The sequence below is a fragment of the Oncorhynchus nerka genome, linkage group LG19 (genome assembly GCF_034236695.1).
Source record: "Oncorhynchus nerka isolate Pitt River linkage group LG19, Oner_Uvic_2.0, whole genome shotgun sequence".
Lineage (NCBI taxonomy): Eukaryota > Metazoa > Chordata > Actinopteri > Salmoniformes > Salmonidae > Oncorhynchus > Oncorhynchus nerka.
The window spans coordinates 16,321,287-16,449,195 of NC_088414.1; the positions used below are offsets into that span (position 1 = coordinate 16,321,287).

The following is a 127,909-nucleotide window of genomic DNA, read 5'->3' on the forward strand; positions in this document are numbered from 1 at the left end:
CTGGTGTAGAGGGTCCACTGAGCCTACCCTGATCCTCCTGAAGTCCACAGGCTTTCGGATCAGCTCGTAGTACTCTGACACCTCCTTCCTTGAAGGCAGTTGGATGAAGCCTTTGCTGATCTGACGGCCCAACCTGGAAGCATTTAGCACAGACTCTGTTACGGACCAAAAACACACAGACCTCTCCAGACAATAGTATGTGATTTGATTCAAATACTTTCAGGGTTTGATTGAGCCTGCCTGGAGTGGCAGATTGGCCATTGTGCCAGTTCCATTGTGCCAATCAAGTGCAGCCAAAGTATTTGAAAGCAAACACACTAGGTCAGGTCGATAGATAGATATATAGATGATTAGATATATAGATAGATATATAGATGATTAGATAGATAGATCGATAGATAGATGATTAGATATATAGATGATTAGATAGTTAGATGATTAGATAGATAGATAGATGAAATATACTTGTGCGGAAAAATTCCATAACTGGAGGTGGCAGTGTGCACCCTTTTAGTTTGTTTGCCAACTCATAGAAATAGTAGAATAAGTAAATGGACTATCTCAAAATATATATATTTTTATATATATATATTTCTTACATCTAAGTAATTTAATCTCACCCATCTTTGTAGTTGATGACCATATCCACCAGTGTGCTCAGCTGCTTGGTGAGCTCGGGGGGGTTGGGGAGCAGCTTCTCTGCCGGAGGTCGTCCCCGGCGCTTCTTGACCTTTTCTCCTTCAGCCTCCTGGCCGGAGTCTCGTGACTCTAAGTCTTTGTTGCCGTGGTGATCACCTTTCCGTTTCTTCAGGCTGATGTCCTCTTCCATGTCCTCCAAGACCCCGTTCTCCTCCACCTTGAGGAGGAGGAAGAAGTTCTTCAGAATTCAAAGATGACTGCAATATACTTATACACTAAAACTGAAAATAGTTCACAAATAGTAAGGTAAATCATTGGTGTATAGGTCTATTGAGGTCATCTTTGACTTCTGGGACTTTATTTTTGTCCAAATCTGTTTGTGTAAACAATTTAAATCTCATTTGGTACTTGCTCCCAGACAAACGAAACAACTTCTTTGCTTACATTGAGGTCAATACAGTGCCACCGACATGGCCCGCTGCGGGCTCTCCTTCACCGCAGCCAACGCGAGTAAAAAATGTAAATGTGTTAACCCTCGCAAGGCTGCCGGCCCAGACGGCATCCAGACGGCATCCATACGGCATCCCTAGCCTCAGAGCATCCACAGACAAGCAGGCTGTTGTGTTTACGGACCTATTCAATCAATCCCTATCCCAGTCTGCTGTTCCCACATGCTTCAAGAGGGTCACCATTGTTCCTGTTCCCAAGAAAGCAAAGGTAACTGAGCTAAACGACTACCCGTAGCACTCATTTCCGTCATCATGAAGTGTTTTGAGAGACTAGTCAAGGATCATATCACCTTCACTCTACCGGACACCCTAGACCCACTCCAATTTGCTTACTGCCCCAATAGGTCAACAGACAACGAAATCTCAATCACAATGCTCACTGCCCTAACCCATCTGGACAAGAGGAATACCTATGCAAGAATGCTGTTCATCGACCACAGCTCAGCATTTAACACCATAGTACCCTCCAAACTCGTCATTAAGCTCGAGACCCTGGGTCTCGACCCCGCCCTGTGCAACTGGGTCCTGGACTTTCTGACGGGACGCCCCCAGGTGGTAAGGGCAGGAAACAACATCTCCACCCCGCTGATCCTCAACACTGGGGCCCCACAAGCGTGCGTTCTCAGCCCTCTCCTGTACTCCCTGTTCACCCATGACTGTGTGGCCATTCACACCTCCAACTTAATCATCAAGTTTGCAGACGACACTACACTGGTAGGGTTGATTACCAACAACGACGAGGCGGTCTACAGGGAGGAGATGAGGGCTCTCGGGGTATGGTGTCAGGAAAATAACCACACACTCAATCTCAACAATACAAAGGAGATGATCGTGGCCTTCAGGAAACAGCAGAGGGAGCACCCCCCTATTCATGTCGATGGAACAGTAGTGGAGAAGATGGAAAGTTTTAATTTCCTCGGCGTACACATCACGGACAAACTGAAATGGTCCACCCACACAGACAGCGTGGTGAATAAAGGGGAGGCTTGCAAGCCGAAGAACACCATCCCACCCGTGAAGCACGGGGGTAGCAGCATCATGCTGTGGGGGTGCTTTGCTGCATGAGGGACTGGTGCACTTCACAAAACAGATAGCATCATGAAGAATTGAAAATTATGTGGATATATTGAAGCAACATCTCAAGACATCAGTCAGGAAGTTAAAGCTTGGTTGCAAATGGGTCAAATAAGTGCACCAGTCCCTCCTGCTGCAAAAACCCCACACATGATGCCACCACCCCCGTGCTTCACGGTTGGGACGGTGTTCTTCGGCATGCAAGCCTGCCCCTTTTTCCTCCAAACATAACAATGGTCATTATGGCCTAACAGTTCTATTTTTGTTTTATCTGACCAGAGAAAGTTTCTCCAAAATGTACGATCTTTGTCCCCATCTGCAGTTCCAAACCATAGTTTGGCTTTTTTATGGTGGTTTTGAAGCAGTGGCTTCCTCCTTTCTGAGCGGCCTTTCAGGTTATGTCCATATAGGACTCGCTTTACAGTGGATATAGATACTTTGTACTTGTTTCCTCCATCTCTAGGAGACAGAACGCGTCTCCTTCCTGAGCAGTGTGATGGCTGCGTGGTCCCATGGTGTTTATACTTGCGTACTATTGTTTGTACAGATGAACGTGGTAACTTCATGCATTTGGAAATTGCTCCCAAGGATGAACCAGACTTGTAGAGGTCTACATTTTTTTTCTTAGGTCTTGGCCGATTTCTGTTGATTTTCCCATGATGTCAAGCAAAGAGGCACTGAGTTTGAAGGTAGGCCTTGAAATACATCCACAGGTACACCTCCAATTGACTCAAATGATGTCAATTAGCCTATCAGAAGCTTCTAAAGCCATGACATCACTTTCTGGAATTTTCCAAGCTGTTTAAAGGCACAGTCAACATAGTGTATGTAAACTTCTGACCCACTGGAATTGTGATATAGTGAATTAAATGTGAAATTATCTGTCTGTTTATTTATTTTTTATTTCACCTTTATTTAACCAGGTAGGCAAGTTGAGAACAAGTTCTCATTTACAATTGTGACCTGGCCAAGATAAAGCAAAGCAGTCCGACACATACAACAACACAAAGTTACACATGGAGTAAAACAAACATACAGTCAATTATACAATAGAAAAATAAGTCTATATAAAACATTTACATTTACATTTAAGTCATTTAGCAGACGCTCTTATCCAGAGCGACTTACAAATTGGTGCGTTTCACCTTAAGACATCCAGTGGAACAGCCACTTTACAATAGTGCATCTAAATCTTTTAAGGGGGTGAGAAGGATTACTTTATCCTATCCTAGGTATTCCTGAAAGAGGTGGGGTTTCAGGTGTCTCCGGAAGGTGGTGATTGACTCCGCTGTCCTGGCGTCGTGAGGGAGTTTGTTCCACCATTGGGGGGCCAGAGCAGCGAACAGTTTTGACTGGGCTGCGCGGGAACTGTACTTCCTCAGTGGTAGGGAGGCGAGCAGGCCAGAGGTGGATGAACGCAATGCCCTTGTTTGGGTGTAGGGCCTGATCAGAGCCTGGAGGTACTGAGGTGCCGTTCCCCTCACAGCACCATGGTCTTGTAGCGGATGCGAGCTTCAACTGGAAGCCAGTGGAGAGAGCGGAGGAGCGGGGTGACGTGAGAGAACTTGGGAAAAAAAAAGTGAAAAAAAAAAAAAAAAAAGTTTTAAAAAGTTTTAAAAGTGAGCAAATGAGGTGAGATAAGGGAGGTAAAGGCAAAAAAGGCCATGGTGGCAAAGTAAATACAATATAGCAAGTAAAACACTGGAATGGTAGATTTGCAGTGGAAGAATATGAAAAGTAGAGATAGAAATAATGGGGTGCAAAGGAGCAAAAATAAATAAATAAATAAATTCAGTAGGGGGGGAGGTAGTTGTTTGGGCTAAATTATAGATGGGCTATGTACAGGTGCAGTAATCTGTGAGCTGCTCTGACAGCTGGTGCTTAAAGCTAGTGAGGGAGATAAAGTGGGGCAAAAAAAGTATTTAGTCAGCCACCAATTGTGCAAGTTCTCCCACTTAAAAAGAAGAGAGAGGCCTGTAATTTTCATCATAGGTACACTTCAATTATGACAGAAAAAATCAGAAAAAAAATCCATAAAATCATATTGTAGGACTTTTAATGAATTAATTTGCAAATTATGGTGGAAAATAAGTATTTGATCACCTACAAACAAGCAAGATTTATGGCTCTCACAGACCTTCTTTAAGAGGCTCCTCTGTCCTCCACTCGTTACCTGTATTAATGGCACCTGTTTGAATTTGTTATAAGTATAAAAGACACCTGTCCACAACCTCAAACAGTCACACTCCAAACTCCACTATGGCCAAGACCAAAGAGCTGTCAAAGGACACCAGAAACAAAATTGTAGACCTGCACCAGGCTGGGAAGACTGAATCTGCAATAGGTAAGCAGCTTGGTTTGAAGAAATCAACTGTGGGAGCAATTATTAGGAAATGGAAGGCATACAAGACCACTGATAATCTCCCTCGATCTGGGGCTCCACGCAAGATCTCACCCCGTGGGGTCAAAATGATCACACGAACGGTGAGCAAAAATCCCAGAACCACACGGGGGGACCTAGTGAATGACCTGCAGAGAGCTGGGACCAAAGTAACAAAGCCTACCATCAGCAACACACTACGCCGCCAGAGACTCAAATCCTGCAGTGCCAGACGTGTCCCCCTGCTTAAGCCAGTACATGTCCAGGCCCGTCTGAAATTTGCTAGAGAGCATTTGGATGATCCAGAAGAAGATTGGGAGAATGTCATATGGTCAGATGAAACCAAAATAGAACTTTTTGGTAAAAACTCAACTCGTCGTGTTTGGAGGACAAAGAATGCTGAGTTGCATCCAAAGAACACCATACCTACTGTGAAGCATGGGGGTGGAAACATCATGCTTTGGGGCTGTTTTTCTGCAAAGGGACCAGGAAGACTGATCCGTGTAAAGGAAAGAATGAATGGGGCCATGTATCGTGAGATTTTGAGTGATAACCTCCTTCCATCAGCAAAGACATTGAAGATGAAACGTGGCTGGGTCTTTCAGCATGACAATGATCCCAAACACACCGCTCGGGCAATGAAGGAGTGGCTTCGTAAGAAGCATTTCAAGGTCCTGGAGTGGCCTAGCCAGTCTCCAGATCTCAACCCCATAGAAAATCTTTGGAGGGAGTTGAAAGTCTGTGTTGCTCAGCAACAGCCCCAAAACATCACTGCTCTAGAGGAGATCTGCATGGAGGAATGGGCCAAAATTCCAGCAACAGTGTGTGAAAATCTTGTGAAGACTTACAGAAAACGTTTGATCTCTGTCATTGCCAACAAGGGTATATAACAAAGTATTGAGATAAACTTTTGTTATTGACCAAATACTTATTTTCCACCATAATTTGCAAATAAATTCATAAAAAATCCTACAGTGATTTTCTGGAAAAAAATATACAATTTTGTCTGTCATAGTTGAAGTGTACCTATGATGAAAATTACAGGCCTCTCTCATCTTTTTAAGTGGGAGAACTTGCCGGTCTCCAGCGAGCTGACAATACTTTTTTGCCCCACTGTAAGTGTTACCAGTTTCAAAGATTTTTGTAGTTCGTTCCAGTCATTGGCAGCAGAGAACTGGAAGGAGAGGCGGCCAAAGGAAGAATTGGTTTTGGGGGTGACCAGAGAGATATACCTGCTGGAGCGCGTGCTACAGGTGGGTGCTGCCATGGTGACCAACGAGCTGACATCAGGGGGGACTTTACCTAGCAGGGTCTTGTAGATGACCTGGAGCCAGTGGGTTTGGCGACAAGTATGAAGCGAGGGCCAGCCAACGAGAGCGTACAGGTTGCAGTGGTGGGTAGTATATGGGGCTTTGGTGACAAAACGGATGGCACTGTGATAGACTGCATCCAATTTATTGAGTAGGATATTGGAGGCTATTTTGTAAATGACATTGCCGAAGTCGAGGATCGGTAGGATGCTCAATTTTACAAGGGTATGTTTGGCAGCATGAGTGAAGGATGCTTTGTTGCGAAATAGGAAGCCAATTCTAGATTTAACTTTGGATTGGAGATATTTGATGTGAGTCTGGAAGGAGGGTTTACAGTCTAACCAGACACCTAGGTAAACAATTGTTGTAAAAATTACTTGTGTCATGCACAAAGTCGATGTCCTAACCGATTTGCCAAAACTAGTTTCTTAACAAGATACTTGTGGAGTGGTTGAAAAACGAGTTTTAATGACTCCAACCTAAGTGTATGTAAACCTCCGACTTCAACTGTACATTTGCTGAAGCATTATGATAACTCAGCGACACAATGGTAGCTGGGCTTGTCTCAACGGAGCCTTAAAACGCTTTGAAAGGATCCATGAACCCAAATGATTCTGGTGGGTCCAATCCTCCCTATAAAACGTATTTTGTTTCCAAAAGGTATCGAAATTGTCAACAAACGTTGCACACATTAAGCTGCAATAATCACATAGCCAGTTGTGAAGAGAAAGAATCCTGCAATAGCGTTCAATGCCACGATTCAGAGAGGGCACAGGGCCAGATGTGGTCTTTTATTAGTGTCTATCAGAGAATCAATCAGCTCTTTAAAATTCAGTTTCAACTGTTTCAACTGCTGCCCTTCATAAGGACATTAAAACCCACATGCACTACGATAGAATCGATTTCCTTGTCCTGGCCTAGAACATTCGGGTGCAGCTTAGAAATGTAATTTACTCCAGCTCCAGGATAGGACATTGTTTTTGCACCAGGAACAGTGGCATTTCTTACCCTTGAGCTGCCCAAAAATATGGCTGGTGAGAAGGACAAGGAAATCCACCCACTCCCACGCTTCACAGGATTCTGAGAACCCTTTAAGAATGGGCGAGAGACAGGATAACTTGAGCCCGCGGCTTCTGGTGCAGGCCTCCGACAGATGGAGAAGCCCCGCTCGATTTGCCGCAGGGACAGATACCCCCAGAGACAAAGGTGCAGGAAGATCAGGCTCCAGGGCGGTGAAACTATTTGTTGTTTGTATCTGCTCCGGGCCTCTCGTTGTTGATGGTCGCATCCTCCTCTTGCTGTGCTCCTTCAACTCTACTATTAGATGGGGGAGGAGAGGCAGGAGATGGCTCCCCTGGAAAACAAACTCCAGGCAACACCGGCCAGTCAGACAACAACAAGGCAGAGATGCATCCAACAAGTGAGAATGGCCTCTAGCCACCACTCTGCGTTTTCCTAAGTTTCTTACATTGCGACTTGCTTGATCAAGGAAGTTCAATCTTATAATCCTCCGCAAGCAAACAATTGCCATATTGGAACTCTGAGTGATCCAGTTTGTCCCGAAAGTAGATACAGCTTATACAGCACTGGAACCATTCATTTACTACTCCAGACAAAAAGGAATCCATTGCAAACTCCTCTGGGACTAACTTCGTTAGCTAGCTAGCTACTAGCCAACAAGCTAAGGTTAGCGTCTCTGTCAAGCAGGCTTCAACCTGTCTGTTAAGTGATTCCGGGACAAGAAATAACGGTGCTAGTTGTTAAAAACTTGTTTTTTTTGTTGTCAAAAACAACAACAAAAATGACTGTTTCCAGAATACAGTGTTCAGCTGCGCAATCACACCATTGGCCTCATGGTAAAATCCCTGAGCGGTTTCCTTCCTATCGGCAACTGAGATAGGATGGACGCGTGTATCTTTGTAGCGACTGGGTGTATTGATCCACCATCCAAAGTGTAATTAATAACATCACCATGCTCAAATGGATATTCAATATCGGCTTCTTCTTTTTTTACCCATCTAGGTGCCCTTCTTAAAAAGACATTGGAACACCTCCCTGTTGTTTGGGTTGAATCTTTATTTAAAATTCCCTGCTCGACTTAGGGACCTTACAGATAATTATATATCTGGGGTACAGAGATGGAGTAGTCATTCAAAAATCATGGTTAACACTCTTATTGCACACAGAGGGAGTCCATGCAATGTATTATGTGATGTGTTAAGCACATTTTTACTCCTCAACTTATTTAGGCTTGCCATAACAAAGGGGTTGAATACTTATTGACTCAAGATATTTCAGCTTTTCATTATTTATTCATATCTAATTTCGAAAAACATAATTCCACTCTGACATTATGGGGTATTGTGTGCAGGCCAGTAATACAAAAAATCTCAATTTAACCCGTTTTAAATTCAGGCTGTAATACATCAAAATGTGCAAAACGTTCCGAAGGCACTGTATATAAAACACAGACAAATAGCATTTTTGACTGCACTGGGCCTTTAACTTAGTTTGAGTTAAGGGATAGGTCAAAAGATGGCTGAGTTATTAACAACAACAAAAAAATATTTTACTTGTCCAATTAAACTACTGTAAATTCACTACACAGTGGCCTATCAACTTGAAACTAGAAGGCTTCACGGAATCACCTGTACCCAAATACCCGAGGTCCAATCCAGGACCCGGATCCAGAATTCTAAATAATGTCACGGGTCTGGGTCGGTTCTGATATGATTGTCACGGGTCTCTGGTATGTGTAATTTTAACTGACTTGTCCGGAAGGACCCATATAAATCTGAACGTGACTGCTGCCGTAGAGCGAGAGAAATTGTATAATTTATGTTGCTGCACTTTGCTTTTCACGAGTGGCGTGTGTGGCTTGTTGTTGTTGTTGGCCAATCATAAGTCATCAAAGTGGCAATAGGCTACAGTAAAAGAGCCTCCATGTGAGGCAACAGTTAGGAGTTATCAAATCAATGGAAGATGGAATTAAAATAATGGAATTAAAGTTAACAAACTTTTGGCAAGTCGGTTAGGACATCTTCGTTGTGCATGACACAAGTAATTTTTCCAACAATTGTTTACAGACAGTTTATTCACTTATAATTCACTGTATCGCCATTTCAGTGGGTCAAAAGGTGGTGGTATTATTAGGGAATTAAGTCGAGGTCAGAATAAGGCATATCTGTAGCCACACCTCCATTATGATCTCTACCCCAAACTAATAGCTGGCTGTCACATGCATTTCCTCATGCTTTTGTGTTCAAGGTGAGAATACACATAGAGAGAGAGAAGTGCATAAAAAGGGAATAATGTTCCATTATTCCATTATGGAACTCGGATCTGAATTCCCCCCAATGTGAATACATATTCACTCCCCCTTTCTCTCTCCTCGCTCTCTCTTCTTCTCTCACTCTCCCCTCCAGCCCAGACATGCGCTGCTGCATGCATACATCTAGGCTTTAATTGCCTTTGTGTAAAATACAGCAGTTGCTTGCTGCAGCGTTTGCAGCTATAGGAGATAAAAACAAGACACAAGCTCTAAAGGCACACAGGCAACCCTGCTGCACAGAAACCACACGCATATGAGCGTGCACACGCAAACACTCACACATTTATACACATAAGACTCACACACTCACACTCTTTTATTTTTACATTCTAACCTTTTTGAACTTTTTTCTATTTGGGTCGTTCCACGAAAATGAGTCCCTTTTGCATATCTTTTAATATTTTAAGTGGAAATTGTGCACCAACATTATATTTTAAAAGCCTGTTATATTAAATGAACTGCCCTTTTAATATTGACCACATGGAACATTCAATACATCCAGATTTTATTTATAATATAGCTGCAAGCAGCAATGAACGGGGTTCACAGGATGACAGAAAGGACACAAGCTCAGTTGGATAACAAAGCAAGCACTTTATCATTTAGGAACTGTCTTTATGTGCAATCAGTGAAATCATTACCATGTTTATCTATCAATACCACAAGGATGACTTTAGTCTAGTGTTGTAGGTTGGTTACCTTTGAATGCAGCTGGTAATGACTCTTAATTTCTTAGAACTACCCCTCCCGGATCCGGGAGAATTGTCATCAACTACACTAATTAGCATAACGCAACGGACAAAAAAAATCTTACTAGAAAATATTCATATTCATGAAATCACAAGTGAAATATAGTGACACACAGCTTAGCCTTTTGTTAATCACCCTGTCATCTCAGATTTTGAAATTATGTTTTTACAGCCAAAGCAAGACAAGCATTTGTGTAAGTTTATTGATAGTCTAGCCTAGCATTACGTCCAGCTAGCAGCAGGAACCTTGTTCACGAAAATCTGAAAGCAATCAAATTAAATAGTTTACCTTTGATGAGCTTCGGATGTTTTCACTCACGAGACTCCCAGTTAGACAGCAAATTTTCATTTTGTTCCATAAAGATTATTTTTATAGCCGAAATACCTCCTTTTCTTGTTCACGTTTTGTTGAGAAATCCACCGGAAATTGCGGTCACGGCAACGCCAAATTAGATCCATAATATCGACAGAAACATGGCAAACGTTTTTTTATAATCAATCCTTACGGTGTTTTTCAAATATCTATTCGATAATATATCAACCAGGACAATTGGCTTTTCACTAGGAGCGAGAGGAACAATGGCCGCCTTTGTCTATTACGCACAAATCACTCTGAGAGCCATCACCTGACTACTGACGCAATGTTGTCGTTCACACTAATTTTTCAAAATAAAAGCCTGAAACTATGTCTAGCGACTGTAGACACATTAGGGAAGCCATAGAATAGAATAGAATCTTGTTGATATCCCTTTCAATGGTCAATAGGGATGCATAGGAACGCAGATGTTTCAAAATAAGAATCACTTTCTGATTGGATTCTTCTCAGGCTTGCAGGCCTGCAATATCAGTTCTGTTATACTCACAGACAATATTGTTACCGTTTTGGAAGCTTTAGAGTGTTTCCTATCCTAAGCTGTCAATTATATGCATATTCTATTATCTGATCCTGAGAAATAGCCCGTTTACTTTGGGAACATTATTTTTCCAAAAATGAAAATAGTGCCCCCTAGCCTTAAGAGGTTTTAATAAGAAATTTGTGGAGTGGTTGAAAAACTAGTTTTAGTCACTCCAACCTAAATGTATGTAAACTTATGACTTCAACTGTACATTTTCTAAGTCTGAATTAGGCCCATTCAGTAGAGAATGAGGAATGCATGCAGGCAAGAGGAGAAAGAGTGCCCCCTCTTCTTGAAGCCACAAAGTTCAAGGCCGAATGCGGTACTGCAGGCATTGTTTGCAGAAAACAGGATCCCTATTATTGTGAATGAGAAAATGGCAATCTTTGTGGTCAATCTTCATGTAAAATAAATACATAATCGAAGACTATGTTACCAATAATTGCTTCTATTACACCAGATGTATGTCCTTGAATCAATTTATTTTAACATCTCACACAGAATAAGTTATAATGATGATTTAGTTGTTAATGCCAGCCAGCAGTACCCAAGGTCGGCCTTCAACTTGACATACTCAATGAGAGAGGGCAACACTAGGCTAGCCTGCAACGTAACTACATGGACTAGCTCAAACTGCACGTTTTGTATCAGTGAGAGTATCCATGAGACGCCATCTTAACCAAATTCCTTGGTTTCAAATGCTCTATTGTAATCTTCACATAGGAATGAATGGTATCACGTGAGTGTACAAGCACTATGTTTTTTCCATGACATAGACTGACCAGGTGAATCCTATGATCCCTTACTGATGTCACTTGTTAAATCCACTTCAATCAGTGTAGATGAAGGCGTAGAGACACGTTAAAGAAGGATTGTTCAATTGAGGCAATTGAGACTTGGATTGTGTATGTGTGTCATTTAGAGGGTGTATGGGCAAGACAAAATATTTAAGTGTATGGTAGTAGGTGCCAGGCACAGCGATTTGTGTCAAGAAGTTTCCCATGTGTATCAAGAATGGCCAACCACTCAAAGGACATCCAGCCAACTTGATCCAACTGTAGGAAGCATTGGAGTCAACATGTGCCAGCATCCCTGTGGACCGCTTTGGACACCTTGTAGAGTCCATATACTGACAAATTGAGGTTGTTCTGAGGGGGTGCAACTCAATATTAGGAAGGTGTTCTTAATGTTTTGTGCACTCAGTCATTGATGTAAGCTGGGCAATCTAACGAAAATATTGATGTATGAAATGAGTCATACAGCCACGCAGGCATGTAGACACATAGACACAGCACACCCACATGATATTATACTGTCTTAGCACATATCTACAACGACACAAAGATGAATGCGCATGCAACTGTATATTCATGCAGATATGTCGTCTGTGCTTCTGAATACACATTCATACACACACACACAGACGACAACAGTGGCCAAATAACCATTATCAATGGCGAAAAATCTGAATGACATTCCGACAGTGGAAAATGCATGTACGTACACTGATACACATGCACACACACAGTGAAAGCGAGAAAAGCATGCATAGAACAGAAATGATAGAGAGTGTCAAGAACAGTACAAAGGACAACAAAAGACATCATGCTGATAATCTGTCAGCTTTAAATGGTCATCTTTATAAAGCCCGGCAAACATTTCTCTACCGGGCTACAGTGGAATGCACAGAGATACAGAGTAATCCTGAAAGACGGGCATAACAGCTAAACACTGCCTTTGTATGCAAGTGTGAGTGTGTGTACAGTATTTGTTGCTCCATGCCTGTACCATCATCACCAAACAAGCCTGCCTCTTCCTTCCCCTCCTCGACTGGAAAACGATACCCCCTCATCCGTTACAGCTCACACCTACACACCCACACCCTCTACCTCTCACACACTAACACAGACACCGTGCACACCTACACGCACACTCTCTCGTCTCCCTCTGTGCCGATCTGTGCGATGCAGCAGAATGCTATCCTGAGAATAAAGAGAGGGAGAGTGAAGAAAGAGAGTGAAAGAAGGAATAAATATTTACCTGTCTGCAGTCTGCAGTCTGTCTCTGTGGATCAGGATGTGTTGTAGCTGGATCGGCTGCAGCTGCAGCTGGAGGGGAGAGAATTAGCAAGCCAGCATAGCAGCGAGCTGCTAGCCTCTTCATCAGCTGATCACTCAAAGAGCAGGAACCCAGAAGGGGGGCAAGCATGCAGAAGAAAAAGAAAAGCACTAGGTTTTCATACACAAATCAATGGGTAGCTGAGCAGGGGAAATAACAATGTTATAATAATAGTAGTCATCTCACTCTGGCTCAGTGTGGCGGGCTGCAGTAAGCATTTCTCTCCCTGTCCTCTCGCCTCTGCTGCAGTCTCATTCCTCTCAGTAAGGCCCCAAGCTCGTCTGCCTCTGCATGTTTTAATATCGACTGCCGCCATACGCCTTTTTTTCCAGATCCTGTTAAAGTTATCGGGTCCAGTTTTTTTTTAATGAATGATTTTTGCATTGCTTTTCAGCGTGGGGATAAGACTCTGTGAAGGGTGGGGTGAGGGATATATGAGATTCTAATGTGCATGTTACACACACACACGGCTCAGACCGCACACAAATAACTCAAGCACAGTGCTGCCACGATGATGTCATGCTAGTGGTAATTTAGGTTTTTGGTCGCGTGTCCACGTGTGTGTAGATACAATTTATTCTGTAGCTCTAATTCCTCTGCGGAACTCCACTGAGAAACCTGATGCCAATGTAGCTACAGAAAAAAATAAAAACAAGGGCTGGTGACCATTTACATAAAACATAAATTACCTTGTGGCCATGATGCTTGCAAAAAAGGTTCAAGGTCTGTCCGAACAGAATGACCTGTTGATATGAACTCTGCAAAGGTCAGACATGGAAAGATTTTGATTTTGAGCGGACTTAAATTTTTCAGCAAAATCTTCATCATAATCATTGTCCTCACATTCAACAGCATGTGTCCTGATCCAGGAATGAGCTGCTATTCCAGACTGTCTGCGTCTGTGCTGCATAGAGCATTACATCATTTGGCCAATACGCCACTTCAGGCTACTGGTCTTATTATTGCTCCATCTTGAAATTAGATATATATTTTTTATATATTTTTTTGTGTGGTAATAGTCCCCTTACGTGGTCCTGTCCTCGCCTTGACAACAGGGGCGATTAAACAGGAAAAGGGAATTTGATGTGAGCAAGATGATCAATATCAAATCAATGTTGTGAAGAGTTGGTTTTATATCAAATATCGATTTGTGTGTATGAGTAACGGCGTCTAGACGTGTTTATTCCAGTGAGACAGAGATATCATTTTATTTTTATCTCCCTGAGATCACCACTTGCTCAAAACAACATTTTCCACTGCTGCTTGTTACCATAGCAACATCACATTTTGATTATGGACCTCATAGGCACTAATGTATTCCATCACTGAGCTGGGGAATCACACGCTCAAGGAGGCCTGAAGACAACCATAAAAGAACCAAATGTACATGATTTCAGACAACGATAATATTACATGGTTCACACACATTCGGGATCTGAGAAGACACACACAAGCACTCACACACACACACACACACACACCCGCGTGTCAATCACAACCAATTACAGATCTTCTCTCACCACACTCCCTAGACCCCCTCAAACACCTCACCCTAAAGACTTCAAAACGTTAAGAGTTTACAAATTCATCAAGGATCAGAGGAAGTTCACGTGAAAGTTTTATGGAGAGATTTCTTTTCTTCTGAAAGACAACAGACAGAAGTGTATGGAATGGGGGTCTGGTTCCCGGGGAGGATTGGGTAGCATGTAGTATTAGGCGGAGATCTGAGTCCTAAACGGTGTGCGTCCCTATGTAGTGCACTTCTTTTAATCAGAACCGTATGGGCTACATAGTTTTGTACTATATTCCTAATACTGTATATATGGAATAGGGTGCCATTTGGGACACAGCCTATGATGGAGATGAATGAGGAGTATCTGCTTCATCTAATTTTATCCCTCAGTTTTAACGATGGGAAACTGTATATCCCCCTCACTTATTTCCAAATGTTCAGACACATTTCACTGTTAGGGTGACACATTTCTCAGCGTTTTGGAGAACAGTGGAAGGGATTGAATATGTCCTAGTGGGGGGGTCTTGCTGTCAGTTCTGGAGGAGGGATGGCGGGGCATGAGCTCACAGGCATAAGAGGAGAATGTTTTGGAGAGGAAATTAGTCCCTGGAAATTGCGTACTGTGTCACATATGTGCAGATATGTGCACCACGTCACCGCTCTCTCTCGCTCTGCTGTGTGTGCATGATGTGCCTCTTGCTAGCTGTCACTCAATTGAAGAGGGACTGAAGCTCATTGGTTGAATTTGAATCGCTAGGGGGCTGGCCCAAGTGGGGGAAAATAGAGAGAAAATGGAGCAGCGCAGCTTCCAGAAAAACTGTCGCTTTCAAACTATGGATTTCGTGGCAAATTGATGGAGGTAAGACAGTAATTCCGCTCATAGATATGCATGTATGAACTACATAGTAACACACCCAGTCCAAAGCGGGAGGTTTAAAAAATACTTAGTAGTCGCCAAAGTTTCGGAGCATGTCTTTAAGAAATGCTGGAGGCCATGACTGAATTAAACCTGATTTGGTTTCGTGGGGTGTGGTTTGATGTGGGTACCTCGTGTATGTGTTCCAAGGTGGTAAGAGTTAGCCAAATATTTTAGCTAATTAGCTACAGCCGGGTGATGTGCAACCGTGGCAAAGTGGTTTGACTTTGGACAGCTCTGGGGATCGTTAGGGGCCGTCAATAAGTTACACAATGTAAATGGGACAATATTTTCATCTTAGTTGTCTCATTAAATGACTTCAACATTTGTATATGAATTTCTACAATTTATAGTTGTTTAAGATTTTTAAGTCATTGACATTTTGAGCTATTGCCCTTTTAGAATATTAGCCCATTACATTTGGGTAATTTACTGATGGTCCCTAAGTAGCTCCATAGGGATATCTAATGTCAAACCAAATTGACCATGTGCATTATGATTGGGTCAAGTGCAGCTGCACTCCGAATTGATAATTACATGTACCTGGGTGCTGCCAGCTGTGGGCAGGAATGAAAATAAACCCTGGGAAAACTGTTACAGTACCCTTGATTCATTCATTCCGTGACACACCATTATTTCCTATCATCTCACAACTTTATGACCAAAATTATCCTATTTACACGTTGTAGTACATTTTTACACTAGAATAAAAGTTTGACTCAAATCAATGCCACATAGGCCATTTTCAAAATTAGAAGTTGTTTTTTTAGGGGCAGTCACTCTTTAAAGCTAAAATCCTTAATTGAAACAATAGCAAAGCAGTCATCCCGTCTGTGTTTTGGCAAAAAGTTGAGGGATGGGCCTGGATACAGAGCTATGGATGCAAGAACTGAATTGTTTTAACTATGTTTTGAGGCTATTCAGTGTTTGTTTACGAACATTGGAGTAAAACAAGCTTGTATTTTGGGTTCTGATGGCATTTATAAGTCATATTCTTCAAGAATCAATAAGTTTAAGGTATATCATTAATGAGTCCAAAAATGTATGTAGCAACTAAGGATTCCAAATCTAAGCGATCCATTTCGTTGTCAGGGGTATGAGAGGGTAACAAGGTAGTCTAACTAATCACGGTTAACACAGGGGAGCCAATTAATGTAAATGGGAGGTTTGCTTAAAAGTTAGTGTTGCATTCTTACTTCAAGTTACATTGCTACAGAGTTGCCCTCAATCTCTATTAGCTTCTGAAAGAGAGAAACCAATTTAGACAACAACAATTTCCTCACCTTCGAACCAAGGTGCATGAACAGAAGAGCAAACGGAAGAGAAGAAAATATTCAGCCTTCCTAGGAGGACAAAGGAATGGAATTCAAAAATGTGTTTTAATTAAAGAGAATCTATTTTGAATTCCCCTGCCGTTGTACCCCAAGAGGAGCTGAAAGTTTTGCTCACGAGGACCATTCACCAGCAGGAGAAAACTTAACGGAGTTCTGTTCCTCACACAGTGTGTTCCTCTGAATATGTTCAACCAGAAAGCTCCAGCTGGTGGCGCCAGGTACAAATATATCAACTTTACCCAGACCTGTCGGTCATGATGTACTTTTGTTCTACTATCTAGAGGAAGTAAAAGTCGTAACAAGGTTTCCGTAGGTAAACCTGCGGAAGGATCATACATTGCCATCGGAAAGTATTCAGAACCCATTCACATTTTCCACCTTTTCGTATGTTACAGTCTTAATCTAAAATGGATGAAATTGTTATTTTCCATCAATCTACACACAATAGCCCATAATGACCAAAGGTTTATTAAAAATTAAAAACTGAAATATCACATTTACATAAGTATTCAGACCCTTTACTCAATACTTTGTTGAAGTACCTTTGGCAGCGATTACAGGCTCGAGTCCTCTTGGGTATGATGCTACAAGCTTGGCACACCTGTAGGGATGGTGCCTGGTTTCCTCCTGACATGACGCTTGGCATTCAGGCCAAAGAGTTCAATCTTGGTTTCATCAGACCAGAGAATCTTGTTTCTCATGGTCTGAGAGTCCTTTAGGTGCCGTTTGGCAAACTCCAAGCAGGCTGTCATGTGCCTTTTACTGAGGAATGGCTTCTGTCTGGCCACTCTACCATAAAGGCCTGATTGGTGGAGTGCTGCAGAGATGGTTGTCCTTCTGGAAAGTTCTCCCATCTCCACAGAAGAACTCTTGAGCTCTGTCAGTGACCATCGGGTTCTTGGTCACCTCCCTGACCAAGGCCCTTCTCCCACCCGATTGCTCAGTTTGGCCGGGCGGCCAGCTCTAGGAAAAGTCTTGTTGGTTCCAAAGTTCTTCCATTTAACAATGATCGAGGCCACTGTATTCTTGGGGACCTTCAATGCTGCAGACATTTTTTTGGCACCCTTCCCCAGATCTGTGCCTTGACACAATATTGTCTTGGAGCTCTACGGACAATTCCTTCAACCTCATGGCTTGGTTTTTGCTCTGACATTCACTGTCAACTGTGGGACCTTATGTAGACAGATGTGTGCCTTTCCAAATAATGTCCATTCAATTGAATTTACCACAGGTCTATTCCAATCAAGTTGTAGAAACATCATGGATGATCAATGGAAACAGAATGCACCTGAGCTCAATTTTGAGTCTCATAGCAAAGGGTCTGAATATTTCTGTAAATAAGTTCTGTTTTTATTTTTAAGACATTTGCAAAAACGTCAACAATTATTTTTTTCACTTTGTCGTTATTGGTCATTGTTCATAGATTGATGAGGAACATTTTTTATTGAATGCATTTTAGAATAAAGCTGTAACGTAAGAAAATGTGAAATAAACTTAAATAAAATGTTTGTCACATGCGCCGAATACAACAGTGAAATTACAGTGAAATGCTGACTTTACAAGCCGTTAACCAACAAATAAGTGATAAGTAAAAAAATACATAAGTAAAAAATAACAAGTAAAAGTAACAAATAATTAAAGAGCAGCAGTAAAATAACAATAGCAGGGCTATATACAGGGGTACAGAGTCAATGTGTGGGGGCACCGGTTAGTCGAGGTAATTGAGGTAATATGTACATGTAGGTAGGGTTAAAGTGACTATGCATAGATAATAAATAGAGAAGCCTCTTGGACCTAGACTTGGAGCTCTGGTACCGCTTGCTGTGCAGTAGCAGAGAGAACAGTCTATGACTAGGGTGAATGGAGACTTTGACAATTTATAGGGCCTTCCTCTGACACCGCCTGGTATTGAGGTCCTGGATGGCAGGAAACTTGGCCCCAGTGATGTACTGGGCCGTACGCACTACCCTCTGTAGTGCCTTGCGGTCAGAGGCCGAGCAGTTGCCATACCAGGCAGTGATGCAACCAGTCAGGATGTTCTCGATGGTGCAGCTGTAGAACTTTTTGAGGATCTGAGGACCCATGCCAAATCTTTTCAGTATCCTTGAGGGGGAATGAGTTTTGTCGTGCCCTCTTCACAACTGTCTTGGTGTGCTTGGACCATGATAGTTTGTTGGTGATGTGGACACCAAGGAACTCTCAACCTGCTCCACTATAGCCCCGTAGATGAGAATGGGAGTGTGCTCGGTCCTCCTTTTCCTGTAGTCCATAATCATCTCCTTTGTCTTGATCAAGCTTCCTGCCACATAATTACCTCAACTATGTACATAATTACCTCAACTATGTACATAATTACCTCAACTACATTGACACCGGTGCCCCCACACACTGACACATTGACTCTGAACCTGTACCCCCTGTACATAGCCCCGCTATTGTTATTTACTGCTGCTCTTTAATTATTAGTTTTTCTTATCTTTTTCTTGTGTCTTATTTATTTGTATTATTTTAGGTATTTTCTTAAAACTGCATTGCTGGTTAAGGGCTTGTAAGTAAGCATTTCACTGTAAGGTCTACCTACACCTGTTGTATTCGGCGCATGTGACAAATACAATTTGATTTTATTTAAACTGTAGTGTTTTTGCGGAAATTAATGTAGTATACTATAGAATTCACTGTAGTGTTTTTGGGTGCTCCCTCTGCTGTTTCCTGAAGTCCACAATTTTTCCGGCACCACACACCTAGGGCCCTCACCTCCTCCCTGTAGGCTGTCTCGTCATTGTTGGTAATCATGCCTAATACTGTTGTGTCGTCTGCAAACTTGATGATTGAGTTGGAGGCGTGCGAGGCCACGCAGTCATGGGTGAACAGGGAGTACAGGAGGGGGCTGAGCACGCATCCTTGTGCGGCGCCAGTGTTGAGTATCAGAGAAGTGGAGGTGTTTTTCCCTACCTTCACCACCTGGGGGCAGCCTGTGAGGAAGTCCAGGACCCAGTTGCACAGGGTAGGGTTCCGACCCAGGGCCTCAAGCTTAATGATGAGCTTGGAGGGTACTATGGTGTTGAATGCTGAGCTATAGTCAATAAACAGCATTCTTACATAAGTATTCGGCCACAGTGTCTCCCAACCCTTCCTGTCTCAGCCTCCAGTATTTATGCTGCAATAGTTTGTGTCGGGGGGCTAGGGTCAGTCTGTTATATCTGAAGTATTTCTCATGTCTATCCGGTGTCCTGTGTGAATTTAAGTATGCTCTCTCTAATTCTCTCGCTTTTTCTCTTTCTTTCTTTCTTTCTTTCTTTCTTTCTTTCTTTCTTTCTTTCTTTCTCTGAGAACCTGAGCCCTAGGACCATGCCTCAGGACTACCTGGCCTGATGACTCCTTGCTGTCCACCAGTCCACATGGTTGTGCTGCTGCTTCCGTTTCAACTGTTCTGCCTGCGGCTATGGAATCCTGACCTGTTCACCAGACGTGCTGCCTGTCCCAGACCTGCTGTTTTCAACTCTCTAGAGATAGCAGGAGCGTCTTGGCCATGTTCTGTTATAATCTCCAAGCCCGAAGAGGACTGGCCACCCCTCAAAGCTTGGTTCCTCTCTAGGTTTCTTCCTAGGTTCTGGCCTTTCTAGGGAGTTCTGTACAGCACTTTGTGACATCAGCTGAATGGCTTTAAGAATGTAAGAATGGCTTTATAGATACATTTGATTGAAATTTGATTGATTGTCCAGATGGGATTTACTGCTAACCTACAAAGCATTGCATGGGCTTGCTTCTACCTATCTTTCCGATTTGGTCCTGCCATACATACCTACATGTACGCTACGGACACAGACGCAGGCCTCCTTACTGTCCCTAGAATTTCTAAGCAAACAGCTGGAGACAGGGCTTTCTCCTATAGAGCTCCAATTTTATGGAATGGTCTGCCTATCCATGTGAGAGACCCAGACTCGGTCTCGCCCTTAAAGTCTTTATTGAATTATCGTCTCTTCAGTAAGTCCTATGATTGAGTGTAGTCTGACCCAGGGGTGTGAAGTTGAATGGAAAGGCACTGGAGCGACGAACCTCCATTGCTGTCTCTGCCTGGCCGGTTCCTCTCTCTCCACTGGGATTCTCTGCCTCTGACCCTACTACGGGGGCTGAGTCACTGGCTTACTGGTGCTCTTCCATGCCATCCCTAGGAGGGGTGGCGGAGATCTTCGTGGGCTATATTCGGCTTTGTCTCAGGGTAGTAGGTTGGTGGTTGAAGATATCCCTCTAGTGGTGTGAGGGCTGTGATTTGGCAAAGGTGGGGTTATATCCTGCCTGTTTTTCCCTTTTAAACAATAGATATTTTAGAAATGTGAATGACTTAGAAACACAAATGACGGTCACCTTATAGGTGGGCGCTGCCAATAAACTGCCTGGACCTTAAACCAGCAAAGCCTCTCCAAGCAACCAAACTGAAAACAAAAGGACATTAATTGCAGCGACTTTATATAATGAACATCTTTAATCTTAAATAATGTCACACATTAATTAACTCACTGATGGTCAAACTCAACAAATAAACCACACCCCAAAAATGTCTTCACAAAAATCAACCAACAACACAGTACAGCCTAAACACAAAATCCTCCCTTCATCTCAACACCACCTTGGCAGAACCAATCATACCTCAGGTAAAACGGCACCATCTAAGTTTCTTAACCTCTCCAACATATTCTAGATGATTCTCACACTTAAAACAACTAAGGAACATAAAGAGGTCAAACATAATCCTTACAGATATAGTCCAAAGAAAGGATTTTCTGTGAAACGGTTTCACTGAACATTCCAAGAGCAGGAAAATAGACTTATAATAAGATTATTGAATGGATGTAGGTTTATGATAGCTAGTGATGATGACTTAGCCTGGTAGCCAGACCTGGTTCTGTTTTCTATGGGGCCATATGACAACAAACTCACCACAGATTGACTTGAGTTGAAGTAGATCTGCCATCCGGGCTACGGATGACCATGAGGTAGAAGTTAACATTAACCACAGATCTAGGATCAGGATTATCCTACTCCCAATCTTAACTTTTACCCATTGGGATGAAGGAAAATAGATCTTACGCACGATCAGTGAAAGCCTGCTTGTTGGTGACTACGTCCTGGTGCAGCTCTTGGTGGCAGTGCCAGTTGGCATGGGTCAAGTGTATGGCTGTGACTGCACCTGGAATGGAGGTATCTTCATTGTAGCCCTGCTGCTTTCATCCCCAACCATCTGCCTGCACGCTGTACTGTGCTCTACTGTTGGCGTGGTCTCCGGTAAGAGAATTCCTCTCATAGAAAAGTGTACACCTGACCTTTAACCCTAGCCCAGACGACTGTGGAAGTGGTGATTGAGATACAACAGACAAAGCTTGGTTTTAATGGCTAAACTAATGAGCAATCGCAATGGATATTCTATTTAGTGATATAATTCATGGTCTAATAACAGTTACATCACAGAACAACTAGGAGCTGTACTTCGAAAAGAATGTTTCCACTGTGGGGTCGAAGCGTTGTCTCATGGGCTGCACAAGCAGCCAATTCTTTTTTTTCACTAATTGGTCTTTTGACAAATCATAACAGCTCTAAAAAAAGAGCTGATGTGAAACTATCTGATGTGATTAGTCAAAAGACCAATTAGTGAAAAGATATCAGAATCGGGCTGCCTGTGGACATTGGTCAACATGTAATGTACTGCTGTCACATTATGAATGCAGTGTACAGTTGAAGTTGAAGTTTACATACACCTTAGCCAAATACATTTAAACTCAGTTTTTCACAATTCCTGACATTTTTAATCCCAGTAAAAATTCCCTGTTTTATGTTAGATGACCACTTCAAGTTGAAGTGAAATGTCAGAATAATAGTAGAGAATGTTTTAGTTCAGCTTTGTTTTTGTCTTCACATTCCCAGTGGGTCAGAAGTTTACATACACTCAATTAGTATTTGGTAGCATTGCCTTTAAATAGTTTAACTTGGGTCAAACGTTTCAGGTAGCCTTCCACAAGCTTCCCACAATAAGTTGGGTGAATGTTGGCCCATTCTGGTGTAACTGAGTCAGGTTTGTAGGCCTCCTTCCTCGCACACGCTTTTTCAGTTCTGCCCACAAATTTTCTATAGGATTGAGGTCAGAGCTTTGTGATGGCCACTCCAATACCATGACTTTGTTGTCCTTAAGCTGTTTTTCCACAACTTTGGAAGTATGTTTGGGGTCATATCCATTTATAAGATCCATTTTGCGACCAAGCTTTAACTTTAACTGATGTCTTGAGATGTTGCTTCAATATATCCACATAATTTTCCTGACTCGTGATGCCATCCATTTTGTGAAGTGCAGCAGTCCCTCCTGCTGCAAAGCACTCCCACAACATGATGCTGCCACCCCCGTGCTTCAAGGTTGGGATAGTGTTCTTTGGCTTGCAAGCCTCCCCCTTATTCCTCCAAACATTATGTCCAAACAGTTCTATTTTTGTTTCATCAGACCAGAGAACATTTCTCCAAAAAGATAAATGTTTTTATGGCAGTTTTGGAGCAGTGGCTTCTTCCTTGCTGAGCTGCCTTTCAGGTTTTGTCCATATAGGACTTGTTTTACTGTGGATATAGATACTTTTGTACCTGTTTCCTCCAGCATCTTCACAAGGTCCTTTGCTGTTGTTCTGGGATTGATTTGCACTTTTCGCACCAAAGTACATTCATCTCTAGGAGACAGAAAAAAGTATCTTTTCAGACCGGTATGATGGCTGCATGGTCCCATGGTGTTTATACTTGCATACTATTGTTTGTACAGATGAATGTGGTACCTTCAGGCATTTGGAAATTGCTCCGAAGGATGAACCAGATATGTGGAGATCTACAATTTTTTTCTGAGGTCTTGGCTGATTTCTGTTGATTTTCCCATGATGTCAAGCAAAGAGGCACTGAGTTTGAAGGTAGGCCTTGAAATACATCCACAGGTACACCTCCAATTGACTCAAATAATGTCAATTAGCCTATCAGAAGCTTCTAAAGCCATGACATCATTTTCTGGAATTTTCCATGCTGTTTAAAGGCACAGTCTACTTAGTGTATGTAAACTTCTGATCCACTGGAATTGTGATACAGATACAACAAACAATTGTTGGAAAAATGACTTGTGTCATGCTCAAAGTAGATGTCTTAACCGACTTGCAAAAACTATAGTTTGTTAACAATACATTTTTGGAGTGTTTGAAAAAGAGTTTTAATGACTCCAACCTACTTCAACTGTACGTGCCTACTAAGTTACAAAAACGAGCATTTCATCCTAAACATTAGGGAATTTTAAAAAAGACAGTTGAATATTATTGATTGTTTAGTTATTCTTCTGGCATTTATTTTTATGTTCCGAGCTTTTGGTTACATAATGCAGTACAAGCAGCCGACTCCATACCATAATTAGCTGCAATGGTACTTCTGAATGAATCTATGAAAACCCTTATCTAACCAGGTCCTTTTCTGAAGTGAGTCTGTTACATCACAGAGTAGAAAAATCAACAATATCTAGGGTCGTACTCATCATGCGTCTCAAAGTAGGAATGCCAGAAAAACGGATTCTATATCATAAACTCCTATTCTGATATGCATGATGCATATGGCCCCTGATCTGGAATCTGCTCTTAACTCCCCTTTTCCACCATATCTGTTTTCAGTTTGGTATACCAGCATGCACCTGGCCTTTCTGCCTGTCCGCTCTCACCTTCCACCACGGAAACCACAGCCATCCACAGACTGCCTCGGTTGGCGGTGACCTATTCCGAGGAGAACAGGCACTTCTACAGAGAGAGGAGAGGCTGTTCGAAAGTAGCACATCAGGAAAGACTGCTGGAGGAGTGAAGATACGGCCGCATATCAAAAATTATAGGAAAATGTTAGCGATTGAGTCAACTCTGGAGTTTGGCATTTCAAAAACATATTGGCTTGGATATCAATAGCTATTTGGCTAGTGTTACAGTCAACGAGACTTCATTCATTTTTGCATCCTCTACTGTTCTCAATAGCATACAGACGTTTTCCCACCAGAGGGGTATCCTACGAAGCAGGTTTGAGGAGTTAGAGCTAACTTTGGTCAACCGAGTACAACTCAGGATAACCTGTCATACAAAAGTGTCTCACCTTTTAGCCAGGTAAATTTCTACGGCAACGAATCCTTCTGAACTAACCTGCTCCGAGTTGAGGACCAATGAAATCAGATTTCCTCCCTCTTGCAAAGACAGCGTCATCATCACCTTAATTTGAGGAAGGCAACACGCATGTATTAGTGAGAAAAAAATATTTTTCTTTGATAAGCACACTAAAGACTGCATTAACGATAAATTAATTGAAAAAATATATTCACAATTTCAAAAGATTTTACTGAGTTACAGTTCATATAAGGAAATCAATCAGTGAAATAAATTAATTTGGCCCTAATCTCTGGATTTTACATGACTGGGAATACAGATATGCATCTGTTGGTCACAGATACACTATAAAGTGCACATCATTTGAGAAAAATAAGCTTTTTGTTTGTATGGAACATTTCTGGGATCTCTTATTTCAGATCATGAAAACATGGGACCAACACTTTACATGTTGCGTTTATATTTTTGTTCAGTATAAAACAATCTGTAACTAGACTACCTGGCTTCGTATTATGTTTCTTAGATTAGACGGGAGGTGGGGAGATACACATGAATGAGATTTGGAGAGGAATTTACAGTGCAGGAGATCATCACAGCAGTTCAGGCAGTGAGTTGTTAAAGGGTGCTCTCGTATAGTCCTCTTCCAGCTAAAACAGGCTATTTTAGGTACTGTACATCACTGGCTTCTCCTCCTCTGCACTCGGAGGTAGATTCCTATCATCGGAGAAGCTGTACTTTTGTATACTTTTTAGCCATTAGATCTGAATATAGCGCCCTCGAGACAAAAATGGTCCCCAAAAATTGGGTACTATGTCACAAATGTGCACCATGCCAGCTCTCTCGCTCTCTTTCACTGAGGGGCTGAAATTCGAATTGGTAGGGGGCTGGCCCACGTGGGGGTAAATGTAAGGAAAATGGCACTGCACAACTTCCAGAAAACAGTCGCTTTTAAACTAGGGATTTTGTGGCTAATTGAGGTAAAACAGTCATTCTGAACATAGATTATGGATGTATGAACTACACATTGACACATCCGGCCGAAAGTAGAATGTTTAAAAAAATAAATTACCAGTCTCCAAAGTATCATGTCTAGCATGCCCAGTTATTTTTTTGTTGTTATCAACATTCAGAAAGTTTGCATAGAAAATAGATGTGACAATTGCCTGCTACAGTGGGTTTCCATTTAACTATCTTGTGTTGATTAAAAACAGCTGGACGTAATGACGTCACCAAAAGAAAAACGACGTTGCAAAAACCTAGTGTCAAATAAAAATAAATTGGTTGAAGTGTTTCCATTACCCATTTAGGCATTAATAAATTAGCGACAGCCTTTATCTCCTCCCACCTACTGGTTTCATGTACATTGTATCAGCTGGCCCGCAAAAGCCAGCATAGATAGAATGCAAGAAATTACTAATATTTGCCATATTATAATAATTCTCATGTGCCAACGTAATCCCAATGGTCCGTGCCACGGTGAGACTTGCACTCCTGTAGATCTGAAATAATTGGATGGTGAAACTTGAATCCAGCTAACCAGGCAAAGTAATTCAGGCATTTTTGAAAGTCAAGACAATCCTTGTCCTGCAATGAAAATGTTTTTAACACTTTTACTTTGACACCCAGCGTCATAAGACATTATAACACAGTCATAACAATGTCATAACAGTTGACAACTTGTCATAACCTGTCATAATATGGTCATAACCCTCATGACACATTTAGACCTGTTGTCACATTTATAGCATTATTTTATGGCTGGTTATGACACCTAAATAAAAGGGTCTCAAAACCCACAAAACCTACCACACAAGGCAAAACATTCCATTACGCCATAGCCTACTCGTTTGTTATAACGTTTTCTGAAATTGATCATTTTAAATTATCATTGTAACTGCACACAAATTGATGTCAGACATGCACCTGCCCCAATGCTATGTGGCTGATGAAGAGGCTGAAAGCAGGAGCAGGACAAAACACCTTCAAAACATATTTTGGACTGGTGACTGACATAAGGGCATGCATGTGATAGGCCTGTCAGATTGCCAAGCGTGTGCAAAGCTGTCATCAATGCAAAGGGTGGCTACTTTGAAGAAACTCAAATATATTTGGATTTGTTTTACACTTTTTTAGTTACTACATCATTCCATGTGTTATTTCATAGATTTGATGTCTTCACTATTATTCTACAATGTAGAAAATAGTACAAGTAAAGAAAAAACCCTGGAATGAGTAGGTGTCCAAACTTTTGACAGGTAGTGTAAGTATTCAGACCCTTTACTCAGTACATTGTTGAAGCACCTTTGGCAGCGATTACAGCATCGAATTTTCTTGGGTATGATGCTCGCTACATGCTTGGCACACCTGTATTTGGGTAGTTTCTCCCATTCTTCTCTGCAGATCCTCTCACAATTTGTCAAGTTGGATGGAGAGCATCGCTGCACAGCTATTTTCAGGTTTCTCCAGAGATTTTTGATTGGGTTCAAGTCCGGGCTCTGGCTGGGCCACTCAAGGACATTCAGAGACTTGTCCCGAAGCCATTCCTGTGTTGACTTGGCTGTGTGCTTGGGGTCATTGTCCTGCTGGAAGGTGAATCTTCGCCCCAGTCTAAGGTCCTGAGTGCTCTGGAGCAGGTTTTCATCAAGGATCTCTCTGTACTTTGCTCCGTTCATCTTTCTCTCAATCCTGACTAGTCTCCCAGTCCCTGTCGCTGAAAAACATCCCCACAGCATGATGCTTCACCGTAGTGATGGTGCCAGGTTTCCTCCAGACATGAAGCTTGGCATTTGCTCTGACATGCACTGTCAACTGTGGGAACTTATATAGACAGGTGTGTCTTTCCAAATCATGTCCAATCAATTGAATTTAATGGACTCAAATCAAGTTATAGAAATCAAGTTGTAGATTTTTAATACGTTAGCAAAAATGTCTAAAACCTGTTTTCACTTTGTCATTATGGGGTATTGTGTGTAGATTGATTAAATATAAATTTCCATCAATTTCAGAAAAAGGCTGTAACGTAACAAATTGTGGAAAAAGTCAAGGGGTTTGAATACTTTTCGAATGCACTGTATGTAAGTGTCTTAACCAGCCATAAAATAACGCAATGTGTCACAATAGGTGTAAATGGGTCATGAGTGTTATAAGATCATGTCATGATAAGTTACATCAGCTGTTATGACATTGACATGGTTATGACTAACGTTCCCTCCAAGCTGCATGCAGCTCCCAGGACTGCCGTGCAGAGCAAAAAATAAATATCAGCCCATGGAGAGAAGCACGAGATTGAACTTCACAACTTTCTAGAGTTTTCCCTGTTAACACTATCAATGTTTCCCTTATCAACATTTCCCATGGCAATAGTGAATAAATCAACGCAATATTAGTCACTTTCAATGCAACATACCGAAACAAAACGAACTATGCAAGAGATGTTGTTGTAGGCATTCCTTTCTTCCTACAAGAGCACAAAACATGCATTTCTAGACATCATTGAAAAGCAAGTCAGTTAAAAAGCTTTTTATTGCCTTAAGGGGGCAGTGTTGTATTTTGAGACAGGCTTGAATAAGGTAAGTAGCCAATAGGCTGAGGGTAGCATAATTTTTCTGATTCTTTGTAATAAATGCATTTTATTTTGTAAAGTGGTTTCTTGCATCAAACAACTTTTCAGTCACCTCCTTGTCTGAAGGACAAGTGGATAAACAGGTTAATGTCAAGCCCAATATAGGCCTACATTGAACACCACATAGTGGCTGCTACTGGAGGCTGAATGATAGAACAGCAGTTTCCATGTTAAAATGTTATGGGATGCATTTTCTACATTGTTTTTGATGGTAGGCCACTCTGGTAGGCCTACATTATGATTAACTAGCCACAGTAGCCTACTTGGCCACTGTTAAAACTGACTTAAAGTGGGTACAGCCTCAGTGTTCACAGTAAACGCGTTGCACAGAATTTTTATAAAGATCAAGTTTGCGCTCAGAGGACCTGAAATGTGCTCAGTGCTGAAAAAATGAGGGAACATTAGTTCTGACTGTGTCATAACATGCTATGACACTGGGTGTCAAGTGTTACCCAATTTTCATAGTAAAAAAAATGATTTCACAAGCAGTAGGCATTTAGAATTGAATGTGCAGTGAATCTTTATAGCCCCCAGTACCTTAATTAATTATTTATTATGAACCCCTTCAGTTTGTGCCGTGGGGGAGATCTTCCTGGGCTATACTCGGCCTTGTCTCAAGATGGTAAGTTGGTGGTTGAAGATATCCCTCTAGTGGTGTGGGGGCTGTGCTTTGGCAAAGTGGGTGGGGTTATATCCTGCCTGTTTGGCCCTGTCCGGGGGTATCGTCAGACAGGGCCACAGTGTCTCCCGACCCCTCCCATCTTAGCCTCCAGTATTTATGCTGCAATAGTTTATGTGTCGGGGGACTAGGGTCAGTCTGTTATATCTGGAGTATTTCTCCTGTCTTATCCGGTGTCCTGTGCGAATTTAAGACTTCTCTCAACCTCGACCTGAGCCCTAGGACTACTTGGCCTGTTGACTCCTTGCTGTCCCCAGTCCACCTGGCCGTGCTGCTGCTCCAGTTTCAACTGTTCTGCCTGCTTCTCTGGAACACTGACCTGTTCGCCGGACGTGCTACCTTGTCCCAGACCTGCTGTTTTCAACTCTCTAGAGACAGCAGGAACAGTAGACATGAAAAGCCAACTGACATTTACTCCTGAGGTGCTGACCTGTTGCACCCTCTACAACCACTGTGATTATTATTATTTGACCCTGCTGGTCCTCTATGAACATTTGAACATCTTGGCCATGTTCTGTTAGAAGAGAAGAGGACTGGCCACCCCTGATAGCCTGGTTCCTCTCTAGATTCCGGCCTTTCTAGGGAGTTTTTCCTAGCCACATTGCTTCTACACCTGCATTGCTTGCTGTTTGGGGTTTTAGGCTGGGTTTCTGTACAGCACTGTGTGACATCAGCTGATGTAAGACGGGCTTTATAGATACATTTGAATGAAATTTGAATAAATGATTTGGCAATCATTTATTCAAAAAACAGTTTCCATCACCATTTATCGCAATAAAGAAAGTTAGGCAAAATAAAAATCCACCCTTCGATCGGATAAAAATGTTGTCGATCTTTAGAGAATTTTACATTTATCTGCCATTTTCGTTATGTCTTTTTGCTTATGTTGAATAAACCTGTGTCCATGGAAACCTGCCTAGTGATGTAAATACACATTTGTAAGAGATTCTCTGAAACGTGTCCACAATCTTCTCTTTGTTGCATCATTTCTCCTAGCACTATCAGACGTGATGTGACTGCATGAACTATGCAAATCTGTGTGTGTCTGTGTGTATGTGTTAAACTTTGATACACTTTCAAACGGTCCAGCTGCTGTGACAGAGTCACACTCCCAGACATGTGAGAGCTGAAGGAGACTGGGAAAAAAGGTGAGAGATGGGAGGGGGATGTGGAGGAAAGGAGACAAGCGGTTGGACGAGGAAAGAAAAAAGGATTACTCAAAAAATTCACAGCCATTTCTTGCTAGTCCTCTTCCTCACATCCTCAACACTCTCCCCATTGCCTGAACTTCACGCTCATTAAAAACATGCCTGGGGGACAATTTCAAACACACAGTCTCTAGGGACGGGTATTTCTGATCTGATTCCTCAGGGAACACAGTGTCTGCTGCTTTCATTTCACACGTGACAAACATCAGCAACTGATTTAGACTGGGAAAACCAGACGAACTCTCCCTTTTTACATCAGCAGTTGTCACAAAGTGATTTACAGATGCCCAGCCTAAAACCCCAAAGAGCAAGCAATGCAAGGCAGAAGCTGTAACGGTTTTCTTGACTTGAAGGAGAGGCGGACCAAAGCGCAGCGTGGTTATTTTGATTCATGTTTAATAAAGCACTTCACATGAACAAACTAACAAAAACAAGAAACGTGAAAACCCCAAACAGTCCTATCTGGTGCAAACACAGAGACAGGAACAATCACCCACAAACACACAGTGAAACCCAGGCTTCCTAAGTATGACACCTGCCTCTGATTGAGAACCATACTAGGCCGAAACATAGAAATACCCAAATCATAGAAAAACAAACAGACTGCCCACCCCAACTAATGCCCTGACCATACTAAATAATGACAAAACAAAGGAAATAAAGGTCAGAACGTGACAGAAGCACAGTGACTAGGAAAAACTCAGTGATATCAACTGATGAACAGGGTAAAGAGAGAACCCAGCAGATACTGCAGGATTAGTTGTCAAACCCTGCTCTACTCCATTCTACACACTACTGATCGACACCACATTACACTGGACTCTAACCTTTCAGTGACTGAATAGACTGACAGACAGTCTGTGATAGTGGGATGAAGTGTCACTTCCTTTGTGAATGTACTGTCAGCAATGTGACTCTCCACCTCAAGGATCCAGCATTACCTACTACTCCCACATGAGCATGGGGGAAGGTGGTGGACTGAGCTGAACCTGTGAAGGATAGCACTTGCCACACACACACAAACAAACACACGCACACACACACACACACAGGACTCCCTAAAAACCTGCTATTTTGATACAGAAATGACTTTTCGTAGGATAGGAGAATTTACACAGCAGGTTAGGAGAATTGGGTTTTAGGTGAGCGAAAATGCTCACCTAACCTACTATGAAAATCACTTGTATCGAAGTACTGTGTTTTTTTAGGGGGACACGCACACACCATCTGTTAATCTGTCATAGGTCTAAACATTGATCAGAGGAAGAAAGATTAACTCCTGGGATTTTGATATTCATATTCACGTTTTCAGTTTCTCATTAGCCATGAGTCATGATAACTGTATCTTTGTCACATGCTTCACAAACTGGTGTAGACTAAATGAAATGTTTACTTACAACAACGCAGAGGCAAATTTAAAAATAGAAAAATAATAACGCGAGGACTAAATACACAATGAGTAACAATAACTTGGCTGTATACATGGGTACCAGTATCGAGACGATGATCTAAAGTCAGGCATTTTAGAAAAATGTAATACGAGTGATATCATTTTGGTAGGCACCGTTAAGAGCGCTGTGGTGACTCAGTCCACAGCGAGTCTGATGTAAACAACAAGCAAATAGTGGTGATTTGAGATTTTCAGTACCATGGACAGCGATCTTCTCAGGTGAAGCTGAAATATCACTGGGAAAATAAAACATTTATGGGAGAGGAGGCCTAACAGGAAAAGAAAAACCTAAAGTAGACTCCTCACCAACTAGACTGTTCAGCCATATTGATTTCAATTGTTAACCCTTTAGAATTGTGGTAGGCTTGATTACCAACAACGACGAGACGGCCTACAGGGAGAAGGTGAGGGCCTGCGGAGTGTGGTGTCAGGAAAATAACCTCACACTCACACTCAACGTCAATAAAACAAAACAAAGGAGATGTTTGTGGACTTCAGGAAACAGCTCGGCGTACGTAAGTTCCTCGGCGTACACATCACGGACAAACTGAATTGGTCCACCCACACAGACAGCGTCGTGAAGAAGGCGCAGCAGCGCCTCTTCAACCTCAGGAGGCTGAAGAAATTCAGGTTGTCACCAAAAGCACTCATAAATTTCTACAGATGCACAATCGAGAGCATCCTGTCGGGCTGTATCACCGCCTGGTACGGCAACTGCTCGGCCCACAACCAAAAGGCTCTCCAGAGGGTAGTGAGGTCTGCACAACGCATCACAGGGGGCACACTACCTGCCCTCTAAGACACCTACACCACCCGATGTCACAGGAAGGCCATAAAGATCATCAAGGACAACAACCACCCGAGCCACTGCCTGTTCACCCCGCTATCATCTAGAAGGCGAGGTCAGTACAGGTGGATCAAAGCAGGGACCGAGAGACTGAAAAACAGCTTCTATCTCATGGCCATCAGACTGTTAAACAGCCACCACTAACATTGAGTGGCTGCTGCCAACACACTGACACACTCAACTCCAGCCACTTTAATAATGGGAATTGATGGAAATGTATGTAAAATATATCACTAGCCACTTTAAACAATGCTAATTAATATAATGTTTACATACCCTACATTACTCATCTCATATGTATTTGTATATACTGTACTCTATCATCTACTGCATCTTTATGTAATACATGTATCACTAGCCACTTTAAACTATGCCACTTTGTTTTACATACCCTACATTACTCATCTCATATGTATATACTGTATTCGATACCATCTACTGCATCTTGCCTATGCCGTTCTGTACCATCACTCATTCATATATCTTTATGTACATATTCTTTATCCCTTTACACTTGTGTGTAGTAGTTTTGGAATTGTTAGGTTAGATTACTCGTTGGTTATTACTGAGCTGTTGGAACTAGAAGCACAAGCATTTCGCTACACTCGCATTAACATCTGCTAACCATGTGTATGTGACAAATACATTTGATTTGATTTGATAAATATTAAGGAATACATCTGAAAAAAAAATATTCTTTGAAAATGCATATAGGTGCCTCGACAACAATTGAACATCGACAGGAGACATCGGCCCTCAGGCAAATCACAGACTAGAATAAAGGTGTACAAGAATTTTGTGTTGTACAACAATGTGTTTGTGCATGATAGTCTTTGTATCATGAACACATGTCGGCTCCATAGCCCATAAGTAGACCTGTGGCAATTCAGCCCCTAGCATGCGATAATGACAATGCTTAATTGGATCTAAATAAAGTACTGAAGTGAGACTGCATGTGAGTGTATGAATTCTGTACGTTTGTCTGTGTGTATTGTTGGTACACTTTGGCATGTTAGCTGTCCCCCTCCGGCCATAGTCTCAGTGTGACAGGACAGGCATTAATAACTGTGATTTCCTCTGTGTGGAGAGCAAGAAAGGCGAGAGAAATAGCGAGCTCAAAGTCCCACCAGTCCCAATGTTCCCGTGGGCGGATGGGAGAGTGAGAAGGCTGAGAATACTGTGAATAGAACATAATCTTCTGATTCACTTCATTCTAGAACCATCTCTCTCTGTTGTAGTGGAGCTCTACTCCAGCCAGAGCCAGTGACGCTCCATGCTGACTCTCCATGTTCAGACCAAATTTGTCTCCCATTTCCTGTTGGGAGTGACTGGGAGAATCCACTGGAAGATGGAGAATCCATCTCTCCCATTGGCTGTGGTGAGCATCATAGAAGTGGAAGCATTGCCATGTGTGTCCGCTTTTTGTTCCGTAACCATACACTGGTGTACAGAAGGCAGGTCCTCACTTCAACTGTAGTGGATGTCCACGCTATATAATGCACACTACTAGACAAAACAAGTCTCGCAGGAGACTACCTCACAAAATGTTCTCTTGAATCTATCAACAGTCCATGTCTATTCCATAATGTGTTCATATCAAATCTAACCAGATAACAGCCAGAGGAGCATCCTCAAATAAACACTGCTCCCCCAACAAATATCGTTTAAAAAAATATGTCATTAAGCAGATGCTTTTATCTAAAGTGACTTACAGTCATGTGTGTACATGATAGTGATATTTCCCCACAGGGACAATAGATAAAGTATTGCATACATTTTAAGAACAGATGGTCCTGGGGATCGAACCCACTAACCTGGTGCTCTACCAACTGAGTTTCAGTGGACTAATATATTTAAGCAATAAGGCCCGAGGAGGTGTGGTATATGGCCAATATACCACGGTTAAGGATTGTTCTTATGCACGACACAATCCATTATAAAAATACATTATATGGACATTACACATTTCTTTTACATTTACATTTACATTTAAGTCATTTAGCAGACGCTCTTATCCAGAGCGACTTACAAATTGGTGCGTTCACCTTAAGACATCCAGTGGAACAGCCACTTTACAATAGTGCATCTAAATCTTTTAAGGGGGGGGGGTGAGAAGACTTTTTTATTACTTTATATATATATTTATTTTTTATTTTTTATTTTATATATATATTTATATATTTATAATATTTACTTTTTTTTATTTTTTTTTTAAAAAATTTTAGACTCACATTTAGTTTTCAACGGTGGAGATTTGTGTAAAACTTGCTGTCTCTCTCTCTCCGACATGTGCAACATTGTTTCAGTATTCAAATTTGATCTCCTGCTGTCCCATCTTAATGAACGTGTCGGGAGTTGGGACGAGACAGAAAGGCAGGCACCGTTTCTCAACCGGTCAAAACCTTAATCAGCTGGCATCATTTTTATGGATATATACAAAGAAATGTCAAATGAAAAAAGGTGAAACGAAACGAAGTGCAGCGAGTTTGCAGTCTTTCCAGCTTCAGTTTAAAAATATTGTGATAGGTGTGTTATTGGCTAGCTCCTCTGAACAACAGTGTCCTGACGAGAGAGCACATTTTCAATGCCTGGCAAAATCGCTCCTCTTTAGCTCATTGTTATGTATGGATCCAAATAAATGTCACTAGAAAACAGCTTAAACAAATACGAATGCCGCTACTGTTGTTATTCTGGCTGCATTATTTGACGTGACTGTAAGTTAGCCGTAGTTGGCTAGCTAGCAAGCAAGGGATACGAACATTTAGAACGAAAGACTGGGTCGCGTCCATAGATACAGAACAAAAATACTGAAAGACTGGGTCTTGTCTCTGGCAACCGTACCGATAGAAGGAACGACCAGCCGGCTTGGGTAGCAACCCTAGATTTGTGTCAGGAATATATATTGTGGAAGGATGAAACATAATAATACATTCATCAAAATAACTTTCATCAAAATATGTAAATCATTATTTGAATATGTTGGTGACCCGTTGAATAAAAGTGATAATGACATCGAAGCCAGTGTTTGGAGGACTTCGTCTCGGGCCTAACAACACATGTGCCAATATATCCTCCAAACACCGGCTTCTCTGGCATTATCACTTAAATATGAGTAATTGATTAAAAAACAATGCAGATGGATTTCTCTGATGAATGGATCACATGCATAGCCTTTGAGTTTCTCAACTCCACGATTTGCAAGTACAATGGAGTGATTTTATCGACTTGATCGAAATGTCAGTTGATAAAACATGTCAATTTAATGCTTTCCGTGTACCTATATTTGTCCTGTGTTAACGTGAGCTTTTCTTAGGGTGCTGAAATCCGTAGCATTTGCAACCTTTGCAAAGGTAGCCATTGTTTGTTAATGGAGATAGAACACCGGATGTTTTTATTTTGGCAGGGCATGCACAGAATGCTCTTTTTTAAACTTTAGCTTTCAAATCCAACTGATAACTATAACAATCAGGAGAAGCACAGGTACAGTTTCAAAACTACGGACAAGCTCGCATTTACACAGGACAAACATACTGTAGGTGCAAGGAAAGCATAAACATTTAAATCTTGACTGACAGCAACTCGATGTAGTCGGAGGTGCAGTCCGTCCACCTGTCACTCATCTCCATTTTACATCGTGGAGTTGAGAAACTCCGCTACAGAGCCTCTAGGGATGTCTAAATGTTAGGTCTTCAATCGGCAAACCTAGACGGTTCTGAGGATTCAACTCACTGGTCGTGACTGCTCGTGAGCTTTCTGCTAAGAATCCCGGAAACGAGTCTCAACAAGGAGAAGGAGGCGGTTACATCCGCATGATCATGAAGCGAACGCCAATGGTCTCGCGGAGGAATCGGTAGCCAAGGTATTCCCTCTTGTGCGTAGGAAAATGGGCGGTTTTGGGGAAAGCTCGGTCACGCTGCGTGGGTGTTGAGTGTATAGTAAAGGGCTGCCACGGCAGTATTTAGCACAGTCTGCAGTCAGCCGCTCAGTCAACCAACAACCCAACCACAGCTAAAACAGCTAAGAGCTTTTCAGCACCAAAAAACAGCGGACAGCTCCTCAATAAGCGAACACTATGGTTCTTATCTGGACCCAGTTTGGAGTGAAAACCAAAAATGGCAAGTGCAAGGTCCGCGTTATGAACAGGAATGACAGCTCTGGCTCTTCATCAGGGGTAAGTTATATTTTTGAAATGTGTCTAAATTTCACTAATTTATAGATTGTTATGTATTATATCAAATGCAAGTAGCCCATGTCCGTTAAACTCATGTATGTCATAAATTGTGCCTAATGGTTGTGTCATTAAAAGGTTGACAGTGAGTTTAAAGACTAGTGGTTTAATTGCTGAGAATATATAAATATTTAATGTTTCTTTTATTGTAAATGAGAATGTATTCTCAGTCAACTCATCTGGTAAAATAAGGAATGATATATATTTTTAAAGCTTATACACACTGTGTGTGAGCAGTTTGCACAATGTCAACGGGTTCTCCAGTAACCTACTGTATATGCTTTATACCCCTAATTTCAATGCAGACAGTGTAGCGTAGTTGAGCCAATCAGGGCTCAGCTGGCATCTGTGGTGGGAGGTGCAGTCAGCTTCAAGATGCTCATACACACGAGTTCCCCCTATAGTCACGTTGCCAGCATTTAGATGCACAGACAGATCTGCATTACAGTCTAGAAGACTTAACTGGCCTGAATTGCATTTGCCATGGGCTAGTTTTCATACAATACTATTTTCACAGGCTGAATGTAATAATAAAGAATACGTTGTGGTAATTTGTATTCAAAGGACTGACAGGTGACAATTCCAAGTATGTGTCCTCTGAAACTGGTACTAGCACAGAAGGCTTGCTGACAATCATAGTCTACTTGTCTGGGTCATTCTCAATCAATTGTTGAATGTCACACCTGCTGGGTGTCATAAAGCTGCCTGGTGCTTGGAAATGCATTATTATGGGCATGGGAGTGAGAGCGCTATAAGGAGTGGTTGAAGTTTATAGCCCACAGCCCAGGGAGTTAGTTCTCTTTCTATGACATCTTATCCAGCTCTGGCTTTCGATGGCTTCATTGAGGCAAAGACATTTGTCCTTTTAAAACTTGGCTATTCTGTGTGCAGTAGAGCTCTAACGTGTTTCTTCTCCCACCCTGTTTCTCCAGGAGAACCAGAAGGACCAAGAGGTTCCTGTTCTGTCCAGGCCTATGGGGAAGGATTTCTACAAGGTCCTGGGTGTCGAGTCTGACTCCAATGAAGACGAAATCAAGAAGGCATACAGGAAGATGGCCCTGAAGTTTCACCCCGACAAGAACAGCGCTGCGGACGCCGCGGACAAGTTTAAGGAGATTGCAGAAGCTTATGAGATTCTGACCGACTCCAAGAAAAGGGTCATCTATGATCAGTTTGGAGAAGAAGGTGAGAGCCTTTCCTTCTTTCCCTTTGTCATTTGGCCGGCAAGTGCTGTTGTATCTAGCAAAAATCTACAGCACCTGGTCCCCCTGAGAGCCAGCCCATTAGTCAGCCAGTGACACGAAAGCGTTTGTCAAACTTCAAAGTGCCACTATATAAATTTAGTAAGCCATCCAGAAGTGTTGAGCTAAATATACGAGTAAGAACTTTGTCTCAGAGTGGGAGAAGAATACAAGATTAGACAAGATGGAAGGTCACACTTCTGCCTGAGTGAACTGTACTAACTGAAGTTGTCTTTTTTCTTTTGTGTCTCAGGTCTCAAGAACGGAGGCGGGGTGTCCATGGCAGGCAAAGAGAACAACCCCCATCACTATAGTTACCACGGCGATGCCCACGAGACCTTCTCAACATTCTTCCAGGGCTCCGACCACTTCGACATCTTCTTCGGGCCCGACGGCGAGGAGGAGCTTTTCAATCCCTTTAACCGTTTCACCTTCAGCAAAGGTGATGGTTACCATGGTAACTACGGCCCCAACGGCGAGAAACTTCGTCGCGGGCGACGGCAGGGCGTGGCGGTGGTGCACGACCTCCTGGTAACCCTAGAAGAGGTGTTCCACGGCTGCTCTAAGCACATGAAGATCACGCGGCACCGCCTCAACCCAGACGGCCGCAGCCTTCGCACTGAGGACAAGGTCCTGAACGTGGTGGTGAAAAAGGGATGGAAGGAGGGTACCAAGATCACCTTTCCCAGAGAGGGTGACGAGACGGCCAATAGCAAACCCGCTGACGTGGCCTTCATCCTCAAGGACAAGAAACACCCCCACTACAAGAGGGACGGGTCCAACATAGTCTATACGGCAAAGATCACCCTCAAAGAAGTATGTTTGTGTTCATGTGAACTTGTGTGTCAACTTAACATTGATATGGTTATATAATGCAGTTAGTATTAGCAGATGTACAGCACTGCCATACTTTCAGTGTAACATAATGCTTCAAGGCATAGCTGAAGTATGCCACTTCTGTACTTTAGATAATGGCTCAAATTGGTGGCTGTAGGAAGAACACTTTGTTCTATTCAGAGCCCCTCTCAGCTAACCCCTACTGCTCCAACCTTGTACAGTACTGTCCTTAGCCCAGCTAACAACCCCCCAATAACACACAGTGCTCACCAACACCTCCCCTCACTTACCTCATCGGCCCCTACAGAGAACAGCATCAGCAGTAGCTAAATATAGCCTCTGTCAGCCGCCCCCTCACACTGCTTTCACTTTGCTCCCCCACTGACTCCTCTGCTCTGTGCCAGCCTTTAGCTTCCTCTCTCTCTGGCTTACAATCACTCACTCCCACATCCTACGCTCCTCAGATTAGCATGCTAGTGTTCACAGACATTGCAGGCTCTTCAACAAACGCCTCTTCATCTTCCTCTGGCCCCACTCAGTCACTCTGTTGAGTACCGACACCCACAGCCAGAATAGAGAGAACATTACTGGTATAGCATTTGTAACACTTATCGTTGCATAACAGAGCAAAGCATCGCCTTTGGGGGTAAATTGCTCCACATTTGAGTCTGATATAACACTCACTTAAGAAAATTGCCCTGGTTAGTTTCATACATTATGTTATGGGGTCGACTGCTTCCACTGTTATGTAACCAAACGCTCTCAACATAAAATGAGGAAGATTAACAAATACTGTCTTCCTCGCTCTTTCCAGGCTCTATGTGGATGCACAGTCAACGTCCCCACCCTCGACAACAGGACGATGCCACTACCGTGCAGTGACGTCATCAAGCCCGGCGCCATTCGGCGGCTGAGGGGCGAGGGGCTGCCCCATGCCAAGACCCCCACCACACGTGGCGACCTGGTGGTGGAGTTCCAGGTGGCCTTCCCTGACAGGATCCCTCCCCAGTCCAAAGAGATCATCAAACACAGCCTCATTGGGTGCTAACATGCTATCGTGCTAACGACCACAACAGCTAGCCGATACAATCACAGCCTTGCTAGGTGCTATGACAATCCAGCACAGCTGGAGACAATGGCAGGAATGGAATCTTTAAAAACATATATACCTTTTTGATTATAGGCACTATTCATCATCAACAATGCCACAGGGGAAAAGGTTTACAGTTTAACAGGCCAATGGACTCCTGAGTGTCTGGGCACGTTTTCTGACTGACTGACTAGCCTTTCTCTTGAATGGAAAATGGTAGAGGTACTCTTACTGTGTTGCCTATATCAAGAATGTGGTATGCCAATAGAGTCATTCGACTCATTAGAGAAGCCTGAGGTAGTTGATTGTCACGTGGCAAAATTATTCTACCAGTTGTATGGTGTTCATATGTCTGCACTTTTACATTGATTTATTACAATAAATAAACAAATATGTACTTGTGTACAAGACTGTACTAATGTACAAATATAGTTAACTGTCTCTAAAAGAGATTAATTTGTCAAATGTTCAACTGAATCATTTGAAACATTTGTATATATTTGTGCTTTAACTTATACCAGATGTTAATGTATTATTCTAAATTGACAAATGGACAAAGAAAAGCATGTTAAATAAATGAAAATAACTGAATTTTAAAAAAAGGTTGTGTTTTATTGTTTTATTAAAATGTTCAACACTGGTCATGAACTATGATTCAGGATAAGAATAAGCATGTCCATATCACAAAAGGAAATGTGAAATACACTGAACAAAACAAAAAATACATTCAGCATGCAATTTCAAAGATTTTATTGAGTTACAGTTCATATAAGGAAAACAGTCAATTGAAATAAATTCATGAAGCCCTAATCTATTGATTTCACATGACTGTGAATACAGATGTGCATCTGTTGGTCACAGGATACCTTAAAAAAGGTACAGGCATGGATCAGAAAGCCAGTCAGTATCTGGTGTGACCAACATTTGCCTCATGCAGCACAGCACATCTCCTTCGCATAGAGTTGAACAGGCTGTTGATTGTGGCCTGAGGAATGTTGTCCTGCTCTTCAATGGCTGTGTGAAGTTGCTGGATATTGAAACACGCTGTCGAACACGTCGATCCAGAGCATCCCAAACATGCAGGCTATGGAAGAACTGGGACATTTTCAGCTTCCAGGAATTCTGTGCAGATCCTTGCGACATGGGGCCATGCATTATTATTATCATGATTCCAAGTGTTATTTCAATGTGTTGATGTCTTCACTAGTATTCTAAAATGTTCAAAATAGTACAAATAAAGAAAAACCCTTGAATGAGTAGGTGTGTCCAAACTTAGTACTGTATCTCTCTCTCATTCATATTCACTGAACAAAAATATAAGTGCAGCATGTAAAGTGTTGGTCCCATGTTTTCTAAGCTGAAATAAAAGATCCCAGAAATGTTTCATGCGCAAAGTTTATTTCTCTCAAATTTGTTTAAAAAAATGTATATATAAATGCAACATGTAATCTGTTGGTCCCATGTTTCATGAGCTGAAATTTAAAAAACTCAGAAATGTTGGTTTTCCCTACCTTTGTTTAAGGTATCTGTGACCTACAGATACATATCTGTATTCCCAGTCTGTGAAATCCATAAATTAGAGCCTAATTAATTTATTCCAATTTACTGATTTCCTTATATGAACTGTAACTCAGAAAAATCGATGAAATTGTTGCATTTACATTTTTGTTCAATGTACTATGAAGACTTAACTTCATAATACAGTAAATTAGATAAACCTCACATTAATCCTGACTACAAACAATATTGATTATGTGAAGAGTTGGAGAGAACTCTTGGGCGAGGCAATGCCTCCTGCAATTGCCATCTTGCAACAGAATTGAGGAAGACGAATGAGGCCTGAGAGCTACCTCCAAGTGCAGATCAGCCAGTTGACCCAGAGTAATGAGTACATAAGCTGTTCAAGATCATCAGTGGTGTCAGTAGGTTTTGAGCAGTACTGTTGGTTGAAAGAGTGTCGGTATTGCATCATAGACAGGTTAGCTGACAACCTCACGAAAACAATCTGCGTGCTTCAAAGGAGCTGAAGGCTGCGTTATGGTTCTTGATGGCCAGATAGCTAGCAATAATGACAAGATACTGCCATGTGGGGAATCGTAAGTGGCTCATTTTTGCTAATTTGATATTGATCTTGACACCATGTCTTATTTTGAGGTGTTTTGATTGATGTCACGTCTATATGCTAATATGGCAAAACATTTGCTAGCTAGCTAACAACAACTGTAACAACGTATTTGAGAGACAAGTGCTCAATGTGCAACTTTATGTTTTCAATAAACATTGTTAATAAAATCAACTATATTTCATTTCCAATTTAAGCCAACCCAGTCTGTTTTGCTCCATTGTCGCGCACGTCGGTTCAGTTAACTACTGCCACCTAGTGTTAAATGCTACTAAAATGACTCAGAAACCATATTCTAGGGCCCATAGGTGCATCCCAATATGCTAAAAAAAAGATTCCTTTCCTGACTCCTTTCTTTTCATCTGCATTGAGCTAAACACAGGGTAGGTGAAAGCAATGTGTACTACTATGGGGCATATATATTTTCCTATCCAACTCTTTCACATCAGCGCAAATGAGGGAAAGGAGAGAGAAGAAGCTACTTTACACTATTGAGATGCAGCCCCAGTCGCAATCATGTAATCTTTCCTTCACTTCTTAGGGTAGGAAAAAATTTAACACGAACTTAGTTCATGTTTTAAAGTTGGATTTGAAAATCCTGAAAAACGGATGGTACAATGGACAGCAATACTTTCAAACAAGCTAGAAAAAGGAAGCAGGAAATATTTAAAAGAGCGCTCCCCTGTGGACTGTTGAGAGATTTCCACTCCTCCATGGTTGATGCTGGGTTTTCAGCCAGGTCAGCTGTGATAGAAGTCAGTATTCGACGTCTATCCATATCTGAGGAGATCGGGATGAGGTGGACATTTTACCGTCAAATAGGCCTCTGAATCCAAAGGTTGCAAGTTCGAATCCAGTGATAGAAAGTTGTTTTGAGATTTTTGTTTTAAGCCCATCCCAAACTTTAACCATTAACATTCAGAGTTAATGCCTAAACATAACCTTAAACACTTTGAAATGTGACGTTTGTAAAACATGGAGACAGAGCTAGTTGAGGTTTTACACAACATAGAACATTGCCACCACAGCCACCGACTTGAGAGTCAGTCTTTCCCTGATAAATAGACCGAGACAGTGAGACAGACATTGACAAATGGTTTGAGATGGGAAGGCAAAACGTCACAAAATGCTTAGCAATAAAATTTAACCGAACATGAAGCATCATCCTCATCTCACAAGAGTGTTGTTGATTCTGAAGTGTTAAGTCTTGTCTGCTTCTTTCCTTGTACTTACCACTATGTGTATTTGTGTGCCAAATAGGACAACGTGATCACAGAGAATTTTGTATTATTCTGAATCTTAATCCGATACACTACTTTTAGAATTATATGTTACATTCCGTATGGTATGTATTAATTTGTGGATGTCCATCACCCATTTCGTTTGATACGTTACTAATGACTATTTGTTATATGTGAATCTGAAAAACATGTAATATGTTAAGAATTCTAGTTAGGTGGCTAATGTTAGCTAGCTTAAAGGGTTAGGGTAAGAGTTAGCTAAAAGGGTTAAGGTTAGGGGAAGGATCAGCTAACATGCTAAGTAGTTGCAAAGTAGCTAAAAAGTACTAAGTAGTTGAAAAGTTAATAATTAGCTGAAATGCTAAAGCTGTCGGTGATGAGTTTTGAACTTGCATCCCTTGGGTTGCTTGACCTTCACATATACATCTATCTTATGCAACCATACCAAATGTAACATTCCGTAATAATTTGATTCTCCTGGATGTATGTTTACTATGTAACGTCTTGTCTATTAGACCAGGCTGAATAGGAAGGTTTCCTGTAAATATATGCCAACGACCATAAAACCGCGTAGTTGGGCCAATTCGTTATGCTGTAATTCCAAATCCTTGTGCCATAATATTTACACACCTGTACGTCACCGGCAGCCTGGATATGAGAGCGAGATGTGGGTGATGTGATTGACTATTTGTCACCTATTCTACAGGACAGAAAAGCATCAAGCAAGCGGACATTAAACTCGTCACCTGCGTTTGGGGTTATTATTTCATGCCTATACGCACATTTTCGAGTAGGCCTTATTTCGGCTGTCCGTGCATAAAAATGAATTGTCCACGTAAATACCTAATTTGGGGTAAAATAGCTATTGAAGCAGAAAATAAAATCTACCATGGCCACGGGGTTCGCCAAGTACAAAATCCAAGCAGTCATTCTGCAGAGTTCAATCACGGACCCTGGATAGTAAAATTGATTGGTCCCACAAAACACCTGCGCTCTCACAGAGAAAAATCACTATTTTTTGCGTCCTGGAATTGGATCCTATAAACTATATGACAAAATGTCGCAAATAGACCCTTCAACACCACCCTCAAATCTGAGTGAAGGTTTGTCAATTATAAGTTTAAGACTACTTCTTATTTTACTCATACCGTGCGTGGTTCTTCTGCTGCTGTTGAACTGTTTGTTCCTGGGTTACAAGTTACACATTTTTTCAAAGAAGAACAGAAAAAGACAAGACCACGAAAGTATTTTACAGTCTACTCTTTCGACGCGCCAGAGAATGACCATAATATCAGAGGCGCCATTTGTCCCAAATCAAGATGGGAAAGGAGGTTATATCTCTGTTTCAGAGCCTATTTTGGCGCAGGCCTTGAGCTCTCCACGTTCCTCTTCAAATGACAAGGCAGCAGTGGAGCAGAGTATCCGATTCGTCCGCCTGGTTGGGGCCACAGACGATGGTGGTTCGGAGTCCCTGGGGGCTCCGAGCGCCATATTTGCGACAACAGCCGATACCAACTCCAGGATCGACCAGCCCCGTAGGTCAAGTGTGTACAGTAGGAATAAAATAGGGTGGCGCAGAAGCGCCCCTGTCCTACCGCAGTCAAGTGATTCAGAGGCAGAACTGCCTAACCTTGTGCCACCCAATTCACCTGCGCTAAATGATACACACTCAAGGGTAAATTCATGGTTCCAGCCTAATATTAGCCACAGTAACCATTGAACTCTGTCTTGGATGTAATATGTGACTGTTTTATGCACGCAGGTAACACCTGACCAGAGGCACATGCGTCGGTGCAGCACCATGGAGCTGCAATATGTATTGAACAACACAGAGGAACACAAGTTTGATATGGTTGAATTCGAATGTGAATATGCCAGTAGCATACCTCCAGAGACTTCATGCTTTGTTGCATCTGACAACTCTTCCACAATGGGTCCTGGATTGGACAGCGACTTTGGAGCAAGCGCAGGTGAGTTGACATCAAATCAAAATGTAGTGAAATGCTTACATACAAGCCCTTAACCAACAGTGCTAAGAAAAAAAAGTGTTAAGTAAAAAATAGATAAGTAGAAAATAAAAGTTACAAATAATTAAACAGCGGCAGTAAAATAACAAGCGAGGCTATACAGGGGGTACCAGTACAGAGTCAATGCGTGGGGGCACTGGTTAGTCGAGGTAATTGAGGTACTATGTACATGTAGGTAGAGTTCAAGTGACTATGCATAGATTATAAACAGAGAATAGCAGCAGCGTAAAAGAGGGGTCTGGGTATCCCTTTGATTAGTTGATCAGGATTCTTATGACTTGGGGATAGAAGCTGTTAAGAAGCCTTTGGGACCTCGACTTGGCACTACGGTACGGCATACTAGACCAGTGGTTCTCAAACTTCCTTGCATTTAAACAGCTCGCACACTTGATACAACTTGTCAAATAATAATCAAGCCCTTGACTAGGTGAATCAGGTGAGCTAGTTCAGGGCTACAACAAAACTATGACATGTATGGGGAACCCCAAGGAGAGGTTTGCTAAACACTGTACTAGACCATATATAGCTGTTGTGTAAACGTACTAGACCATATATAGTACTGTTCAAAAGTTTGGTGTCACTTAGAAATGTCCTTGTTTTTGAAAGAAAAGCACATTAAAATAACATCAAATTGATCAGAAATACAGTGCAGACATTGTTAATATTGTAAATGACTTGTTGCTGGAAACGGCAGATTTTCAAAAATAAATAAAAAAATGGAATATCTACATAGGCGTACAGAGGCCCATTATCAGCAACCATCACTCCTGTGTTCCAATGACACATTGTGTTAGCTAATCCAAGTTTATAATTTTAAAAGGCTAATTGATCATTAGAAAACCCTTTTACAATTATGTTAGCACAGCTGAACACTGTTGTTCTGATTAAAGAAGCAATAAAACTGGCCTTCTTTAGACTAGCTGAGTATCTGGAGCATCAGCATTTGTGGGTTCGATTACAGGCTCAAAATGTCCAGAAACAAATAACTTATTCTAAAAATTGATATTTTTTTATCCTCAACAATCTACACACAGTACCCCATAATGACAAAACGAAAACAGGTTTTTACAAATGTTTGCACATTTAAAAAAAACAAATACCTTATTTATATAAGTATTCAGACCCTTTGCTATAAGACTCGAAATTGAGCTCAGATGCATCCTGTTTCCATTGATTATCCTCAATGTTTCTAAAAGTTGATGAGAGTCCACCTGTGGTAAATTCAGTTTATTTGGAAAGGCACACCTGTCTATATAAGGTCCCACATTTGACAGTGCATGTCAGAGCAAAAACCAAGCCAAGAGGTTTAAGGAATTGTCCGTAGAGCTCCGAGACAGGATTGTGTCAAGGCACAGATCTGGGTAAGGGTAAAAACATATTTCTGCAGCATTGAAGGTCCCCAAGAACACAGTGGCCTCCATCATTCTTACATTTAAGAAGTTTGGAACCACCAAGACTCTTCCGAGAGCTGGCCGTCCGGCCAAACTGAGCAAACGGGTGAAAAGAGCCTTGGTCAGGGAGGTGACCAAGAACCCGATGTTCACTCTGACAGAGCTATAGAGTTCATCTGTGAAGATGGGAGAACCTTCCAGAAGGACAACCATCTCTGCAGCACTCCAATCAGGCCTTTATGGTAGAGTGGCCAGACGGAAGCCACTCCTCAGTAAAATAGGTTTTGTTGTGCCCTCTTCACGACTGTCTTGGTGTCCTTGGGCCATGTTAGTTTGATGGTGATGTGGACGCCAAGGAACTTGGCTCTCAACCTGCTCCATTATAGCCCTTTGATGATAATGGGGGCATGCTCGGTCCTCCTTCTCCTGTATAGTCCACAATCATCTCCATTGTCTTGATCACATTGAGGGAGAGGTTGTTGTCCTTGCACCACACGGTCAGGTCTCTGACCTCCCTGTAGGCTGTCTCATCGTTGTCGGTGATCAGGCCTACCACTGTTGTGTCATTGGAAAACTTAATGATGGTGTTGAAGTCGTGCCTGGCCATCAAATCAAATTTATTTATATAGCCCTTCGTACATCAGCTGATATCTCAAAGTGCTGTACAGAAACACAGCCTAAAACCCCAAACAGCAAGCAATGCAGGTGTAGAAGCACAGTGGCTAGGAAAAACTCCCTAGAAAGGCCAAAACCTAGGAAGAAACCTAGAGAGGAACCAGGCTATGTGGGGTGGCCAGTCCTCTTCTGGCTGTGCCGGGTGGAGATTATAACAGAACATGGCCAAGATGTTCAAATGTTCATAAATGACCAGCATGGTCGAATAATAAGGCAGAACAGTTGAAACTGGAGCAGCAGCACGGCCAGGTGGACTGGGGACCAAGGAGTCATCATGTCAGGTAGTCCTGGGGCATGGTCCTAGGGCTCAGGTCCTCCGAGAGAGAGAAAGAAAGAGAGAATTAGAGAACGCACACTTAGATTCACACAGGACACCGAATAGGACAGGATAAGTACTCCAGATATAACAAACTGACCCTAGCCCCCTGACACAAACTACTGTAGCATAAATACTGGAGGCTGAGACAGGAGGGGTCAGGAGACACTATGGCCCCATCCGAGGACACCCCCGGACAGGGCCAAACAGGAAGGATATAACCCCACCCACTTTGCCAAAGCACAGCCCCCACACCACTAGAGGGATATCTTCAACCACCAACTTACCATCCTGAGACAAGGCTGAGTATAGCCCACAAAGATCTCCGCCATGGCACAACCCAAGGGGGGGCGCCAACCCAGACAGGATGACCACATCAGTGAATCAACCCACTCAGGTGACGCAATGCTGTCATGAGTGATCAGGGAGTACAGAAGGGGACTGAGAATGCACCCCTGAGGGGCCCCTGTGTGGAGGATCAGCGTGGCGGATGTGTTGTTACCTACCCTTACCACCTGGGGCAGCCCATCAGGAAGTCCAGGATCCAGTTGCAGAGGGAGGTGTTTAGTCCCAGGGTCCTTTGCTTAGTGATGAACTTTGAGGGCACTATGGTGTTGAACACTGAGCTGTAGTCAATGACTAGCATTCTCAAATAGGTGTTCCTTTTGTCCAGGTGGGAAAGGGCAGTGTGGACTGCCATAGAGATTGCATCATCTGTGGATCTGTTGGGGCGGTATGCAAATTGGAGTGGGTCTAGGGTTTCTGGGATAATGGTGTTGTGAGCCATGACCAGCCTTTCAAAGCACATCATGGGTACAGATGTGAGTGCTTACGGGTCAGTAGTCATTGAGGCAAAGATGAACGGAGCAAAGTAGAGAGAGATCCTTGATGAAAACCTGCTCCAGAACGCTCAGGACCTCAGACTGGGGGCGAAGGGTCACCTTACAACAGGACAACAGCTCTAATTACACAGCAAAGACAATGCAGGAGTTGCTTCAGGAAAAGTCTCTGAATGGCCTTGAGTGGCCCAGCCAGAGCCCAGACTTGAACCCGATCAAACATCTCTGGAGAGACCTTAATAGCTGTACAGCAATTCTCCTCATCAAATCTGACAGAGCTTGAGAGGATCTGCAGAGAAGAATTGGAGAAACTCCCCAGATACAGGTGTGTCAAGCTTGTAATTGTCATACCCAAGAAGACTCGATGCTGTAATCGCTGCCAAAGGTGCTTCAACAAAGTACTGAGTAAAGGGTCTGAATACTTATTTAAAAACTGATAACGTTTACATGTTTTATATATTTGTTTTATATATTTGCAAAAATTACAAAAGTATTTTTGCATAGTCATTATGGGGTATTGTGTGTAGATTGAAGGGGAAAGAAACAAATCAATTTTGGAATATGGCTTTAACGTAGGAATATTCAATGTTGCCTTGGTATGCAACTCCAGTGTATATTTGGCCTTGTTTTAGGCTATTGTCCTGCTGAATGGTAAATGTCTCCCAGGGTGTTTCTCAAAATCCATACGGCCTTGCTCAGAGCACACAAATTGGAGCACGGGATTATAGTAAGAGTTCAAATCAAAGTATGCGAAATGGAGCACGGAGGGCACTTCTCCTACGCACACTCCGTTTGTACATATTTTGAAGCATTTATCGCTGCAAGCTTCAACAGAAAGTAAAAAATTACACAAAATCAAAATTTCTTCAAATCAATGATGGCCATTATTTGAGCTGAAACGAGAGAAAATGCAATCAATCAATCAAATGTATTGATAACGTACTATACAGAAACCCAGCCTAAAACCCCAAACAGCAAGCAACGCAGATGTAGAAGCACGGTGGCTAGGAAAAACTCCATAGAAAGGCAGGAACCTAGGAAGAAACCTAGAGAGGAACCAGGTTCTGAGGGTTGGCCAGTCCTCTTCTGACTGTGCTGGTTGGAGATTAACAGTACATGGCCAAGATGTTCAAATGTTTATGACCAGCAGGGTCAAATAATAATAATCACAGTGGTTGTAGAGGGTGCAACAGGCCAGCACCTCAGGAGTAAATGTCAGTTGCTTTGTCATGGCTGAGCGTTCAGAGTTTGAGATAGCAGGTGCGGTAGAGAGAGTTGAAAACGCAGGTCCGGGACAAGGTATCACACGTTGGTGAACAGGTCAGGGTTCCATAGCCGCAGGCAGAACAGTTGAAACTGGAGCCGCAGCACGACCAGGTGGACTGGAGACGGCAAGGAATCAGGTAGTCCTGAGGTATGGCCCCAGGGCTCAGATCCTCTGGAAGGGGAGAGAGAGAGAATTAGAGGGAGCATACTTAAAATTTGCACAGGACACCAGATAAGACAGGAGAATTACACCAGATAACAGTCTGACTCTAGCCCACTTACACAAACTATTGCAGCATAGATACTGGAGGCTGAGACAGGCGGGTCGGGAGACACTGTGGTCCCGTCAAACGACAACCCCGGACAGGGCCAACCAGGCAGGATATGACCCCACCCACCTTGCCAAAGCACAGCACCCACACCACATATCCGCAAACCACCAACTTACTACACTGAGAGTATAGCCCACGAAGATCTCCCCCACGGAACAAACCAGATGGTCGCCACTGGAAGATCACGTCAGTGACTCAACAAACTCAAGTGACGCACCTCTCCTAGGGATGGCATGGAAGAGCACTAGTAAGCCAGTGACTCAGCCCCCTTAATAGGGTCAGAGGCAGAGAATCCCAGTGAAGATAGTGGAACCGGCCAGGCAGAGACGGCAAGAGCAGTTCGTCGCTCCAGTGCCTTTCCGTTCACCTTCGCACCCCTGGGCCAGACTACATTCAATCATAGGACGTACTGGAGAGATGAGTCTTCAACAAAGACTTAAAGGTTGAGACTGAGTCTGTCTCTCACATGGATAGGCAGACCATGCCATAAAATTGGAGCTCTATAGGAGAAAGCCCTGCCTCCAGCGGTTTGCTTAGAAATTCTAGGGACAGTAAAGGAGGCCTGCGTCTTGTGACCGTAGCGTAGTTGTAGGTATGTACGGCAGGACCAAATCGGAGAGATCGGTAGGAGCAAGCCTATGTAATATGCTTTGTAGGTTGGCAGTAAAACCTTGAAATCAGCCCTAGCATTAACAGGAAGCCATTGTAGAGAAGCTAGCACTGGGGTAATATGATAAACACTTTTGGTTCTAGTCAAGATTCTAGTAGCCGTGTTTAGCAGCCGTCTGCCCGGTACAAACGGTGATAAAGACTTCAACATAGGAATGACCAATATCAAAATTCAGACTATGGTCTCAGTGCAGAAGAATTAAAAGGAAGGTTCTAAGTAAAATTCTCGGTGAGCATTTGCCCACTGAAGTCAGTTACGATGCCGAACTGCAGTCAGGTTAAGTCCCTGGTGAGGGCGACGTGCATGCAGATGAGCTTTCCTGTGATGGTGGTCCAAACCCACTGTTTCATCAGCTGTCCAGGTGGCTATTATCAGACGATCCCGCATGTGAAGAAGCTCTGGTGGACATTCCAGCAGTCAGCATGACAATTTCTCACTCCCTCAGAACTTGAGACATCTGTGGCATTGTGTTGTCACAAAACTACACATTTTAGAAGGACCTTTTCTCCCCAGCACAAGGTGGACCGGTCAAATTAAACCTGTGTAATGATCATGCTGTTTAATCAGCTTCTTGATATGTCACACCTGTCAGGTGGATAGATTCTTGGCAAAGAAGAAATGCTCACTAGACAGGGATGTAAACAAATTTGTGCACAAATTGAGAGATTCTTTTTTTTTTTTGTGCATATGAAACATTCCTGGCATTTTATTTCCGCTCATGAAACATGGAACTTCACGTTGCGTTTTTATATTTTTGTTCAGTATGTGTGGGGTACAGAGAGGGAGTCATAATGTTAAACACTATTATTGCACACAGAGTCCATGCAACTTGTGAGCAACTTTTTATTTGAACTTTGGGGTTGAATACTTAAGACATTTCAGCTTTTCATTTTTTATAATTTGTACAAATATCTTAACATAATACCATGTGTGTAGGTCAGTGACACAATCTCATTTTAATCCAGGCTAACAAAATGTGGAAAAAATCAAGGGGTGTGAATACTTTCTGAAGGCACTGTATAGCAATAGATATTGGTGAGCTATGTCAGGAATCCAGTATATAAATATGCGGTGTATAAAACAGTGTAACTTAAATGCAATGTAGTATAAATATTAGACATAGCTTGTCAAATACAGTATGGATATTACATTTTCCAATTTAAGGGATTCCCTTTCACATACCTAATTACGCATGTGCTTCTACAGGTGTCTCGCTCCGAATTCTGTCTGCAGACAGCGACGGTCTCACCAACAGAATGTGGGCCTCAGGAATGGATTGGGACTATTATGACCCGTGCTACGTGAGGGAGAGACACATACCCAAACAAAAAGATCACAAACCTGCATTACATACCAAGCATTATTGGGTATGATGCCAGAGAATTACATGTTTTAATCTCATTTAGATTTTTTTTTATATACTTTATTTACAATATCAGGCTGTACATATTTTTCTCCAAATATTTAAAAATAAGAGCACTAAAACAGATCACTTACCAAATGTAAAAAACACATTTTTTTTAAATTTTTTTAAATCCACCAGTTTAAGATGAGTTTAGTAAAGAATTGCTAATTCACTAATGTAAATCACATTTATTCCAAGACACTTACTTGTATGTTTCACTTGTTTTGTAATACATTCATTTCACACAACTTTCAATGTTTAAAAAATTGTTTGTGGTACACTTGAATAAGCACGTTTTGATTGTGCACAAATGTCTTGTACTTTTCACTTAAATGCACTATTAAACATTCAATAAAGATTGTGTATTGGTTTCGTGGTTGAACTTCACCAGTTAATTTATTGTTTTCATTTCATACAATTTCAATTTTCACATTTCTTTAACATTATATATATTTATTAAAAAAATGACAAGTCATAAGCAATCCCTCTCCTTTGATTACAGGCTAGTATTGAATCCGTCAATAGTGGCTAGTAAGAAGGCAGATGTACTCTACCCAATCCCCCACAGCCTTCTGTGTAAATCCTTACAAGGTTTGAAATTAACACGTCTCCCAAAGCCAGAATACAGACAAGCTGCAACATGCGGTCTCTAACTATTAAAGGGTGGTGAGAGAGGTTTGTAAATAATATTAAATAGGCTTTTTTTAGTTTTAGTTGTGGTATTAGGTGTGTGTGTTGCGGCATTGTACAGCTTTGGCAGAATGTATGTGAGGAAACTTTGGTCCACCGAGTGGTTGTGTTTTGGTCCACAGTGCGGTTTAACCATAGAGGTCGTCGTCGTTGTCCTCATTGAAGACTGTACCACCGCTGCCACCAGCAGAGCCCTGGCTGGGCCCAGCGCCTGGCACAGAGCTAGTGGGGAACCTGAGATGAGGAGAGGACGGGAAAGTAACTGTTTAGCTCAGTACAGTACATATCAAGGGGAGCCAGCTTGGTTGTGCCAGAACATTCCTCATGTAAACCTTATGGCATGTTAGCTGTACTTTGTAAGAAGAAAAGTTCAATGAGTGATCCCACTGGGTGTATATAGGCTATAAATGATCTAGGATATATGAGAGCAGAAAGTTACCCAACAGTATTATTCAACATCATCATCCTCTATGTGTTATGCGTGTTCTTACCGGAAGCTGCCGAAGCCTCTGCTCTGCTGTAATGTCTGTGCGAACATCTCGTATTTGCGGATGTCGTTGTCGCTGACTGAGCGGCGGGCGAAACGCATGGCCTCCTCAAAGTGGTCTTTACGGATCTCTGGGACAGGGTCGTCCTCCTCAACCTCCTGTGGGGGCAAAGGAAATGGGGGGATAAATATCTAACATAACATCACACTTTCTCTTCCTCCAGTATGTGTGTGAATTGTGTGGTAGCAGAATCAGAATTAGTTAGGTAACATTGATAAATAAGATGTTTTATTTACATAATAATGCTTATGTGAGATATGTCATTAGGATGTTTTCTTTTGGATAATACTGTTGGCAGTTTGCAGTTATCCCTTCTCTGCTAGGGCTTACTCACTAGGGGCCCAGAGAGGGGAGAGGTCAGGCTTGTGTTCATATGTCAAGGTATCTGTTAAACCATGTGATGCTATGAAGAATATCAGGAGGGGAGGAGGACAGAATGGAGGCTTGTCTTCTTATGGGAATGTGTCTAACTATTGTATGTCCCCTCTGAGGTTGCCCTTATCTTGATTTAGTATATGACCTAAGAGGCTCACTGTCTCGGTGAGCTTGTCCTGGAGGGGGTGTATTTGAGATGGGAGTATCTAGAATTGACAATTGATATATGCCATTGGATGAGGTAATGGTTTGGTACTGTGTTGTACCAAGAATGAGATAAGAACTTCGTTATTTTAAGACCAAACTGAACGATAATTTATAGCTAATCTGGCTATGGGATACTCCTCTCTCAAGTAAAGTCTTCCTTTGTAATGTTCCTAAGATCTGTTATTTGTCATGTGAGTTGAGATGGGTGTGTCTTGGCTATAAATGATACTAAGAATTGTTTTGTAAGCACTCCGAGAATTCATTTATAGACACTGAATTGATCTGAGAGTCACAGGGCTATGGTGAAGCTCATATAATTAAAGATGGACTTTATAATATAACTGACTTGTGTGTGGTTTGCTCTCTCAATGTTTAGTAATACAGGAAATGACCACAACAATTGGTTTAAGGTTCAATGCATTATTCCTACTCTTCTTCCTGTGTATAAATAATGTATAGAAATCTTTATGGTTTATTTGTCCGTTAAAGTCACTTGGCTCTGTCATAACCTCACATGGTCTCTCCTATCATTGCTATGCAGACGACACACAATTAATCTTCTCCTTTCCCCCTTCTGATGACCAGGTGGCGAATCGCATCTCTGCATGTCTGGCAGACATATCAGTGTGGATGACGGATCACCACCTCAAGCTGAACCTCGGCAAGACGGAGCTGCTCTTCCTCCCGGGGAAGGACTGCCCGTTCCATGATCTCGCCATCACGGTTGACAACTCCATTGTGTCCTCCTCCCAGAGCGCTAAGAACCTTGGCGTGATCCTGGACAACACCCTGTCGTTCTCAACTAACATCAAGGCGGTGGCCCGTTCTTATAGGTTCATGCTCTACAACATCCGCAGAGTACGACCCTGCCTCACACAGGAAGCAGCGCAGGTCCTAATCCAGGCACTTGTCATCTCCCGTCTGGATTACTGCAACTCGCTGTTGGCTGGGCTCCTGCCTGTGCCATTAAACCCCTACAACTCATCCAGAACGCCGCAGCCCGTCTGGTGTTCAACCTTCCCAAGTTCTCTCACATCACCCCGCTCCTCCGCTCTCTCCACTGGCTTCCAGTTGAAGCTCGCATCCGCTACAAGACCATGGTGCTTGCCTACGGAGCTGTGAGGGAACGGCACCTCAGTACCTCCAGGCTCTGATCAGGCCCTACACCCAAACAAGGGCACTGCGTTCATCCACCTCTGGCCTGCTCGCCTCCCTACCACTGAGGAAGTACAGTTCCCGCGCAGCCCAGTCAAAACTGTTCGCTGCTCTGGCCCCCCAATGGTGGAACAAACTCCCTCACGACGCCAGGACAGCGGAGTCAATCACCACCTTCCGGAGACACCTGAAACCCCACCTCTTTCAGGAATACCTAGGATAGGATAAAGTAATCCTTCTCACCCCCCCCCTTAAAAGATTTAGATGCACTATTGTAAAGTGGCTGTTCCACTGGATGTCTTAAGGTGAACGCACCAATTTGTAAGTCGCTCTGGATAAGAGCGTCTGCTAAATGACTTAAATGTAAATGTAAATGTAAAGAAATGTCCAGGTTGATTTACTGAGTGATTTAATAATTAAGAGATTAAGACACCTTGATTAAGACACCAAGACTGGCTTTGTAGCATCTCCAAACTCATCATTAAAGGCCTGGGTATGTCCATAATCTCAAATATAACATATATTTTGATTTGTTTAACACTTTTTTTGGTTACTACATGATTCCATGTGTTATTTCATAGTTTACAATGTAGAAAATAGTACAAATAAAGATAAACCTTGAATGAATAGGTCTGTCCAAACTTTGGACAGGTACTATATATAAACTCAGCAAAAAAAAAAGAAACATCTCTTTTTCAGGACCCTGTCTTTAAAGATAATTCGTAAAAATCCAAATACCTGCACAGATCTTCATTGTAAATGGTTTAAACACGGTTTCCCATGCTTGTGCAATGAACCATAAACTATTAATGAACATGCACATGTGGAACGGTCGTTAAGACACTAACAGCTTACAGACGGTAGGCAAGTCACAGTTATGAAAACTTAGGACACTAGAGGCCTTTCTACTGACTCTGAAAAACACCAAAAGAAAGATGCCCAGGGCCCCTGCTCATCTGCATGAACGTGCCTTAGGCATACTGCAAGGTGGCATGAGGACTGCAGATGTGGCCAGGGTAATAAATTGCAATGTCCATACTGTGAGACGCCCAAGACAGTGGTACAGGGAGATGAGACGGACAGCTGATCGTCCTCGCAGTGGCAGACCACGTGTAACACCTGCACGGGATCGGTACATCCGAACATCACCAGGAACGCACAATCCCTCCATTAGTGCTCAGACTGTCCTCAATATGATGAGAGGCTTGTAGGCCTGTTGTAAGGCAGGTCTTCACCAGACATCACCGGCAACAACGTTGCCTACGGGTACAAACCAACCGTCGCTGGACCAGACAGGACTGGCAAAAAGTGCTCTTCACTGACGAGTCACGGTTTTGTCTCACCAGGGGTGATGGTGGGATTCCCGTTTTTCGTAGAAGGAATGAGCGTTACACCAAGGCCTGTACTCTGGAGCGGGATCAATTTGGAGGTGGAGGGTCAGTCATGGTCTGGGGCGGTGTGTCACAGCATCATCGGACTGAGCTTGTTGTCATTGCCTGAAACCTCAATGCTGTGCGTTACAGGGAAGACATCCTCCTCCCTCATGTGGTACCCTTCCTGCAGGCTCATCCTGACATGACCCTCCAGCATGACAATGCCACCAGCCATACTTCTCGTTCTGTGCGAGATTTCCTGCAAGACAGGAATGTCAGTGTTCTGCCATAGCCAGCGAAGAGCCTAGATCTCAATCCCATTGAGCACGTCTGAGACTTGTTGGATCGGAGGGTGAGGGCTAAGGCCAACCCCCTTAGAAATGTCCGGGAACTTGCAGGTGCCTTGGTGGAAGAGAACATCTCACAGCAAGAACTGGCAAATCTGGTGCAGTCCATGAGGAGGAGATGCACTGCAGTACTTAGTATCTGGTGTGGCCACCAGCTGCATTGACTGTTTATTTTGACCCCCCCCCCCTTTGTTCAGAGACACATTATTCAATTTCTGTTAGTCACATGTCTGTGGAACTTGTTCAGTTCATGTCTCAGTTGTTGAATCGTGTTATGTTCATACAAGTTACGTTTGCTGAAAATAAATGCAGTTGACAGTGAGGACGTTTCTTTTTTTGATGAGTTTACATGCATACAAACATATACAGTTGAAGTCGGAACTTTACATACATCTTAGCCAAATACATTTAAACTCAGTTTTTCACAATTCCTGCCATTTAATCAGAGTAAAAATGCCCCGTCTTATTTTAAAAATGTGAAATGTCAGAATAATAGGAGAGAGAATGCTTCTATTTCTTTCCCACATTCCCAGGGGGTCAGAAGTTTACATACACTTAATTAGTATTTGGTAGCATTGCCTTTAAATTGTTTAACTTGGGGTCAAACGTGTCAGGTAGCCTTCCACAAGCTTCCCACAATAAGTTGGGTGAATTTAGGCCCATTCCTCCTGACAGAGATGGTGTAACTAAGTCAGGTTTGTAGGCCTCCTTGCTCGCACACAACTTTTCAGTTTTGGCCACAAATTTTGGATTTGAAGTCAGGCCTTTGTGATGGTCACTCCAATACCTTGTTGTCCTTAAGCCATTTTGCCACAACTTTGGAAGTATGCTTGGGGTCATGTCCATTTGGAAGACCCATTCGCAACCAAGTTTTAACTTCCTGACTGATGTCTTGAGATGTTGCTTCAATATATCCACATCATTTTCCTACCTTATGATGCCATCTATTTTGTGAAGTGCACCAGTCCCTCCTGCAGCAAAGCACACCCACAAATGATGCTGCCACCCCCGTGCTTCACAGTTGGGATGGTGTTCTTCGGCTTGCAAGCCTGCCCCTTTTTCCTCCAAACATAACGATGGTCATTATGGCCAAACAGTTCTATTTTTGTTCCATCAGACCAGAGGACATTTCTCCAAAAAGTACAATCTTTGTCTCCATGAGTAGTTGCAAACCGTAGTCTAGCTTTTTTATGGCGGTTTTGGAGCAGTGGCTTCTTCCTTGCTGAGCGGCCTTTCAGGTCATTGATCCCTAGATCTGTGGGGCGGCAGGGTCGCCTAGTGGTTGGTCTAGTAACCGGAAGGTTGCAAGTTCAAACCCCCGAGCTGACAAGGTACAAATCTGTCGTTCTGCCCCTGAACAGGCAGTTTAACCACTGTTCCTAGGCCGTCATTGAAAATAAGAATTTGTTCTTAACTGACTTGCCTAGTTAAATAAAAGGTAAAATAAAAATAAATTAAAAATGGCTTGGTTTTTGCTCTGACATGCACTGTCAACTGTGGGACCTTATATAAACAGGTGTGCGCTTCCAAGTCAATTGAATTTACCACCGGTGGACTCCAATTAAGTTGTAGAAACATCAAGGATGATCAATGGAAACAGGATGCACCTGAGCTCAATTTCTAGTCTCATGGCAAAGGGTCTGAAAATGTATGTAAATAAGGTTTGTTTTTTATTTTTTAATACATTTGCAAACATTTCTAAAAACCTGTTTTCACTTTGTCATTATGGGGTTGTGTGTAGAAGAACATTTAAAAAAAAAAAAAACTTTTAGAATAATGCAATAATAGAATAATGCAATAACAAACGTAACAAAATGTGGAAAAAGGGGTCTGAATACTTTCAGAACTTTCCATCAATTCACAAGAGGCTGAATGTATCTCACCGGAGAAAGCATCCGAGTGAAACAGTGCCCCTCGGTCTTATTCGGTCTGGTCAAAAAGAGTATGACATTGTTGCATTGAATGCAATGGAAGCCAGCAAGCATTTAGCCTCCCTTGATTAAAAAAAAGTATAAAATAGCCAATCAGCAGTGAGCTCAACATTGAAATGGTCCTGGCGCATCAAATAATAATAATAATAATTTACAACTGAAAAAAAGTGTCAAGGGAAGCCCGTTTGGATTTGGCTTTACACCAATCACATTAAAAGCAAACTGTCATTGACAGAAAACGTAAATTGTTGCATCTGGTTGTGTTGTTAAATTGTCCCTTTCCTAAATTAGCCATGGATGGAAATAGGGATTTGGACTTGTGGTTTTACTTAATTCTCCCCTCTGGCCAATGATTGTAAAGATGATTCTGATCCAGCCATAAATTCATACATTGTGTCCCTTGCCTGAGAGGATGGAAGTTCAATATTCTCTACAAGTATGGTAAGCCGACATGTTTTTTTCTACTTGCACACAGAGAGCAATCAGAACCATTAACAGACATATTTAACTTACGTTGATTGGACAATTGTTTTTGGGTGATTTGATGTTGGAATGTTGAAGTTGAAATGTTGCTGGAATAGTGGAGGCAATGCCTGTTTTCTTTGCAGCTTACAGCAATTGTCCATGATTCTAAATCAATAGTTGTTTAGAAGTCTGAAAATGTCAGAAACATTAACTTACTTGACCGTGCTGTAGGTCATGCAACTGTTTGTTACACATGCAAAATGCTTTGTGGACTTCATTGGCTAGAGGTTGCTCTTCGGTTTTGTGATGAAAGAAAGGTGTGGTTGAATTTATTCTGCCACTGTGTCTGCTTATTGTCTCAGCCTTAGGCCTATATATCAAAGTTTCAAGGCATATGTACTAACAGAGTTTAGTGCAAACAACAGAATTATCAGAACACAGGATGTATTATGGCTTTTTTGGGGGGCTTGTCTTCCCCATTAATTTTAACCATGCACCACTACTGGACCTTATTAGAAGGATGATATTCTCCTTGTTTCTACTGTAGATATGCAAATTCAAAATGTTTTAATTTTGCGGTTGCTAGTGAAATTTATAAAAACATTGTGGGGATAAAATCACTTTATATTTTCGCGGACCCCTGGACTAGACCGTGTCATTGAATAATTAAAGATGCAGTCGTGACTAAACTCACCATGGCTAAGGGGTTGGTCTGACACTCTCTCTCCCTCCTGATCTCATTCTCAATGGACTCCCTGATGGCCATCTTACAGGCCCTCTGGCAGATCTCTGTCAGGTCAGCCCCAGAGAAACCATTGGTCATCTTGGCCAGGAAATCCAAGTCCACATCCTATAATCAGACAGGGGTGGAGGGAGCATTAAAACTACTTCCAGACAAAGATCAAAACAGTAATGGGATTATAAAACACACAGCAATTTCCATATCAACAACTTTTCCACAAACAATCAATACCCATTACATGAAGCCAGCCTGGAATAAAGACATTTGATAAGCCCTAACCCCACCCCTCAAATCAGAACATGCTGACTGAGGTTGGAGAAACAGTTCAGTCAGCACAATGTCAGCACATGGCCAAATACACATAGATGCTTGCCTTGGCGATGGGTGACTTCCTGAGGTTGGCGTTTAGGATGTTGATGCGGGACTTCTCATCTGGCAGGGGGATGTAGATGAGCTGGTCCAGTCTTCCGGGCCTCAGGATGGCCGGGTCGATGATATCAGGCCTGGTACAGCACACAGTTTAGTCATTAAAAACTTAGACCCTACATTTCTACACAAACCATTGTACACCTCATTATACGCTACCTTATTGTCCACCTCAGATCTAAGTGCATTCAACTAAGGTAGGGGAGACTACAACATATGATAATTGCAAGTAAAACCTTCATATTTTTTTTTTACAAAAAATTGCTTCTAGCATCAACCACAATGCTAGAAATGTGTTTTTAACACTAGAACCGCTAAAGCAGTCATTTGGACTGCTCATTCATTTTGATTGACTTTTCCTAAATAAGTCTATATCGACGTTAGGATCTTAATATCACTAAAAGAACTTGAGTTATAATCGGTTTTAGGAGAAAAATGACATTATGAGACGTTTCCAATCCTCCCCCCGACAATAAAAAAATATTTATTTAAAAAAAGTCCTGCTCTACTCCTTCTCCCAACAGTTGATAATCACCCCTATAATTGCCTCAAACTAAATCTAAAACTATACCGAAGCTATTTTCACACAACACACTATATATATTTTTATTTTACCATTATTTATCTTGGTAAGTCAGTTAAAAACATTCTTATTTTCAATGACGGCCTAGGAACAGTGGGTTAACTGCCTTGTTCAGGGGCAGAACAACATATTTTTACCTTGTCAGCTCGGGATTCGATCTTGCAACCTTTCGGTTACTTGTCCAACGCTCTTACCAATAACCACTAGGTTACCTGCCACATACAAAAAGTATGTGGACACTATTTCAGCCACACCGTTGCATAATTATGTAATCACCAATTGTGAATGAAAAACAGGGCGGGCCATTCTATTGATTTGATCTATTCTAATTATCTCAAAATGCTATATACCCTATATCAGTCAACCAAATTTAACCTGAACCTACACCTCCAAGGCCCAAGCGCAAAAAAAGAGAACGGTGCACACTGACCACCTGGTCAGTGTGCACCGTTCTGTCTTTTTTGCGCTTGGGCACCTGCCCTCGCCACCAACAAATGATACGGTGAGACAGGAGAGAGGAAAGGACTGCCCCATTTGGATAGAACAAGCCGCTGACAATGCCACAGGACGATAATCAGCACAAAATGTCATCAGAGGCCCTACATTTCAAGCAAAGAAAATAGATCAGCAACGCACTCACCAGCTTTGGTTGTTTATGTGACTTGGACATGCTCCAACTTATGTATTTGCAACTTATGTACAGTCGTGGCCAAAAGTTTTGGGAATGACACAAAAATAAATTTTCAAAGTCTGCTGCCTCAGTGTCTTTAGACATTTTTGTCAGATCTTACTATGGAATACCGAAGTATAATTACAAGCATTTCATAAGTGTCAAAGGCTTTTGTTGACAATTACATGAAGTTGATGCAAAGAGTCAATATTTGCAGTGTTGACCCTTCTTTTTCAAGACCTCTGCAATCCGCCCTGGCATGCTGTCAATTAACTTCTGGGCCACATCCTGACTGATGGCAGCCCATTCTTGCATAATCAATGCTTGAAGTTTGTCAGAATTTTTTGTTTTGTTTGTTTGTCTACCCCGCCTCTTGAGGATTGACCACAAGTTCTCAATGGGATAAGGTCTGGGGAGTTTCCTGGCCATGGACCCAAAATATCAATGTTTTGTTCTCCGAGCCACTTAGTTATCATGTTTGCCTTATGGCAAGGTGCTCCATCATGCTAGAAAAGGCATTTTGTCTCTCCAAACTGTTCCTGGATGGTTGGGAAAAGTTGCTCTCGGAGGATGTGTTGGTATCATTCTTTATTCATGGCTGTGTTCTTAGGCAAAATTGTGAGTGAGCCCACTCCCTTGGTTGAGAAGCAACCCCACACATTAATGGTCTCAGGATGCTTTACTGTTGGCATGACACAGGACTGATGGTAGCGCTCACCTTGTCTTCTCCGGACAAGCTTTTTCCAGATGCCCCAAACAATCGGAAAGGGCATTCATCAGAGAAAATGACTTTACTCCAGTCCTCTGCAGTTCAATCTCTATACCTTTTGCACAATATCCATTTGTCCCCGATCTTTTCCCTGGAGAGAAGTGGCTTCTTTGCTGCCCTTCTTGACACCAGGCCATCCTCCTAAAGTCTTCGCCTCACTGTGCGTGCAGATGCACTCACACCTGCCTGCTGCCATTCCTGAGCAAGCTCTGTACTGGTGGGGCCCCAATCCCGCAGCTGAATCAACTTTAGGAGATGGTCCTGGCACTTGCTGGACTTTCTTGGGCGCCCTGACGCCTTTTTCACAACAATTAAACCACTCTCCTTGAAGTTCTTGATGATCCGATAAATGGTTGATTTAGGTGCAATCTTACTGGCAGCAATATCCTTGCCTGTGACGCCCTTTTTGTGCAAAGCAATGATGACGGCACGTGTTTCCTTGCAGGTAACCATGGTTGCCAGAGGAAGAACAATGATTCCAGGCACCACCTTCCTTCCAGGCTTCCAGTCTGTTATTCGAACTCAATCAGCATGACAGAGTGATCTCCAGCCTTGTCCTCGTCAACATTCACACCTATGTTAACGAGAGAATCACTGACATGATGTCAGCTGGTCCTTTTGTGGCAGGGCTGAAATGCAGTGGGAATGTTTTTTGGGGATTCTTTGCATGGCAAAGAGGGACTTTGCAATTAATTGCAATTCATCTGATCACTCTTCATAACTTTCTGGAGTATATGCAAATTGCCATCATACAAACTGAGGCAGCAGACTGTGAAAATTAATATTTGTGTCATTCTCAAAACTTTTGGTCATTACTTTATGTACACGCAGACCATGTAAGCACGAGCTGACAATAATTGGCTATTTATGACTGCAGTCAGATACATAGTCTTTCTATAAACTAGGGTACCAGTGAGAATGTCCTACATTGGACAACTTGTTACAGTTGCTCATCGATTGTTCCAAGATGGCATAGCAGTTCAGACGTCTTTTGTCCTCGTCTTGTCCCGTATATATATACACATTTACAACTTTTTTCGCATACCTTTTTATATATATATTTTTATTTTCCATAAACTCATCTTCAAAACACTCTCCTGCAACCCGCCTCACCATTTTATATTTATAATTTTTTTTTAAAGTATTATTTACCTCAAATCTGTAATCCTCCATAGAAGCTAACCAGAAGCTAACCAGAAGCTAGCCAGAAGCTAATCCAGAAGCTAATCAGAAGCTAGTTAGCTTCTTTACTGGCTAATCGTTAGTATTCAGCTAACCACGGTTTGTGGTCATCAGCTATCCTTTAACTCGAAAATCTATCGCCAGTTTTGTACGGCGCGGCTCGGACCGGAATATACCGGACCTATTTTTCTCTCCATGTCCCTGGATTTCAACCGCTATCTCTGGACATTCATACCTGGATCTCCCAGCTAGCTAGCTGCTATCCGTGTGACTATCGGCTTTCGTCGATTCCGGAGCAAACATAAATTATTCCGGAGCTAGCCAGCTGAAGAGTTCCATCAATCACTCCTGGGCTACAATCACCTATCTGGACCCATTTTACTGCCAACACGGAGCCCCACCGGGCCTTCACAACTGGACAACCGACGTTATCTACCCGAAGGAGTTATCCGGCTGGCTCCTCCGCCGCGACGTAACCAGAACGCCCATCTGCGGTCCGCTAACCGTTAGCTGTCTTATCGGCTGCTATCTGAATAGACCTATCGGACAATTTTTTTTTCCTTGGGCCTCTATATAACTATATCAAAACAATTTTTGGTGTGATTTGGATTCATCCCCTCTACCACAAGGAACACCACTAATCCTACAAATGGAAACGCACGAGGTGGCTAATAACAGACCTCCATCCTATGCTAGCTTGCTACCGATGGCCCGGCTAGCTGTCTAAATCGCCGTGACCCCAACCAACCTCTCTACTCACTGGACCCTTTTGATCACTCGACTAAGCATGCCTCTCCTTAATGTCAATATGCCTTGTCCAGTGCTGTTCTGGTTAGTGTTTATTGGCTTATTTCACTGTAGAGCCTCTAGTCCTGCTCACTATACCTTATCCAACCTATTAGTTCCACCTCCCACACATGCGATGTCATCTCCTGGTTTCAATGATGTTTCTAGAGACAATATCTCTCTCTTCATCACTCAATACCTAGGTTTACCTCCACTGTATTCACATCCTACCATACCTTTGTCTGTACATTATACCTTTTTATCGCCCCCCAGAAACATCCTTTTACTCTCTGTTCCAGACATTCTAGATGACCAATTCTTATTGCTTTTAGCTGTACCCTTATCCTACTCCTCTGTTCCTCTGGCGATGTAGAGGTGAATCCAGGCCCTGCAGTGCCTAGCTCCACTCCTATTCCCCAGGTGCTCTCTTTTGATGACTTCTGTAACCCGTAATAGCCTTGGTTTCATGCATGTTAACATTAGAAGCCTCCTCCCTAAGTTTGTTCTATTCACTGCTTTAGCACACTCTGCCAACCCGGATGTTCCAGCTGTGTCTGAATCCTGGCTTAGGAAGATTTTCATTCCAAACTACAACATTTTCAGACAAGATAGAACTGCCAAAGGGGGCGGTGTTGCAATCTACTACAAAGATAGTAGGACAGAACTCTGCAGGCTATCCAGGTCTGTACCCAAACAATTTGAACTTCTACTTTTAAAAATCCACCTCTCTAAAAACAAGTCTCTCACCATTGCCGCCTGCTTATAGACCACCCTCTGCCCCCAGCTGTGCTCTGGACACCATATGTGAACTGATTGCCCCCATCTATTTTCAGAGCTCGTGCTGCTAGGCGACCTAAACTGGAACATGCTTAACACCCAAGCCATCCTACAATCTAAGCTTGATGCCCTCAATCTCACACAAATGATCAATGAACCTACCAGGTACCTCCCCAAAGCCTTAAACACGGGCACCCTCATAGATATCATCCTAACCAACTTGCCCTCTAAATACACCTCTGCTGTCTTCAACCAAGATCTCAGCGATCACTGCCTCATTGCCTGCATCCGTAATGGGTCAGCGGTCAAACGACCTCCACTCATCACTGTCAAATGCTCCCTGAAACACTTCAGCGAGCAGGCCTTTCTAATCGACCTGGCCAGGGTATCCTGGAAGGATATTGATCTCATCACGTCAGTAGAGGATGCCTGGGTATTTTTTTTAAATGCCTCCCTAACCATCTTAAATAAGTATGCCCTGGCATACATTCAAGAAATGTAGAACCAGGAACAGATATAGCCCTTGGTTCTCCCCAGACCTGGCTGCACAAAAACATCCTAGGGCGTTCTGCATTAGCATTGAACAGCCCCCGTGATATGCAGCTGTTCAGGGAAGCTAGAAGCCATTATACACATGCAGTTAGACAAGCCAAGGCTAGCTTTATCAAGCAGAAATGTGCTTCCTGCAACACTAACTCAAAAAAGTTCCGGGACACTGTAAAGTTCATGGAGAATAAGAACACTTCCTCCCAGCTGCCCACTACACTGAAGATAGGAAACACTGTCACCACTGATAAATCCACCATAACTGAGAATTTCAATAAGCATTTTTCTACAGCTGGCCATGCTTTCCACCTGGCTACTCCTACCCTGGTCAACAGCACTGCACCCCCCACAGCAACTCGCCCAAGCCTTCCCCATTTCTCATTTTTCTTTTTCCACTGCAAATCTACCATTCCAGTGTTTTACTTGCTATATTGTATTTACTTTGCCACCATGGCCTTTTATTTGCCTTTACCTCCCTTATCTCACCTCATTTGCTCACATCGTATATAGACTTGTTTATACTGTATTATTGACTGCATGTTTGTTTTACTCCATGTGTAACTCTGTTGTTGTATGTGTCGAACTGCTTTGCTTCATCTTGGCCAGGTCCCAATTGTAAATGAGAACTTGTTCTCAACTTGCCTACCTGGTTAAATTAAAAATACATTTAAAAAGTAATTCATAACAAATCAGCAATAGAAAATCATATCATTACATTAAGATAAGCTATATTCAATACAATTATCAAGTTGATTTAAAACCTGTGTTTAACTATGGTAACCAACTATGGTTGGTGTCTTGACAGATTTGTCCAAAATCGTGTGACATAAAACATGTGTGACAGAGTGTGCCAAACTGTCATCTAGGCACAGGTTGGGTTCTTTGAAGAATCTCAAAAATATTGTTTTTTTTAACACTTTTTTTGGTTTGTACATGATTTCATGTGTTATTTCATAGTATTGATGTATTCACTATTATTATACAATGTAGAAAATAGTAAAAAATAAAATACATTGAATGAGTAGGTGTGTCCAAACTTTTGACTGGTACTGCATGTCACCAATAGGCCTAGTAAATGTACCATTAATTCCCCCTCATTTGGTTACATACATTTCTGTTAATGCATGTATTAAGTACGTCCATTTACCATTCTCATTCTCGGAGTAGAAACATTTGCAGAGTTCACAACCTGCTACACTTGTGAGAAACAAGTTTTTGTTTATTTCATAACCATTACGAGTTTTGCCAATCTTTTGTTTGGATTGCTTCGTGAGTGAGCATGTGTCTGTTTTTTTTGTCCTGATAACGTTGAGGGAGCATGCATAGAAGTTAACCTATCTGGCCTGCTGCATGCAAATGTGGGAAAGTGCCCATTTGGCAATGCCTGATTTCTTATTGTCTTAACTAATGATAGTTCCTCAGTATTTGGAAGATCTTTCCAACACTCCTGGCCTCGATAATCACCGAGCAAAGATCCCATATATACAGTTGAAACATTTTTTTTTTTAAATAACTGTCTGTCCTGAGCTCACTGGTGCAGGAAACTGAAGGCCCGGAATAGGCTAGTTGATACAATGCTGCAAGTTCACTAGGGACAGCTTCAAGCGTATCCAGTTGTTGATTTGATAAAATGTTGCACTTCACTAGCAATAGCTCGTCAAGACCGATCGAAAGGGAGTCAGGCGGAGAAGAGAGATGGAGATTGAAAGAACCTGAATTTATCACAATATTGTTTTATTTGTCAGCTTTAGGCCCATGTATTTTACTTAGTTGACGATGGAAGTTATAGGCCTACTCCTGCATTGGCCTATAGCCTATCTCTGAGTTCTATGCACATTTCTTTAGCTAGCCAATGGACTGCCTTATGGCAGTGCCTGGTGCTCTCGCCTTTGTTGAATTTGAATCTTTAGATTTGTATCATTTTCCTTCAGATTTTTATGCTTAACCACGTGACAATGATTGAGAAACGTTATTATTGAAATTAAACTGTTCCACGAAAACGTGCATGTAAAAATATTCATAACTTTTATGTAGAAAATGGTAGGATAAATTGTAAGCTTCCCTCAAGTTCAAACTCACAAGCTTTACTACAGTATAACACCTATTTAAAAAAAATGGTGAATGTGCAAGTGCGTGCAAGCCTATGGATATCAAAGGCCCGTCCAACTGATTAGTTCTGTTGCTGGCCTGAAAGACAGTTGTGCCTGGATCCATGTTGGATCTAATAACCCTAGCGAATTGATGTTAATCATCTGTTGTCTGCTTGATTTACAGCAGGATCTTGTTAGATTTAACAGACAAAGCATCAAGGTAATTAGTTAATGTTTTCATATGTTTTTGTCCCTCGGATTGGACACCAAATCTACAGTGCGCAATTGTGTAGGTTAGACTACCGCACAACACCCAACGCTATTCCTATGAATTATTCTGGACATAATGACAAGAATTTACATAGCCTAGTGGGCTTATTCACAATATTATCTGGTAATGAAATAACATGACACATTTGTTTTGTTTTCCGTGTTAGACCTGCAATTTTAAACAATACACGTGGCTTGAAGTAGCCTACATGAACTTGAATTTGGAGCTCAGAAATTCAAGTACTAGAGTAGGCCTACCTTGAAAATAAGACAGTTACGCAATTTGGTGCTTGAAAAAGTTTAGGTAATTGTAGCCAATTAATAAGTTCTCCTGCTCCTGAACAGAAATATAAAAACAACATGCAACAGTTAATAATGAACTCAGTCAATTGAAATACATTCATTTAGACCCTAGTCTATGGACATGACTGGGAATACAGATATGCATCTGTTGTTCACAGATACCTTAAAAAAAGGCAGGGGAATGGATTTTTAAAAAGGCAGTATCTGGTGTGATCAGTTGCCTCATGCAGCGAGACATCACCTTCGCATAGAGTTTATCAGACTGTTGATTTTGGCCTGTAGAATGTTGTCCCACTCCTCTTCAATGGCTGTGCAAAGTTGATGATATTAAGGGGAACTGGAACACGCGGTTGGACACGTCGATCCAGAGCATCCCAAACATGCTCAATGGGTGACATCTGGTGAGTATATGCAGGCCATTGAATAACTTGGACATTTTCAGCTTCCAGGAATTGTGTACGGATCCTTGTGACATTGGGCCGTGCATTATGATGCTGAAACATGAGATGATGGCGGCGGATGAATGGCATGACAATGGGCCTCAGGATCATAGTATCTCTGTGCATTCAAGTTGCCATCGATAAAATGCAATTGTGTTCATTGTCTGTAACTTATGCCTGCCCATACCATAATTCTGCCACCACCATGGGGAACTGTTAACAACGTCAGCAAACCGCTCGCCCACATGACGCCTTGATGGTTGGGGTATTCATTTGGATTTTGACTTTATAAAAAGATGCTGTCCCCGCATTCCAACAAAGGCAAAGGCACTACACAAATAAAATTGATTGAACAATTGAAGTCTTTTTAGTGTTTTGTTTTTACAGATAACCTACAGTAACAAACTAATACAATTGCTATTGTGTTATTTGTAGAATTATTATTATTTTAAATTCTAATGTTACCTAAAACCTTCATAAACACAACATAATTATTATTTTTGTGATAGCATATACAGAATGTATTATACTGATAACAAGTTCAAACAGGTGCCATTAATACAGGTAACGAGTGGAGGACAGAGGAGCCTCTTAAAGAAGAAGTTACAGGTCTGTGAGCCAGAAATCTTGCTTGTTTGTAGATGACCAAATACTTATTTTCCACCATAATTTGCAAATAAATTCATTCAAAATCCTAAAATGTGATTTTCTGGATTTTTTTCTCTCATTTTGTCTGTCATTGTTGAAGTGTACCTATGATGAAAATTACAGGCCTCTCTCATCTTTTTAAGTGGGAGAACTTGCACAATTAGTGGCTGACTAAATACTTTTTTGCCCCACTGTACATTGTTCGATGTTGCAGTCTGAATGACTGCTCATAAGCTTAAAGGGCCCAGCCGCTCTAGTGTTAAAAACCCAATTAGTGAGAATAACATTGTAGTAGAATGAGCGGTTAAGAGGGCTGACCTGTTGGTGGCACCGATGATGAAGACGTTCTTCTTGCTGGACATGCCGTCCATTTCTGTCAGGATCTGGTTGATGACACGGTCGGCCGCTCCGCCACCATCACCCACGTTACCCCCACGTGCCTTGGCGATGGAGTCCAGCTCGTCAAAGAAAAGCACGCAGGGGGCGGCCTGGCGAGCCTGAAACATAAGAGGGCTTAGGAGGGTACAATATAGGTTTTGCAACAGAAAATCGAGAATAAGCGGTTTCTTGGACAAGTTAAGGTTGGTCCCTCCCATTTCAGTAGTTTTTCTTCTGTTTATGCCTAATAAACACCTCCCAGGTTTCACATTTACTAACCATCTTTGTGTATGTGTAACACAACAATGAAATACCATACAATCAATAAAAACATTTAAAAAACGTTTTAAATACATGTAAATATGAGGTTAGAGGGATCTGAAAAGCCATGATAAATCGGTTTAGCCTTACCTTGTCGAAGATCTCGCGGACGTTGGCCTCGGACTCTCCAAACCACATGGTGAGCAGCTCAGGACCTTTGATGGAGATGAAGTTGGCCTGGCACTCGTTGGCGATAGCTTTGGCCAGCAGGGTCTTACCACAACCTGGGGGCCCGTAGAACAGCACACCCTTGGACGGGGTCATGCCGAACTTCAAGAACTTGTCTGGGTGCTCCACTGGGTACTGAAGAGAAGCGCAGACCATGAAGGTTAATCAAGACCCACTTCAGACAAGCAAAACTAACCAGAGAAATTAACTGTACTCTTCACTCTCTATTGATAAAAAAAAATCAACAAATGACATATTAGCTTTTATGGCATATAAAGCTAAATCTTAACAGTAATGTACCCATGACTATAACATGGCTTACCTGTACAAGCTCCTGGAGTTCCCTCTTGACGTCCTCCAGACCTCCGATGTCCTCCCAGCTGATGTTGGGCACCTCAACCACCGTCTCTCTCAGGGCTGAAGGGTTGCTCTGGCTTAGAGCCCACTGAAACACAACACGCATACAAATCGGTTAGTTTTGCTGGTTAAGAGATTCTCTGATACAACTGGTTATAATGCTTACTGGTCACGTTTTGGGGCGATAACTTAAGCATAAAGTGCTGTCCTCAGATCATTAGAAAAAAATACAATTGCTGGATGCTGCAGATTTACATAGTGACGAAAAACAAAGGTGAATAAAGTGCTTTGTGCTAAGCTACTTTGAGTGGTGTGTGTGTGTTAAAGGAGAAAATAATCCAGTTCCTTACTCTGAAGTCATCCATGGTGACAGCCAGGGAGCTCATGACCTCGGCGTCAATGGTTTCGTCCTCCAGGTCGATGAGATCCATCTTCTTCCTGATGGCCTGCAGGGCGGCTTCAGAGCACAGAGCGGCCAGGTCAGCACCCACATGGCCGTGAGTCTGATTGGCAACCTGGAGGACACAGATAGACATGGTCACACATACAGTGGCGATACAGACACAGAATCAATATGGCAGTGAGTTAACCCACTCACTACTTTTAATTCCACTTTGCACACACACAAAATGGTGATGGTGAGTTTCATTGACAACCTCACTCTGTAAATGACAGTAATGCTATACACACACCTGCTCGAGGTCCACGTCGTCGGACAGTTTCATGTTCTTGGTGTGTATCTGGAGGATCTCCAGTCTGCCTGTGGCATCAGGGATGCCGATGTCCACCTCCCTGTCAAAACGCCCTGAGGAGCGATGTCACACAGTGAAGGTCAGTCTCACTTATCAGCATAGAAATAGATTCCATTTTATTTCTTTATTAACATCAACCCTGCTGATTCACAGCTAGTACTGACAAAGAAATCAACATTGGATGAAGATTTTCATCAAATATGGTATATCAAATATAAGAGGCCTCCGACAAACTCAGAACTAAACTGTTACATTCTAGGTCTACAAGTACATTGAGGGATCGTACCAAATCTCCTCAGGGCGGGGTCAATGCTGTTGGGCCTGTTGGTGGCTGCCATGACGATGACGTGAGCGCGCTGCTTTAGGCCATCCATGAGTGTGAGGAGCTGGGACACAATGCGCCTCTCCACCTCACCGTGTGTCTGCACAGGACAACATAAAAAGGTTAATGACATTCTCGGTTGACCCTAAAGTCCCTTTCTCACGACGATGCCGTTCACGCCAATTGCAAAATATCGTCCTGCTGCAATCCGTCAATTACTTATTCGGAACAGGTTCGATTTGGGTCTTTTCGCATGCGAAAATAAGCTGTTGATCAATATACACTGAACAAAAAAATTAATTAGGCCCTAAATTATGGATTTCATATGACTGGGCAGGAGCGCGGCCATGTCCACCCACTGGGGAGCCAGGCCCAGCCAAATAATGAGTTTCTACCCTCCAAAAGGGCTTTATTACAGGCCGGTCGGCCATACTGCCAAATTCTCTAAAATGACATTGGAGGTGATTTATTGTAGAGAAATTCATATTCAATTCTCTGGCAACAGCTCTGGTGGACATTACTGCAGTCAGTATGGTAATTGCACGCTCCCTCAAAACATCTGTGGCATTGTGTTATGTGAAAACTACACGTATTAGAATGACCTATTGTCCCCAGCACAAGGTACACCTGTGTAATGGCCATGCGGTCAGCTTCTTGATATACCACACCTCAGGTGAATGGATTATCTTAGCAAAGGAAAACATTTCACTAACAGGGATGTAAACAAATTTGTGCACAACACTGAGAAATAAGATTTTTGTGCATATGGATAATTCTGGGATCAACACTTTGTTCAGTATAAATTGTTATCTGGGACAATGCCAGTGACAGGCCGCTCACTGCTACTGGATGGATCGTTGTGTGAATGAACAAATGTATTTATTTCTATGCCTGTTTTTTACATTTGCAATGCATCGGTGCAAAAATGTATTAATTTAGCCGAAGTAATCACATCACATTTAAACTCCCCGCCTATATATTATAGGCGGCCAAAGTGAACCTAGGCCTTTCCTACTCACTTCTCAGTAGTTGGTATTCAGACTTACCTTGTGAAGGTGCTTAACGGGATTCGCATGGGTGGTTTCCCTTGTGCGCAATGAATAAATGTAATGCAACTGCTGAAAACCCTCCCACTTGCTGGCCAACAGTTTTCATTCAATAGGGTTTTCAGTACATTTATCTTAAGACATCCCTTTAAATACGGTGTACCTTTTAGTTTGAATTTAGTCAACTCAATAAAATTTATCGAGAAAATGGGTTCAGAATATTAAGGACCAATTAAAGAAAGCCATCTAAACATATTTGTCTCTGTTTCAACATCAATTTGGTAGATAAAAAAAAGGGGGTTTACGAATCATAAAAAACAGGTTTAAGAGCCTTTATCCACAAAAGAAAGAAAATTGAGGTTTGGTTCATTCTGAAAATTGCCACATTTCTTCAACCCTGGGTCTCGACCCCGCCCTGTGCAACTGGGTACTGGACTTCCTGACGGGCCGCCCCCAGGTGGTGAGGGTAGGTAACAACATCTCCACCCCGCTGATCCTCAACACTGGGGCCCCAAAAGGGTGCGTTCTGAGCCCTCTCCTGTACTCCCTGTTCACCCACGACTGCGTGGCCACGCACGCCTCCAACTCAATCATCAATTTTGCGGACGACGCAACAGTGGTAGGCTTGATTACCAACAACGACGAGACGGCCTACAGGGAGGAGGTGAGGGCCCTCGGAGTGTGGTGTCAGGAAAATAACCTCACACTCAACAAAACTAAGGAGATGATTGTGGACTTCAGGAAACAGCAGAGGGAACACCCCCCTATCCACATCGATGGAACAGCAGTGGAGAGGGTAGTAAGTTAAGTTCCTCGGCGTACACATCACAGACAAACTGAATTGGTCCACCCACACAGACAGCATCGTGAAGAGGGCGCAGCAGCGCCTCTTCAACCTCAGGAGGCTGAAGAAATTCGGCTTGTCACCAAAAGCACTCACAAACTTCTACAGATGCACAATAGAGAGCATCCTGGCGGGCTGTATCACCGCCTGGTACGGCAACTGCTCCACCCACAACCGTAAGGCTCTCCAGAGGGTAGTGAGGTCTGCACAACGCATCACCGGGAGCAAACTACCTGCCCTCCAGGACACCTACACCACCCGATGTCACAGGAAGGCCATAAAGATCATCAAGGACACCCAAGCCACTGCCTGTTCACCCCGCTATCATCCAGAAGGCGAGGTCAGTACAGGTGCATCAAAGCTGGGACCGAGAGACTGAAAAACAGCTTCTATCTCAAGGCCATCAGACTGTTAAACAGCCACCACTAACATTGAGTGGCTGCTGCCAACACACTGACTCAACTCCAGCCACTTTAATATTGGGAATTGATGGAAATGTATGTAAAATATATCACTAGCCACTAAACAATGCTACTTAATATAATGTTTACATACCATACATTATTTATCTCATATGTATACGTATATACTGTACTCTATATCATCTACTGCATCTTTATGTAATACATGTATCACTAGCCACTTTGAACTATGCCACTTTGTTTACATACTCATCTCATATGTATATACTGTACTCGATACCATCTACTGCATCTTGCCTATGCCGCTCTGTACCATCACTCATTCATATATCTTTATGTACATATTCTTTATCCCTTTACACGTGTGTATAAGGTAGTCGTTTTGGAATTGTTAGCTAGATTACTCGTTGGTTATTACTCCATTGTCGGAACTAGAAGCACAAGCATTTCGCTACACTCGCATTAACATCTGCTAACCATGTGTATGTGACAAATAACATTTGATTTGATTTGATGTTGGAAGATTAGTGTATATATAATTATAATTAGGGAGACTAGTGTACAATAATAGTAGGCTACACCCTCATCTATTGCCTGCATTAACCATGGAACTTTGTGATGACACAGCCAATTATTACGCCACGAGTTGGGGTCAAACTGTTACGGCTTGGTCTTCGCGCCACTCCATAACGAATTAATTAGTCTACATGAGTGTATATATATATATATATATATATATATATATATATATTTATATATAATCATCAACTGTTACTAATGACCCTCAGCAACAACCACATATATATACAGTGGGGCAAAAAAGTATTTAGTCAGCCACCAATTGTGCAAGTTCTCCCACTTAAAAAGATGAGAGAGGCCTGTGATTTTCATCATAGGTACACTTCAACTATGACAGACAAAATGAGAAAATCAACTGTGGGAGCAATTCAAAATGATCACAAGAACGGTGAGCAAAACTCCCAGAACCACACGGGGGGACCTAGTGAATGACCTGCAGAGAGCTGGGACCAAAGTAACAAAGCCTACCATCAGTAACACACTACGCCGCCAGGGACTCAAATCCTGCAGTGCCAGACATGTCCCCCTGCTTAAGCCAGTACATGTCCAGGCCCGTCTGAAGTTTGCTAGAGAGCATTTGGATGATCCAGAAGAAGGTTGGGAGAATGTCATATGGTCAGATGAAACCAAAATATAACTTTTTGGTAAAAACTCATCGTGTTTGGAGGACAAAGAATGCTGAGTTGCATCCAAAGAACACATTTACATTTACATTTATGTCATTTAGCAGACGCTCTTATCCAGAGCGACTTACAAATTGGTGCGTTCACCTTAAGACATCCAGTGGAACAGCCACTTTACAATAGTGCATCTAAATCTTTTAAGGGGGGGTGAGAAGGATTACTTTATCCTATCCTAGGTATTCCTGAAAGAGGTGGGGTTTCAGGTGTCTCCGGAAGGTGGTGATTGACTCCGCTGTCCTGGCGTCGTGAGGGAGTTTGTTCCACCATTGGGGGGCCAGAGCAGCGAACAGTTTTGACTGGGCTGCGCGGGAACTGTACTTCCTCAGTGGTAGGGAGGCGAGCAGGCCAGAGGTGGATGAACGCAGAGCCCTTGTTTGGGTGTAGGGCCTGATCAGAGCCTGGAGGTACTGAGGTGCCGTTCCCCTCACAGCTCCGTAGGCAAGCACCATGGTCTTGCAGCGGATGCGAGGTGGTGCTTCAACTGGAAGCCAGTGGAGAGAGCGGAGGAGCGGGGTGACGTGAGAGAACTTGGGAAGGTTGAACACCAGACGGGCTGCGGCGTTCTGGATGAGTTGTAGGGGTTTAATGGCACAGGCAGGGAGCCCAGCCAACAGCGAGTTGCAGTAATCCAGACGGGAGATGACAAGTGCCTGGATTAGGACCTGCGTTCTCGCCACGCCACCTGGTGAGGACCTGAGAGACGGGCGGAGATGCCCAACTCGGAGAGTGGAAGCTTCCTGTGTGAGGCAGGGTCGTACTCTGCGGATGTTGTAGAGCATGAACCTACAGAGCGGGCACGGGCCACCGACCTTGATGTTAGTTAGGGCAGTGTGACAGACAGGGTGTTGTAGCCAGGATCACGCCAAGGTTCTTAGCGCTCTGGGAGGAGGACACAATGGAGTTGTCAGGACCGCTCGGCTGCCCGGAGCCCTGTTCTGTGAGCTCGCAATGAGTCGTCGAGCCACGGAGCAGGAGGGGAGGACCGAGCCGGCCTGGAGGATAGGGGACATAGAGAATCAAGGGATGCAGAAAGGGAGGAGAGGAGGGTTGAGGAGGCAGAATCAGGAGATAGGTTGGAGAAGGTTTGAGCAGAGGGAAGAGATGATAGGATGGAAGAGGAGAGAGTAGCGGGGGAGAGAGAGCGAAGATTGGGACGGCGCGATACCATCCGAGTAGGGGCAGTGTGGGAAGTGTTGGATGAGAGCAAGAGGGAAAAGGATACAAGGTAGTGGTCGGAGACTTGGAGGGGAGTTGCAGTGAGGTTAGTGGAAGAACAGCATCTAGTAAAGATGAGGTCGAGCGTATTGCCTGCCTTGTGAGTAGAGGGGGAAGGTGAGAGGGTGAGGTCAAAAGAGGAGAGGAGTGGAAAGAAGGAGGCAGAGAGGAATGAGTCAAAGGTAGACGTGGGGAGGTTAAAGTCGCCCAGAACTGTGAGAGGTGAGCCGTCCTCAGGAAAGGAGCTTATCAAGGCATCAAGCTCATTGATGAACTCTCCGAGGGAACCTGGAGGGCGATAAATGATAAGGATGTTAAGCTTGAAAGGGCTGGTAACTGTGACAGCATGGAATTCAAAGGAGGCGATAGACAGATGGGTAAGGGGAGAAAGAGAGAATGACCACTTGGGAGAGATGAGGATCCCGGTGCCACCACCCCGCTGACCAGAAGCTCTCGGGGTGTGCGAGAACACGTGGGCGGACGAAGAGAGAGCAGTAGGAGTAGCAGTGTTATCTGTGGTGATCCATGTTTCCGTCAGTGCCAAGAAGTCGAGGGACTGGAGGGAGGCATAGGCTGAGATGAACTCTGCCTTGTTGGCCGCAGATCGGCAGTTCCAGAGGCTACCGGAGACCTGGAACTCCACGTGGGTCGTGCGCGCTGGGACCACCAGATTAGAGTGGCCGCGGCCACGCGGTGTGGAGCGTTTGTATGGTCTGTGCAGAGAACACCATACCTACTGTGAAGCATGGTGGTGGAAACATCATGCTTTGGGGCTGTTTTTCTGCAAATGGACCAGGACGACTGGTCCGTGTAAAGGAAAGAATGAATGGGGCCATGTATCGTGAGATTTTGAGTGAAAACCTCCTTCCATCAGCAAGGGCATTGAAGATGAAACGTGGCTGGGTCTTTCAGCATGACAATGATCCCAAACACACCGCCTGGGCAATGAAGGAGTGGCTTCGTAAGAAGCATTTCAAGGTCCTGGAGTGGCCTAGGCAGTCTCCAGTTCTCAACCCCATAGAAAATCTTTGGAGGGAGTTGAAAGTCTGTGTTGCCCAGCAACAGCCCCAAAACATCACTGCTCTAGAGAAGATCTGCATGGAGGAATGGGACAAAATACCAGCAACAGTGTGTGAAAACCTTGAAGACTTATAGAAAACGTTTGACCTCTGTCATTGCCAACAAAGTATTGAGATAAACTTTTGTTATTGAACAAATACTTATTTTCCACCATAATTTGCAAATAAATTCATTAAAAATCCTACAAAGTGATTTTCTGGATTTTTTTTCTAATTTTGTCTGTCATAGTTGAAGTGTACCTATGATGAAAATTACAGGCCTCTCATCTTTTTAAGTGGGAGAACTTGCACAATTGGTGGCTGACTAAATACTTTTTTGCCCCACTGTATATATATATATATATATGTGGTTGTTGCTGAGGGTCATTAGTAACAGTTGATGATAGACTGTTGCTAATTACCCTCAGCAACAACCACATGGCCATGACTGCGTTTACAGAGGAAGCAAATAAAGTTAAACGAAACAATGTGATTAAATGGAATGATAATGTAGGCTATACCAACTGAAAGGAACTAACAGTAAATTGGCAGTTCAATATGTGTTGTTATTTGGCCTACTGATGGTAGATACTGATAGTGGCTAATAACTAACATGATAGAAATAGGAAAGAGAAATTTGGGGTAGTCTATAATTAAGACATTCGAGAGTGCCCATCCCTGCAAATTAAAAAGGTTGTACAATAACAATTCTGCACAATGGCACAGCATTTCATAAACTTTACTGTGGGAAAGTTGATATGCTTTCCGTTTCTGCCATATTACGGTTTCACGTGTAAATAGATTAAGGTCAAATATATCTAAAAAAAAGTGTAATTTATATTTACAATTTTATTTACAACCAAAACGGATGACTCATTTACCTAGCTCTTATCGATAGATCTTATTGTTATTTCTATCTGAAAAAAATTAAGTAGATGCTTTTTCCACTTCCACCTTTCCACTACTCATGGTTTCCTCACGCATAAAGGTGGTGGAAATAAGTCAAGGTCAGAATGCGGCATCTGTAGACACCTCCTCCACACCTTTATTTATTTGATCTCCACCCCCAAATAATTGCACGCTATTCTCATGCTTAAGTTAAAGATCAGAATGCGCATAAAGGGAAAAGTGCAGTAAGGGAATTACGTCCCATTTACGTGCGCTTAACTTGGGTCGGAATCAGCTTCCATTTCCATTCAGAAAGGTTCCTGAAATACAGTACGTTCAGAAAGTATTCATACCCCTTCACTTATTCCACATTTTGTTGTTACAGAATAAATTAAAAATTGATTTAAAAACATATTAAACAGTAAACCATAATTACAAAGTGAACACGTTTTTAGACATTCTTGCACAATTATTGAAAATGAAATATATATAATTTACATAAGTATTCACAACCCTGAGTCGATACATTTTAGAATCACCATCATTTGGCAGCGATTATAACTGTGAGTCTAAGTGCTTTGTACACCTAGATTGTACATTATTCTTTAAACAATTCTTCAAGATCTGTCTAGTTGGTTGTTGATCAGTGCTAGACAGACATTTTCAAGACTTGCCATATATTTTCAAGCCGATTTAAGTTAAAACTAACTAGGCCACTCAGGTACATTCAATGTGGTCTTGGTAAGCAACTCCAGTGCATATATGGCCTTGTGTTTTAGGTTATGGTCCTGCTGAAAGGTGCATTTGTCTCCCAGTGTCTTTTGGAAAGCAGGCTGAACCAGGCTTTCCTCTAGGATTTTGCCTGTGCTTAGCTCTATTCCATTTATTTTTATCCTAAAAACTTCCCTAGTCCTTACCAATGACAAGCATACCCATAACATAATGCAGTACTCAGTGATATGGTGTTTGCCCTAAATTAGAGGTCTTCACGGATGCAACAGCCCCGGAATTCGGAGGTCAATTCGGACTTTTATCTCTGATCTGGTTTGGGTATGATATAATTGCCACGGGTAATGTGTAATTCAAATGTATTTACCGACTGGACCCGATTAGACCTGTCCTCTGTTAATTTAGTGTTTGTGTGATGAGAACGGCGCAAGCTTGTTATCGGTGTCAGTCAATTGAAACTCAATAAAACATATAGCTTATGTCCAGCTGAAACTGGTTCTGGCTGCTCACCTCATGTGCCCCTGCTGGGAGGGAGAAAAGAAAAGGAAAAAGGAGCCTGGGCCTAGGCTACTGTTGATTGCGAAGATGGAGTCCGTATTCTTTGAAGTAAAACAAAAAGTTAAAGAATAAAGAGTATAGTGAAAACAAGCTAACAAGGGGAATGTCCTCTGGAACAAGTTTTAATATTGTAGAGGACAAAGATGAGAAGAACGTTGGGTGAGGCCAAATGGACGGTTTGCAACACACTTTTCAGGTTTGATGCAACTTTCTACCATTTATTTATTAAGTATTTATTATCAATTGTTTATCCATTATTATTGTAGGCCTATTTAATCATCTAAACCTGTCCTTTAAATAGCCTATGCAAAAAGTTACATTTTGTTCAAATTTATGTGTTGGCTAAATTAAGTTAGAACTGTCTTTTTTTATATTGTGCACTCTGTATTTAGTTTAAGGCCTGTTGTAAAATAAATAGCATTAACCTATTGCTGTCATTTGCTTACAGTATGCAATTGCCTTTCTTGGTAATAGCTGCAATATAGGTCTGTTCCAAACGTGTTTTCACCATTTTGCGATTTGTACACTGGTGTGGAGGACCTTCTGTTTTACACTGCCCTGGCTTGTGCAGTGAACTGTAACAGTGAGATAGTGGTCCTGACAGAGGCTGGTCCACCCATCTGATGTGATGGCCAGCTTTGGCACGTCCTTCAGCTCAGTGATCACATTGGCCTTTTCTACACCATACCAGGCAGGAATGAATGTGTCACTGAGGTAACTCCTGGAGGGAGGGGTATATTTGGGGTTGAGCTCCTTGCCCATCTCCCTATCATTATTTAATTATTGTGTTGTGTATTGTGGAGTGACGGGACTAACATACAACCCTTACTACTACTACTACTATACTACACTATCCTAAAAATGAATACAACTCAATATACAGTTTAAGTCAGAAGTTTACATACACCTTAGCCAAATACATTTAAACTCTGTTTTTCACAATTCCTGACATTTAATCATAGTAAAAATTACATATTGGGTTAGTTAGGATCACCACGTTATTTGAATGTGAAACATCAGAATAATAGTAGATAATTATTTATTTCAGCTTTTATTTCTTTAATCACATTCCCAGTGGGTCAGTATTTGGTAGCACTGCCTTTAAATCGTCTAACTTGGGCCAAATGTTTCAGGTAGCCTTCGACAAGCTTCAAACAATAAGTTGGGTGAATTTTGTCCCATTCCTCCTGACACAGCTGGTGTAACAGAGTCAGGTTTGTAGGCCTCCTTGCTCGCACACACACACACACACATACACATACACACGTGTCAGTTCTGTCCACAAATTTTCTGTAGGATTGAGGTCAGGGCTTTGTGATGGTCACTCCAATACCTTGACTTTGTTGTCCTTAAGCCATTTTGCCACAACTTTGGAAGTATGCTTTGGGTCATTGTCCATTTGGAAGACCCATTTGCGACCAAGCTTTAACTTCCTGACTGATGTCTTGAGATGTTGCTTCAATATATCCACAATTTTCAATTCTTCACGATGCAATCTGTTTTGTGAAGTGCACCAGTCCCTCCTGCAGCAAAGCACACCCACAACATGATGCTGCCACCCCCGTGATTCAAGGTTGGGATGGTGATCTTCGGCTTGCAAGCCTCCCCCTTTTTACTCCAAATATAACAATGGTCATTATGGTCAAACAGTTCTATTTATGTTTAATCAGACCAGAGGATATTTCTCCAAAAAGTTTCATCTTTGTCCACATGTGTAGTTGCAAACCGTAGTCTGGCTTTTTTATGGAGATTTTGGAGCGGTAGCTTCTTCCTTGCTGAGTGGCCTTTCAGGTTATGTCAATATAGGACTTGTTTTACTGTGCATATATATACTTTTTACCTGTTTCCTCCAGCATCTTCACAAGGTCCTTTGCTGTTGTTCTGGGATTGATTTGCACTTTTTGCAATTTTTTTCCTGAGGTCTTGGCTGATTTCTGTTGATTTTCCCATGATGTCAAGCAAAGAGGCACTGAATTTGAAGGTAGGCCTTGAAATACATCCACAGGTACACCTCCAATTGACTCAAATGATGTCAATTAGCCTATGAGAAGCTTCTAAAGCCATGACATCATTTTCTGGAATTTTCCAAGCTGTTTAAAGGCACAGTCAACTTAGTGCATGTAAACTTCTGACCCACTGGAATTGTGATACAGTGAATAAGTAAAATCATCTGTCTGTAAACAATTGTTGGAAATATTACGTGTGTCATGCACAAAGTAGATGTCCTGACCGACTTGCCAAAACTATAGTTTGTTATAAGTTTGTTCTCCTTTCCCCCTTCTGATGACCAGGTGGCGAATCGCATCTCTGCATGTCTGGCAGACATATCAGTGTGGATGACAGATCACCACCTCAAGCTGAACCTCGGCAAGACGGAGCTGCTCTTCCTCCCGGGGAAGGACTGCCCGTTCCATGATCTCGCCATCACGGTTGACAACTCCATTGTGTCCTCCTCCCAGAGCGCTAAGAACCTTGGCGTGATCCTGGACAACACCCTGTCGTTCTCAACTAACATCAAGGCGGTGGCCCGTTCTTGTAGGTTCATGCTCTACAACATCCGCAGAGTACGACCCTGCCTCACACAGGAAGCAGCGCAGGTCCTAATCCAGGCACTTGTCATCTCCCGTCTGGATTACTGCAACTCGCTGTTGGCTGGGCTCCCTGCCTGTGCCATTAAACCCCTACAACTCATCCAGAACGCCGCAGCCCGTCTGGTGTTCAACCTTCCCAAGTTCTCTCACGTCACCCCGCTCCTCCGCTCTCTCCACTGGCTTCCAGTTGAAGCTCGCATCCGCTACAAGACCATGGTGCTTGCCTACGGAGCTGTGAGGGAACGGCACCTCAGTACCTCCAGGCTCTGATCAGGCCCTACACCCAAACAAGGGCGCTGCGTTCATCCACCTCTGGCCTGCTCGCCTCCCTACCACTGAGGAAGTACAGTTCCCGCGCAGCCCAGTCAAAACTGTTCGCTGCTCTGGCCCCCCAATGGTGGAACAAACTCCCTCACGACGCCAGGACAGCGGAGTCAATCACCACCTTCCGGAGACACCTGAAACCCCACCTCTTTCAGGAATACCTAGGATAGGATAAAGTAATCCTTCTCACCCCCCTTAAAAGATTTAGATGCACTATTGTAAAGTGGCTGTTCCACTGGATGTCTTAAGGTGAACGCACCAATTTGTAAGTCGCTCTGGATAAGAGCGTCTGCTAAATGACTTAAATGTAAATGTTAACAAGAAATTTGTGGTTGAAAAAGTTTTAATGACTCCAACCTAAGTGTATGTAAACTTCCGACTTCAACTGTATACTGACAGACCATTACCTAAAGTCCTTGAACTCCACTGTTGCAAAGGGGTGTGTAGGCCTTTCACTATGAACTTGGTCACAGCTAGATGGAACTCATTCACCCTCTCCTCAGTCATCCTCCCACTAGCTGCCAGCGTGAAGGGGCTTTGGGCTTGTCTTTGGCTTGGACCAGCGGTAATGGGTACTTTTGATCATGAACCCATGTTGGCAAAATTTAGTTAACTCCATGTGTGGGCTCTAGGCTGCTAGCAAACATACCTAACGTAGACAAGAGACGCACAACGAGCTAGGCAGTCGAAAACTGTGCATTTCTCTGCCTGTACATTATGCACTTTCGATAGATGTTGGGACAGATTGCTTGTAAGGGCGGGAAAACGAGCAAAAGTATTGTTGCACCTTTGGCATTGATTCTGGTGTAGTGTAACCACACCTTTGAACGTTTAGCTCTCTCTGCCATTGTCACTAATTAAGAGCATGGTCTTTCTTGTGTGTGTGCTGTATCTTCTGGATTGGGAATAGTGAAAATGCATCATAGACAAATGTCTTATTCTTATTGCAAATTAGAAACGGTTGGTGAGACGAAATGTGCAAGATAACGTTTATGTAGCAATAATAAATAGGAAATGTATTTTCTTAATTTCTCCAGTACCGAAAGCAGAACCGATAACGTCGGAGCTTATTGATTCTACGGTCTTTCATAATTTATCCCTGGGGCCCGTTTAATACCGGGTTTCAGTACCTATCCCTAGATACACCTGAGCTCAATTTCGATTCTCATAGCAAAGGGTCTGAATACTTAAGGTATTTATTAATTTTTTATAAAGTTGCAAACATAAAAATAAAAATGTATTTTAAAAAACTGTGTTTTCTGTGTCATTATGGGGTATTGTATGTAGATTGGTGAGGAAAACAATTAATTGAATCAATTTTAGAATAAGGCTGTAACGTAACAAAATGTTGAAAAATCAGACAAAGATAACTGTAGGCAGCAAGCGTCATGATAGTCAGCATATGTGCAAGGAATTACTGCAGTGCCATTCAATCCTGTTCCTTGAGACCCACCAGGCATGCAGGCTTTTGTTTCAGGGCTGCAACCACACACACGATTCAACTAAAGAAGTTTGTGCTGGGCTACAAAAAATGCCTACACACCCTGTGGGCCTCCAGAGTCACGTTCAGAAGGGGACAATGTTCAAAAATGTATCTTCCTGTTTCACTCAAAACCCTTTCTCCCTAATGAACATGACTCCAGAGTAGGAAGGAAGAACACCTATATAGAGGATGGGAAGGAAACTATCAGAAGACGTGAGCCCACCTTTTCTCTTTTTGGTGCAATGGCGTCCAGCTCGTCAATGAAGATGATGGCGGGGGCATTCTTCTCAGCCTCCTCAAAGGCCTTCCTCAGGTTACTCTCAGACTCTCCAGCCAGTTTACTCATGATCTCAGGCCCTGAAACATTTAGCAGGCAAAAGTTCAACTAGTAGTTAACTTTTTCCTGACCGTCACTGAACGGAGTTGGTCAATTAATTCCAATTCAGTCAGTTACATTGAAATTACAATTAAAACATTTTTTGCTCTTGAATGGAATTTCTATTCACTTAATGCAATGACAAATGAAACACAATGAAAAATAACAAAAAGAGGTATTGTTGCTCAGTCTCACCATTGATAAGGAAAAAGAAGGCTCCGGTCTCGTTGGCCACGGCACGTGCAATCAGTGTCTTTCCTGTTCCAGGGGGTCCATACAGCAGGATACCCCTTGGAGGCTGGAATTAACAATTTAATTACCTTTTTAATTATTTGCATTATCACATACAACATAATAAAAAACAAAAACGGTTTACTTATTTATCTTTGATCTAATCTTGTCCATGAGGTTTAAGGTGAATGATGAGAGATAGGGTTGGGTATCCAGATTTTCATATCTCATCCCGGGATTTACGGTATTATCGGTTTAATACACAAGGGGGTGCAAAAAAACACAAAAAAGCCCACTGGGACTCTATTACCAGAATGCTAACAAAATTGGCACAAGTAATAGCGAATTTCCATGGAGGCTAGCTAAATACGATAACGAGCGCAGACGGAAAATAAACAAATTGCAAAGACAGGTCCTAAAATTATACATATATATTGTATTTTCTGCCGAATGTTGTTACACTAATGTATTTTCTGCAAAGGAAAACTATAGTTGCTCTTCCCTTATTACTGTATTATATTTTAAAAATATATATAAATAAAAACTATACTTTCAATATAAAACGTGACCCCTGTCAATACACAGCTGGACTCGCTTTCTCCCGCTGCGCTATTTACAAACACGTGACTGGGTCAACTGTTCTGGGGAACTACGGTAAGCTTCATAATGTGACAGGTGAAATGAAGAACGCGATCTGCATTATCTCCTAACATATTGCACAAGTTGACTGCAGGTATTTACTCTCAAAATAGCCAAAAATATACAAATGTATTGAAAAACTTTAAAATAAATCGTTTCAACGGTATTGAAAAAAATCATCCCTTGGTTATTTCAAAATACCCCAGTATACGGTATACTGCCCAAGCCTAATGAGAGGTGATGTATTTAGTTCACCTTGACGCCGATGGCCTTGAACAGTGCTGGGTGTCTCAGGGGCAGCTCCACCATCTCCTTAATCTGGGCCAGCTGCTTCCTCACACCCCCAATGTCATCATAGCCAACCTCATTCAGAGACTCCTCCTCATCCTGAACAGAGATACGTGGTTGTTAAAGCATAGAAAAGCAGAGGGAAAGGCTACAGATAACTATTTCTTCGTATGCTTTCTATGATCAGAAAATCTGGAATTCCTGAATGATCGAGAAAAATCACATTTCTGAAAACTGCAACTTTAAAGTCAACCTGCTCTCATGCACAAGTTCCAACCGAAGCCTAGATGTAGCCCCTACCTCTCGTTTGATGGGCTCGCCCTCACAGTGGATGACAGTGTCTGGGGCCACGATGCAGTAGGGGTTGGGATCCGTCTCCACTACCTTGAACTCCACCGCACGCATGCCTCCCCTCACCAGGAAAATGTCCCCTACAAAACAACAGAGACTTCACATTAAACCAGGTCAAAGACCCTGACCTTAGCTTGACCTTTTAATTTTTTTCAAAGTTATAGTCTGCTGGCAAAGACATAGCTTCAAGTTCGTTACACACTGAACGGATGAAAACAGACCAAAACAGGTATGGACGACCTGTACTTGTCCAATAAGAAACACTTTAGATTTCCGTTGCAACATGTTTTTGACCATAACCATAACACAGAAGAACGTCTGTAGTACAGGGTCAAGTTCAAGTGGAGGAAGTACCGGAAGTACTGCATTGGGTAGCTTGGATGAAAAACGTGCCCAAATTAAGCTGCCTGCTACTCAGCCGTAAAAGCTAGAATATGCATATAATTAGTAAATTTCTCTCTGCGTCTGTCCTCGTGCTCCTAGACCTTAGTGCTGCTTTTGATACCATCGATCACCACATTCTTTTGGAGAGATTGGAAACCCAAATTGGTCTACACAGACAAGGTCTGGCCTGGTTTAGATCTTATCTGTCGGAAAGATATCAGTTTGTCTCTGAATGCTTTGTCCTCTGACAAATCAACTGTACATTTCGGTGTTCCTCAAGGTTCCGTTTTAGGACCACTATTGTTTTCACTATATATTTTACCTCTTGGGGATCTCATTCGAAAACATAATGTTAACTTTCACTGCTATGCGGATGACACACAGCTGTACATTTCAATGAAACATGGTGAAGCCCCAAAATTGCCCTCGCTAGAAGCCTGTGTTTCGGACATAAGGAAGTGGATGGCTGCAAACGTTCTACTTTTAAACTCTGACAAAACAGAGATGCTTGTTCTAGGCCCCAAAAAACAAAGAGATTTTCTGTTGAATCTGACAATTAATCTTTATGGTTGTACAGTAATCTCAAATAAAACTTTGAAGGACCTCGGCGTTACTCTGGACCCTGATCTCTCTTTTAACGAACATATCATGACTGTTTAAAGGACAGCTTTTTTCCATCTACGTAACATTGCAAAATTCAGAAACTTTGTCTAAAAATGATGCAGAAAAATTAATCCATGCTTTTGTTACTTCTAGGTTAGACTACTGCAATGCTCTACTTTCCGGCTACCCGGATAAAGCACTAAATAAACTTAAGTTATTTAGCACTAAGGCTGATAGAATCCTGACTAGAACCAAAAAATGTGATCATATTACTCGTGCTAGCCTCCCTACACTGGCTTCCTGTCAAGGCAAGGGCTGATTTCAAGGTTTTACTGCTAACCTACAAAGCATTACATGGGCTTGCTCCTACCGATCTCTCTGATTTGGTCCTGCCGTACATACCTAAACGTACACTATGGTCACAAGACGCAGGCCTCCTAATTGTCCATATAATTTCTAAGCAAACAGCTGGAGGCAGGGCTTTCTCCTATAGAGCTCCATTTTTATGGAATGGTCTGCCTACCCATGTGAAAGACGCAGACACTGTCTCAACCTTTAAGTCTTTACTGAAGACTCATCTCTTCAGTAGGTCCTATGATTGAGTGTAGTCTGGCCCAGGAGTGTGAAGGTGAACGGAAAGGCTTTGGAGCAATGAACCGCCCTTGCTGTCTCTGCCTGGTCGGTTCCCTCTTTCCACTGGGATTCTCTGCCTCTAACCCTATTACAGGGGCTGAGTCACTGGCTTACTGGTGCTCTTTCATGCTGTCCCTAGGAGGGGTGCGTCACTTGAGTGGGTTGAGTCACTGATGTGATCTTCCTGTCTGGGTTGGAGCCCCCCCCCCCCCCCCTTGGGTTGTGCAGTGGCGGAGATCTTCCTGGGCTATAATCGGCCTCGTCTCAGGATGGTAAGTTGGTGGTTGAAGATATCGCTCTAGTGGTGTGGGGGCTGTGCATCGGCAAAGTGGGTGGGGTTATATCCCTGTTTGGCCCTGTCCGGGGGTATTATCGGGCCACAGTGTTTCCTGACCCCTCCTGTCTCCAGTATTTATGCTGCAGCACCAGTAAGCACATGTGTCGGGGGGCTAGGGTCAGTTTGTAATATCTGGAGTACTTCTGTCTTATCCGGTGTCCTGTGTGAATTTAAGTATGCTCTCTCTAATTCTCTCGGAGGAGGACCTGAGCCCTAGGACCATGCCTCAGGACTACCTGGCATGATGACTCCTTGCTGTCCCCAGTCCACCTGGCCGTGCAGCTGCTCTAGTTTCAACTGTTCTGCCTGCGGCTATAGAATCCTGACCTGTTCACCGGACGTGCTACCTGTCCCAGACCTGCTGTTTTCAACTCTCTAGAGTCAGCAGGAGTGGTAGAGATACTCTTAATGATCGGCTATGAAAAGCCAACTGACATTTACTCCTGAGGTGCTGACTTGCTGCACCCTCGACAACTACTGTGATCATTATTATTTGACCATGCTGGTCATTTATGAACATTTGAACATCTTGGCCATGTTCTGTTATAATCTCCACCCGGCACAGCCAGAAGAGGACTGGCCACCCCTCATAGCCCGGTTCCTCTCTAGGTTTTTTCCTAGGTTTTGGCCTTTCTAGGGAGTTTTTCCTAGTCACTGTGCTTCTACACCTGCATTGCTTGCTGTTTGGGGTTTTAGGCTGGGTTTCTGTACAGCACTTTGAGATATCAGCTGATGTACGAAGGGCTATATTAATCAATTTGATTTGGATAGAAAACACTCTGAAGTTCCTAAAACTGTTTGAATGATGTCGGAGTATAATAACCAAAACCTGAGAAAAAATCCAACCAGGAAGTGGGAAATCTGAGGTTTGTAGTTTTTCAACTCAGTGGGATATTAGTTGTGTTTCACTTCCCAAGGCTTCCACTAGATGTCAACAGTATTTACAAACCGTTTTGAAGATTCTACTCTAAAGGAGGGGCTCATAAGAGCTCTTTGAGTGAGTGGTCTGGCAGAGTGCCACAGCCTCGGTCTGGCGCGCTCACGTGAAAGGTAGCTACGTTCCACTTCATTTGTACAGACAAAGGAATTGTCCGGTTGGAACATTAATTAAGTTTTCTGTTAAAAACATCCTAAAGATTGATTCAATACTTAGTTTGGCATGTTTCTACGGGCTGTAATGGATCTTTTTAAAACTTTTCTTCCGACGTTCGGCGCGACCTGAACGCTTTTGGATTTGTTTACCAAACGCCCTAACAAAATAAGATATTTGGACATAACTGATGGATATTATCGAACAAATCAAACATTTATGGTGGAACTGGCATTTCTGGGAGTGCATTCTGATGAAGATCAAATGTAAGTCAATATTTAAAATGCTATTTCTGAGTAAATATTGACTACCCAGTATCTTTTTGGCTGCTTTGTTGTCTAAAGGCTGTACTCAGATTATTGCATGGTTTGCTTTCTCCGTAAAGGTTTTTGAAATCTGACACAGCGGTGGCATTAAGGAGAAGTTTATCTAAAGTTCCATGTATAGTAGTCGTATCTTTATCAATGTTTATTATGAAATTTTTTGTAATTTGATGTGGCTCTCTGCACAATCACCGCATGTTTTAGAACTACTGAACGTAACACGCGTAACATGCAATGTAAACTCAGATTTATTTTATATAAATATGAACTTTATCAAACAAAACATACATGTATTGTGTAACATGAAGTCCTATGAGTGTCATCTGATGAAGATCAAAGGTTAGTGAATAATTTTCTTTATTTCTGCTTTTTGTGACTCCGCTCTTTGGCTGGAAAAATGGCTGTGTTTTGGTGGTGACCTAACATAATCGTTTGTGGTGCTTTCGCTGTAAATCCTTTTTGAAATCAGACACTGTGGCTGGATTAACAAGAATTGTATCTTTAAAATGGTGTAAAATACTTGTATGCTTGAGGAATTTTAATTATGAGATTTTTGTTGTTTTGAATTTGGCGCCCTGCACTTTCACTGGCTGTTCCAGGGGGGGGTTCAGCTAGCGGAACGGTCCTAGACAGGTTAAACATTTTCTCCCATTTGGTGCCTACTGAAAACACCCCATGTTATCCTCTGAATCAGTTACCTTTCCTGATGGGCCTGTAGGCCTCCAGGAAGTAGGGCTTGAGGTAGACCTCAAACAGGTTCCCTGTGATCCCCTCTACAGTGTCATCGATGGGCAGAACATGGATCCGTTTCCCGTACTTCACATCTGGGCAGGGCTGAATACTGTGTGATCACAAAAGGAACTAATTATGCCATGGCTTTACTGTACAGTATGAAGGAGCAGCGGTCTGGTTCCCCACATCATACTGCACTGATGCCAAAGTTCTCCAGTTCTATCTCACCTGATGACATCTCCCAGGCGGACTCTCAGGTTGTTGCGGACCACTCTGTTCATGCGGACCTTCTCGTCGGAGCAGGTATCGTCAGAGAGCACGATGCATACCGTCTCCCGTCTCTTCTTTCCTTTCATCAGCACTGTGTCTCCCCTGAACAGCTGCAACTCATCCATCTTTGCCTAGGGTGGGGCAGGAAAGAGGAATTAGTCAGACACGGAATCCTACTGATATAGTATAGAACCTACAATCTAAGCTAGATGCCCTCAATCTCACACAAATCAAAAAAAGGAACCCACCAGGTACAACCCTAAATCTGTAAACAAGGGCACCCTCATTAGACGTCATCCTGACCAACTGGCCCTCCAAATACACCTCCGCTGTCTTCAACCAGGATCTCAGCGATCACTGCCTCATTGACTGTATCCGCTACGGAGCCGCAGTCAAACGACCACCCCTCATCACTGTCAAACGCTCCCTAAAACACTTCTGTGAGCAGGCCTTTCTAATCGACCTGGCCCGGGTATCCTGGAAGGACATTGACCTCATCCCGTCAGTTGAGGATGCCTGGTCATTCTTTAAAAAGTTACTTCCTCGCCATTTTAGATAAGCATGCTCCGTTCAAAAAATGCAGAACTAAGAACAGATATAGCCCTTGGTTCACTCCAGACCTGACTGCCCTCGACCAGCACAAAAACATCCTGTGGCGGACTGCAATAGCATCGAACAGTCCCCGCGATATGCAACTGTTCAGGGAAGTCAGGAACCAATACACGCAGTCAGTCAGGAAAGCTAAGGCCAGCTTCTTCAGGCAGAAGTTTGCATCCTGTAGCTCCAACTCCAAAAGGTTCTGGGACACTGAAGTCCATGGAGAACAAGAGCACCTCCTCCCAGCTGCCCACTGCACTGAGGCTAGGTAACACGGTCACCACCAATAAATCCATGATTATCGAAAACTTCAACAAGCATTTCTCAACGGCTGGCCATGCCTTCCGCCTGGCTACTCCAACCTTGGCCAACAGCTCCGCCCCCCCCGCAGCTACTCGCCCAAGCCTCTCCAGGTTCTCCTTTACCCAAATCCAGATAGCAGATGTTCTGAAAGAGCTGCAAAACCTGGACCCGTACAAATCAGCTGGGCTTGACAATCTGGACCCTCTATTTCTGAAACTATCCGCCGCCATTGTCGCAACCCCTATTACCAGCCTGTTCAACCTCTCTTTCATATCGTCTGAGATCCCCAAGGACTGGAAAGCTGCCGCAGTCATTCCCCTCTTCAAAGGGGGAGACACCCTGGACCCAAACTGTTACAGACCTATATCCATCCTGCCCTGCCTATCTAAGGTCTTCGAAAGCCAAGTCAACAAACAGGTCACTGACCATCTCAAATCCCACCGTACCTTCTCCGCTGTGCAATCTGGTTTCCGAGCCAGTCACGGGTGCACCTCAGCCACGCTCAAGGTACTAAACGATATCATAACCGCCATCGATAAAAGACAGTACTGTGCAGCAGTCTTCATCGACCTTGCCAAGGCTTTCGACTCGGTCAATCACCATATTCTTATCGGCAGACTCAGCAGCCTCGGTTCTTGACTGCCTTGCCTGGTTCACCAATTACTTTGCAGACAGAGTTCCGCATGTCAAATCGGAGGGCATGCTGTCCGGTCCTCTGGAAGTCTCTATAGGGGTGCCACAGGGTTCAATCCTCGGGCCGACTCTTTTTTCTGTATATATCAATGATGTTGCTCTTGCTGCGGGCGATTCCCTGATCCACCTCTACGCAGACGACACCATTCTATATACTTCCGGCCCGTCCTTGGACACTGTGCTATCTAACCTCCAAACGAGCTTCAATGCCATACAACACTCCTTCCGTGGCCTCCAACTGCTCTTAAACGCTAGTAAAACCAAATGCATGCTTTTCAACCGTTCGCTGCCTGCACCCGCACGCCTGACCAGCATCACCACCCAGGATGGTTCCAACCTTGAATATGTGGACATCTATAAGTACCTAGGTGTCTGGCTAGACTGTAAACTCTCCTTCCAGACTCATATCAAACATCTCCAATCGAAAATCAAATCAAGAGTCGGCTTTCTATTCCGCAACAAAGCCTCCTTCACTCACGCCGCCAAACTTACCCTAGTAAAACTGACTATCCTACCGATCCTCGACGATGTCATCTACAAAATTGCTTCCAACATTCTACTCAGCAAACTGGATGCAGTTTATCACAGTGCCATCCGTTTTGTCACTAAAGCACCTTACACCACCCACCACTGCGACTTGTACGCTCTAGTCGGCTGGCCCTCGCTACATATTCGTCGCCAGACCCACTGGCTCCAGGTCATCTACAAGTCCATGCTAGGTAAAGCTCCGCCTTATCTCAGTTCACTGGTCACGAAGGCAACACCCATCCGTAGCACGCGCTCCAGCAGGTGTATCTCACTGATCATCCCTAAAGCCAACACCTAATTTGGCCGCCTTTCGTTCCAGTTCTCTGCTGCCTGTGACTGGAACGAATTGCAAAAATCGCTGAAGTTGGAGACTTATCTCCCTCACCAACTTCAAACATCTGCTATCTGAGCAGCTAACCGATCGCTGCAGCTGTACATAGTCTATCGGCAAATAGCCCACCCATTTTTACCTACCTCATCCCCATACTGTTTTTATTTATTTACTTTTCTGCTCTTTTGCACACCAATATCTCTACCTGTACATGACCATCTGATCATTTATCACTCCAGTGTTAATCTGCAAAATTGTAATTATTCGCCTACCTCATGCCTTTTGCACAATGTATATAGACTCCCCTTCTTTTTTTTCCCTTTTGTGTTATTGACTTGTTAATTACACCATGTGTAACTCTGTTGTCTGCTCACACTGCTATGCTTTATCTTGGCCAGGTCGCAGTTGCAAATGAGAACTTGTTCTCAACTAGCCTACCTGGTTAAATAAAGGTGAAATAAAAAATAAAAACCTTGAACAGGGAATATAACTGCAATACAGCCTGCACAACATGAATGAGTGAGTTACTGGTGAAATAATATTGTAGTACTCAGTGCAGGCAAGGGGTTCACTAAAATGTCCCTGCCCCATTCAGTCGCACCACCAATGCCTCACCTGAGACAGAGAAACCACACTGTTGTCCTCATTGAGAGATTCATCCACAACCAACCGGTTGGGCCTGGTCTTCTGCTTTAAAATCGCTGTGGATAGATCATTTTTCGATCTGAGGGAAAATCAAAGAGATTGTAAATGTATATGATGGCAAGATGTAACATACTTCAAAATACATTGAACCTGGGAATATATAGACAGCAGAAATTTCCAACAGTCAGCTAGCTGTCAAAGAGACAAACGGGTTTCTTTATTCAGATTTTTTAAATTAGGATCCAAATAAGTCGACGCCAATGGTGACCGCTAGTCTTTCTGGGGTCCAACACATAACGAGAAATACATTAAAGACAACTCACATACATTTAAAACATTGACAAACATTTCAGACTTACATAAAAAATGACTAAAAGAATAGTAATGTGTGCGTGTGTGTGTTACAGTGCTTGTGTGTGCACGCATCTATTAGTTACACATACATGTCAGTACATACACACAAAAATGAGGTCACATGGGGGAAAGGTGTTCTGCCTTGATGTGTTGCTATATTTGTTTTAAAACCAGGTTTGCTGTTCACTCGCGCTATATGAGATGGCTCTATATATATAATATTGTAAGTTTTCTTGAATTTATTCTGGACCTAGGGACTGTGAAGAGACCCCTGGTGGCATGTCTGGTGTGGGTAAGTACGTCTGTCAGAGCTATATGTAAGCTAATTACAAACTATTTGGAATTTAACACATACATTTCTCACAAAAACAAGAATTGATGCATGCAGTCAATCTCTCCTCTACTTTGAGCCAAGAGACCGAGAAGCATACTATTGATATTAGCCCTCTGTGTACATTGATGGGCAAGGCGTGCTGCTCTTCTGGGCCAGCTGCAGTTTCTCTAGGTCCTTCTTTGGAGCACTTGACCATACCAATGGGGAATAGTTATGATTAGATCAAACTAGAGCCTGTAAGACTTGTTTGGTTGACTGTGGTGTTAAAAATGCTGAGCATCTCTTTATCACAGACGGACCTCTCCCCATCTTTAAAACAATTGAATCAATATGCCTTAAACATGAAAATGTATAGGGTGTCCAACATTTTTTTACTAAAAGGGTAAAATAATGTAAATTGTGTATTGTAATCCTCTAAGAAACCAATGGTCCAATCCTCATGTCTCGATCATAATCCGTGCAAAATGTATTGGAGTTTATACCCTTGTACTGTAGGATGGTCAGGATTAGGGTGACCAGGGCAGCAGCTACTCTTCCTGGGCTTCAGCAAAATTAAGGCAGTTATAATTATAAAAACATCAAGTAACATTACAATACATTCAGAACAGATGTCACAACACATTAAGTGTGCCCCCTCAGGCCCCTACTCTACAACACAAAATCCATGTGTGTGTGTGTGTATAGTGCATATGTTGTTATTGTGTGTGTATGTGCTTATGCCTGTTGGTGTTGCTTCACAGTCCCCGCTGTTCCATAAGGTGCATTTGTATCTACTTTGTTTTTTATCTAACTTTACTGCTTGGAGGACAAAGAAAAAACATTGCATTGCGTCAGCTAGGCTGAATTCTGTGCAGGAATTAAGGCTACTACCTACCCGACAGGCTCACTTTCCAGTTGAACTCATCTTTTTTCTCAAATCCGCAGGACATAAAACAATCGAGGTAAGATGATATCGATTTTGAAACATGAAATGTAGTAGGCTACTTTAATATGCGCTTTTCAAATTAATTCAAAATTCCTGTTTTTTTCGAAGATTTCTCACAAAAACAAGCACTGAGCATATACCAAGCTTTTTATTTCCTTTTACATTTAATTCAGCTTGTGTCACACTAATTTTGCAAACCACGGAAACAACTTCGAAGACCACAAAATGTCTTAAGGTTTAAACGGGCGGGTTCCGTTAAAAAGATAATAATAATTCTTAAAATTCCACGTTGAATCAGGGAGTCCAACCAATACACAGACTCCCAATTTGTTGAGTGCAAAAAAACTATTATTGGGCCAATTGTGTGCCGCCATATGGGACCCAATCACAGACGAATGTGATGCAGCCTGGAATAGAGGTCGACTGATTATGATTTTTCAACGCTGATACCAATTATTGGAGGACCAAAAAAAAGCATATATACACTGCTCAAAAAAATAAAGGGAACACTAAAATAACACATCCTAGATCTGAATGAATGAAATATTCTTATTAAATACTTTTTTTCTTTACATAGTTGAATGTGCTGACAACAAAATCACACAAAAATGGAAATGGAAATTTGATCAATGGAAATCAAATTTATCAACCCATGGAGGTGTGGATTTGGAGTCACACTCAAAATTAAAGTGGAAAACCACACTACAGGCTGATCCAACTTTGATGTAATGTCCTTAAAACAAGTCAAAATGAGGCCCAGTAGTGCGTGTGGCCTCCAAGTGCCTGTATGACCTCCCTATAACGCCTGGGCATGCTCCTGATGAGGTGGCGGATGGTCTCCTGAGGGATCTCCTCCCAGACCTGGACTAAAGCATCCGCCAACTCCTGGACAGTCTGTGGTGCAACGTGGCGTTGGGGGTTGGAGCGAGACATTATGTCCCAGATATGCTCAATTGGATTCAGGTCTGTGGAACGGGCGGGCCAGTCCATAGCATCAATGCCTTCCTCTTGCAGGAACTGCTGACATTCCAGCCACATGAGGTCTAGCATGGTCTTGCATTAGGAGGAACCCAGGGCCAACCGCACCAGCATATGGTCTCAGAAGGGGTCTGAGGATCTCATCTCGGTACCTAATGGCAGTCAGGCTACCTCTGGCGAGCACATGGAGGGCTGTGCGGCCCCCCAAAGAAATGCCACCCCACACCATGACTGACCCACCGCCAAACCGGTCATGCTGGAGGATGTTGCAGGCAGCAGAACGTTCTCCACGGCGTCTCCAGACTCTGTCACGCCTGTCACATGTGCTCAGTGTGAACCTGCTTTCATCTGTGACGAGCACAGGGCGCCAGTGGCGAATTTGCCAATCTTGGTGTTCTCTGGCAAATGCCAAACGTCCTGCACGGTGTTGGGCTGTAAGCACAACCCCCACCTGTGGACGTCGGGCCCTCATACCACCCTCATGGAGTCTGTTTCTGACCGTTTGAGTAGACACATGCACATTTGTGGCTTGCTGGAGGTCATTTTGCAGGGCTCTGGCAGTGCTCCTTCTGCTCCTCCTTGCACAAAGGCAGAGGTAGCAGTCCTGCTGCTGGGTTGTTGCCCTCCTACGGCCTCCTCCACGTCTCCTGATGTACTGGCCTGTCTCCTGGTAGCGCCTCCATGCTCTGGACACTACGCTGACAGACACAGTAAACCTTCTTGCCACAGTTCGCATTGATGTGCCATCCTGGATGAGCTGCACTACCTGAGCCACTTGTGTGGGTTGTAGACTCCGTCTCATGCTACCACTAGAGTGAAAGCACCGCCAGCATTCAAAAGTGACCAAAACATCAGCCAGGAAGCATAGGAACTGAGAAGTGGTCTGTGGTCACCACCTGCAGAACCACTCCTTTATTGGGGGTGTCTTGCTAATTGCCTATAATTTCCACCTGTTGTCTATTCCATTTGCACAACAGCATGTGAAATTTATTGTCAATCAGTGTTGCTTCCTAGGTGGACAGTTTGATTTCACAGAAGTGTGATTGACTTGGAGTTACATTGTGTTGTTTAAGTGTTCCCTTTATTTTTTTGAGCAGTGTATATACATTGTGTATTGATTTTAAGAAAGGCACTGATGTTTATGGTTAGGTAAATTGGTTCAACGACAGTGCTTTTTTTGTGAATGCGCTTGTTATATCACCCGTTTGGTGAAGTAGGCTGTGATTCAATGATAAATTAACAGGCACCGCATTGATTACATGCAACGCAGGACAAGCTAGTTAAACTAGTAATATCATCAACCATGTGTAGTTAACTAGTGATTGTGTGAAAATTGATTGTTTTTTTACAAGATAAGTTTAATGCTAGCTAGCAACTTACCTTGGCTCCTTGCTGCACTCGTGTAACAGGTGGACAAGCCTGCCACGCAGTATCCTCGTGGAGTGCAATGTAACCGGCCATAATCGGTGTCCAAAAATGCTGATTACCGATTGTTATGAAAACTTGAAATCGGTCCTGCAGATTAAATCGGTCGACCTCTAGCCCAGACTCCCAGTGTATAGTCTGCAAAATTGTTTCCGCGAGGTTGCAAAAAGCAAAATTAACATGACAAACTGAATTAAATGTATAAAGCTTCGAAAATGTATAAAGCTTCGAAAATAAAAAGCTTGCGGTACACTCAGTGCTCCATTGACATTTCACAGAGATAAGGAATATCACATTAATATAAAAAGTGTATTCTAAAATAGTACATGTCATGCCTCAAAATCTCTTACCTCTCTAGTTTTATGTCATCTGGATTAGAGAAGAAAGATGAGTTCAACGGTTAGCCTTAATTCTCGCACAGCATCCAGCCTAGCTGACTACTTTTTTCCTCTGGCTTCCATTGATTTGGTCATCCTAAAATCTCCCAAAACTTTTTAACAGATTAGTGTTTTTTTTGCGTTGATCTTAACTTTTTTTGTACATAATGTTTCCGCCATCGTTTCCTACAACCGAAAATATCTTCTGGACATCAGAACAGCCATCAGTTGCCTTAATTTGGATGAAGATTTCTACTTCAATGAGTTTGCGGCAAAGGACATACTGCTCAACCCCAGACCAGGCCCTAACCCTAGACCAGGCCCTAACCCCAGACACGCGGAAGAGAAAGACACTGCGATATTGAGGCCGACGTGCAGGTACCCTGATGAAGCTACGGCGGAGAGTAAATAATCAGTCTCTACCCTCTGTTCTATTGACAAATGTATAATCACTGGAGATTAAACTGGACAAGCTCTGTTTGAGACTATCAATGGGACCTGAAGAACTGGAATATCCTATGTCTCTTGTAAACGTGGCTGAACAAGGACAATATTCTAGCTGGTTTTACTATGTATCGGCAGGACAGGATGACGGCGTCAGGTAAGCTCAAGGGGAGTGGTGTGGGTCTAATATTAAGCAAGTATCAAGGACCTGCTCACCTTAGTTTGAATATCTCATGATAAGCTGCAGACCATAATATTTAACAAGAGACTTCATCAATATTTTTCGTAGCTGTCTATTTACCACCACAAACTGATGCTGGCACTAACACCAAATTCAACAAGCTGTATAGGGCCATAAGCGAAGCAGAAATAAATCTCACCCAGAGGTGGAGCTCCAAGTGATCGGTGATTTTAATGCAGGAAAAACAAATTTTAGTTTACCTCATTTCTACCAGCATGTCACTTGTGCAACTAGTAAAAAGTAGATCACCTTCACTCCACACACAGAGACGCATGCAAAGCTCTCTCCCTCCCTTCATTTGGCAAATCTGATCCTAACTAGATCCTCCCGATTCCCGTTTACAATCAAAACTCAAAACAGGTGATAAAGCAGAACGATGAAGCGGATACTAAACTACAGATTTGAATTGTCACATGCACCGAATACAACACAGTGAAATGCTTACTTACAAGCCCTTAACCAACAATTCAGTTTTATGAAAATACTGAGAAAAAGTAAAAGATAAGAAAAACAAATAATTAAAGAGCAGCAGTAAATAACAATAGCGGGGCTATATACAGGGGTACCGGTTCTGAGTCAATGTGTCAATGCGCAGCTTCGAGGTAGTTGAAGTCATTATGTACATGCAGGGAGGGTTATGAAAGTGGCTATGCATAGATGATAACAGAAAGTAGCAGCAGCGTAGGAGTGGGTGCAAATAGTCTGGGTAGCCATTTGATTAGCTGTTCAGGAGTCTTATGGCTTGGGGGTAGAAGCTGTTTAGAAGCCTCTTGGACCTAGACGTGGCACTTCGGTACCGCTTACCGTGCGGTAGCAGAGAGAACAGTCTGACTTAGAAGGCTGGAGTCTTTAACATACCTTAAGGGAACATTTTGACATTCGCCATATGGTTAGTGAGAAAGTCCATATTGCAAATGTACGGTCCCTTGACAGACGTCCGAAAACGTTTGTAAAATTCGCGGACGGCGTCGGGCCGTGCGGCAGGGCCGGATCTACCGGGAAGTCAAACGAACTCTCTCGGACATTCGGTTTCCGTTTTATAAAATAATCAAATTTTGGTCATTTTTCCGCTGTCCCGGTAAATCCCACAAGAGGGCATAAGCAATCATATTGCAAATGTACAAAACATCACGAATCACAACGTGGCCTTATCTCCTAAACGGAAAATATTTCGAAGCCGAAACTTGGTGAGCATAGGTTTGGCATAATGGGCAGTTGGCCTCGAACAAGATGGCGTCTAGGCCTCAACGGTTTTTGAGTTATAGCCATTTTTCTGGGATTAAAGGTCCAAAATGAAAATAGAGCAATAATTTTTCCGCTTCACGTCAAAGTCAAGGAGCCTCCAGTGTCAATAAAAAAAGAACCAGCCATTTATCTATCGTCATTTAAGACAAATCGTACAATGTCAAATTGGTGATGTTCAAAAATATATATATCTTTTTTTTTAAACAGTTACAGATCCAGTTGCAGGGTGTTCATACGAATCTTTTTAAAGTGTGCTGCGGAGCTCTGCGAGATTTCTGTGATTTTCTATGATTTTCTGAAATAACACACACTCACTAAACCCTCCGTAAATAACTCAGTTCTTAACGTAAAGACATAAAACTCAGGATTCTGTAAAGGCATACCCCAATCAGGATATGAGTTTATTTATAGCTTACTGTGCCAACCGGAAGTGCCTTAAATGGTGTCATAGTGGCTGTTTCCAGGGGTTAAAAAGGTCAGATCTTTTTAGGCAACCCCCGTAAACTGTAAGTCAGTCATTTCTCCCAACAGATGTCAAAGAAAAGCTCTCTCTCTCACACACACACACAGCAAGGATGGAGTGACAAAGTGCGGTGCTTAAAGACACACAGAGCCTGCAATGGCATTTCCATATTCTCTAGGCCGTGCCGAGTTCAACAAGACGCCCCGCTTGACCGTAGCTCACTCAGAGTGCAGCGCCCGTGAAAAAAAGTAGGCCCAAAATGAAGCCTGGCCCTAAATGTCATTTGCCTTTGGGTGACAGTGAGAGAACCGTTAGGGTGAGAAGCACAATTCGACCTCAGGTACGATCCTGAGGTCCTCCCGATCTGTGCAAGCCTAACCTTGACCGTGTGGCATTAACCCTTAACAGTAAAACAGGGTCTTCGATGACAGTCCATCAGGACACTCGCCGTCTTGGATTTGTTAAAATTGATCTTATAACCTGAAAACTTGCCATACTGAGCAATTGTGTCTAAAATGAGAGGGAGGGATTTCTCAGGGTTGGATATGTAGAGCAAGACATCATCCGCGTAAAGCGAAATCTTGTGCTGCAGGCCGCCTGTAGAAACACCCATAATACTTGGATTGCTCCTTATCAGCTCTGCCAGAGGCTCCGCCCCCAACAAGTAGAGCAGCGGGGACAGCGAGCACCCTCGTCTTGTCTCCCGTTCCAGAGGGAATCTGTCAGAGTTCAGTCCATTAGTAGTCACCATGGCATTTGGATGAGAGTATAGTGATTTGATCCATTTAATAAAATTTGGGCCCATATTGAACTTTTCTAAGACTGAAAACAGAAAGCTCCACTCCATCCTGTCAAACGCCTTCTCAGCATCCAGTGAAGCCAGCAGGACAGGGGTCTTCTGTGCGTTTACTTGATCAATAATATCAAAAAGACGGCGAATGTTATCAGAAGAGTATCTGTCTCTAATAAATCCAGTTTGGTCCGCTTTGATTATTTTGGGAAGAAGAGTGTTTAGTCTTTTGGCGAGCAATTTGGTAATTATTTTATAGTCGAAATCCAACAAGCTTATGGGCCGGAAGGACGAGCAGGATAGGGGGTCCTTGTCCTTTTTTAGCAACACTGTAATGCGAGCTGTGTGCATTGAGTCTGGGAGAACTTTTTTCTCTTTTTCTTTTTTCGCAAAAATCCTCCAGCATTGGCATGAAGATAGGGCTGAGCTGGGGCCAAAAAGCTTTGTAGAACTCTGGGGAATCCATCTGGGCCTGGGGACTTATTAGGTGGCATGGAGGTAATTGCCTCCAGGATCTCCTCAGGAGTGAAGGGGGAGTTGAGATCTTCTTGGTCGGTCTCTGATAGTTTAGGTAGCGAGATTCCCTCTAGGAAAGAGTGGAGTTCTGCCTCCGTGTATTTTCTCTCAGAGGTATATAGTTTGCAGTAAAAATCATGAAAAGTTAAATTGATCTTTTTGGGTCATATGTGACCTCGTCCTCTGCTGTTCGGATAGCCATGATTGTATGCTCTGACTGCTCCTTTTTTAATTGGTAAGCAAGCAATCTACTGGGCCTATTGCTATACTCATGGTATTTCTGTTTAGTAAAGAAAACTTTTAAACTTTTTTTAATCTCCCGAGTGTAGTCCAAATTCAGTTTGGCTTTGGCTGCTTTAAGATGACTCCAGGAGGTGCTGTCTAGGGATTGTTTATGTATTTTTTCACAGCATTCCAGCTCCCTCTCAAGATCTAGCCTGTGTGCTTCCATTGCTTTTTTCTTAGAGGAAGCATATGCAATTAGATGACCTCTTCGTGTGGCTTTAGCAGCGTCCCACATTGTGGCCGGAGAAACAGGAGAATCTTTATTGTCTTGTGTGTAGTTGTCTATCCATGTAGTTACCAATGTATGGAACACGTCATTTGAAAGCATGGAGGTGTTGAATTTCCAGCTCTTTGACCTCGGGATGTTTTTGCAGAGGTCAAAGTGGAGGTGGACAAAGGCGTGATCTGAAAGTGCTATGGGTCCGATTGTACAAGTGGCTGAATTTATGAAACTCTTTGGGATAAAAATGTAATCTATACGGGAGTAGGTGTTATGGACATTAGAGTAGTATGTATAGTCCATAGATGAGCTATTAGTCTCTCTCCAGATATCTATCAGTCCCATCTCTTTAGTAAGAGAGTTCAACATCTTTGCAGATCTAGGATTTGTGGTGGGGACTTGAGATGATTTGTCTAGGGTTGGGTTAAGGGTACAATTAAAATCTCCGGCCACCACGCCAAAGGAGACACAATGCTCATTGAACAGGGTTATAATTTTTGACATGAAGGCAGGAGTATCTGTGTTAGGGGCGTATATGTTTAATATAGTAATTGGTTGACCATATAGTGACCCAGTTATCAAAATAAATCTTCCCTCCGGATCAGATATGTTTTTGTCAATTATGAATGGAACATTTTTATGGATAAGTATGGCTGTGCCTCTACTGTTTGATTTGAAAGATGAGAAATACACCTGTCCCACCCAAGCTCTGCGGAGTTTGGCATGTTCAGCATCACAGAGGTGTGTCTCTTGTAATAGCGTGATGTCTGCTTTTTCCTTTTTTAGAGCACATAGTATATTTTTTCGTTTTATTGCATGCCCTAGACCATGGCAGTTCCATGTCAATAGATTTAAGGTACTAGTCATCGTCATCGAGCAGTAATCGAACTTTAGTGCAAGTCATCGCTGGGTAAAAGTGGATAGTAATTACAGCTGCGTTCACATAAAAGGAAAATAAATGGTGTACATAAAATAATAATCTCTGAACACCCCAGCCGAGTTCGACACATCCCGTTGGATCTATTACCCCCACGCTCAGTCTCAATTCTGTGTTCCGAATAAAACAAAAACCGGGAACAGTTAGCAACGCACAACGTCTCCCTCTCCCCACCAAAGAAATGCCTCATCCTCTCCACCCGCATTGAGTAAATTACACAGTTGCCCTCGTCCAGACCACAGTAAAAGAGGGGAGAAAAATAAAATCAATAGCCCAGCCGACATATACCTCCCCCAAGGGACATAGGGAACCCCCAAAAAAACAGGGAAATAAAAGTAGGCTGAAACACTAGTAGGCCTAGGTTAGGCTATACAGCACATTCCTCTCAGTTAAAGGAAAATAAATATAAATTGGATGGCTATAATGACATATAGGGGGTGGGTCTCTGGATATCGAGCTTTGTCGTCTGACCTCCTTTAGTAATGGCATTAATCGCATTTAGTCATTGGTCTGTCTCTCATTGGCCAGGATTGTCTTTCAAAAAATGTTTTGCCTCTTTGAGAGATTTGAAGTGTCGCAAGGCTCCTTGGTGAAGAATCCTGAGCTCGTTTGGGTATTTGAATCCCCTGAAGATGCCTCGGTCAATGGAGTATTTCTTCACTTCGTCAAATTCTCGGCGCTTTCGGCGTATTCCAGCTGACAGGTCCTGGTGTAAAGAGAGTTTGGCGTTTCCCACTGTGATGGTGTTGTTTTTCGCCGCCTGTAGGACTCGTTCCTTGTCGGTGAATCTCAGGAAACGTATGGTGATTGGGCGCGGTGGTTGTCTGGCTGCTGGTGGGGGCCTCAGTGCTCGGTGAGCTCTCTCGAGTTCTATGGGCCTGTCGGTGGACAGGTGGAGCCACTCGGGAAGTTTGTCTTGCAGGTAGCGGATCAGTGGCATGTTTCCCTCTTCTTTTTTCGCCCAGATTGAATAGAACACAATTATTCCTTCGCCCCCTGTTTTCCAGGTCCTCTGTTTTCTCTTCCAGATGCTCGATTTTCTTTTTAGCATATGCTATTGTTTCCATGGCATCTGTCAATAAGTTTTCCATGGATAGGATTCGCCCCTCTGCCTCAACCATAAACGCGGGGCGCCTGGACATCTTGTTGTTGATGTCAGGCAAAGCGTTTTCCAGGATTGTCACCTTGCCCCCTATCGCACGGAGATGAGAGTTAATGGCATCTAATTTAGTGTTTAGTTCTGTACGTTGGGATCTCAACTCAGAAAGGATGTCTTCGACAGAGTGAGAGGTTGGCATTCGTTGTGCCTCGGGGGGGAGCGGGTTCTCTTGCTCCTGGCTTAATGGCGCTAGTTTTTTCTGAAGCTAGCTTCTTCTTGGAGGCTTTTTCCTTCGCTAATACTCGAGTCCGGGTAAAAATGTCACCTGTAGTGTCGCCTTTTGTAGCCGCCATGACTTTTTCTTACTAAAGCTAAATGAGTTTGAACTTGGAGTGGAGGTAAGATTAGGAATTGGAAACTACTTGTGCGGAGCTCTTAGTTCATGCGGCCATCTCGTTCAAGGGTCACGTGATCCCCCATTTTATTATGTTTTAAACTGAATGCGCTGTGAATTATGGGCCTCCTCTGACATATGTGATAGTTGGCTTCTAAATGAGTTGGAAAAAATGGGTTTGGTGTCAATTGGTATCAGAATGACATCTAATTGACTGATGGACACTGACTTGCTAGTTGACTTTTGTACATTTGCAACATGTTTAAACGGAGAGGGACCATCACCAAAATGGCATTCTGAAATCAACACAAAAAATGGCATCACCATAGTCTCCAGACTGTGCAGCGTTCAACGAGACGCCCCGCTTGACCGTACCCCGCTTGACCGTAGCTCGCTCTGAGTGCAGCGTTCTTGAAAAAGAGAAGGCCCAAAATGAAGCCTGGCCCTAAATGTCATTTGCTTTTGGGTGACAGTGAGAGAACCGTTAGGGTGAGAAGCACAATTCGACCTCAGGTACGTTCATGAGGTACTCCCGATCCGTGCAAGCCTAACCTTGACCGTGTGGCATTAACCCTTAACAGTAAATCAGTTTTTTTTTTATCTCATAGATTACAATGACATCTCTCCCCATAGGAATACATTGCCTGCACCCCTAAATTCAACCTGAAGCCTATGTGGGTTATGAATGCCGTATGAACCTGTCTTCGATGACAGTCCATCAGGACACTATGAGGTCTACTTGTGTCGATTCTAAGCTTCCTGGACCAACCGGAAGTGGTTAAAATCACCCTAAAAATGTATATCCATACCCTACCTGCAGTTTGATAGAAATAGTGCATTCAACCCTGAGTAAATCAGTCCGTTTCTATGGTAAAGACTTAAAACTCAGGATTCTGTAAAAGCATACCCCAATGAGGATATGTGTTGACTTATAGCTTCCTGTGCAAACCGGAAGTGCCATAATTGGTATCACAGGGGCTGTTTCGAAGGATTAAAAAAGTCAGATTTGTCCAAAACTTCATATGTGTGATTAGGCAAACCCCATGAACTGTAAATCAGTCATTTTTCCCATAAAAGTTCAAAGGAAAACTAAATCACACACACACAGCTTGGAAGGAGGGACACATTGGGGTGCATAGAGACATACACTGCCTGCATTAGTTAACCTTGTTGGAACTTTTAAAGAACCGTCAGACCTAGAGTTCAGAAACTTTAGAAACCGGTTCTATACCTCAGGTCGATAGTGCGTGGTGAGTTACGTGGCTCTAGAAGGTTCTCTGACCGAGAAACAGCCTCGTACATTTGCAATAACTTCAATTCATTTTTGCATCACGAAAATGACGACATTTAGAAATGTCCCAGAGTCGCAAGACTAGGTGCATTACGACCGCCTTGGCCCATATAGACGGACCCCAACGTTTCTGTCCGATTGCTCATTCAAGGACCCCGTAGCAAGGCATTGAACAAAGTGGATTTTAGCACCAATTAGGGTCTTGCTCGGGCACCAATTGACCTATCGAGACGAAACTTGGGATTCGGGGGGGTCGCCTCAACTAGGCCTACACAGAACATCAGAACTGGACCCGCAGCTAGAACGTAACTACGTGTTTACGTTTATTTTATGGTTTGAACAGAAGGCGTTGTGAATTTTGGGCCAGCTCTGAAGTATGTGATCGTTGGCTACTAAACGAGTTGGAAAAAGTGGGTTTGGTGTCAGTTTGGTGTCAGAATGATATCTAATTGACTGATGGACGGTGACTTGCTGGTGATTCTTGTCCATTTGCAATATGTTAAAACAGTGAGGTACCATCACCAAAGTGACATTCTGAAATCAACCCTAACGAGCGATGGAGAGGAACCAGAATCACTTCCCAGCCATCCCGAGTTCATCAGGCCAGTCAATTTCGCATTCCTGCAGGATTTTTATAGCATGACAAATGCACGTCCATTTGCAATATGATTCTATAGTGAAAAAAACATCACCAAATGGACATGATGAAATCAACACAACGAGTGATGGAAAGGAACAACTATCACTGCCCGGCCATCCCGAGTTCAATCAGGCCAGTCAATTTTGCATTTCTGCAGTATTTTTGAGCATGTCAAATTTCTTATGGCATTTGGCCCAAAAAATAGTGACTTTTGACTTCCTATGAAATCATATTGAAAATGGATAAAACATATGCCTTATGCGCAAGTAAAACATTTTTTTTTTTAAATATGAAAATAAAAATGGGACAAAAGTATTTTCATACAGTTCTTACACATGTGTAATTGACAAAAAAAAAAGTGGATTTTTTTTTTCACTTTTTCAAAATTTTGCTTTTGGATGTTGACTTCTGTTGCATTTGCAATATGAAAAAACCACAGTGGAGCGCACTCGCCACCTGTTGAATTTTTAAAGTGTTACAACTGGCATTTGCCATATGGCATTTGCAATCAACTTTACACGAAACGACGCCGAATTGAGTGGTATTGGACACCGTGTATATGTTTTGTCCAGTGCCAATGATTTCCCATAAATTTTTGTCCATTTCAGGGGGGTGTTCCCTTACCATTTTTAAGATCTTCCTCTGACACTGCCTGGTATAGAGGTCCTGGATGACAGGAAGCTTGGCCCCAGTGATGTACTGGGCCGTATGCACTACCCTCTGTAGTGTATGGCGGTCGGAGGCCGAGCAGTTGCCATACCATGCAGTGATGCAACCCATCAGGATGCTCTCGATGGTTCAGCTGTAAAACCTTTTGAGGATCCTAGGACCCATGCCAAATCTTTTCAGTTTCCTGAGGGGGAATAGGTTTTGTCGTGCCCTCTTCACGACTGTCTTGGTGTGCTTGGACCATGTTAGTTTGATGGTGATGTGGACACCAAGGAACTTGGCTCTCAACCTGCTCCATTATAGCTCTCAACCTGCTCCATTATAGCCCCGTTGATGATAATGGGGGCATGCTCGGTCCTCCTTTTCCTGTAGTTCACAATCATCTCCTTTGTCTTGATCACATTGAGGGGGAGGTTGTTGTCCTTGCACCACACGGTCAGGTCTCTGACCTCCTCCCTGTAGGCTGTCTCGTCGTTCTCGTGATCAGGACTACCACTGTTGTGTCATCGGCAAACTTAATGATGGTGTTGGAGTTGTGCCTGGCCGTGCAGTAATGAGTGAAGGAGAGTACAGCAGGGGACTGAGCATGCACCCCTGAGGGTGCCGATTTCCGATTGTTATGAAAACTTGAAATCGGCCCTAATTAAAAATCGGCCATTCCGATTAATCGGTAGACCTCTAGTTGTTACCTACCCTTACCACCTGGGGATGGACCATCATGAAGTCTAGGATCCAGTTGCAGAGGGAGGTGTTTAGTGCCAGGGTCCTTAGTGCCTTCAAAGCTCATCACTAAGCTATGGTGTTGAACACTAAGCTGTAGTCAATGAATAGCATTCTCACATAGGTGTTCCTTTTGTTCAGGTGGGAAAGGGCAGTGTGGAGTGCAATAGAGATTGCGTCATCTGTGGATCTGTTGGTGCAGTATGCAAATTGGAGTGGGTCTAGGGTTTCTGGGATAATGGTGATGTGAGCCATGACCAGCTTTTCAAAACATTTCATGGCTACAGACATGAGGGCTACCGGTCGGTAGTCATTTAGGCAGGTTACCTTAGTGTTCTTGGGCACAGAGACTATGGTTTTCTGCTTAAAACATTACAGACTCGGACAGAGAGAGGTTGAAAAAGTCAGTGAAGAGACTTGTCAGTTGGTCAGCGCGTGCCGCAGTACATGTCCTGGTAATCCGTCTGGCCCAGCGGCCTTGTGAATGTTGACCTGTTTAAAAGGTCTTACTCACATTGACTACTAAAAGCGTGATCACACAGTTGTCTGGAACAGCTGATGCTCTCATGCATGTTTCAGTGTTACTTGCCAAGAAGTGAGCATAGAAGTTGTTTAGCTCGTCTGGTAGGATCGTGTCACTGGGCAGCCCTTGGCTGTGCTTCCCTTTGTAGTCTGTAACAGTTTGCAAGCCCTGCCACATCCGATGAGCATCGGAGCCAGTGTAGTAAGATTCAATGGTAGCACAGACTGGAATATGTTTTGGGAATCATCCAATATCAATGTCATTGAGGAGTACACCACATCAGTCACCGGCTTCATTAATAAGTGTATCAATGACGTCGTCCCCATAGCGACCATCATACATATTCCAACCAGAAGCAATGGAATACAAGTAACACTCGCACTGAGCTAAAGGCTAGAGCTGCCGCTTTTAAGGAGAAGACAATAATAAGAAATCCAGCTACGCCCTCCGACGATCCAACAAACAGGCAAAGCATCGATACAGGACTAAGATCGAACACTACTACACTGGCTCTGATGCTCGTCAGATGTGTCAAGGCTTGCAAATGATCTCGGATTACAAAAGGAAAATCCAGCCGCGAGCTTCCCAGTGACGCACACCTACCAGATGATAAATGCCTTTTATGCTCACTTCAAGCAGCACCACTGAACCATGCTTGAGAGTAGGGTTGCAAAGGGTTGGAAACTTTCCGGTAAATTTCCAGAAATATTCCATGAAGATGTGCTCTGGAATTTGGTGCATTTTTCTTAAATTTATCAAAAAAAAAAAAGTTAGCTTACAACATTGAACCTTTTTTGTGGGATACACAAGGCAATTTGAGGTCGTGGCATATTTTGGTTAAACTATCCCCAATTCAATGAAATTGCAACCCTCTGCATGCACAGTGCATTCTGCCATCACAGCTGATTCTCGAGATCTTGCACACTAATGAGATGCTATTGAGCCCACACTACTACACTGCCAAAACCAAGTAATACATGCTTTCTGATAAGTTTTAATTACAATACTGGGTGGGGTGAATATATTTTGTGACATACATGATTTTTTGTTAACTAGCAAATAGTAGCCTACAGCAAAGTGTGATTAAATCATTTCTAACTTGTTAACAATTTTTGCTAGTTAGTTTTTGCTACCATGTGGGTTTTAGCTTGCTGCTAACTGAGGAGTGTTAATTCACCTGTTTCCACATGTTTAATATTAAAACATGGGGCGGCAGGGTAGCCTAGTGGTTAGAGTGTTGGACTAGTAACCGAAAGGTTGCAAGTTCAAATCCCAGAGCTGACAAGGTACAAATCTGTCGTTCTGCCCCTGAACAGGCAGTTAACCCACTGTTCCTAGGCCGTCATTGAAAATAAGAATTTGTTCTTAACTGACTTGCCTAGTTAAATAAAGGTAAAATAAAAATCTTACAAAGAAGGTGTTTAATCTAACTGCTTAACTATTTATCTGTACAAGAAATTGTATTTTGTTTCTTTTACTCATTTTTTTCTAATCTTTACAGGAAAATGCCACGGGCACTATCTGATGTGTGGAGACATTTCGCTGCAGCTAATGTAGAAGGAAAAGCTGTGTACATTTGCAAATACTGTGCCAAATCATGTGGAGAATGCAACAAAGATGCAGAATAATCTGGCCATGTCCATAGAGTTCCCTCAGCGCTCACAACAAGCAACCTGACAAAAAGGGTGAAAATGATGAATCAGACACCTTATTGATAGCAACAGCTCCTGGTCCTCCTAGAATCAGAAGTCTTTATGACTCAATGAAGGAACATAGTCAGAGAAATGCTGATGAATGTCTTGCTCGAGCTGTGTATGCAACTGGTTCACCTCTGATGCTCACAGGCAATGTGTATTGGAAGAGATTTCTGAATGTTCCTCGCCCAGCATACACCCCTCCAACCAGACATGCTTTATCTACAAATTTGCTAGATGCAGAGTTCAAGTGAAGGTCAAGCAAATCATAGAGAAAGCAGGTCATTGCCTATCGAATATACAGTGTCTAGGGAGCTCTCACTAGAAGTCAGTCTTTAGAACCTTGTTTGATGCTTCTACTGTGAAGGAGGGGGGAATGAGAGCTGATTGAGTCACGAGTCTGGCAGAGTGCCATGAGCTGATCATGCGCGCTCACGTGAGAGTTAGCTGCGTTCCATCGCATTTCTGCAAACAAAGGAATTCTCCGGTTGAAACATTATTGAAGATTTATGTTAAAAACATCCTAAAGATTGATTCTATAGTTCGTTTGACATGTTTCTACGAACTGTAATATGACTTTTCGTCTGAACTTTCGCCTGGATTTACCCGCATGTCGTGAGTTTGGATTGGGTACTAAACGCACAAACAAAAAGGAGTTATTTGGACATAAATTATGGACTTTATCAAACATTTATTGTGGAACTGGGATTCCTGGGGGTGCATTGTGATGAAGATCAAAGGTAAGTGAATATTTATAATGCCATTTCTGACTTCTGTTGACTCCACAACATGGCGGATATCTGTATGGCTTGTTTTGTTGTCGGAGTGCTGTACTCAGATTATTGCATGGTGTGCTTTTTCGGTACAGCTTTTTTTAAATCTGACACAGCGGTTGCTTTAAGGAGAAGTGGATCTAAAATTCCATGCATAACACTTGTATCTTTTAGCAATGTTTATTATGAGTATTTCTGTAAATTTGATGTGGCTCTCTGCAAAATCACCGGATATTTTGGAACTACTGAAAATAACGCGCCAATGTAAACAGATTTTTTGATATAAATATGAACTTTATCGAACAAAACATACATGTATTGTGTAACATGAAGTCCTATGAGTGTCATCTGATGAAGATCAAAGAAAAGGTGTTAATTTTCTCTCCGTTTGTGCTTTTTGTGACTCTTCTCTTTGGCTGGAAAAATGGTTGTGTTTTTCTGTGACTAGGTACTGACCTAACATTATCTTTTGGTGTGCTTTCGTCATAAAGCCTTTTTGAAATCGGACACTGTGGATAGATTTACAACAAGTTTATCTTTAAAATGGTGTAAAATACTTGAATGTTTGAGGAATTTTAATTATGGGATTTCTGTTATGTTGAATTTGGCACCCTGCAATTTCCTTGGCTGTTGTCGAGGTGGGACGCTTGTGTCCCGAATATCCCAGAGGGGTTAACAAACTATAGTTTTGGCAAGTCGGTTAGGACATCTACTTTGTGCATGACACAAGTAATTTTTCGAACAATTGTTTACACACTTTTTGGAGAAATGTCCTCTGTTCTGATGAAACAAAAATAGAACCGTTTGGCCATAAGGACCATCATTATGTTTGGAGGAAAAAGGGGGATGCTTGCAAGCTGAAGAACCCCATCCAAACCGTGAAGCACGGGGGTGGCAGCATCATGTTGTGGGGGTGCTTTGCTGCAGGAGGGACTGGAGCAGTTCACAAAATAGATGGCATTATGAGGTAGGAAAATTATGTGGATTTATTGAAGCAACATCTCAAGACATCAGTCAGGAAGTTAAAGCTTGGTCGCAAATGGGTCTTCCAAATGGAAAATGACCCCAAGCATACTTCCAAAGTTGTGGCAAAATGGCTTCAGGACAACAAAGTCAAGGTATTGGAGTGACCATCACAAAGCCCTGACCTCAATCCAATAGATTGTGGGCAGAACTGAAAAAGCGGGTGTGAGCAAGGAGGCCTACAAACCTGACTCAGTTACATCAGCTCTGTCAGGAGGAATGGGACAAAATTCACCCAACTTATTGTGGGAAGCTTGTGGAAGGCTACCTGAAGCGTTTGACCCAGGTTAAGCAATTTAAAGGCAATGCTAACTAATGCTAATTGAGTGTATGTAAACTTCTGACCCACTGGGAATGTGATTAAAGAAATAAAAGCTTAAATAAAATCACTCTACTATTATTCTGACATTTCACATTCTTAAAATAAAGTGGTGATCCTAACTGACCTAAGACAGTGAATTTGTACTAGGATTAAATATCAGGAATTGTGATAAACAGAGTTTAAATGTATTTGGTTAAGGTGTATGTAAACTTCTGACTTCAACTGTATGTGAGGGGCATCAAATTATAGCAGCAATCTACCTCACCAAGCAAAGTGAGAAGAATAAGAGTACCACATTGAAGCTGTCCAGCAACACCCGTTGGGGTGGTGTTGTCATCATGTTTGACAGTCTCCTGGAGGGGAAGGAGTCTCTCCAAGAAATGGCCATTTCAGTCTGCCAATATGGACAGCCCCATCAAGAGGATCCTCCTGGATTATGTATTTTGGGAGAGAGTGGTAAGCAGCCAGAAACTCCTTACACCTATAGCAGTAGCCATTGCCACTGATTGAGGGAGACAATGCCATCCTGTCTGATGTTCAGACTGCTTACAGATGTAAGAGAAGAAATCCATACTGCCCTGCCCACTTCACTGTCACTCCAAGCAGAGGAAAAACATGAAAAACATGAAGACTTCTGCCTGAAGACCACACACGCCGCAGCATACATGTTGGACCCCAGGTATGCTGGCAAGAGCATCCTGTCTGGTCCAGAGATCAACAAGGTCTAGTGTCATCACTACCGTGTTTCGCCACCTTGGCCTGGATGAGGGCAAGGTTCTTGGCAGTCTGGCGAAGTACACTTCCAAGGAAGGGCTTTGGGATGGAGATGCAATATGGCAGTCGTACCAACACATCTCAACAGCCACCTGGTGGAAGGGACTTTGTGCATTGAAGGCTCTTTCCCCTGTTGCCTCCGTAATCCTCCAAATCCCACCAACATTAGCTGCCTCAGAGCGCAACTGGTCCTTGTTTGGGAACACACACACCAGAGCATGCAACAGGCTGACCAATACAAGGGTTGAAGAATTGGTGGCCATCCGGGCGAATTTTACGCTTTTTGAGCCTGACAACGAGCCATCCTCAACAAGGTTGGAAAGTGACAGTGAAGATGAAGCCTCAGAGTCTGATGTTCAAGGGGTGGACATTGAGGAGGTCCAGGGAGAAGACATGGAACCCTGAGAGGAAGACAACTAAAGCTTCATTTTACAGATGTATGTTGAAAACATTTTTTGGGGAGATGTGATGGATCATTGAGGATCATTCAATATTCCCTTTATTTTGTTGTTCAGTGAAACCATCCCATGTGAAGTCAACTCATTTAATTAAAGTTCAATTCGTAACTAAATTGTTTTTTTTATTTCTATTGGAAGGATTTAATCATTTGCAATTATGTCTACTTATGATAAGTAGAAAGGTTTAGGTTTCTGTCTCCATATGATATGGTAAATATATCCAATGCAAAAAACATCTTTTAAAAGGTAATAATATTAATTTGCATAATATTTCAGTTAATTCCCACAGAAAGTTTCCACCTCTGAATATTCCCCAAAATGTGCAAACCTACGTGAGAGCTCCAGCTGTTCTGGACAACTGTGTGATAACACTCTCCGTAGCCGAGGTTAACATTAACAAGGTCGTGGGCCAGACAGATTAACAGGACGCGTACTCCGAGCATGCACTGACCAGCTGGCAAGTGTCTTCACTGACATTTTCAACCACTCTCTGACCAAGTCTGCAATACCTACATGTTTCAAGCAGACCACCACAGTCACTGTGCCCAAGTACGCCTAGGTAACCTGTCTAGATGACGGACTCGTAGCACTCTATAGCCATGAATCACCTTGAAAGACTGGTCATGGCTCACATCAACACCATCATTCCATACACCCTGGACCCACTAATTCACATACCGCCCCAACAGATCCAGGGAGGATGCAATCTCTATTGCACTCCACGCTGCCCTTTCCCACTCGGACAAAAGGAACACCAACGTGAGAATGCTCTTCATTGACTACACCTCAGCATTCAAACCATAGTTCTCTCCAAGTTCATCAAGCTAAGGACCCCAGGACTGAACATCTCCCTCTGCAACTGGATTCTGGACTTATAGATATAAGAAAGATCAGGAAAGTTTATATTTTTTTAACCCCTTATTTTTGGCACTAAACAGTCTCCATATATACAGTAGTTCCATTTATTTTTTGACCTGTACTCGTGGACCTTATGACAAGTCTTGTGAGCAAAACATGTTCGTGAGAGTCGCATTAGTGTGTAGCCCAAACTGTTCTGATGCTACAGACAGAAGTTGGCAGATCGGCTGTACCAACTTCAGACGAGATCCAAGATGCTTGTGGGGGTTGTAAAGCAAAACGGAGAACACCAGTGTGTTCACGAGAGTTTCGTCTTTCCATAGAGGGGTCATAATAGTTTGAAGGCCAAACTGACAAAGACTGCTCTAGTTCTTTCACGGCAGATGTGGAAGTGCGACAGATATACACTGAACAAAAATATAAATGCAACAATTTCAAATATTTGACTGAGTTACAGTTCATATAAGGAAATCAGTCAATTGAAATAAATTCATATGGCCCTAGTCTATGGATTTCACATGACTGGGAAAACAGATATGTATCAGTTGTTCACAGACACCTTAAAAAAAAGACAGGGGCGTGGATTTTAAAAAAAGGCAGCATCTGGTGTGATTACCTTTTGCCTCATGCAGCGCGACAGATATCCTTCGCATAGTCTCTCCACTAAGCCCACACAACGCCATACACACTAGAGGTCGACCGATTATGGTTTTTCAATGCCGATACCGATTATTGGAGGGCCAAAAAAAAGCCGATACAGATTCATCGACCGATTTAAAAAGAAAAATGTATTTGTAATAATGACAATTACAACAATACTGAATGAACACTTATTTTAACTTAATACATCAACAAAAATCTACTTAGCCTCAAATATATAATGAAACATGTTCAATTTGGTTTAAATAATGCAAAAACAAAGTGTTGGAGAAGAAAGTAAAAGTGCAATATGTGCCATGTAAAAAAGCTAACGTTTAAGTTCCTTGCTCAGAACATATGAAAGCTGGTGGTTCATTTTAACATGAGAATTTAATATTCCAAGGTAAGAGGTTTTAGGTTGTAGTTAATATAGTGTTTATAGGACTATTTCTCTCTATACCATTTGTATTTCATATACCTTTGACTATTGGATGTTCTTATAGGCACTTTAGTATTGCCAGTGTAACAGTATAGCTTCCGTCCCTCTCCTCGCCCCTACCTGGGCTTGAACCAGGAACACATCGACAACAGCCACCCTCGAAGCAGCGTTACCCATCGCTCCACAAAAGCCGCGGCCCTTGTAGAGCAAGGGGAACAACCACTCCAAGTCTCAGAGCGAGTGACGTTTGAAACGCTATTAGCTAGCCATTTCACATCGGTTACATAAGCCTAATCTCGGGAGTTGATAGGCTTGAAGTCATAAACAGCTCAATGCTGGAAGCACAGCGACGAGCTGCTGGCAAAACACACGAAAGTACTGTTTGAATGAATGCTTACGAGCCTGCTGGTGCCTACCATCGCTCAGTCAGACAGCTCTATCAAATCATAGACCTTTGGTCATTAATATGGTCGAATCCGGGAATTATCATTTCGAAAACAAAACATTTATTATTTCAGTGAAATATGGAACCGTTCCGTATTTTATCTAACGGGTAGCATCCCTAAGTCTAAATATTGCTGTTACATTGTACAACCTTCAATGTAATGTCATAATTACATAACATTCTGGCAAATTAGTTCGCAATGAGCCAGGCGACCCAAACTGTTGCATATACCCTGACTCTGCGTGCAATAAACGCAAGAGAAGTGACACAATTTCACCTGGTTAATATTGCCTGCTAACCTGGATTTCTTTTAGCTAAATATGCAGCTTTAAAATATATATACTTCTGTGTATTGATTTTAAGAAAGGAATTGGTGTTTATGGTCGTGATGGTCGTGATACGATTGTGCTTTTTTCGCAAATGCGCTTTTGTTAAATCATCCCCCGTTTGGCAAAGTTGGCTGTCTTTGTTAGGAAGAAATAGTCTTCACAGTTCGCAACGAGCCAGGCGGCCCAAACTACTGCAAGAGAAGTGACACAATTTACCTAGTTAAAAGAAATTCATGTTAGCAGGCAATATTGACTAAATATGCAGGTTTAAAAATATATACTTGTGTATTGATTTTAAGAAAGGCATTGATGTTTATGGTTAGGTACACGTTGGAGCACCGACAGTCCTTTTTCGCGAATGCGCACCGATTATATGCAATGCAGGACACGCTAGATAAACTAGTAATATCATCAACCATGTCTAGTTACTAAGTGATTATGATTGATTGATTGTTTTTATAAGTTTAATGCTAGCTAGCAACTTACCTTGGCTTCTTACTGCATTCACGTAACAGGCAGGCTCCTCGTGGAGTGCAATGAGAGGCAGGTGGTTAGAGCGTTGGACTAGTTAACTGTAAGGTTGCAAGATTGAATCCCCAAGCTGACAAGGTAAAAATCTGTCGTTCTGCCCCTGAACAAGGCAGTTAACCCACCGTTCCTAGGCCGTCATTGAAAATAAGAATGTGTTCTTAACTGATTTGCTTTATAAAGGTGTAAAACATTTTAAAATAAAAACGTTTTATTTTTATAATCGGCCAAATCGGTGTCCAAAAAGACCTCTAATACACACAGTCTGCCATCTGCCCGGTACAGTTGAAACCGGGATTCATCCATGAAGTGCACACTTCTCCAGCATGCCAGTGGCCATCTAAGGTGTGTATTTGCCCACTGAAGTTGGTTACAACGCCGAGCTCCAGTGAGGACGACGAGCACGCAGACAAGCTTCTCTGAGAAGGTTTCTGACAGTTTGTGCAGAAATTCTTCGGTTGTGCAAACCCACAGTTTCATCAGCTGTCTGGTTGGCTCTTCTCAGACCATCCCGCAGGTAAAGAAGCTGGCTGTGAAGGTCCTGGGTTGGCATGGTTACACGTGGTCTGCAGTTGTGAGGCTGGTTGGACATACTACCAAATTCTCTAAAATTATGTTGAAGGTGGCTTATGGTAGAGAAAAAAAATTCTCTGGCAACAGCCCTGGTGGACATTCCTGCAGTCAACATGCCAATTGCATGCTCCCTCAAAAGTTGACATCTGTGGCATTCTGTTGTGTGACAAAACTGCACATTTTATTGTGGCCTTCTATTGTCCCCAGCACAAGATGCACCTGTGTAATGATCATGCTGTTTAATCAGCTTCTTGATATGCCACAGCTGTCAGGTGAATGGATTATCTTGACAAAGGAGAAATGCTCACTATATAAACAAATTTGTGCACAACATTTGAGAGAAATAAGCTTTTCTTGCATATGGACAATTTCAGCTCATGAAACCAACACTTCAAATGCTGCATTTATATTTTTGTTCAGTATAGGACAGACACTTTGTGGGGGGGGACTTACTATCGGTTGTTCCATGTAGTGAATCTGTTATTCAATGCGTTTGTATTGGCTAATAGCAATAAGGCCCCAAATAATATATCAAATTATTTTTTTATATATTTTGGGGGATACTTCAAGGGGTCTTAAAATTCTAAAGCAAATAGCAAACTGATCCTTGGTAGGACCTTCTTAAAACAATTCCATATATCTTAGTTGTTAATATGGCCACCCTACCTTAAATTAGTGGGCTTAATGTAATTATGTATTCCGTACTGCATTATTTGTATATTAAGTGCATAATTAGCATATTCTGCTTTTATTCTAATCACCTGTGTTCTACATCAGCCCTGAATATGTCATACTAATATGACCACCCTATCTTTAGATATTGGACAAAAAAGATTTCCAACGAAAATTATTTACCAGTCTGCGACCTTTTTCAATCACATGAAAATAAGAATCTGAGCAATGGTAAGTCCTATCCTCATGAAATAAAGTGGTCTGTGTTTCTGAGAAGCTGCTATACAACATTAAATACATGGAATAAGTATAACACCAGAACCAATGTTTAATTTTGACCCTAATACCCAACAATTAACATTTTACCCATTGGTCAAAAGATGCGTTTTTGATTGTGCCATCATTTTAATCAACCGTCTCGTTGGGTTAAAAGTGGTCTGTGTGTTAAATGTGTGCCTACTGACTAGAGACAGAAACTTAGAATAGCTATTATGGGGCAGTTGCTTTTAGTTTCTTATTATACAGTAGTGAAACTAGCTACTAGAATGAGCAGCAATTGTATTTTTGTGGGTTTTGAAACGACATCTGCCACACGTTTAGATAGATAGCAGAGTTAACGTGCTTGCTAAAAGGAGAGGAGAGTAATTAGCAAAGATTTTTTTAAAACTAACCCAAGATAGCCTGTCATTTCCACTTGGAGAAAATTGATTGAACAAGCAAGGAGGTGGGCAGAATCCTATTGGTGAGTTCTAGCATGTATTTGCATATTTCCATAAGAGAACACCTACTCTGAAGAAAAACGTTTTTTATTTAACTAGGCAAGTCAGTTAAGAACAAATTCTTATTTACAATGACGGCCTACCCTGGCCAAACCCTAAAGACGCTGGGCCAATTGTGCGCCGCCCTATCGGACTCCCAACCACGGCCAGTTGTGATACGGCCTGGAATCGAACCAGGGTCTGTTCTGACGCCTCTAGCACTGAGATGCAGTGCCTTAGACCGCTGCACCACTTGGGAGCCCAATGTGCACATGTTCAATAATTCAAATTTGTCCTTGCACTCCTAAACAACTACATTTTTTGAAACTTTGGCAAAGGGTAAGGTCTACCAAACTTAGTCCACTTTGTAACAAATTGCAGTTTTGGGAACAGAAAACTGTATTGAGATCAAATGCTTCATCAATGAGAAAATGTGCAGAATGTCTGCTAAAATCCATTTTCTACCACTGCTGGCCACTGGGCTTCCTCTCGGCACCATATTTGGTGGTGAGTGGAAATGCCAACCAGATTTATACATCCAGTGTAACATCTGGCTCACTGTTCTGCGGTATTAGGTAGCACACATAAGATGTGCATTCCTTTTGAAAGAAGCTAGCTAGGGTCGAGACTCGGAAGAAAGGGAGTAATCCCCTTTGTAATGTTTACTGTACGAAATAATGTAATAATGTAATGTTTACTGTTTTGCTAAATGCTAGCATCAGCTTCAGTAGCCCAAAGACCAGCAGATGGTGATATTGAGTCGTTTCATCTTACAGTCCAAACGCATTGTATGCAGCAGGCAATCCACACCTAACGTTATCCCCGTAGACCAGAACATACTTAAAACGTTCTCCATTGAGGCTGCAAATTATAGATTTCCTCCTGATTGACGGGCTCAACATCAGAAAGTAGTATTAGCCACTCTAGCATGGTGGTGAAAAATGGTGTTTCATAAATGAAGTATGCATATTTTTCCCACCATTAATAAATACTGTATAGTTAAGGGGAAAGCTAAGGAGACGCCTTCGCTGCCTGTATGGAGAATGTTTTATGTATAAACAGGTCCACGGTGATAGGAGTGTAATTGCCAGCTGCATGCAATGCGTTTGGACGGTAAAATGAAACGACTCAATATCGGCATCTGCCGGACTCTGGGTACATGCCCCCATATGACACAGCATGAAAAACTACGAGAGCGAAGGTGGTCAGTCATTCGCTCAATTTAACAGACTACTATAACTTTTGCTGGTACAAGCATCACTTAGCAAATTTTAGCTACAACATGACAAGCAGTCTTCCTATTTACGTCGCTGTCAGTTAACCAGCTTTGCCAGCTACGTAGTTAGTTAAATCTGGTTGACAGATGCAGAGATGGCAAACTGGTATTTATAACTGAAATTAGCTATGCGTTTAACTAGCCGGCACTGACACATGGGCATGGCATAATCTAGCTGCTAACTAGATAACTAGCTATGTGGAAACGTAGAATTTGCATGTGTTCAAATATTACTACGTCCATAGAACACATACCGATATTAGCTAGTTGGGCACGTTCGTTAGCAACAACAAAGTTAGCCAGCAGTATCTAGCCAATTTACCTAGGTTTTAGCTAACAAAGCAAACGTTATTTCTTGATAACGCTAACTGTGTCCTTCAAAAAAGCAAATTAGATAGCGATGGCAACTTACTCTCCTCCTGAAGCCATGGTGTTCCGCTTGGTATGTTCAACGAATAAATGATGGTTTCTTTATAGTTTGTAACCTCGTATGTGTATTTTCCTGTCCAGTGAGTGCAACGCCGACAGTTTGATTTGATAGGTGACTGATGCAGTAAACAGACAGCGGAGCGGATTCTCGATTCAATAGAGCCAATCAGAATAAAACGTTCTTTGTCATGTTCTACCTAGTAACAATACCCCATAGGCCATATGTCTTAACGTTGTTTTTCCCCGTGACAAAACGTTTCATTCTATGTACTATTACCACCAAATTAACGAAAGGTGTAACATTAATCAGAGCTGTCTTTGTTATTATTTTACAATTCATAGTCCTTTGTTGTTAAAAAGAGCTGTAGAAATGCTGAGAAAAAGCACTGTTGTCACCAATGAAATGACCTTGTAGGCAAGTCTATGGTTGTCACCCCTAGAAACTAGGTCACCCAGTCATAAAATTGGTCCCTGAATGTCAGACATCTGCTGCAGGGACAGCAAGATGGTTCAGAATCCTGACGAGACTTCATAGTTTGTTGATAATGCTTTATGATTGTGACGCATAACTGAGGCATAGACTCTTACTAAAACCATAATATATGGCTATCCATCATTGATGTCAGTGAGATAATCTGCCTTTTGCAGTCAGTAAAAAGTGACCACTAGTCTTTTTTGGTCAGCTCATTTGAATAAGCTTTTACTGGAATCTCTTGGTATGTGGCTCTCCCTAAATTGAATGCACTGATTGTAACTCACTTTGGATACAGTAAGTGTGTCTACTAAATTCTATAGTTTGGGTCGCACAAATGACTTAAGTAAGAAGGTGATGTTATCTAAAACAATAATCTGATTCCATTTTTATTTTATTTCTCCTTTATTTAACCAGGTAGGTTAATTGAGAACAAGTTCTCATTTACAACTGCGACCTGGCCAAGATAAAGCAAAGCAGTTCGACACATACAACAACACAGAGTTACACATGGAATAAACAAACATATAGTAAATATTACAGTAGAAAATACTACATACAGTGTGTGCAAATGAGGTAGGATTAGGGAGGTAAGGCAATAAATAGGCCATGGTGGCGAAGTAATTACAATATAGCAATTAAACACTGGAATGGTAGATGTGCAGAAGATGAATGTGCAAGTAGAGATACTGGGGTGCAAAGCAGCAAGATAAATAAATAAATACAGTATGGGGATGAGGAAGTTGGATGGGTTATTTACAGATGGGCTATGTATTGCGTCAGATGGAAATATTGACGAATACGCTGATTCGGTGTGCGAGTTCATTAGAACGTGCGTCGAAGATGTCGTTCCCATAGCAACGATAAAAACATTCCCAAACCAGAAACCGTGGATTGATGGCAGCATTCGCGTGAAACTGAAAGCGCGAACCACTGCTTTTAATCAGGGCAAGGTGTCTGGTAATATGTCCGAATATAAACAATGCAGCTATTCCCTCCGCAAGGCTATTAAACAAGCTAAGCGTCAGTACAGAGACAAAGTGGAATCTCAATTCAATGGCTCAGACACAAGAGGCATGTGGCAGGGTCTACAGTCAATCACGGACTACAAGAAGAAACCCAGCCCAGTCACGGACCAGGATGTCTTGCTCCCAGGCAGACTAAATCACTTTTTTGCCCGCTTTGAGGACAATACAGTGCCACTGACACTGCCTGCAACGAAAACATGCAGTCTCTCCTTCACTGCAGCCGAGGTGAGTAAGACATTTAAACGTGTTAACCCTCGCAAGGCTGCAGGCCCAGACGGCATCCCCAGCCGCGCCCTCAGAGCATGCGCAGACCAGCTGGCCGGTGTGTTTACGGACATATTCAATCAATCCCTATACCAGTCTGCTGTTCCCACATGCTTCAAGAGGGCCACCATTGTTCCTGTTCCCAAGAAAGCTAAGGTAACTGAGCTAAACGACTACCGCCCGTAGCACTCACTTCCGTCATCATGAAGTGCTTTGAGAGACTAGTCAAGGACCATATCACCTCCACCCTACCTGACACCCTAGACCCACTCCAATTTGCTTACCGCCCAAATAGGTCCACAGACGATGCAATCTCAACCACACTGCACACTGCCCTAACCCACCTGGACAAGAGGAATACCTATGTGAGAATGCTGTTCATCGACTACAGCTCGGCATTCAATACCATAGTACCCTCCAAGCTCGTCATCAAGCTCGAGACCCTGGGTCTCGACCCCGCCCTGTGCAACTGGGTACTGGACTTCCTGACGGGCCGCCCACAGGTGGTGAGGGTAGGCAACAACATCTCCTCCCCGCTGATCCTCAACACGGGGCCCCACAAGGGTGCGTTCTGAGCCCTCTCCTGTACTCCCTGTTCACCCACGACTGCGTGGCCATGCACGCCTCCAACTCAATCATCAAGTTTGCGGACGACACAACAGTGGTAGGCTTGATTACCAACAACGACGAGACGGCCTACAGGGAGGAGGTGAGGGCCCTCGGAGTGTGGTGTCAGGAAAATAACCTCACACTCAACGTCAACAAAACTAAGGAGATGATTGTGGACTTCAGGAAACAGCAGAGGGAACACCCCCTATCCACATCGATGGATCAGTAGTGGAGAGGGTAGCAAGTTTTAAGTTCCTCGGCATACACATCACAGACAAACTGAATTGGTCCACTCACACTGACAGCGTCGTGAAGAAGGCGCAGCAGCGCCTCTTCAACCTCAGGAGGCTGAAGAAATTCGGCTTGTCACCAAAAGCACTCACAAACTTCTACAGATGCACAATCGAGAGCATCCTGGCGGGCTGTATCACCGCCTGGTACGGCAACTGCTCCGCCCTCAACCGTAAGGCTCTCCAGAGGGTAGTGAGGTCTGCACAACGCATCACCGGGGGCAAACTACCTGCCCTCCAGGACACCTACACCACCCGATGTTACAGGAAGGCCATAAAGATCATCAAGGACATCAACCACCCAAACCACTGCCTGTTCACCCCGCTATCATCCAGAAGGCGAGGTCAGTACAGGTGCATCAAAGCTGGGACCGAGAGACTGAAAAACAGCTTCTATCTCAAGGCCATCAGACTGTTAAACAGCAATCACTAACATTGAGTGGCTGCTGCCAACACACTGTCATTGACACTGACCCAACTCCAGCCACTTTAATAATGGGAATTGATGGGAAATGATGTAAATATATCACTAGCCACTTTAAACAATGCTACCTTATATAATGTTACTTACCCTACACTATTCATCTCATATGCATATGTATATACTGTACTCTAGATCATCGACTGCATTCTTATGTCACTAGCCACTTTAACTATGCCACTTTGTTTACTTTGTCTACATACTCATCTCATATGTATATACTGTACTCGATACCATCTACTGTATGCTGCTCTGTACCATCACTCATTCATATATCCTTATGTACATATTCCTTATCCCCTTACACTGTGTATAAGACAGTAGTTTTGGAATTGTTAGTTAGATTACTTGTTGGTTATCACTGCATTGTCGGAACTAGAAGCACAAGCATTTCGCTACACTCGCATTAACATCTGCTAACCATGTGTATGTGACAAATAGCTGCAGTGATCTGTGAGCTGCTCTGGCAGCTGGTGCTTAAAGCTAGTGAGGGAGATATGAGTCTCCAGCTTCAGTGATTTTTGCAGTTCGTTCCAGTCATTGGCAGCAGAGAACTGGAAGGAGATAAGGCAGGGCTTTACCTAGCAGAGACATGTAGATGACCTGGAGCCAGTGGGTTTGGCGACGAGTATGAAGCGAGGGCCAGCCAACGAGAGCATACAGGTCGCAGTGGTGGGTAGTATATGGGGCTTGGGTGACAAAACAGATGGCACTGTGATAGACTGCATCCAATTTGTTTAGCAGAGTGTTGGAGGCTATTTTGTAAATGACATCGCCGAAGTCGAGGATCGGTAGGATGGTCAGTTTACAAGGATATGTTTGGCAGCATATGAGTGAAGGATGCTTTGTTGCGAAATAGAAAGCCGATTCTAGATTTAATTTTGGATTGGAGATGCTTAATGCGAGTCTGTAAGGAGAGTTTACAGTCTAACTAGACACCTAAGTATTTGTAGTTGTCCACATATTCTAAGTCAGAACCGTCCAGAGTAGTGATGCAGGATGGGCGGGCAGGTGCAGGAAGCGATCGGTTGAAGAGCATGCATTTAGTTTTCCTTGCATTTAAGAGCAGTTGGAGGCCACGGAAGGAGAGTAAAATCAAATCAAAATCAATACAAATTGTATTTCTCACATACACATTGTTAGCAGATGTTAATGTGAGTGTAGCGAAATGCTTGTGCTTCTAGTTCCGGCCATGCAGTAATATCTAACAAGTAATCTAACAATTTCACGACTACCTTATACACACAAGTTTAAAGGAATGAATAAGAATATGTACATAAAAATATATATGGATGAGCAATGGCCGAACAGCATAGGCAAGATGCAGTAGATGGTATAGAGTACAGTATATACATTTGAGATGAGTAGGGGAAGGTATGTAAACATTATATAAAGTGGCATAGTTTAAAGTGACTAGTGATATATTTATTACATGCAATTTTTTATTATTAAAGTGGCTAGAGATTGAGTCAGTATGTTGGCAGTGTAACGGATGTGAAACGCTAGCTTAGTTAGCGGTGGTGCGCACTAAATAGCGTATCAATCGGTGACGTCACTTGCTCTGAGACCTTGAATTAGTAGTTCCCCTTGCTCTGCAAGCGATGTGGAGCGATGGGTAACGATGCTTCGAGGGTGACTATTGATGCTGTTGAACCGGATCACTGGTTGCTGCGGAAAAAGGAGGAGGTCAAAAGGGGGGTGAGTGTAACGGATGTGAAACGCTAGCTTAGTTAGCGGTGGTGCGCGCTAAATAGCGTTTTAATCGGTGACGTCACTTGCTCTGAGACCTTGAAGTAGTAGTTCCCCTTGCTCTGCAAGGGCCGTGGCTTTTGTGGAGGGATGGGTAACGATGCTTCGTGGGTGACTGTTGTTGATGTGTGCAGAGGGTCCATGGTTCGCGCCCGGGTATGGGCGAGGGGGCGGTCTAAAGTTATACTGTTACAGCAGCAGCCACTCAATGTTAGTGATGGCTGTTTAACAGTCTGATGGCATTGAGATAAAAGCTGTTTTTCAGTCTCTCGGTCCCAGCTTTGATGCACCTGTACTGACCTCACCTTCTGGATGATAACGGGGTGAACAGGCAGTGGCTCGGGTGGCTGTTGTCCTTGACCAGGTAGTTTGCCCCCGGTGATGCGTTGTGCAGACCTCACTACCCTCTGGAGAGCCTTACAGTTGTAAGCGGAGCAGTTGCCGTACCAGGCGGTGATACAGCCCGACAGGATGCTCTCGATTGTGCATCTGTAAAAGTTTGTGAGTGTTCTTGGTGACAAGCCGAATTTCTTCAGCCTCCTGAGGTTGAAGAGGGGCTGTTGCGCCTTCACCACGTTGTCTGTGTGGGTGGACCATTTCAATTTGTCCGTGATGTGTATGCCAACAAACTTAAAACTTTCCACCTTCTCCACTACTGTCCCATCGACGTGGATAGGGGGGTGCTCCCTCTGCTGTTTCCTAAAGTCCACGATCATCTCCTTTGTTTTGTTGACGTTGAGTGTGAGGTTATTTTCCTGACACCACACTCCGAGGGCCCTCACCTCCTCCCTGTAGGTCGTCTCATCATTGTTGGCAATCAAGCCTACCACTGTAGTGTCGTCTGCAAACGTTGTTGATAATATCCTGACATAATGTAAACATTATACATTACCCTCTCTCCCTCAGTGACATTGTTAATTTCCACAATTCCACCCATCTCCCCTTATCAATGCCTGCCACATGTAATCGCTTCCTTGCACTCAACACATTCAAAGCTTAGTTGCACCCACTATATACCTTCCTCCTAAAACCCTTAATTTCTGGTGTAGACCCTCAACCTTAGCACTCCATCAGTGACATGAATAAGTATATTTCATATTCTCAGAACCCAACAAAGTAGATGTTTTTAGTACTGAATAACAAATCTGCTTGGACATTCAAAAAGTGTGTGCTGGCTTATCAATTCAATAAACAACAAGTTTCATATTTTGACTAGTTTATGTCCCACGGACAATTAGTACAGAACTGTATGTCAATGCTCTGGGATTGTTTACTTTAGAAGGTGCCTAATTCAGCTTTACGTGACATCGTATCATCTGATGTATCTGAAGTATAATTCTCTATACACATGGTTTATTCAAGACTTCCTGCCCAAGATGCAGTACACTCAATTAAGATTAAGTTTTTTTTTGTTAACATGTTTATCAATGATTCTGTATCTCTCCCTTTCAAATGCTTTCTGAGGCAGGTGCCTTGGGAGTTAGTATAAAGGTACTCGGATCCGGTTGTTAATTAAGGGAGCTCCCAAATTAAGTAAGGCCAGGGCATTATTTTGTTTGTTTTTACCTGTTAGAATATTTGTTAGGGGTGTTAATACTCATTTATTGTGTGGGTTTTCACAGGTTAGAAAGGATGCGCCTTAAAGGGCACACAAATTAGATTTTCTGAAGTATCTATTGTCAAAGTTTTGGTTGCACACATGTAAATTATCTTGATAAGAAATGTACTGAAAAACCCAATGCAAAACTGATACACAAAATGTTTGAAATATATTTAAATAATGTCTGGGGTAGAGGGAAAGAAACACTCACTTAATGGGGTTGAATGACCTCTGACCTCTGTTCTGACTTTCTGGTGAGGCCTGATCCCGCCTCACTAGAAAGAGACATTGGGTGGGATTTAAATGTGCTATGTAAACACTAATAATTAGGAAGAAGTTTATAATTGAACAATAGTCCCATGTGTGACTTGGACCATGAGAAGGACAGAGAGAGAGTGCTGCCTCTGAATGAGGGACACCTGTCTCTACTCTATTTTACTACTCCTTGAATTACCTTTGGGATACAATTAAGTTAAGATGGAGTCATCAATGGTTGTAATTCAAATTGTATTTGTTATTTTGATCGAACAGGTTGTGTTGTTGTTTTTTTGGGACGCATGAATCACAGTTGGGAGTCATGTGTCCAGAGGGGGAATTACCAGTCCCCTGGGGGAGGTGAAACGATTTTTCAAATAGATTTTATTCACATACCTGCCTGTAAAAGAAAAAAATAGTAATTTATACTAGAAATGCATTTCGATATCAATCTGTCATTACCACAAATGGGAGCTGTGATGAGAAAAGTTCATGCTACAAATATAA

At 42.7% G+C, this 127,909-nt stretch overlaps 4 protein-coding genes across 4 annotated transcripts in view; 2 read left to right on the forward strand and 2 right to left on the reverse strand.

Moving 5' to 3' along the window:
* Positions 1-850, reverse strand: part of LOC115147005 (probable global transcription activator SNF2L2) — a 4,412-nt gene extending 3,562 nt beyond the window's left edge. Inside the window, exons 1-2 of the mRNA XM_029688995.2 lie at positions 621-850; positions 28-133 (exon numbers count right to left, since the gene is read on the reverse strand). Of these exons, the coding sequence (XP_029544855.2) occupies positions 28-133; positions 621-829 (315 nt within the window). The 5' untranslated portion in view covers positions 830-850. The remainder of the gene's footprint in view (positions 1-27; positions 134-620) is intronic.
* A 35,712-nt stretch (positions 851-36,562) lies between these two features.
* Positions 36,563-40,626, forward strand: LOC115147006 (dnaJ homolog subfamily B member 5-like). The gene is made up of 4 exons (XM_029688996.2): positions 36,563-36,890; positions 37,880-38,132; positions 38,442-39,004; positions 39,840-40,626. Exons 1-4 carry the CDS (start codon positions 36,792-36,794, stop codon positions 40,071-40,073), a joined length of 1,149 nt encoding a protein of 382 aa, XP_029544856.1. The 5' UTR covers positions 36,563-36,791; the 3' UTR covers positions 40,074-40,626.
* A 3,803-nt stretch (positions 40,627-44,429) lies between these two features.
* LOC115101112 (protein huluwa-like) lies at positions 44,430-52,514 on the forward strand. The gene is made up of 3 exons (XM_029620322.2): positions 44,430-45,153; positions 45,241-45,448; positions 52,201-52,514. The coding sequence occupies exons 1-3, from the start codon at positions 44,536-44,538 to the stop codon at positions 52,365-52,367; spliced, it is 993 nt and encodes a 330-aa protein (XP_029476182.1). The 5' UTR covers positions 44,430-44,535; the 3' UTR covers positions 52,368-52,514.
* Positions 52,515-52,572: 58 nt separating this feature from the next.
* Positions 52,573-120,778, reverse strand: LOC115101111 (transitional endoplasmic reticulum ATPase-like). The gene is made up of 18 exons (XM_029620321.2): positions 120,638-120,778; positions 93,765-93,873; positions 90,656-90,828; positions 90,394-90,536; positions 86,275-86,405; positions 85,942-86,073; positions 85,012-85,114; positions 84,664-84,797; positions 71,985-72,120; positions 71,639-71,751; positions 71,297-71,461; positions 70,912-71,034; positions 70,512-70,724; positions 70,041-70,219; positions 60,606-60,735; positions 60,185-60,340; positions 53,581-53,735; positions 52,573-53,323 (listed from the first exon to the last, which is right to left on the reverse strand). Exons 1-18 carry the CDS (start codon positions 120,652-120,654, stop codon positions 53,218-53,220), a joined length of 2,418 nt encoding a protein of 805 aa, XP_029476181.1. The 5' UTR covers positions 120,655-120,778; the 3' UTR covers positions 52,573-53,217.
* Positions 120,779-127,909: the final 7,131 nt, after the last annotated feature.

What these genes read in the sequence shown, in the direction of transcription:
- LOC115147006 (XM_029688996.2), top strand. Translation starts at nt 36,792, where the DNA reads ATGGTTCTTATCTGGACCCAGTTTGGAGTGAAAACCAAAAATGGCAAG. An exon ending in TGATCAGTTTGGAGAAGAAG is followed by an intron (nt 38,133 to 38,441) that starts GTGAGAGCCTTT and finishes TTTGTGTCTCAG; the next exon opens with GTCTCAAGAACGGAGGCGGG. An exon ending in CAAAGATCACCCTCAAAGAA is followed by an intron (nt 39,005 to 39,839) that starts GTATGTTTGTGT and finishes CGCTCTTTCCAG; the next exon opens with GCTCTATGTGGATGCACAGT.
- LOC115101112 (XM_029620322.2), top strand. Translation starts at nt 44,536, where the DNA reads ATGTCGCAAATAGACCCTTCAACACCACCCTCAAATCTGAGTGAAGGT. An exon ending in TAAATGATACACACTCAAGG is followed by an intron (nt 45,154 to 45,240) that starts GTAAATTCATGG and finishes TTATGCACGCAG; the next exon opens with GTAACACCTGACCAGAGGCA. An exon ending in CGACTTTGGAGCAAGCGCAG is followed by an intron (nt 45,449 to 52,200) that starts GTGAGTTGACAT and finishes GTGCTTCTACAG; the next exon opens with GTGTCTCGCTCCGAATTCTG.
- LOC115101111 (XM_029620321.2), bottom strand. An exon ending in CTTCTTTTTCCTTATCAATG is followed by an intron (nt 84,798 to 85,011) that starts GTGAGACTGAGC and finishes TAAATGTTTCAG; the next exon opens with GGCCTGAGATCATGAGTAAA. An exon ending in ATCATCGGTGCCACCAACAG is followed by an intron (nt 60,736 to 70,040) that starts GTCAGCCCTCTT and finishes GTGCTGTACCAG; the next exon opens with GCCTGATATCATCGACCCGG.